Source organism: Vipera berus (assembly GCF_964194415.1).
Source record: "Vipera berus genome assembly, chromosome: 1".
Classification (NCBI taxonomy): domain Eukaryota; kingdom Metazoa; phylum Chordata; class Lepidosauria; order Squamata; family Viperidae; genus Vipera; species Vipera berus.
In genome coordinates, this window is record NC_138202.1 from 312,678,168 (window position 1) to 312,815,460 (window position 137,293).

The following is a 137,293-nucleotide window of genomic DNA, read 5'->3' on the forward strand; positions in this document are numbered from 1 at the left end:
CAGAACTACCAGAAGTACAGGGAGGATTTTGAAGAGGCAGAGAAACTAGAGATCAAATTGCCAACATACACTGGATCATGGAGAAAGCTAGGGAGTTCCAGAAAAACATCTACTTCTGCTTCATTGACTATGCTAAAGCCTTTGATTGTGTGGATCACAACAATCTGTGGCAAGTTCTTAAAGAGATAGGAGTACCAGACCATCTTATTTGTCTCTTGAGAAACCTATATGCGGGTCAAGAAGCAACAGTGAGAACTGGACACGGAACTATTAATTGGTTCAAAATTGGGAAAAGAGTCCGGCAAGGTTGTATACTGTCACCCTGCCTATTTAACTTATATGCAGAGCACATCATGAGAAAAGCAGGGCTAGATGAATCAAAAGTTGGAATTTGATTGCTGGGAGAAATATCAACCTAAGATATGCAGGTGATACCACTCTAATGGCAGAAAGTGAAGAGGAAGTAAAGAGCCTCTTGTTGCAGGTGAAGAAGGAGAGTGCAAAAGTTGGATTGAAACTTAACATTAAGAAAACCAAGATCATGGCATCCGGCCCTCTCAATTCCTGGCAAATAGATGGGGAAGAAATGGAGGTAGTGACAGATTTTATTTTCCTGGGCTCCAAGATCACTGCAGATGGGGACTGTAGCCAAGAAATTAAAAGACACTTGCTCCTGGGGAGGAAAGCCATGGCAAATCTAGACAGCACACTAAAAAGCAGAGACATCCCCCTGCCAACAAAAGTGTGTATAGTCAAGGCTATGGTCTTCCCAGTTGCAATGTATGGCTGTGAAAGTTGGACCATAAGAAAGGCTGAGTGCCAAAGAATTGAAGCCTTTGAACTATGGTGTTGGAGAAGACTCCTGCGAGTCCCTTGGACTGCAGGGCAATCAAACCAGTCAGTCCTAGAGGAGATCAACCCTGACTGCTCTTTAGAAGGTCAGATCCTAAAGTTGAAACTCAAATACTTTGGCCACCTAATGAGAAGGAAGGACTCACTGGAAAAGAGCCTAATGCTGGGAAAGATTGAGGGCAAGAGAAGAACGGGATGACAGAGAATGAGGTGGCTGGATGGAGTCACTGAAGCAGTAGGTGTGAGCTTAAATGGACTCCAGAAGGTGGTAGAGGACAGGAGGGCCTGCAGGAACATTGTCCATGGGGTCGCGATGGGTCAGACACAACTTTGCAGCTAACAACAACAAAAACTTAACAACTGTGCCAAGAAAAGTCATAAATCAGGACAAAACTCACTTAACAAATGTCTTGCTTAGCAACAGACATTTTGGACTCAATTGTAGTTGTAAGTCGAGGACTACAAGAAATACACCTAGAGGGAAAGAAAAGCCCAAAGATGTATCATCTCTGAGAAAAAGCCAGCAGCTATTGCCAAGCATACCAGCCCTCCAAACATAAAGCTCTTCTGTTCCTGCATGCTGACTCAAGCCCCACCCTAGGTTGCTGCTGGGTATCTTGCCAGAATTGGCAATGATGCCAGCTGCCAAGAAGTGCTGAAGTGTGGAAAACGCCAAGTGATCCTCTGAGAAGGGATTGCTATTCAGTGTCTCAATCTAAATCAGGCATGTGGACAAGACTGAAACTAGAACAGGAGCTTTCTGCAGGATTTCTTCTGAGCTCCAGCTACCTTCAATGGAAATGGCCAATGATAGCGAAGGAGGGAGGGAGAGCTTCTCCTCAGACCACAGATTGGAAGGGCTGAGCTGATGAGCTGAATTAAGACCGAACACACACACACACACACACACACACACACACATACAGAGAGAGAGAGAGAGAGAGAGAGAGAGAGAGAGATGTGTATACACGTACACACACCTCTTACATCAGCTCTTGCATCAGCCCTTACAACTTTAGCTAGGTGGAGTGGGGAGTGTCAGTCTCCTATTCTGTTAACTCTTGCATGGCGAATTCTCAAGAAATTCCAACTAGCAATCAGCTTTACTCATAAGTGAGAATTATACTTTTAAAAATCACCAAGGTATTTTTTACCAAATTAATAGTATGCTTGAAATCTTAGGTACCTATTTATGAATAAGTCTCAGAGAAATAAGATTTACTTCTGAGTAAATGTGTACATAGGATCCGATTGCTAGAACCACAGTGTTCTGGAGGATTGTTATTTTTTGCAGAATGTTGTACAATAGCACTGTATTACATTTTTTCAGCTCCTTGGTTATCTGTAAATTGGAAAGCGAGTTTTGTTCTTTCAAAATCTAACTATTGTTTTCAGTTTGAGGAAACAATATTACCATCACAAGATTAGATTTTATAACAAGTTAGGATGGACTATTTTGTGAAGTGTGTGTATGTGTATGTGTTTATACATTCCAAAGGACGCACGCCCATCCGCACCCAGCTTCTGAGGAAGGCCCCTCTCTACCGTGTGACTCAGTGCCGAAGCAGGAATTCAAATTATCAACCTTTACCAAGCCTGAAGTTTTGCACAGGGCTACATCTGTTTTGCACGTTTGGTACATATTGCAGCATTTAAAAAGGAAAACACAAAAAGAGCGAGTCATCCTCTTGCATCAGACTCTGCATCTCACTCCAGGTTCTCATTCCTGCTGTTGCATGACTTTCAGCAGCTCAGCAGTGAAACTGTGTAGAAAAGCAGATCAGCAGAAAGAATTAAGTTAGGGAACTGTAGTCTCTCTCTTTCTCTCTCCTCCCTCCCTCATTCCCTCTCTTTCTCTCTCTTCATCACGGGATTCATTTAACAATAGCAACTGAAAGTGCCAGAACTGCCATCACTAAGTGATGTGGTCACATGATGTTGAGCTTTACAACCACATTGATTAATGATGGAAATTCCAGTTCCAGTTACCATGATTAAACAAGAACTACTACTGGGTCCAAGGAAGAGTTCTCAGATAATAGATTATTCTGAGTCTAGTGATTGTTCCAGCAAAAGATAACTTCCGGACTTAGTTACGTTTGATATCTACAGGTAATCCTCAATTTGCTACCACAAATGGAATCCAGAATTTTGGTCGTCATTGTGATTGTAAGTCAAGGCAACATGTGACTGGATTTGATTTTAGGACCATTTTTATGATGGCTGTAAAGAGAGTCACTGTAAAGTGAATCATGTGGTTGTTAAGTGAGCCACATGGTTCTTAAGCAAATCCATCATACTGTCGGGCCTCGAGCTGCAGAACGTGCAAACGCGGCAGTGGAGCGATACCTGCGTTGTTATGTTTCATACCAACAGTCTGAATGGGTGGACCTGCTATCCTTCGCGGAAGTAGCCTACAACAACGCAGTGCATAGCAGCACCGGGTTCTCCCCCTTTAAAGTGGTCTCTGGTTACGAGTTCGTTCCTATCGCGGGGTGCGACCAGGGGGCCCTGGCATCCTGCACACCTGGGGAGTGGATGCACCGGTTGGAGGAGGTGTGGGGGATAGCTAAGAAGGCGTTAGAGCGAGCTGCAGGGTCATACAAAGAGCAGGCAGACAGGAAGAGGCGGCCGTTTGCACCTCCTAAAGTAGGTGATCTTGTCTACCTCTCCACGAAATACCTGCGGCTACAGGTGCCATGTGGAAAGCTAGGGCCCAAATATCTCGGACCCTTCCGGGTTATACAGGTAGTAAATCCTGTCACCGTCAGACTTCGGCTACCCCCCCTACTTGGAAAGATACACCCCGTCTTCCACAGTAGCCTGCTGAAGCCTGCTACAACTGCCTCTGTGGCGGTGGGGGAGGGCGGCCCAGGGCCGGTACACGGCAACCACTATGAGGTACAGGAGATCCTGGACTCCCGGAAACGGAGGGGGCGGGTGCAATACTTGGTGCTCTGGAAGGGGTACCCCATGGAGGAGGCCACCTGGGTACGGGATGGGGATGTGTGCGCACCACGCCTTCTCCGCGCTTTCCACCGGAAACACCCGGGGAAGCCGGGGGGGACCCAGGGGGGGACTGCTGGTCATGTTACAGACTGCTCACCTCTCTCTCCTTGCATTCCAGGTGGGCCCCTGGTAGAGGGGGCAGCATGTCGGGCCTCGGGAGCCCGACACTCGAAGGGGGGCCCCTCCACCCCCCCGGCGCACCCTGCCTTCCTCCCGCCGACCTCACACGGCTCCCCGGCTCGGAAGGCTCCGGGACCCGCGCCGCCTCTCCTGCCGCCTCCGGACGCGCCGCGGCTGCTGACCTCGCCCGGCGGTGCGTCTGCGCACGTCTCCCCGGCTCGGAAGGCTCCGGGACCCGCGCCGCCTCTCCTGCCGCCTCCGGACGCGCCGCGGCTGCTGACCTCGCCCGGCGGCGCGTCTGCGCACGGCTCCCCGGCTCGGAAGGCTCCGGGACTCGCGCCGCCACTTCTGCCGCCTCCGGACGCGCCGCGGCTGCTGTCCTCGCCCGGCGGCACGTTTGCGCAAGGTTCCCCGGCCTGCGGCTTGCCCGGTGGAGGCTCGGGTCGGCTTAGCGTCTCAGCGGCCTGGGAGGCTTCGAGAGCTTCGGCCTCGCAGCGGACTGCTTCAGAGACTCCGCCGTTGCGGCTGTCTCCTCTGGCCGACGCCATGCCTGCGCAGGACTGTGTGGTTCGGGAGCTGGCGACGCCATTAGGGGATGGGTCCCTCCCCGCTGCGGTGACCGGGTGGCTGGGGGCCTCGGGCGTGGATGGCGAGAGGGGGGTTCGGAGTTGGGCACGGCAGGGAGTGGGTGAGGGGGAGGTGCACGGTGGCGGCAACACATGGGAGGGGGCTTACCTGCCTGGGCGACGGGCGAAAGGCCTTGTAGGGGAGGGGTGGGGAAGTTATAGAGAGTGGGAGGGCGGGGGCGTGTTTGGGTGGAGTATGGGTGGGGTTTTTGGGTGTGTATATAATAGCGTTGGCTGCAGGTAGCGGCCAACGCTGGCTTTGTTTCTTGTTGCGGCTGTTGCCCTGAAGAATAAAGTGCTTCTAGACCGCAGCGGAAGTCTCTCGTTCCTGTGTTCGGCACCTGCCCTGCTTGTTGCAGGACGAGGTTTGACACATACACAGTCGATGTTTTTAATTGTTTTCAGTTGGAAAATGGCAAAAAAATGTCACCAGTTGTGGATTTCATGATCATGGAATATTGCAGCATCATGAATGCAAACCAGTTACCAAATGCCCAAAATTATAATCATGTGACCTGTGCAGGTGATAGTCATCCCTGAGGACAGGTCATAAATAACCTTTTAAAAAATCTGTCATAAATGGCTGGTCAAAAATCAAGGACTGCCTGTACCTGGTTAAGTGACAAAGGAGTATTTTGATTGGTTTTTGTGAGGAAGAAAATGGGTTGGGTGGGAGCTGATCTACATTCAGCTCATCTTATGGTGTAGATACTTCTGAAGAATGGACTTGACTTGGAAGGAATGCTGTCATGAACATATTTTATCAGAATTTCACCCTTGTAAAGATCACTGCGTGTTGTGACCTTTCCTGCATTCACCAAACAATCCATAGATAAGGCAGCTTCCTGTGTTCCTAGCTTGGTCAAAAGGAATATATTTGTGCAAAGAAGCACGTACATTTTCAAGTTGCACAAAGTGGGAAAAAGGTTCATTCTAGGCAAATGAATTTGAACTAGGTTGACTTATAATCCTGAACAGTTTGGCAATGAGGTGATTGGTCTGGTTCCTGTACAGTTTAATAAACTCACAGGTCTAGAAAGAGTTCTTTAGCCTATGGAGTGTGACTCCTGCTCAATGCACCCTGAGGGCAGTACAAATCCAACTTAAAGTATCCTAGACAAATGCTTATCTTCCCCTATCCAAGATAGGACAGCCCATCACCTCTCTGGGTAATTAGATCCCGTTGAATATACTCTTGAAGAGGATTCCTCCTAACTTTCAATTAACATCTGTAATCTGAATCCATTACTCTGTGTTCTGCCATTCTGGAGTGATAGAAAACAGAGCTTCTACTTCTGTGTAACATCCTCTTTGATAATTACCTGAGAAATATGTGCAGGAAAATAGGTACATTTTTGATACAATGATTTATCTGATTTTGCTTATAATTTGTTTTACTGAACCAGGGCAATACTAACTGCATTTTTAAAAAAGCAACACTATTGTATACTAGAGCAAACAAAGTGAGTTGTCAGGTGCAAGAGCACCAACCTAAGATACAGAACTCATTATGAATAATGGGCTACTAAGCAGTAAAGTTTCTGCTCAAGAAAGAATATTCCAGATCAGCAAATGAATTTTGCCTAAGGCTCAGCTTAAGAGTTTAGACCAAACTAGGGCTTCCAATTGTTGAAGGAAAAGTCTTCATCATGGTTCAGTCCAAGCTGGGAATAAACAACATGGCGACTGCTTTAGAAAGAAGGTTGCAGTTTATTAAGAGGAGAGCCAGACAGAAAGATGGCTCTGGAAGAAAAGAGCAAGAACACATGTAGGGAGTGGGTTTTTATATCCTTAGGGGCTCTTGAGGTTGTTTCCTGTTCCTGTTCAAGGCTTTGTATTTCCTGTGTCATGTATTTTGACCTGAGTCTGAGTGTGCCCCTTTGGCATCTGTGGGTTAATCCAATATGTCCTGTCTTAGAATTTGGGTGGGGTATGTAGATTTTAGGTGTCTTCGTCTTCCTAAGCTTCTAGCTGGAGGCCTCCAACCTTCCTGAATGGATTATTTACATCTGCATTTCTACAGAGGTGGTTTCTGCTTGGGGAGGGAGACTTGGGGCTATTAAGAAAAAACTGGGCATGCTTTTCTGCTTCTTTAAGATCCTTTTAGGAAATATATTTTTCTTCCCTTTTAATATTTCCTTCTCTGTGGGGCTGACTTCCCACACAGTTCTGGCCTGGAAAAAAAAATCTAAATAACCACTAGGCAAAAGCAAAGAGCAATATATCTGGAGAATTCTAGTTGCCAAGAGAAATGGAAGTTTGCAATTTTGGAAAAGTGAGTGTGTATATGTATATTAGGTGCACAAACGTTCATAAAAATTTATGAGCATTTAAAAGTGGTATATAGATGCAGATGTACCTTTACACATTAAATTTATTTGTAATGATTCTGTTGCTATTTAGTTCCCTGATAGCACTGGATTTCTTGTCTTTTTCTTGCATGGTGTATCACAACTGGGAGGGATTTGTTGTTGTTAGTTGCGAAGTCATGTCCGACCCATCGCGACCCCATGGACAACGTTCCTGCAGGCCTTCCTGTCCTCTACCATCTTCTGGAGTCCATTTAAGCTCACGCCTACTGCTTCAGTGACTCCATCCAACCACCTCATTCTCTGTCATCCCCTTCTTCACTTGCCCTCAATCTTTCCCAGCATGAGGCTCTTCTCCAGTGAGTCCTTCCTTCTCATTAAGTGGCCAAAGTATTTGAGTTTCAACTTCAGGATCTGACCTTCTAAAGAGCAGTCAGGGTTGATCTCCTCTAGGACTGACCGGTTTGATTGCCTTGCAGTCCAAGAGACTCGCAGGAGTCTTCTCCAACACCATAGTTCAAAGGCTTCAATTCTTTGGCACTCAGCCTTTCTTATGGTCCAACTTTCACAGCCATACATTGCAACTGGGAAGACCATAGCCTTGACTATACGCACTTTTGTTGGCAGGGTGATGCCTCTGCTTTTTAGTGTGCTGTCTAGATTTGCCATGGCTTTCCTCCCCAAGAGCAAGCGTCTTTTAATTTCTTGGCTGCAGTCCCCATCTGCGGTGATCTTGGAACTCAGGAAAATAAAATCTGTCACTACCTCCATTTCTTCCCCATCTATTGAGGAATTGAGAGGGCTGGATGCCATGATCTTGGTTTTTTTAATGTTTAGTTTCAGCCCAACTTTTGCACTCTCCTCCTTCACTCATAACAAGAGGCTCTTTAGTTCCTCTTCACTTTCTGCCATTAGAGTGGTATCATCTGCATATCTTAGGTTGTTGATATTTCTCCCAGCAATTTTAATTCCAACTTTCGATTCATCTAGCCCTGCCTTTCTCATGATGTGCTCTGCATATAAGTTAAATAGGCAGGGCGACAGTATACAGCCTTGCCGGACTCCTTTCCCAATTTTGAACCAATCAGTGGTTCCGTGTCCAGTTCTCACTGTTGCTTCTTGACCCGCATATAGGTTTCTCAAGACACAAATAAGATGGTCTGGTACTCCCATCTCTTTAAGAACTTGCCACAGTTTGTTGTGATCCTCACAATCAAAGGCTTTAGCATAGTCAATGAAGCAGAAGATGATGTTTTTCTGGAACTCCCTAGCTTTCTCCAGGATCCAGCGTATGTTGGCAATTTGATCTCTAGTTCCTCTGCCTCTTCGAAATCCTTCCTGTACTTCTGGTAGTTCTTGATCCACATACTGCTGGAGTCTAGCTTGTAGGATTTTAAGCATAACTTTACTAGCATGTGAAATGAGTGCAATGGTGTGATAGTTTGAACATTCTTTGGCACTGCCTTTCTTTGGAATTGGAATGTAAACTGATCTTTTCCAATCCTGTCGCCACTGTTGAGTTTTCCAAATTTGCTGGCAAATTGCATTGTCTTTTAAGATTTTGAATAGCTCAGCTGGAATACTGTCACTAGCTTTGTTGTTGCTCAGCTTTCCTAAGGCCCATTTCACTTCACATTCTAGGATGTCTGGCTCGAGGTCAGTGACCACCTCATCGTGGTTATCAGGGACATTAAGCTTGTTCTTGTATAGTTCTTCTGTGTAATTTTGCCACCTCTTCTTAATCTCTTCTGCCTCTGTTAGGTCCCTGCCATTTTGGTCCTTTATCATGCCCATTTTTGCATGAAACATTCCCTTCATCTCTCCAATTTTCTTGAAGAGATCTCTCGTCCTCCTTATTCTATTGTTTTCTTCTATTTCTTTGCACTGTTCATTTAAGAAGGCATTCTTATCTCTTCTAGCTATTCTCTGGAATTCTTCATTCAGTTGGGTGTATCTTTCTTTTTATCTTGCCTTTCACTTCCCTCCTGTCCTCAGCTATTTGCAAAGCTTCCTCAGACAGCCATTTTGCATTCTTGCAGTTCTTTTTCTTTGGGATGGTTTTAGTTGCTACTTCTTGTACAATGTTGTGAACCTCCATCCATAGTTCTTCAGGCACTCTGTCTAGAAGATCTAATTGCTTAAATCTATTTGTTACCTCTACTATATATTCGTCAGAGATATGATTTAGTTCATACCTGAGTGGCCTAGTGCTTTTCCTTACTTTCTTCAGTTTAAGCCTAAATTTTGCAATGAGAAGCTCCTGGTCTTGTTTTTACTGACTGTATAGAGCTTCTCCATCTTTGGCTGCAGAGCACATAGTCAATTTGATTTCTGTGTTGACCGTCTGCTGATGTCCATGTGTAGAGCCATCTCTTGGGTTGTTGGAAAAGAGTGTTTGCTATGACCATCGTATTCTCTTGACAAAATTGTATCAGCCTGTGCCCTGCTTCATTTTGTAGTCCAAGTCCAAACTTGCCTGTTATTCCGGTTATCTTTTGGCTTCCTACTTTAGCATTCCAATCCCCCATGATGATAAGGACATCATTTTTTGGTGTTAGCTCTATAAGGTGCTGTAGGGCTTCATAGAACCAGTCAATTTCATCCTCTTCAGCACCGGTGGTTGGGTCATAGACTTGAAGGAGGTGGTGGTGAGACCTCTCCTCAAGAAGCCCGCCTTGGACCCAGCTGTGTTAAATAACTTTCGTCCGGTCTCCAACCTTCGCTTTCTTGCGAAGGTTGTTGAGAGTGTGGTGGCGCATCAGCTCCCTCTGGTCCTGGATGAAGTGGATTATCTCGACCCGTGCCAATCGGGTTTCAGGCCCGGGTACAGCACGGAGACGGCATTGGTCGCTCTGGTGAATGATCTCTGGAGGGCCCGGAACAGGGGATATTCCTCTGTCCTAGTCCTATTAGACCTCTCGGCGGCTTTCGATACCATCGACCATGGTATCCTGCTGTGGCGTCTCAGGGGATTGGGAGTGGGAGGCACAGTTCTTCGGTGGTTCTCCTCCTATCTCCTGGGACGTTCGCAGTCGGTGTTGGCAGGAGGGCAGAGGTCGACCCCAAGGTCTCTCGTTTGTGGAGTTCCTCAGGGGTCGGTCCTCTCGCCTCTCCTGTTCAACATCTACATGAAACCGCTGGGTGAGATCATTCGTGGTTTTGGAGTGGGTTATCATCAGTATGCTGATGACACCCAGCTTTTCATCTCGACCCCAAACCACATCAGTGATGCCCTCGACGTGATGTCCCGTTGCCTGGAAGCGGTCCGGGAATGGATGGGGAGGAACAGGCTTCAACTCAACCCGGACAAGACTGAATGGCTGTACATACCGGCATGTCAGGATATTCAGAGTATTCCATCTCTTAATATCGGGGGCGAGTTATTACCCCCCGTAGATAAGGCTCGCAATCTGGGTGTCCTCTTAGATTCACAGCTCTCCTTAGAAGATCATATAGGAGCTGTGACTAGAGGGGCCTTCGCTCAGGTTCGTCTGGTGCGCCAGCTGCGACCCTATCTGGACCTGGATGCCTTGCGTATAGTCACCCATGCACTCATGACCTCTCGTCTTGACTACTGTAACGCTCTTTACATGGGGCTGCCCTTGAGAACCACTCGGAAGCTTCAGCTGGTGCAGAGTGCAGCTGCACGAATGCTTTTGGGGGTTTCCCGATACTCCCATATTACACCTCTGCTCCGTGAGCTGCACTGGCTTCCAGTTGCCTTCCGGGTGAAATTCAAGGTGCTAGTGATGACATACAAAGCCCTACATGGCGTGGGTCCGGATTACCTACGGGAGCACCTACTGCCAGCGTCAACATCCCTCCGTCCTGTGTGCTCCCACAGAGAGGGCCTCCTCAGGGTGCCACCGGTCAGAGAATGTCAGCTGGTGACCCCCAGGGGGAGAGCATTCTCGGTGGGTGCGCCAATCCTTTGGAACCGCTTACCAGCTGAAATCCGGATGGCCCCCGACCTCCGCTCCTTCCGGCGTGATCTAAAAACTTATCTATTCCAACAAGCCGGCCTGGCCTGATGGATCTGGGTTTTACAATTTTCTCACTCTGTTGCTTTATTGTATTCTTACTTTATTGCTCTGTATACCGCCCTGAGTCCTCCGGGAGAAGGGCGGTATATAAAACAAACAAATAAATAAATAAATAAATAAATATTGAAGGGTTTGCCTTGGATTCGAACTAAGATCATTCTGTCATTTTGGGGATTGTATCCCAGTATTGCTTTTCCTACTCTTTTATTGACTATGAAGGCTACTCCATTTCTTCTGAGGGATTCTTGCCTGCAGTAGTATACCTGAGGGTTATTTGAATTAAATTCACCCATTCCTGTCCATTTTAGCTCACTGCTTCCTAAGATGTCTATGTTCAGTCTTGTCATCTCTTGGTTTGACCATGTCCAGCTTGCCTTGATTCGTGGATCTTACATTACATTTTCTATGGAGAAAAAATCTTTACAGCATCGGACTTTCCTTTCACCACCAGCTGAGCATCCTTTCGGCTTTGGCCCAGTCGCTTCATTCTTTCTGGCGCTACTAGTACTAGCCCTCTGCTCTTCCCCAGTAGCATATTGGACGCCTTCCGACCTGAGGAGCTCATCTTCCAGCGTCATATCTTTTTTCCTTTTGGTACTGTCCATGGGGTTTTCATGTCAAAGATACTGGAGGGGGTTGCCATTTCCTTCTCCAGTGGATCACGTTTTGTCAGAACTCTCTGCTATGACCTGTCCGTCTTGGGTGGTCCTGCACGGCATAGCTCATAGCTTCATAGAATTACGCAAGCCTCTTCGCCACGACAAGGCAGTAATCCATGAAGGGGTGGGAGGGATTACAAGAGTTTAAGTCTCAAATCAAAGTTGGAAAAAGTTATTCATTCCACAACTTTCCTGCCATGTGATCTATTCTAATGCAAGGCAAGCAGATGTGATTCAGCATAGTGTGATGGATCATTTGACACTCAAGAGCCAATTTTTACTTTCCTATTTTCTCATTTTCAAGAAACATTTTTAGATGATGCTGGGTAATGGATGTTCTAATGTTTGAGTGTTTTTCCTCATTTATGTTATTGTAAACAAACATCCCTAAATTGTAAAGAGGTTGGGCAACCCTTTGATAAAAGTATCACCTTCTCCACCTGTGGGACTTCTTTTTGGACTTGAAATCTCAGGAAGTTGTATGACTGCACTATATATGGCTCACAAGCATGACTGGGCTCTGGTTACTGGGACACATCTAAGGGCTCCAGGTTAAAGAAGACGACTACCAGTATAAACTGAAATGATGCAAGTATGTCTCTTATGGTATATTTCTTGTAGTGACTAAGATAATCCATTTATTAAAGGTTTTACACATTATCATTCTACTATTTTAACAGAACACTGAAGAAATTTGGATTTTTCCAGTTAACAAGTGGCAATTACTGTGTTTGCCAGCTATAATGATGTTTCTAATAGTGCGGCATTGCCCTCTAGTGTCTTGAATATATATATGCACATTGCTCCTAGTCCCAAATAATAGTTTTTAAATAATTTGCTTTTAAAAAGAACATAGTGCTTTGTCAATAAGACGTAGCAACTCTTATCATCTTGTTTTCAATTCCTGCTTTCATCTAGCAAGTGTAACATATTAGTACCCTACTCAAATTTGATAATCCTCAGCATTAAAATCCATGAAGGGTGTAGTTAAAAACAGGCAATTTTTTGCAATCTAAATTATATTTGTTGAGCTATGTGACTGAGCCTAGAGAATGCATATCATAGAAGGGGTGGATTTAAAGAATGGATAACATGCAACAGTTGATTCACATTCATTTCCTGATAATAGAAAGTAGAAACAGTACAAATATTAATCACAATAATATTCTCTGCATATTTTCATATCAGTTTTCATTCAGTTGGATAAGAAAGATGAATGGAATTTGCTTTCAAACTTTCTTTTAAAGTAGAAGAGCATTTCCATGAAGATGTTAGTGAGTGAAGTATGAGGTTTTTCATCCCATACTATGAGATAGTGAAGAAGTACATGAGAATAATCTGTCTTTCACTGCACTTTCATCATACACTCTTTGGCTTCCCACACTTCTGATAAATCTCATGGGAAGATATCAGTAGGAACTCTCTCCTGAACTGAAATTTTACAATAGCATCTCTCCTGCCACTAAGAGACATTGCCACCCTTGAGTAACAGTTGGTTACTTCCTCTTGGACAAATATAGAGAAATCATTCACTCAACTTCTGGAGAATTGCAAAAAGCTATGCATGTAATAACTTCCAAGATATTCCCAGTGTCTGAAAAGAGAAAAATCTATTCCTATCTAACAGGATGGAGCCAGAAAAAATTTGGGCAGCGGGGGGGGGGAGGATTTTTCCAGAACAGCTGAAATGTAGCACTGCCAGAGAGCAGGGCTATCTAGTGATGTGTGGAAACAGCAAATTTCTTTAGGCTAAGGCATTATTTTATAAATACTGTAATCAAATAATTGCAAAAGGTATTTTAAAGCAGATATAGGGATGTATGAACCTTAATTGGCTGCTAATTAATGAAATGAGGGGTTTTGGGTCAGAATATACTACAGCATTTTTAGTACATCTGTCTGATGCTTAAAAAAATCACTTGTGAAAGAGTACATTCGACCCATTTCAAAGTGCTTCTCAAACTGACCTGCAGGAATGAAACTTGTTTTAAGAAGAAAAAGAAAAAAGGCATAGCAAGGCAGAAATCATTAACAATATATCACATATGTTATCAAATGAGACATAATTTTCTTTTGCTATGTCCAAAGTCGTTTAGTGAGGTAGATTTTAGTCTTAAAGATTATTTTATTTTGCCTACAAGAAAGGAGTAGTAAGTGAAATACAATCAGATATACACTTGAGGTACCAAATATCAGATCCACATGGTTATTATAAACAGTTGTTAATGCATCCAACAGCGTTCATTTCATCCAGCTGGACCATTATTGGGTATTAGGAGAATGAGTGAAAGGCTATGACGGTATAGAGGCTACCCAAGCCATGCTGTGCACACTGTACTTCTGCTGCAAAATTGCAGACCTGGTTTTTGTGGAATTCAGTGTTAGAGAGGAAGAATTTTGTTAACACACGCTGTAGCAAGTATATCCATTTGAATACTAAGATGAATAAAGAATCAGACTTTTAATGTTTCTGATACTACATTAAAATTGTATTAATTCAGTCTTAAAATAATATGCAAAATAGGTTAGTATTATTAATTTCCAGTAAACATTTTCAATGTCACCTTGCTACTACTAAAAACAGCAGCTCTGTACTCCTCTGCTGAGACTTATGCCCTGCCTCTCCTCTTTATGGACTTTACTACAAAGCAGGGAACTCTGGAACAGAAAGACACAGGCTTTCTAACTAGTAGTTTGTGGAAATAATGCACAGTTGGTGGGAAACACTCAAAGTTCATACTGACTGTTGAGTAGAAGAAATAAACAACAAACTGTCCTGGAAGAGGGCCTAGATAACATCAATCAAGGATCACTGATTCAACTGGATATTGCTAATGGGCAATTATTAGCAGGATGGTTTGTCAAACTGCATGTTTTATATGGCCTTGAGGATTTTTTATAAGTAATATGCAGTGGGATTGAACATGGGACTCCTTGTCATCAGATACTGCTCTTCTCTTAAGCTTTTGCATTTAGTTAGCCAAATAATTAGCTAAGGAAAAATAACTGCTTCTCCACTGACACTGAAACAGAACACTTTGCTGGTCAAAACAATTTCAACACATAAACTACAGTTTTATCATGCATATCAATATTACTAATTAACCAATGGTAAGAGCATGATAAAATAGAAAGCAATCATCCTCAAAAGATATGAAGCCATTTTAGGTCCATTATATTTTTTCAGTTTTTAGATACCTTCCTGGTTCTTTGTAGTAGTCACGGGATTGCCAAGTTATTGTTAAAACTCATCCTTAATAGTGAAATGTGGCTGATCTTCAGGTTTAAAGTTTGGGTTAGGGCTGCCATCTTCATTGAGAATTCTTCGGGCAGTGTAGCCCACAATAGGATACTTGGCCTTGTAAACATTACTAAAGGTCACATCCAGAGATTGCAACTGCTCTTCTGTGAGTCCCGTCTCAATGAATTGCAATTGTGTAAAGAAAGAAAGATGGAGAGAAAAGGGGTGGGTAGACAGAAGAAATACAATGATTATTGCATACCTCCATGCTATGTAATGTGAATGCAAAGGACTACTAATTGCACTGAACCAGGTTTTTCAGATTTCTGTACCTTTTCTATTTTTAAATCCCTCCCTCATCCCACTGTCTCTTTAATGATCCTGTACATGGATTAGATCACTAGGACCAATAAAGCCGTGCGCAAATAAAACCATTTCTTAGTTGTGGCTTCAGATCAAGCTATGCTGAAAAGATCTTTTTCTTACTGTATCATAAGTGAGATCCGCTGGATCAAGGGACATTTTTGCAACACTTCGGGTTGAATCTTTGCCAGCAAGTACATTGTAAGGTGCTCCTTTCCCATAAAATTCTGTTGCGGAAAAATAAGACAAATAGCAGTTAAGTGCAGGACTTAAGATTTTCAGGATCTCTCTCTCTCTCTCTCTCTCTCTCTCTCTCTCTCTCTCTCACACACACACACACACACACACACACACACACACGTATGTGTGTGTTTAGTCTGAGATATTTAACCTCTTTTAAGAACTATTGTAAATTACATCCCAGAGACTTCATTATTCACAAGCCTAGAATTAAGTGTTGATATATTTTGAGACTTCCTTGAAATTGGTTTGTTTTATCCTGACTTTGCATGATACCAGGCCATAAAATGTTCAAAAACAAGTAAGCATGAAATGTTATCTTATCTTCAACTGTGTAACAAGAGAAGAAGGTCCATCTTTCAGGTTGTCTTGAACTAACTTTAATACAATAATATAAATATCCTAAACTGCTGAAATCCTCAACATTATAAAGCCTTAACAACGCACAGAAAGAGCTGGCATACAGTGGCATACAATGAATAATATAAGAGGTAGATTAGGGGGTGAAATGGTGACCAGAAAGGAAAAGGGAAATCAAGGATGAGAAATGGAAGTGAAGTACACAATTTCTCCAACCAGGAGCAACCCAAGCTTGACTGCATTCTGTGAGCTGTTATACAAAATACTTGGAAAATACCAAATTGAACAAGGCAACCATACATTTGGATGATCCTAAAACTGGGAAAAAGAAAATGCCCACTGGAAACTACATTCACAGAATATAAGGACTTGTAATAGTAAGATACAGGGACACGGTGGCTCAGTGGGTTAGGACACTGAGCTTGTTGATCAGATGGTCGGCAGTCTGGCGGGTCGAATCCTGAGTGCCGCGTAACAGAGTGAGCGCCTGTTATTCGTCCCAGCTTCTGCCAACCTAGCAGTTCGAAAGCACATAAAAATGCGAGTAGAAAAATAGGTGGGAAGGTAACAGCGTTCCGTGCACCTTTGGCATCTAGTCATGCCAGCCACATGACCATGGAGACGTCCTCGGACAAGCGCTGGCTCTTCGGCTTTGAAACGGAGATGAAAACCGGCCCCTAGAGTCGGAAACGACTAGCATGCATGTGTGGAGGAACCTTTACCTTTACTTTAATAGTAAGACAGAACCCTCATTCTGTGTCAAATTTCTATATTATTTGGTCTTACGTCATACATGGTGGAACTGCATCCTCTCTTACTATCTCCCAAAGTTCTTCTCAAAAATACTATTTGGCCAAAACTTTACCCTATGAGTGGTCATGAGTGGTAGGAATCAAATAACTGGATTCCCAAGCTTTCCTTACATAACTGCCCATTCCCAGAAATTTGTATACATACAGTATGTGTTTATTCGTCAAACAAAAATTACAAATTAGAACAAGCAATGAAAGAAATAATAAAATGTGCCAGGGATGATAGGCGTGTTAGTGCACTTACACATGCTCCCTTAGGGATCTCTTAAATATGGGTTGAGGTCCACAGAAGTTAAGTTACAATTAAAACTATGAAAGTAGGTGGCTGAGACAATTGAACCAGATACGATATTCCAGACTTGGACAACGCTGTAACAAAAACTGATTTTTTTACAATCAAGTTTAAAGCAGTTTACATTAAGTTTAAAGTTATTGTTTGCAAGCATTACATTACGATTAAAGCTAAAAAGTCATTTGCAGGTAAAATGTTACTATGCACAATTTTGTATGCAATACCTAGGTCTGACCACAAGTGTCACAGTTCTAACCTATTATCCAAACCAAGAATTTCTAGTCTACTAGCTGCTAGCAAAAGATATTCTATGATGGGCAGAAGAGTGTATTTGCCATATATTTTTGCATACATGCTATTTATGTTCCCTTTTAATAACCCTATGGCAACTACTTACAAAAGTGTATGAATACTATATTGATATTGGGGATTATTCATCCTTACTGCTTTATGGATTTTTTGCATATGTGAAGGGATGTGCATTAGAACTATTTATAAGTTATCAGATGGGATTTTGAGATAAACTATTCAGGACTGAGATAAACAATCAGATTTGGATTGGGTTACAGAATCTTTTGAAGCAGCAATATTTTTTTCAAATTGTTCACATTCCTCTCAGGACCCTGGTTTGAATCTGAACTCTTTAAAAAGGCAAAACAGGCAGAAATGATTGAGGTTTTGAAATCCAGAGGAAAGCAAGTAAGAACTTGCTCCCCTTGGTTTTAAGCAGTGGCAAAATGAATGTTCCTGGGGCAGCAGCACTGGGCTGCTAACAGGAGAAGATCTAGATTATTCTTCAGATGAAATTAGCACAGAAGGCTGCTGAATGGATAAAATTTGCCATTATACACAAGTGCTGTCTTTCTTAGCTAATGCTGGACTGCAAGTCCCAGGATTGCTCACTATCAATCATGTTGGTTGGAGCTGATAGGAGCTGAAATTCAACAACAAATGGAAAGCTAATGTTATCCAGCTCTGGAATTAAGGATAATAAACATCTGAAAAATAATTTTAAAAAACTAGCAGCATTCATAAATGAGAGGAACACCTTTGCAGCATATCCTTGGGCAGTTGCCCTTGCTCTTTAAAAGGGTCATCTGGTTGAGGTGAAAACACTGAGATATACTGGTACTTCTTATTGTGAACCATACTGAAGGGGGGAAACATTCTGCTTGTAATCTGATTTTTACCTTTTCCAGAAGTGACATCGAACACCACACCCTTCACAGCTACGTAAATAGGTTCATCCTCCTGAAAAGTACAATTTATATACTTTATCATGAAATGTACTGATATTCAAGAAATACCAACAGCATACTGTTTGCCTGGTCATTCTTTCTTTCCAAGAAAACCAAAAGTCGCTTACTGGAACTTGAAGTTTCTTATCTTTAAAGAGGAAAGCCTGTTCCCATTAACAAAGAGATGCTCTAGTCCAGGGGTGTCAAACTCAATTTCATTGAGGGCCGCATCAACATTGCAGTTGCCCTCAGGGGGCCGGGTGGGTATGGCCTGGGTGGGCGTGGCCTACTGGGTGGGCGTGGCTAGAGTGCGTATGGCCTACTGGGTGGGCATGGCCAGCTCTACATCGTTCGCATCAAGGGTGCCTATGGGGGCCTGGGCAGTAGTGGGACAGATCTGAGGATCTCTGGCAGAAGGAGGGTCTCTGGGCCAGGGCCAAGGCAGTGGGGGCCGTTCCCTCACTGTTTCCAGGATGGCTTCGCGGGCCACATGAAACCACTTCGCGGGCCGGATCTGGCCCCCGGGCCTTGTGTTTGACATGTCTGCTCTAGTCTAAAAAGAAAGACTGCAGCATAAACCTGAGCAGAGAAATTTCTGGTGTAAATAAAAAGGAAAATCTGTAGCACTGAATGTACTAACTAGATGTAGAGTGGTTACTAATGGTGAAGGATTTGTGGTTCTCCAGAGGTGGTGGATGAACTCTAGAACCCAAAACTCTTTACTCTTGGCCATGATAGCTGGTGTTGCTCAGTATTATACTTTAAATGCAGCTAGAAGGCCCTGGTTTCACTGCTTTTGAAAATGTCCACATTTTCAGGCTATTGCTAAGCACATTGATTTGTGCTTAGAGTGTAAGCCGCCCTGAGTCTTCGGAGAAGGGCGGGATATAAATGGGATTAAAATAAAATAAAAAAATAAAAATAATTCCTTTGCTAATGAATAAATAGAATGGAAGTTATCATACCCTTTATGATATATAATGTGCAAATGAAAGTTCTGAATACAAAGGTATAATATTTGTACAAAACATCCACCAATTTTTTAAATGAAGAGTAACAGCAAACAAAGAAGTCCTTACTGCATACATATTTGAAATGGCTTTAATATTTACAATCAATCCTGGTTTTCTTTCTTTTGCCTTTAGGTGTTCCAGTGAGCATAAGAAACTGTGTTTCCAGTTTTCCACAAGGCTATCTATGTTGCCAATTGCTTTTTTTATTACAGTGTTGCAAAAGTATAATCCAAAGCTCCTTGTTGCCTGCCATAAGCATCTTTCTAAAGACCCCAAAACCCAGAATTAGTAGGGCTTCTAATCATGGTCACTTTTAGGAGCAAAATTCCAGGCCCTAAAGGCACTCAATTTTCCCCTTAAAATGCCAGGGCTCCCCAAAACAGACCTTAAATGCATTTATTTTTGCATTGCAGTCCAACTCTACACAAGTGTGTGTGTATGTAAAAGTAATTTACAGTGCCACAAAACTAAGGAAAAGATGCTACAACAAAGTTTTGGCGACAGCGTGAAACCTCACTGCTGTGTCCTAACGCGCAGCATCCCAATTTGGGCAGTCATGTTTTAATGCTGTACAAAATCTTCCTTACTCTTCCTTGTGGATTATCGAGGCTGTTAACTACAAGGCAAAACAAAAAAAAAAGCCGCCTAACAAACTCCGCCGAGTTGAAAGAGATTGCAGCTCCCCAACCCGCCTTCCGCAGAAGAACTTCAGTCCCTTCCGGCCGAAAGGTCCAAGGCGGGATCAAAACGCCCACAACTGCTCCAGTCCTGTGATTGCAACAGAGGCCAGAGGCGCAGCTTCCGCGACCGAGAAAAGATAATTTTCCCCCGGAGAAAGCGGCTCGAGCCCGGCCTTTGCTGCCGAGAAGGCCCGTCCCGGCAACCATTCCGAAAGCTTTGCCTACCTTGTGTCCGTCGTACCTGGCCAGCTCGTCTTCGGTGAAGAGGCGCACCGGTCTCTGCGAGGGCGGGGGCTTGAAGCGGAGCTCCTGCTCGCATCGCGCCTCCCGAGAGCCCGCGAGGGTCAACGCTAGCAGGGCAAGCGCCAGGCGGCGGCCTTGGGCCATGGCGCTCAGGCGGTGGACGGCTTCCAAATCCAGCCGGGAGAGGAGGCTGGCGAGGGAAACGCCTTGTCTATTCACCCACTTCGTTTATACGTCGCCTCAGCCCGAAGGCTCCAGCAGGGGTCTTCAAACTTGGCCCTTTTGTGACTTGTGGACTTCAACTCCCAGAATTCCTCAGCCAGCGTATGCTGGCTGAGGAATTCTGGGAGTTGAAGTCCACAAGTCACAAAAGGGCCAAGTTTGAAGACCCCTGCTCCAGAGAGTCCTTCCTGCCTCTTCCTTTTGCTTAGTTCGAACAAGCTGTGGATGGCTGTCGGATGCGAGCGTCATTCAGCTATTGAAAACAAAACACAAAAAAAGTTCACTGGCGGGAAGAGGAAAAAAAAACCCTCTTACTTGATTCTTTGACTGATTAAAGCAATTTTGTACCTTGCAATGCTAATGTAAAGTCTAGTTGCAGATTTAGAATGATTGACTCCGGGCACTCAAGATGGTGCTATTCCTCCGTAGTTCTGAATTCGAGATAGCCTATCTCGGAATAAGGCTGAAAGTTTAATTAAAAGATAGTACAAGTGAAAACAATATTTAAATATAACTGTAAACGTTGTTTTATTCTTGGGTTTTGTTTTCCATGTTAGAAACGGGTTGTAATATTGTTAAAAGTGAATAGTGGGACTTAAAGCTGAAAACCTCTGCTGACTAACGCCTGATTTCAGAAATAGATTTAAATGCCCATTTTTTTTCCTAACTGCACCAGTGCTCCGGTGCCAACTGCTTGATTTACTCTTCACCAAGTACAATGTGCTGTGGTTTGTTTTCTTGGTTGTCTCTTATTAACTCTTCAAACACTGCAAACCAAGCTTAAATCCTACTTTTATCTATAAAGCATCAGATTGACTGGTCTGGAAGCCATCCAGCTGTATATTGTACACAGAAGAGCTTTGTGCAACAAGTGGCTTTAAGTGATTAAAATGAGTCATTATTACATGTACAGTAAGGTGGTATATAATAATAAAGAGGCAGTTACTACTACTGCTATCAGGAGTACTAACATTCAAGAGAATTGACAATACTCTCCAGAATTCACCTGTGTCATATTACAGGAAACTTTCTTTGCTGCCATGTGGTGCTCATCTGGATGTCTGCAGCCCAGGTATGCGTTATTACAGTATTAGGGTATGATAGCCCTAATAAAGTCTATCTACAAGTTTTGAATTTATTTATTTTTTATTTTAATTCCATTTATATCCCGCCCTTCTCCAAAGACTCAGGGCGGCTTACAAGCTTAATAGTAGCCTTCATTCTATGTATATGCCTGCTTATTAGGGCTTTCACACACACCCCAAGCGGCATTATTACAAAGTCAGCTTAATTGCCCCCAACAATTGGGTCCTCATTTTACCTACCTCGGAAGGATGGAAGGCTGAGTCAACCTTGAGCCTGGTGGGATGCGAACCTGCACTAATTGCAGGCAGCTGGTGTTACTTAAGGAGGCATTAGCCCACTGCTTCACCAAGGCTCTATTTAAAAAGTTAAACTTCTTTAAATAGCTTCTTGCTTGAAGTTCTTTACAGAAATATTTGCACGTATTTGCTTTAGTGTAAATCCTGTTTATTGGGACATACTTCCAAGTCTTATCTTCAACCATGTGCACATTAAAATAAATCCCATTTAACGGATTATTTAAATTGTGCTAAATTTGTTAGATAGATACTGTTAAGGGATACCGGTCACTCAGGTTGGTTGCAGCTCTACATATAATCGCTCTGCATCCCGCTTACATTCTTCATTCTTTCAACCCATTTCCTGAATAGGCTAACCCGGCCGAACAGTATCCGGTTAAGTATAAAGCTTCTTGAGACGCCAAGAGAGCGTTACTTTATAATAAACTGCATCTCCCAGCGGCCTTTCTGCTTCGACTTCTCTTCCGCAACCGGTGTCAGCAATACATTATAGCAGTAATGGCCAGAGCGGTGGAAGAAGATAAACTAGCGGCACCTTGTGGAGTTGGTGCGTTACATGCGCTTGCGCTATTGGTCGGGTCATGTCCGTGCGCTTGGTGAGGACTGAAGCGCGGCGTGCGGATGGCTGTTTCTTAGATTTCGTCTCCGCTCCCCGCTTTATCTTAATAGATGCCGCTGTTTGATCCGGCTCTCCCCTGCGCTCTCTTTTCGCCGGTGCCATGATTGGACCAGAGAGCTCGCCATCTTATCAAGAGGTATTGGGAGAAAAGCGGGGAGGGAGGCGCAGTATTTGCACTCTGCTGATACGAGGTGCCTGCAGGCGAGGCTTTGTACGCGGCCGGCGCTTAATGTTACAACTTGGCAGCGTCGAGAAACAATTAGCCTGCACCGAAAAGACCATGCCTTTGCGCGTTCACTGGCAAGCAAGCAACAGCAACAACAACCATATAAACTTCGGAAGTGAGTCCCGCCAAGTTCAACGAGACTTACTCCAGAGTAATAAATAGTCCAAGCCTGTGGATGTCGTATTAGACAAAGGGATGCATTGGGGCACACGTGCATAATAGGTGTGCCCCTTTACGCTATAAGTGTGGGTATCCCATTAATTGGTCGTTCGGGCATTGCCGCTGTGGATGCGTCGGAATGCTAGGTTTAAGCGAGTCCAGCTCCCGCAACTTAAGGAGAGAGCAGGTCAGCCCCTTGCAGAGCTCCATGCAGGCAGAGAGGATGCCCTTTGAACAAACTGTGGACTGAGCTCCTGTTAATGCAGAATTTTAGTACGTAGTAACAAGCCCATTCAAAGCCGGGAGCTTTTTTTCTTATTAAAGTTTAGTAGGACTGGATTGCGTTAGGTTGATTTCTTCCCCCAGAATTTAAAGGGTGTTTTTTTTAGGCAAGATGGCAAGAATTCGGAAATAGGCTTTGTTAACCCGAACCTCCACTCCCCTGCCCTCCAACTTTGATGCAGCTTCCAGAGCATTTTAATTTTATTTATTCAATTTATATGCTGCCTGTTTCACCATCTGGGCCGGGTGACTCATTACCTGTATCTTTAGCAACCTTTCTTCAAAGATAGTGTGCAGCAGTGTTTTTTTTTCTCAACCTTGGCAATTTTAAGATGTATGGACTTCAACTTCCAGAGAATTCTAGCTTGCAAGTTTTCTTGACGTACAAAGAGTTATGTGTCATAGTAAATATTAGTCTTACAGATGCCTTAAGATTTTTGCTGTTACTGTCAGTCTAACATGTTCACTTCTCCAGGAAGAACCTTAAAAGTAGTGTTTAAAGAAAAAAAAACTAAAAAAATAGATTACAGCAATTTTTTTATTATGCAATTGAAATAAGACCAATATCCAGGCTTTAGAGTCTTCCAAAACTCTTGTTGAAACTTCATGAACACAGTAAAAAAAGCAAGGGGTTGACAGATGTTCTGATTATGTGAAAGTCAACAAACTTCAATTTGTCTTCATTAGACACTACATGTGTTCCATTTGAAGAACATTTTAGAAAATTATATGTAACTGCCAATATAGGGCAGTAATTAAGGATTCCAAGAAACTAACCTGTGTCTATGTTTTTAAAGTGTCATATGTTCTTGGCTTTGTGGGTTGTCATTATCTGTTTACTCAGAAGTAAACTCCCAGTAAGTTTAAGGAATTTATACTCTTCTCCCCTTTCCCATGACTGATGAATATTATAAGTCAACACATCTGGAGAGCACTGGTTTTAGAAAGACTATTTCAGTAATTCTGCAAGGAGTTGTTATCCATATGGTACCTAACATAGTTAAGGCTGCTTTTGTTTTCTATAGGTTTCACTCTTCATTCCCATAGAATTGAAATTTACCCTCTCTTTTCCTTTGGATTTTCACAGTAAAAGAAGCTTGCTTAAAGCATGAATTTTAACTTCCATTTTCTTTTTAATTCTAATGATTGCTTAGTGTTTTATTTCTCTGAGCATATTTTAAGGAAAAAAATATTGTGCTGCCATTTGCACGCAACAGCTTTTAAGTTGCTGCATTGCTTATCTGCTTGGCAGACCTGTGTGAGAGCAAATAGGCAGGAAAAGGAAGGTGAGGGGGTACTGCTGGCTGTCAAGATAAACAAGCCTATACAGACAAATAAACACTTTCAAATGCATTTTTAGAAAGTTCAGGAAATTGGCTGTGTGTTTGCATTCACTTAGCCTTTGTCAGACTATCTGAGCTGTGTTGACAAGTTCTCTGCTGGTCACTTTGACAGAGCTTTCGGCTTCTTGTTTTGCATATCAATAAATCAGCTGCTGCAATCATAAGTCTGCTTATCTGCTTCTCCTTCAGCTTTCCTTAAGAAGACACTGTCCAGGTGCTTTGAATTACCACTCCATCAGTCAATCAGGAGACTGGCTTGGATGATGGAGTTGGATAGCATCTCTGGATAGCATCAGCTTAAGAAAGGCTGCTAACTGTGGCAACAGTTTAGTTTTTTTAATCTGACAGGGAAACCAAAAACGTTCCGTAACACCTTAAACACCAGATGATTTTATAGAATAATTTTAATCCATTTTGTTGTAGCTTTTATATTCACGTACTGAGGAAAAATATTTGTCTTCAATCAGGAGCACTGTAAAAGAATATTCATTTCTTTTACAAAGGGTTGTTGCTACAACAAATTGTGGTTGCAGTGTGGAACATTTCTGTTTGGGACTCCATATGAGTAGCAGGCGTCTTCCAGGAGATTCTCCTCTCTCCTTCACCCTCAATTTTTCCCCCCTAGTTGACATTGTTATTCTGTTCACACTGAATCTCTCTTCACTGAACCCTTTTTCAGAGGAGCAAGGATCCAGAGAAGGGTTAGGGGTTTTGAGTGTTCTTTAGTAAACCTTGAGGTTTCCCCAAGTTTTGGCTACAGAAGCAATGATATAAGTGTTAAGAGCACAAACTGTGAGGTTACTGAGAGCAGCCATCGGTTTCAAGAGTCAAGGGATTCTATGGCTTAACATCAATCATTTTCTGGACTTTGGTTAGGTTAGGAGTTCCTAGACACTTGCAAAGAAAGAAGAGAGCTAATTTGGAATTCATCTGAAGTTTTTAACCAAGAAAATAACTAAAAGGGTGAGGGCTGATCCAGGCAAACTGAAAGTATTGTTAGGCAACATTTTTTTTTAAAAAAAAAGTCATGGTTCAAAAATGGAATGGGGAAGTGGTAGGTAGTTAGGTAGGTTTGTTGCTGAGATGCATGGAAAAGAAATACCATTTGCTCTCCCTTTAAACCTTTAAAGATGAAAGGAGATTGGTGTTTTTCTCAAATCCTTGTAAATGGGAAAGGGGGCTGAGATTTGAACCAGTGCACATTTATTCAGAAATAAAGTGAGTCTCCTGAGTTACATGGAATATATTTCCTATGTATTTCCCAGAACACTAATCCAACTAATTAAAAGGAAATTCCAGTTTCTCTTCCACTGGACCTAAGAATTAAATAAATGGAAACTCGAAATTACAGAGCACCCTGTTAGATCTTCCTATAGGCAATAATAAAAAATAATATGATATAAATGCCACTCATTATTTGTGTCTGATATATAGTGGTGATATAAATCCACAGATCCAAGTAAAGATTTCAAATATCCTTACAAGAACATAACAGCTTTTGTAAATTCCAGCATTCTGGTCTGACTAAATCTAACCAGATGCATTTGAGAAGCTCACAAGGAGGGGAAAACAGAAGGATGATAGTGAAGGGAAATGGAATAGAATGAATAATATGCTGGATCCAAAGATTGCTCATATATTGAAGCAGTACTAAGCAATATTTTGATGGCTGTGTGGGCCACACCTCATGGCAATGATTTAAACATATAAATAAATATACAGTAGATATTGCTGTCTCCAATAATTCTAGGCAACTTATTCTTTTTTGGTTTTACCGTAATTAACTGCCCTACAGTATGACCAACAGCATAAAACGATTCTGCACATCTAAAAGGCCTTAGTTAGAAGCAGTGCTTTTTTTTTAAAAGAAAAAGGTGCCAGAACTCACACATGTCATACAACCAGCGTTGCCTACCCTACAAGGTTCCATCCAAAAAAGGTGCCGGAACTCCGTTCTGAGCGTTCTATGAGAAAAAAAGCCCTGGTTAGAAGATTTATTTATTATTGATATTAAATTTATGGTCCACCCATCTTGCCATCGAAAGCTGTTATAAATAGGCACTCTGTTGCAATTCTAGGGGCAAATTGTTCTACCCTGTTGATTTAGCAGGATCTGCAAAAAAAACCCCAAAGCTGTGCCTAACCATCTGGATTTAAATCATGTCAAATTTTATATAGCAAAATGATAATCTTGCATTGGAATTCAACAAGCAACAAGCAAGGTCACAAATATGCTGTTGCATTCTGAACAAGCTACAATTTCTGAACTGTCTTACAGAGGGAGACATAGAAAGCTCATTGTAATAATCCAACCTTAGGTTACATAAGTCAAAGTTGGATACAAGACGATTCCCAAACGGCAAACCTATTCCATAGGGGGAGCGTGCTCCATCCAGAACAGGTATTTCACTTAAAACTTGAAATCTATTCCAGGAATCACCAACAACCTGTCTTGACTGAATTCTGTTTCTCCCCTATTCAGTCCCTTTTATCTGATATTGTATAAAGGTGCTCGAACATCAATATTGAGCTTGTAGAAAAAGTGTACTATAGCTGGGAATCTTCAACGTGCTAGTTGCAAATGGTACTAAATCAGGCATAATCCTTCCAAATAACTCGTACAGTTACTGGGAAACAAGATAAAATCTTGGGACCGTTCCAATGCCGCCACCTAGAAATACCTAGAGAGACAAGAGTAAAAGCATCAGAAATTTGGGATCTCTAGCCTACAGCTCCCACAGAAGTTCCAAAAGATATGATGATCAATAATATCAGAAGCCACTGAGAAAGTATCAATAGAAGCATACTGCCATATCTGTCTCTCATAAGGATCACCCATCAAAATAATGGAAACCCCCTCTGTGCCATATCGAGGTCTGAAGAGAGACTGGAAAGGATCTAGCTAATCCATACCTTCAAAAGGACCACTGATTTTTCTACTGGCTTGCTTAAATATAAAATATTAGACAAGCCAGGAATATTTATTGTCAGTAAAATCAATCCAGTTTGGAGGTAGTTTCTCAAGCAAAGGCTTCACCATCTTCTCTTTTAAGGAAGGAGGAACTCTTCTGTTGTAGAGGGATCTTATCTAAGAGATCATTTGTCAGCTAGAGAGGGAATCTAACAAGCAAATTGCAGTGTGACTAAATTGAAGAACCTTATTCATTTCCTCCACAAATCAGCAGTGGAACAAGTTCAAACAGATCTTATTAGATGGTACGCTGGACAGTTTAGGCATTATGAAGCCCAGTAGGGGTGTATTATTATTATTCATGAAGAACCATGGGAAATCTTCATGAAACAATACTAGGACATTACCAGCAACAAAAGTTACATCTTCTACCTGGCAGCCCTTAAGAGTTCCACTGGCCAATTCTGTGTGCATGGGATTCCATATTTTACTTCTTTTCCTCTCCAATGACTTCTCCACATACTTTGTAATGGTGCTTATGCTATGTTCAGCTGTATCCATTTCAAAATTGTATTATTGTTGTTTAAGCTGCTGGCCTTTGTGCTCCTTTTTCCACATGTACTCCATATACCTTGAGGCATTTTTGTCTCAGAAACAGGACAGAATCACAATGCAATATCTGGAACACCTAACTAAATTGTTATTAGAGTGGTTGGTCATATATAAGAAACATCCCCCAGAGCTACTTCAAAACCAGTTAGATCATTAACTTCTGGAGGTGGAGGGAACTCTGAACTGTGTCTTCAGAGAGGAGGCCATGCTGTGATATACATCTATTTGACTAGATACAGAACCATTCATGACAAGGCATCACTTCTGGGATTCCTATCCATCAACTTCTCCACTCCAAGGCAAATGCCAGATGAAGGTATGGCCAGTCTCATGGACAGTTCCTAAAACAGTCTAGTTATGGCCCCCAGAAACTATAAAATCCATCAGATTCTTAGATATGTTTATGCTTTGATGCCTCTGTGTCTATGAGGCTTCTGCCAACTCAAGTCAAGGTGGTGAGCTGAATGATAAAATGCTGGTAAGAAGTGATTTACTGTCAAGACCTGATTGGGAAGCCTAACAATTGCGACATAAGCAGAATCCCTGCTTTCAGCTGAACAAGATACAAACCTTCAGAAGTAATACAATCCCAGCAAGCAGCCTGGAAAAAGAAACGAATTCTTTGTGGGGTATTTGTTGGAGTTCAGCGCCTCTTGCTCTGGAGTGAGGCTCATCCATGTAGCAATCTCCTATTCCTGTCCCACGGAAAATCAAGTTGAAATGTGGTAGCAGGAAGGCCTGGAAAAGGCCTTTTAAAAACATTTGCAAAAGTAACATTTAAAAAATGGCCCGATTAGTGGGGAATGGGAGAAAAAAATACTACATTATGATTCAGCTGCTTGTTTTAGAACACGGAGAGCGCCAAGAAACGAAAGCTAGATTTTTTTTTCTGAGATGACTTCCTTTATTTTCACCCAGTTCTTGAGATTGCTGTGCAGTGCAGTGTGCAGGGATTGTCAGACATGACAAGCTTGAGACATAGATAAAAATCATCCTGACAGCTTGAGCCATTAGCTTTGAGGGAAAGAGCAAGAACGCATCTAGCCTATATTGATGCAAGAAAAAGTCTTTGGACATTTGTTTATTGTGGTCATTTGAAATGAAACATAAAAGCACTGGCATGAAGAGAGAGTAGTAACAGGGCCAAAGTTACCCCAAGAACTCTAGTTCAGTGGGAATTTGAATTTTGGATGTAGCAATTATAGCATGACGTTAATGTGTACTCAGTTGTATCATCTAAGAACTCAAATTATTTCCTAGCTGTGCCTCTTCACAATTGTGGTTAAAGTGGTGTGTGTTTAGTAAGATAGTACTTCCTAAGAGTCAAACAGAAACTTTTGGTTTTTTTCCACAGGGGTCAGTGTTAATCCATCATAGAACCCAAGATCACCCATCCCATGTTTGCTTCGTTTCAACAAGCTGTAATGCGTGCTTCCTGCATGCTTTAAGCATGTATAGAACAGCCATAATAGAGAGTCTGTAAGATATGAAGTGATTAGAATAAAAATGGTCTACTGAGGTAGCTAATATTTACATTTGAGCCCAGTAATATGCCAACTACAGCCCAGTAATATTACAGCATTTAATACTGAGCAGCAGTAATTCTGTTTGCAGCTAAATGAAGATATGGAGTATGCACCTGCAAATTCTGAACCAACAGATGAACTCTTAGATGAAGAGGATCAGGAAGATACCAGTTCAACAATCCTTCCAGGTGAGGCCTTCTGATCTTGTCAAACTGAATAATTCACAGTGGAGCATCCTAAGCTCTTGTTGGATATTGTTACCGATTGACAAGTAATATTCAAAGCAATGACATCTCTCCAAAGTATCAAGAGAGAGTTGCTATTTGTGAAAGACAGATATAAGGCATATAAGCTAGAAGGTGAGGGAAGGGTTTCCTTTGCAATGAATATTCTGTGTGTGGTAGCACACACCCCAGGAATACGGTACTTAGACACTCAAAATGTGGAGAAAGCTGATCACTACATCAGTGGTAGACAATAGGATTATATAGTGTTTTGGCCTTTTGAAGGCCCATCTACAGTGGCTGTTAGCAACTATTTAAACAGCTGCATTCTAGAATCGTATGGCAGTAATGGTATCCCATGAAAACATGGAACTACTTTAAATTGTTGTAGAAACCTTCTATAACAATTCACACTTTACATGCTCAGAAACACCTTTTGGAATTTAATCCAAAGTTGCTGCATAGCAAATGTTATTCACCTCTGCCCCACATCCCTTTTTTCAGCATGCAAGGGCATAGTTTTTCACAGATTTAAAGAAATAAGTTTTGGACAGACTTATTGTTTTAAAAATAACAGCAACCCAATATTTTAAAAAGTCTCTTTTTAAAGGTCTGAAATTTCTAGCCCCACCATCTCTAATGAAATGGTTGCATGAAAGACATGTTTTCTGTGGCCTTAGATGCTGAAAAATGCTGCTTCAAAAGCAAAATAATTGATTTTCTTCTGCATTCTTTTTACGCAAGAAGAAAATAGGATCTGACTTTCCAAATACTCTCCATCAGATTCAGAGTTTTGAATGTGGCCTCTTTCACAAGAGGCAACTATAGTCCATTAGGTACTGCAGTGGCATAATGGCTTAATGATGCTGGAACTGTGGACCAGAAAAGGTCTACACGCTGGTGGTTCGAGCCCGGCTCCGTGAGAACAGGGTGAGCTCCCACTGCTCACTCCCCAGCTCCTGCTCACCCAGCAGTTTGAAAGCATGCAATATTGCAAGTAGATAAATGGGTACCACTTCGGTGGGAAAAAACTAGCTCCATTTGTGTGCATGGAGAATGGAAGCCAGTGCTGGACCTGGCCAGATGCAAGACAGCGCAACACGAGGCAGAAGGTGAGGTGAGACTGGAGGAGCCTAGAAGAGCCAGCAACCTGAGCAACGCTAGTCAGTTGAAGCTAGTTCACCACCTGCAGTGCACCAAGGATAGGCATGCAAGTGCCAAACAGAATGAACTAGCAATTTAGGCTGTCAGGACTGCACTGTGTCTAGCATTTATAGATTTTCCTGCCATTGTATGCCATATGCTAAATAAATAAATAAATAAATAAATGCATTTTCAAATTAATATTATCTTTAGTCCTAGATGGTAACAGCCCTTCAGTGCATTTCAGCAAGTCCTGCCTGAAAAATGTCTTCTCTGCAATACTTCTCTTCATATATTTGGTGCTTATGGCAGTGGCCATTTTTTTGGCTTATCAAACCATTGCTGACTTTAGGGAGAAACTCAAGCATCCAGTGATGTCCGTCTCATTCAAAGAAGTGCCCTTTTACGATGCTCCTGGTAAGACCAGAGGGTGGATAGCATATTTTCTGGGGAATCAGGTAGCATCTGCAGTTATCCTTGGAATTAAAGGATTGCCATTACTGCTATTTGTCTTAACTGCTATTTATTTGTTTTTTTTTTATTAAATCTGCCCATCTCCTGGATAAAGCAACTCTTGATGACTTAAATCTAAACTTGTGCAGTACATATGCTATCTTTATAAAGGTGAAGTTTCTCTAAGGAATTCTGGGAGCTGTAGTTCTGCAAATTCTGTTGAAGGCTTTGGAAATTCAGAAGTTTGGGCTAGAACATGTATCTATGAGCAGAGCAATATTATATAAATTTACACTTTTGTACTCTAACTGAAATCTCTGGCTAGGTTCATGCATTGTGGTAAACTATGATTTTCATTAAGATTTCTTGAACAAGTCACAGTGGCCCAGTTCATATATAAACAGTGTTTTATAAATCACAATGGCTCATTTTATCCATCCATCCACTTTCTTGGAGTGGTTAAAAGCACTGACTTTGGACCAGTCACTCTTTCTCAGGAAGGAGATGAGAGGGAATCAAAAAATGTTGCTAAGAAAACCACATGGACTTCTTCCTGTAGTCACCAGAAGATAGGATTGACATGATGGATTATAACAACAATTAGAAGTAACCCAAAACTTAGATTACACTGTGATTTATTATGTGAATCCAACCTAATGTTATTTCACGTTCATAGTTTTTTTTTTTTTTTTACTTTTTAGCAATAGAGTGGACTTAATTTTTTAAAAAAAGGCTTCCAAAAATTCCTGGGAACATAAGAGCAATTAGATGGCATTTTCTAGGAGGTCAAACATGCTTAAATTTCCAGCATGTGTTAAAACTGAAGTACTTTTGTTCAACCTGCCAAAAACTTCACATATCTATTTGTGGGTTTTGTTCATTAAGAGGAGTGAAGAAGAAGTGATCCCACCCACAATGAGAATTTTGCAGAATTTTGATAGGGTGATGTTGGGGAACTTGGAGGCTGTAGAATGGGTTGGGAGCCATATACAATTGCCTTTCCCTTCCTTGGGTCATGCAGATTGTTTTATTTGGAGACAGACAACATGCACCTTCCAGAACCAATGAAATCTAATCAGTCCATCAATCATAGTCAAGACAGCCAGTGGTGAGGAAAAATGACTAATGTACACATTATCTCACTGTGGAACAATTTTTTAATAGAAGCTTCTGTGCTAAAGGTTGCTGGATTAAAGCCATGTTGTAGTCTGAGTTGTTCTTCTGAATAGCACAGAGGCCATTTAGCAGAAATGTGTAATAAAGATTTGTTTACAATTAGGGAGTTACAGCAGTGAAACTGCTCATAGCACCTTTCTTTCAACAATTCACCAAGATTTACGGAAGATGAATTATAATGTACTGTAGGATCTGCTGTAGGGCAGATTGCTGAGGAAGAGAAGATTCTTCTCCATCAGCTTCGTGTTTGTATATTCTTATTCGATGTAGTTTTTTTGTGAGGTGAGAACACTGTTCCAATCTTCCTCTGAGTTGGATGAGGAGCCATTAGATGTGACGGGATCCAAAACCATGCCCTTAATGTGCCTGTATTAAAGGGGTAGGCAGCAGCTGTGACTAGATCATTTGCTAGATACCTGGGGATTTCCACTTGATCAGTAAAGATTTGTGAGTTGTTTTAATAAGTATCTTAAACTATAGGAATTGAAGAAAGCTTAGGTTTACCAGTATTATCTGTCCTCTCCATTCATTTCTGATAATCAGAACAATGCTCAAAGTTCTTTCATTCTAATTTGATTAGAATTAAATTTAATTAATTTTATTTTATTTTTAATTTTATTTTATTTTAATTAATTACAAATAAAGATAATAGCTCCTGTAAGTGTGATATTTATTCACTCCACACAAAGGCATTATACATCAAATCATAGTGTAGCACAATGTGTAAACCCAGTATGTGGGTTTATATGTAGTGCGAGAAGAGAGGGCTGTTTAATAATATTTGCACTCTTACCTCACTAGGAGATTCCAGAAATTGGTGTGAAATCCCGTTTCATTAGCTTTCTGTAATGTAATCTCCAAGTTAATATTTCTTCCTCTCTCTGTGTTGAAAAGCCCATCTTCAACATTGTACTCCATTTTATTCTTCATATTCCAGTGTATGTGTAAACCATGGACTTTTTTCCACAATTGATCAATATAGTCATACAGTTCTTTGACATATAAGCACCATAAAGGGATACCAACAATGAGTACATGTTCATGTTGTAGGTGCATCCACACCAGCATTGCATCATTTGTGGAACTAGCCATAATAATCTGGATATCGTAGCTGAAGTTATATCTTTAGTATAATGTAATGCTTTGGACAAATCAGACCAGCAGGTATCCTTATTCACTTGAGTGTGAGAACCTGATTAGAGTCAGTTGCACTTCAGTATGACTAAGGAGTAGAATCTTGGACAGGGCTATGTAGTTAAAAGCAGATTTGTGTCTCGGGTCTGCTCCCATTAGTGTCAGATTTTTACTTCAGAAAGTGTTGCCAAGTGCCCCTTTTGTTTCCTCTCGTATGTTTGACTGATTCACATCTTCACTTATGGGACAAATAATGGCCTTTTAAACTACAGCTTCGTACTGTTGTGCTATTCATTTATCTCCCCTTGAGACTATCAGTAGTTCTATAGCATATTAGATAGAGACTTTCCTTTAGAAATGCAGGTGGTTAATCTTTCTGAAATAGTCTGTGCTGTGCTATTGAACTGAATGGTCCCTCTCAAATGTTTTGAATAAAAGTGGATTTTGTACTATTATCTTCCGGGTTAGCTTAAAGGTCTCCCCATTTTGATCACCATATTACATTTTGTATTATGGATAATGGCAATATTGTTTGCTTACAGAGTTAAGCATGTGATGGGCTTGGCATGGCATGGGAATTGATTCCATTAATTTCAAATATAAAACTGTTTTTCAAAAATAGGTATTGCCCTCTATCCAGGCAAAGCTGAACTGCTAACCTGCAAGCATCATTACTATGATTACATTCCACCTCTGGTCAACCCAGGCCAGCCAGGGAAAATTGAATGCATTACCCAGAGAATCAACTACACAGATCCGTTTACTAATGCAAACAAGGTAATAATTAAAGAGAACATAAAGTCCACTCTGTGCATAGTGGAGATGCCTCAGCCCAAAGCAGGAGCTAGTATGATATTCATACTGCACTATCCTACCCAAAGAGCATATAAATTAGAAGCAAAGCAAGAGAACACAAAGGCATCTTTGAGGGCCTTTCTTGCTGACCTTAGTGTCTATACAGGTCCCTATCAGTTCCTCAAAATGTCAGGTCCTAAATCGGCACTTTAAATGGTTTTGGAAAGCAGCTGACAATTTTTCAACACAGGCATAACATGCTCCTGACGCAAAACAACTTTGGAACATTAACTTATGCTACAGTGTTAACACTGCTGTAGCATTATTATGCTATACTAATTATAGCATAAGGCTAAGATGAACAAAGTCCTTACCCATTGGTCTGTATGTATTCAAAGCATGTGCAGGACACAGCATTTCCATCAAAATGACAGAAGCACAATTATGATACAATTTCCACCTCTTTGTGTGTGTGTGTGAAGACACATGTTCAAAAGTTGTGGAGCTTGTATCACAATGATAACACATTTTCTTTGCAAATGGTGTGCAAAGAAAAGTGTGTCAAATGAAAGGGATGATACTGGAATGAATGAAGGCAAGTCATCTCATTGGGACAAAAACTCAGGGAAGAGAAGAGCCCTCTACTGCCTTCTTTCTTTCTTCAGTTTGCTGACCATGTTACATATAGGAAGAAGGTATTATGAAAATTACTATGGGGTAGGAAGACAAGAGCGGAAATCTCTATCTGCCAGTATCATTTGCCTAAATTTAGATTTAGCCTGTTGTAATATAAACAATGGAATGGTTTGGAATATTATTTTTTTAAATGTTGGTGAGTGAATGGATTCTAGGGTCAGGACTATCTTAATATTTACATCCATATAAAAGTCAATGTCCATTTTTTTCTCCTTGTGCTTGCACTTGTAGAAACATGCTGTGATTGTCAAAGGACCCCAAGATGTGAAGAAACGGGAATTGGTCTTCATGCAGTTTCATCTGAATGAGACTGATCAGGATTTCAGTGCAATAGATTATCTTCTTTTTTCTTCATTTCAAGATTTTCTCCACAGGTATGGCCCTCTTTAATTTTCAGTCACATCAGAAAGTAGAGACACATAAAAGATTGGGCAAATTCATGACTGTGAAGATCTTTTTTTTTTAGTAAGATTCCAAGGTTCACCAAAGAGAGTTAAATACAGAAGAGCAGATCTAATACTCCTCGGTTACTTATGCTAAGTCAAATCTTTTCTCCTGGGTATCTTCCAAATCTCCAGCCTTCAACTTTCACAATCCTCATCAATGATTATATATATACATCTTGGGACACTCTGGTTGGGGAAAGATACAGTAGGAATTGATTGGCCTTACTCGGTCAAGTAAGCATGCAAATCCACTGCTAATTTGCTCCCATTTTTCTTCTACAATCTACTTTAGAGGGGGGGGGGGAGAAATGGTATAATAATTGGGAATCTAAAGCTCTGTCCAGTGTACAACAAATCATGTCTTAGCTCAGCTTTATAGTATTGTGATATAAAATAGATGGAAGAAACACAAGTCACCTTGATTCCCTGCCTACAAACCGCTTGTTTTGGACAAACCTAAATGTAAGAGTGATGAGGAAGGAAGAATAGCAGGCCCCCAAAGTGAAGTGTTTTGCTTCCAGCCTGCTGGCATTTCCTGAAGTAACTAAGCAGCAGTTCAGTAGATTAGGAATAGAAAAAAGAGCTAATATTTATTTAATGTATGGGAAGAGTCAGAAGCAAGTTAGAGAAATAGTTCTATTTTTAAAAGCACAAAATGGGGACAGTGTCGAATTTAAATGTAGAATGATCCATAAGCAAACAGAAAAATTTCAGAGGTGAAATGCAGTGAGGCTAACCCTATTAGCTGTACATCTGACTTTTGAGTATCGCTGTGTGAAAAGACAAATTTGCCTCTAACTTTTTCTATGTGGGCTTGTTTGAACATATTTCAAAAATGTTAAAATTCCAAAACTGATTTATAATCTATAAAATCACTATTTTTACATTTCATTTTCATGTATTTGTGTCTGATGCGTATCTTAAGTACCTGATTATTACTGAACTTTTTATTTATCCCCTGCTATTGCTGCTATCAGTTAAATTTGTCTCTAAATGTCATTTCAGATAGTGTTCAAAACTAGAAAGGACCTGCATATCATTAGAGGACATATTTTTTCAGGCAGGCAGCAAGCTCACATTCAGAAAGGCAGCTATCCATATGAGGGCCATTCGGAAATAAACCTCCATTTGGTTATCAATGACACACTCGCAGATACAGAACATTTTATTATACACATTAGAAAACTACATTACTTTTGGACATAATCGCCATTCAAAGTGAGGCACTTGTTATAACGTCTTCCAAGGTTTGAAATTCCTTAGTAGTAGTCACTCAGCGCCAAATCTGGGCTATAGGGCGAGTGATCAAAAACATCCCAACGGAACTGCTTCAGAAGTTCTTGGGTGAGTCTAGTGGTGTGTGGGCGAGCGTTATTGTGAACCAACACCACACCTGAAGTGGTGCCATAGAAAATCCCACCAAATGTGAAGATGCCAAAGGAGTACTGCTAGTGAAGTTAATGGAGTGTGATTTGACCATCAGTTCAGAAGTCTAGTGTGAAACGTTACAAAAAACTCAAACGAGGCATCCATAACAAGCGTCGGGGCATGCTGACTTCTAACAAGTGCCTCTATTTGAATGGTGATTGTCAAAAAGTAATGTAATGTTGTAGTTTTCTATGTGTATAATAAAAGTTCTGTATCTGCGAGTGTCTTGTCATTGATAACCAAATGGAGGTTTATTTCCGAATTGCCCTCGTATTTATAGCTACATGCTTCCCACCCGATAACATTTCACACTGACTGTGGCTTTGGGGCCATAAGAAAAGCCCAGTTTGTGTTATAGTCCAGTCATGTCAAACTGCTGGCCTGTGGGCTGGATGCATCACGCCGAAACTGCACCCACCCCATTGCCAGCAATGGGGAAAAAGTCGCAATACGTCACGTGACCTCAAGTGACGTTGCGAGTTTGACATGCCTGTTATAGTCTCATGGGTATGTTGCATTTTCCAAGGTGAGCTTGGAACTAATTTTGCTAATGTATTGGAAGAGCGTAAAGTTCTGAGATTTTTCACACACACACACACACACACACACACACACACACACCAAGGTTCAAAGAACAGAAAGCTAAATTAAATTGTTATGTTAACTTCTACTTTCATATTTTACTTACTCTACCTGAAATGCATGATAGTCCAATGTACTCTGCATGGAACTAGGAGGCTTAATTCTTCCAGCTTTTATTTATTTGAAAAATTAAATCCATGTGTGCCTCAATTTTTTTTAAAAAATATTAGTTATTTCCAGTGGAATTTTTAATATGAACCTATCAATGAGGAATTTGTTTCCAAACAATAGCAGAATAGGCTTTTATGCCAGGAAAAAGGCAAAGACCAGCAAACTGGTATAGTATGCAACTCAAAACCCTTGTTAGGCTTAGGTGTTGATGCTGCATACCAGCCAAAGTTTATGTGCTGGTATTTATGTGCTCAGAAATCAACCTCCTTTAACTTCAGGGAAATTACATCTAAATAAGTATATATATTTAATACAAAAGCTATGAAAGGCGCAAAGAGCCATGGAAAGATACATGTCAGCATTACAAGACAAGAAAGAAAGACCTGCACATGGATTAGAGAACAAACAAAAATATACAATATCATCAAGAGAGTAAAATTCACTACATAAGAAATGCCTTACTTCTGACATGGGAAAAGATAAAAATGAAAATTTATATGAAAATACCAGGATGGATTTCAACAATGGAAGCGTTTGTGCACCCAAATTTAATCAACTATGAGAAACCTGTGACATACAGAAAGATTTTGAATAATAATGGGAAATTACAAACTAAACAAGAATTGGAAGAACAGGGCATTGAGCTATCATGGTGGCCACCAGGGCTTTTTTTCTCATAGAACGCTCAGAACGGAGTTCCGGAACCTTTTTTGGATGGAACCTTGTAGCGTAGGCAAGGCGCATTGTATGATATGTGTGAGTTCCGGCACCTTTTTCTTTTACAAAAAAAGCACTGGTGGCCACACATACAAATGCAAATGATACAAAAAATATGCCAAAACATATGCTTTTTTATAAAGATCAAACAGTCTCTGACCAGATACTACTGTCATCAGATGAAAAATTGATTAAAGAACTTTATAAATTTTTGTTAAACTTGAACAAGTTAAAGAAACAATGATAAGTTGAGCAAAAGTTTTTGGACACAATGTAGAATTAGAAAAATGGCAAAACTTGTGGGAAAGAAACTATAAAATAACAAGGGCAGCTACTTATAAAGAAAATCTATATAAAATGTTTTATAGATGGCATTTACCACCTGCAAGATTAGCAAAAATGTTTCAAAACATGTCTAGTTGGAAATGTAGGCAAAAGCCAGAAATGTATTATCACCTTTGGTGGACATGCCCTAAAGCAAAAAAAAATTTTGGTCAAAAATACACGTGGTTACAGAAAATGTTAAGAAAGCATATACATTTTAAATCAGAACTATTTCTTCTAGGTATAATTACAGAGAACTATGACAAAATGTATATATTTAATATTACATGTATTAGCAAGAATTACATTTGATGTGATTATATAAAAAAAATTTTTAAGTTTGGAAGTAATCTATGGTATTTTAATTTGTATAATATATCAGGATAATATGAATTTAAAGCTTAGTTGGGAAGAAGAACAGCGTTAGACAATTGATATAAATTGTTTTATTTGTGATTGTTTTTATTGAGTAGATTGAAAAGTATTATATTGTTTTAGAATAATTATTGATATGATATATATATATATGTTTGGAGTTTATATGAGTTAAAGTTCGATAGTCTATATAGTTCAGGATTGTTTGCGTAAGCTAGATTATGATTGTTTGTATTTTTATACCCTGTATTCTGCTCTGGGAAGTGGGGGGGGGAGGGGAAAGGGAGGGTGGGGTTGGGGAGGGTGGGAGGGAAGGGGGCTGGGGGGGGTTTCTTTTTTTCCCTTTTTTGTTTTTGTTTTTGTTGTTTGTTAAAGCTAAAATGTATTCTAAAACTTTAATAAAAAAAATTACATTTGCACAACATTGGAAAAATGAAGAAACACCATCGGAAGAAGATATGACTAGAAAAATTTTGGATTGTGCGGAAATGGATAGGCTCACATTGAAAATGAAAGGGGAAAAAAGATACAGAATATTTTCAAAAATGGGATAATTTTTATAAATGGCTAGAAAAGCAGAATAGAGTGGAAATGGAAGTTGTATTACTATTAATGGTAAATATGTGAACCCAGACAACACATTGTTTATTAAGCATTAAAGATTTGTAACTATAAAAACTCAATAAAATATCTATTAAAAAAGAGAGTAAATGAAATGGAAGTGATCAAACAGCAAGAAGAACTGATGTCAGGTGGACCAAGGCAGTCATAGAATTGATTCCACTTGATAAAAAGCGCCCATGAAAGAGACCTAAAACAAGATGGATTGACGAGATTAGCAAATATTGTGGGCCCAATTGGCAAAAGAAAGTTCAGGACTGTATTGGTTGAAAACACGCGGAGGAGGCCTTCATCCTGCAATGGAAAATGGCTAAAATAATGATGAAGTAGTATATGTAGCAGTTCTTCTCAGAATGGGCTCCTCCACAGGCTCTGAGCTAAAGGCTCAGCCTTTCTTCACCAGAGTTCATCTTGGGGCTAAGGGGAATTGTAGGACCAAAATATTTGGAAAGCCCTAGGAAAGATTGTAAGGCATAAAAAAGGTAAAGGTTCCCCCGCACATGTGTGCTAGTCGTTTCCGACTCTAGGGGCCGGTGCTCATCTCCATTTCAAAGCCGAAGACCCAGCGCTTGTCCAAGGACATCTCCGTGGTCATGTGGCCGGCATGACTAGACGCCAAAGGCGCACGGAAGGCTGTTACCTTCCCACCGTAGTGGTCCCTATTTTTCTACTTGCATTTTTACGTGCTTTCGAACTGCTAGGTTGGCAGAAGCTGGGACAAGTAACAGGTGCTCACTCTGTTACGCGACACTCGGGACCTTTTAAGGCATAACTCTAGTTTAAATGATAAATAATGCAATAATTCTGAATTTCTTTAAAACCTCAGTAGCTGTTCTTAGGGCAAGACAGAATTCGGTTAGCTTCAGCTCCTCATCATAAATGTGAATTCAAAGTGTGAAAATCAAAAAATGGCAGAATGTATATTACCACACAAACATAAGCTTTTGTACTTGCATTGTGACATCAAACATAAATAATAAGCCTTGTGATTTGCATTACAATTCTTTTTTGTTATTTGCTGCCCCATTCCCATAGATGCCGATGGGTTTACTTTTGCATTGTAAACATGTTCAAGTTTAAAAGTATTACAAATATGCTGGGAAAACTGAAATCAGAGATTTGAAGGAAGATCATAGTCAAAGCAACAATCTGTAAAGCCAGGAGCTATACACGCTTTTCTTCCTCAGGATAACAAAGCTTCATAGTAAACCATAATAATCTGTCTAAACATAAGATTTCTTCCCATTACAGTCCAAACAAGTCGGAATTTATGAAGGTGTGTGAGAGCTCCTATTCCAGTTGGAAATTCTCTGGAGGTTTCCGAACTTGGGTCAAAATGTCTTTGGTGAAAACTAAAGAAGAAAATGGCTTGATGGCAGTTGAATTCAGGCAGGAGGTAATGATGTCTCATGCGGCTTTCTGACCACACAGCTTTTACTGTTGTACAAATAGCTGGGATTCTGTTTGCTGTTGGTTGTTGTATCATCTTGAGTTTTGTGAAAAAGTGAACCACTAAAGGTTGGAAAAGTACACACTGAACACTTTGCAAAATTTCTTCGCTAATTATAAGTATCAACCAGCAAAGTATTCAGATAGGTAAAGTTTTTCCTAATCTTGCCCTAGATACTTAAATCACAATTTTAACTTGGAATTCAGGGATTTCCTAAGGAACTTTTATGCCAGCGACCAAACTCAAGATGTTACACAAATTATAACTTAATCTTCAGCACTGACAATAGGATGGTATCTTTCACAATGCTTGGGATAGTAGGCAGGTTCCACAGCACAATTTCCCCCATTCATATGGACTAGCTAGCATATATGCCTGCTTATTCCCCAGTATCTGCCCCTAAGGCAGCCCTTCACTTTGCTTAATGATAAAGCTGGTCCTGACAACTACAGTACTGGCCTTTGTTTTTCTGCAATCTGAAGGCAACAAATAGCAAAGAAAAAATGATCCACCATTAAGAAATGCATTAAACTCATAATGAAATACATTTGAGAAATTAGGTCTGTGAACTACTAATCATTAAGACTTTTGCTCAAGATTTTTTTCTAGCAATTTTCCCCATCAATTATCTGTAAAAGAAAAAAAAGTGTAGCCTTTCATGAAGGTATTGTACTGTATGTATTTTAGCTTATCCCATTTTGCTTTTTTGAAAAATAAGGGTTTTATTGCTGGCTATATTCCACACTTCAGCCATTTTGGGAATTTCCCCCCATTTTACTTACCTTTTAGAAGCCGGTATTGTTTGCATGCCTCATTCCTACACATCTTGGTAAGTTCCTATTTTTCTCCTCAACTTAGTCCCACAACAGCAGGCTGTCAATTTTATTTTTATTTCTAAGGCATTTGGATTCTTGGGCTTTTTTAAAAAGTGTTTTGGTATGTTATATATGAATAATTACCTATTTTTTCCTTTATTTCATCAGATTAGTGTGGTTAACTACATTGAACGGAGGACAAAAGCTGGCACTGACCAGCTATTTTTTGTGGTGTTTGAATGGAAAGATCCTTTTATTCAGGAAGTTCAAGATGTAAGTAAATGTGGATCATTTTTGCATGGATGTAAGGTGCCAGTACAAATTAGGAGCACAAATAGGAGATCCACTATTTCCAAATGATATACTGCTAGTCCTTGTGTTACAACAATTGAGCCCAAAATTTCTGTTGCTAAGCAACAGTTGTTAAGTAAGTTTTGCCCCATTTTATGACCTTTCTTGCCAGTTATTGAGTGATTCACTGCAGTTGTTAGTAACACGGTCATTAGGTGAATCTGGCTTCCCTGTTGACTTTGCTTGTCAGAAGGCCACAAAAGGTTATCATAGGACACTGTAACTGTCATACATATGAACCGGTGGCCAAGCATCTGAATTTTGATCGTGACCATGGGGATGCTGCAACAGATGTTAAGTGTGAAAAACAATCATAAATCACTTTTTTCACTGCCAGTGAAACTTTGGTCACTGAATGGTTGTAATTAGAATTTACCTTCCCTTAGAATGTAGTCAGAATAGTTAGAAATTTGCACCCTATGTAGACTCCCAGATGCAGGTTTATCAAAGAGTGAAGTAATGGCAGGAAAAACTTGATTGCTGCTGTACACTGTGACTTGTCTGAAATATAATAACTATGGAAACATAACATTTTAGCAATAATATGTCTATTTAGAAGGAAGTTTCTTTGCTTTCATGGCATCTTATTCCATGGAAAATGTATACAGGTAGTCCTCGAGTTACAAGTGTAATGGAGCCTGCCCATTCCACTCGTAACTCAAAAACTCATAGAGTTAATCTCGTACCTTGAACGAGATCACTCCCTTGCTCGTTAAAATGCATGCAGCTCATTAAGCGAACATGAGGTATCTCAGGATGGGGAAGGCCATGGAGGGCCTAGTGATGGAACAAGACCTCCCCGAACTGCTTCCCCCTCCCTTCCTGCCACACCAGACTCACCTGGAAAAGATCCGTCTCCTCTCTGCCGTGGTTCCTGCTGCTGCCCAGATTTGAGGCCGGGAACGCTTCTGCACCACCCCCAACTCCCCCACAGCCTGATCCAGACTCTGGAGGCCTTTTCCAGGCTGCTGCCGCCTGGATCTGAGGCAGGGGAATGCTTCCGCGCCCCCCCTCCCCACGGCCCAATCTGTGCTCTGGAGGCCTTTTCCAGGCCGTTGCCACCCAGATCTGATGTCAGGGAACACTTCTATGCCCCATCACATCCCGATCCGGGCTCTGGAGGCCTTTTCCAGGCCACTGCCACCCAGATCTGAGGCCAGGGAATGCTTCCGTGCTCCCCCCCATGGCCAGATGCGGGCTCCAGAGTAGTTTTCCAGGCTTGATCAGGCTGCAGGGAGCTGCAGAAACGTTCCCCAGTTTTGGTTCCATTCTCTGTTTCAGAGAACAGAGATCTAAAGTACCATGAGATCACGCGAGATCAGTAGTGTGAGATCTCACCCCACTGATCTCGCGTGAGCTTGCGTTACTTTAGGCCTCCATTCTCTGCAAACGCAACGAAGGCTTGGAGCAGCCAAGAAAGTGAAGGATCTTGATCTTCACAGGGTGTATTGAAGGCCTGGTGCCTAGGGAGACACAGGGCAGGGGTAGGTAGGTAGGGAATAACCAGGGTGAATGCTGCAGAGCCACTGCGATTGCTCGTAAGGGCGAACAACTGCTATAGTGCTGCAATATTTGTAACTTTGGGACTTGCTCATAACCTCTAGGGGGCACTCATCACATAACTTTGAATGAGCGTTAGTGAATACTCGTAACTCAGGGATTACCTGTATCTGGTTACCTCTTAAAAGTAGGCATATCCACTGGTGCTTAAACATTTGTGAATCCTTTTGAATTTTCAATATTTCTGCATAAATATAACTTAAAATATAACTTATCACCTCTTCACACACGTCCTAAATTAATTAAAAAGAACCAAATTAAACTAATACGTCAAAAATATTATACTCGTTATTTTATTTACTGAGGAAACTGATCCAAAGCCACATATTTGATCACATTTTAGATCATATGTACCAATATGGACAATTCAAAAGGGTTCGTAACCTTTTAAGCATCACTATAGACAGGATCCATAAACCAGCTTTAGATAGTGCTCTATTTAGCCAAGTGAATATGAAACAAGGAAAATGATACTGAAATGCAACTTTTTCTCTTGGTCTGTTTGGAGAAGTAACCATAAGTAGAAGTTTAATATGTTTATTATAAAGCAAGTGTTTTATTATAAAACATTTCATAATAAAAAGTAAACAGTAGCTCTTTAATCAACAGTTTAAACAATTAATTTAATTTATTTTCATAGATTGTCACTGCAAATCCTTGGAACATGATTGCTCTTTTGTGTGGTATATTCCTGGCTTTGTTTAAAGCAGCTGATTTTGCCAAACTGAGTGTGAAATGGATGATAAAAATCCGAAAACGGCATCTCAAGAGAAAAACTCAAGCCTTGAACCATATAAGTTGAAAACAATGTGCTTCACAGATTTTTGTTTCACTGAGAAGTTCAACTAGGACGATTAAACCAATACAACTTCTGTCTTCTGTCTTACACAAGAAAACTGCATTGATGGAAGGACAAATTGCTTTGTTGGACTGAACTTAATGTTTGGAATTTTTAGAAAATGATTTGACTCCATAAATCCGCAGTCTTTTCTAAATATATGATTTCTTTTACAAACTGTTACTTAGTGGTAAGAATATTCCTGGGGAAAAAGCTTCCTATAAAAAAGAAACAATTTGTATGAATGAAGTAGGGTTGTTGTTTTTTTAAAAAAATGGGAATTTAAAATATAGAGTCCACCAGTAATAGGCTTAGTTAATCCTGTCCCCAAACATTGAGTCCAATCACTAATCAACTCAGGGACAAAGATGTTTGCTTCAAGGCCTTTAAATGAATATGCTGCCAATCAGAGGGAACAGCACTTTATTGGATTCTGATTGAGCATTATGTATCACTTACATTCCAGCTGTTGCTCTGACAAACACACTCCAAGGGATGAAACACATTGTTAAAGCTATATGCACTGACTGTATATTGAACATACCCCTGATTAACAACTAACCCCAAAAGTATGACTAAAGAGATTGATCAATATTGGTTGGATGTAGGACAACAACAGTTTGATTTCTTACCCTGTCTAACTGAAACAATGCATTCTCTATTGGATTTCAGCTCTTTTGTGTGTTGGACTTTTAGTTATAAAAGTAGGTACAATCTTTTTTATAAAAAGGACAGCTGATATCTGATAACTACTGTGGAAGCATTGTGATGATTATAAGAGCCGTGGTGGCCCAGTGGTTAGAATGCAGTATTGCAAGGTAACTTTGCTCACACTGCCAGGAGTTCGATTCCTTCGATCCTCACCTGTTCAAGGTTGACTTAGCCTTCCATACTTCTGAGGTCAGTAAAATGAGGAACCAGATTGTTGGGGGCAATATGCTGATTCTGTAAACTGCTTAGAGAGGACTGTAAAGCACTGTGAAGCAGTATATAAGTCTAAGTGGTATTGCTATGATGCAATATGCTGCCAATTTAGGGGGACATGGTGCCATGTACCAATTGTGGTTTGCCTACTCCTCTGTTAACAGAATACAGTACAATAAATCTAAAAATAGCTCTTGTCTTAGCAAGAGTTATTATTTACTGAAACAAAACCAAACATTGAAAACAGTAATTTTATCAAGCATTCTTATTAAATACTTATGCTAAAGATTTTTCAATAAAATATACCTCTGTGATACACTTAAAATATTAATACTGTCATAATAAAGTTCAGAACTCTTCCAAACCCTATATATATAAAATTTACTCATAAATCCATAAGCAGTAAAAAGAGAAAACATGTAATAATGAAATAGTATAAAGATTATTCCTTAAACGAGAAAGATTTAGGTTATATACTCATTTTATATTTACTTAAAATATTTTTCTCTTTAAAACCTCCAGGCAGATTATGGTGGTATGATGAAGAAAATTACTCAAAAATATGTTAACCATTAAATTCTACATTAGTTTTCTGCTACCTTAGGGTAGTAGAATATAGTAAAGTGTAGTCCATAGTATTTTACTTTGAATCATGTGAAGCATGAACGGGCCCATGATTTATATGTTTGGAATGTTTCCCATACAAATTCAAAATGCTATTATTATATTTAATTTATAGACATAAAGATGAATATGCACTAGGCATCCATTTTATTCTGAAGCGTGAACATATCTCCTACATAGATAGAACCTTGTTTTAATGAAGAGGTGATGAGGGCCATAACAATTTGATGTTGGGTGAAAACAAGTGATGTCCATTAAGTAGAATGAATTGACTTTTCTCCTGCAATTTCCCATCCTATCCCATTCTCCTAAAAACTAGTCTGGAATGTTGGGGGGACCCTTTGGAGCAGATCTGAGTAACAAAAATCCCACCCCAAAAGTATACAGCTGACAATGCACAACTGGATAGTATCCATTTTTGTTTTCTACAAAAAGCCTAACTAAAATTTGAGTATCAACATTTATTTTGTCAAACTATCTTCATTTCAGTTTGATAATTGCCACCTGCTTTAACCTTATTATTTAAATCTTTTAATTAAATGTTAATATTTTGCTGGAAAATAGCTTATCAATCTAACCATTCTCCTATTTATAATTATTAAATTACAAAAATGGTAATATACAGCACTAATTACAAACATAAAGACTTTATTGAATGCTGCTCAATCCCTCAGTCTTTCAATACAAAACCATTTTCCACACAATTGAAATTTAAGAGATTGGAATGATACTCTGATATAAAGATCTGCAAAAGAGCACCCCACTGATCAAGTAAAAACAGACAAAACTTTAAGAATCATTTTTTGCCATCTTAAGCACTGCTTTTTCGTTAACACAAAGAGAGCTGTCTTGCATATCTGCATAGGAATTGCACAGCCTAAACTTTAAATGGAGCAGCTGGCCCATCCTGCAGGGCCAGATTGAATCATAGAATCATAGGACTGGAGGGGACTTCAGAGGTCTTCTAGTCCAACCCCCTGTTCACGGCAGGAGTAAATACAAGTAAAAGTAGGGGGAAAAGCAAGATCAATTAGGTTCTACAAAAATTTGCCAAACTATAGATTGAAATTGGAAGGTTCCAATGTTTAGTTATGGGAACAGAAACATGATTACTGAATCTTTTCTAAGAGGAAGCATAAGAACTATATGAATAATTCTTTTCTAAAAGTTAACAATTTTTCCTCAGAGCTCACGTAACTGCTGAAGCAAAACACATAATGCAGCCCAAGTCCTGTCCAAGTTACAATTATCTGAGGGAGAAGCCCAATTCAGCTAACCTGATCTTACTCCCGTTCCCTGTCGCTATCCATTTATATAGCCCACTCTACCCACCTCTGTAACAAGTCTTTTCTACTTGAAAAGGTTCCTCATAAAATTTTGAATCTTAATCTGTCTTAACTAAACATTCTTTTAAAAATAGCCTGACCCGTGATAACATAATGGGCAAATTCAACTCAAGTGATACACATTTATTCAGAAGCAAACCCCACCAAGCTTCATGGGAGTCAATCCCATCAACTTGATACTAGATTATCAGTTTCATTTCAGGAAAAACAGTAAAGCTAGAAGTCTCTTCCTGAGTCTCAGCCAAAGGCTGCAGCACAATGAAAAGCACATAGGGAGAAAATGTAAGCTGCCTGACATCTATGCCTAAGTGCAACACAATTAAAAAAGAAAAAAAACTTCAAGTCAAAATTTCACCATTCCCATAATTAAATCAAACACTTCATGGATGATAAAATTTCTTTCTGTGAGATGCCAGAGTTGACAATATAGCAATGATTAGAGACAAATTTACAATATGCTATGAGAAATAATATCACATTCAATTACTGTATTTCAATTCAAAATATTTTCATTTACATTTTGCGGGTGGGATGGCCATTTCAAAGATACTGATGAGATTTCTCTTCTGCATTTTTTACATTTTTTGTAAAAAAAAAATCTGTGTACAAAAGATATGCCTCACAAACAGGCTTTTTCACACTCACTTGGCACTATCATTTGGCATATTTGTCAGAGAGGAGGAGGTATTACTTGGCTGGTTAGACAAAGTTCCGCTGAGTTTGAGCTCTTCCAGCTTTTTCCACAATTCTTCATGTTCTAATTCTTTCTTCTTCTCTCTGTAAAAAAAAAGAAATGTGAAAGATTCTTAACCATTATGTGTGTAAGAAGCTAATAAAAGATGATCAGAAATCCTAAATATTTCATAAAAATTAACTTGAATATCCTAGCATGAACCTGTTTGGTACCAGTCAGTACAGAAAATAGTGAGCTAAATAATATCATGGTTTGACTAGCAATTTTTTTTTAACACTCTGGTCTCTGTATTTACAAGAACCTAAAATTTAGAAAAATAAAAAAGGTAATGAGAAAATATAACTAAAGTTTTATGAGAATAAATAACCTCTAGTATACTGTAGTGCTACAAAATATAGTAATCAAAAAAGTGTTGAAATGACTTTCTTTTTAAAGTACAAATAGACATTACTATTAAAGGTAAGGAGGCTGCTTTTCTTGGCATTATAATGGGGTGTGTGTGTGACTTTTAGATTGGAGCATGTCTAAATTGTTACCTAATCTTCCTATCAGTGGTGGGATTCAGCCAGTTTGCACCACTTTGGCAGAACCGGTAGCTAATATTTTGTTGCCCAGGCCCAGAATGGACTTCCAGAAGCAGCATCCACACAGAGAACTGGTTGTTCACATATTTGAATCCCACCACTGCTTCCTGTCCAAAAACAGCTTAGACAAAGAATGGAGCCACCATAGTCTTTGTCAGTCCAAAACTGGTATCAGACAAGATGCTAGATCAGGTTCAAATATATACAAAGCTTTTATGGCCTGATTTCGCAGCAATTTCTTTAGTATTTTCAAACACTGTTACCCAATCTTCCTATTAAAAAACAGCTTAGACAAAGAATGCAGCCAAATATGTTAACAAATTTTAATTTTAGGGCTTTCTGCTAACATTATATATTGAATTTTCAAAGTATTCCTCCTAAGCTTAAGCCAGAAACAACACTGTGTCTTGAGCATAAGAGAATACTTTGCTGTTTACATTCCCTTCCTTTTTAAAAAATTATGTTTTAAAAGATTGAATTGTCGCTAAAACATATTCCTTGAATAAGCCACATAAAGTATGTAAAGTAGATATAAAAAAGTCAATATATCCCTATTAAAATACTAGATTTTTGAGATGTAAAAAATCAGACCAAAATACATCACTTCAGATTTTCCCCCACCTTTAATATAACATATTGGCTGTACAATTCAATTAAAAACAACCTGAAATTTGTTAAGGAGGGGAAAAAACTAGAATAATGTGGCTCCATAAGTCACACTCTTATGAGAAGGCATGTGTTCAGAATTAACCAATCACATTCAAACTGATGTCAAATAGTGGTCAGCACACACCTGCCATTAATTAAAGTAAGTCTGATCAGCCCATATAAAGATCACCTGTTCCAGTAGGACTTTTCTGGTATTTTACTCAAAAAAGTAAAGAATTGGAAAGTTTCTCTACAGATGCTCAAGAACAACATTCAGTGCTTCAGAGTGTGTCAGAGATGCTCAAACAGAACCTTTTTTGGCAACTCCTTTCAATACAAGTAGTCCTTGTTTAGTGATCACAGCTGTGACCAGCATCTTAGTTACTAAGTGAAAAGCAACTCTGCTTGCAATTTTACTTTTTTTCCTTACTTTTCCACCCTTTAGGATGCTCAAGTGGTGCTGGGATATTAGCAAGAATGGAATTATGCATTTACATTCATTGGAGAGGATACGATTACAAGAATTAGCAGGCACACAATGGGGAATATACATTGGTACTGTCTATTTGCCTAGCACACCAGGGGCTGGGCTGCAAGTGTGCTGGGCAATAACTGGCACTAGCAATAGCACTTAAGACTTATATATCTCTTCACAGTGCTTTACAGTCCTCTCTAAGTGGTTTACAGAGTCAGCATACAATCTGGGTCCTCATTTTACCAACCTCGGAAGGATGGAAGGCTGAGTCAACCTTGAGCCAGTGAGAATTGAACTGCCAAACTGCAGCCAGCCAGCAGGCAGCACAAGTAGCCTACAGTACTGCATTCTAACCATTGCACCACCACGGCTAATAACTAATGCATTCCATTCAATGTGTATTCCCCTTTGTGTGCCTGCTTCTCCTCTTGTAATGTCCTTCCTCTCCAATATCCACACTGAGGTGAAAAAAGGGGAAAAGGTCAGGACAATGCATACTAATTGACTAATGGCAAACATATTTTAATTTTAATTTATTCTACAGGGGCCATTAATTTATTTTTCTTTTAACTTCTGTATTATTGTATTTTATTGTTGTTAGCCGCCCTGAGTCCCATTAATTAATTAATTAATATGACTGAGAGAGAAACCCTTTAAAAGTAATTAAATGTATGCCTTGATTGCAAAATTGTTTTTTTCAGTACTGTCATACCTTTGGTTACTCCATAAGGCAGGCAGTAAGCAAGGTCTACCTGTAGCTGTATCTCTTCTCAGGAGCATACTATGATTCCAGGAACAGGTGTGTTTAGTTTAAGGAATTACAGACAAGACATTGTGCATGTCCCCTACACAATCCACAGTATATTTTTGCCTTTAATCCATAGCATTGCAGAACGCTATGCTAACAGTAGACCACACTGAGATTTTTTTTCCAATAGGAAGTAAAGCATGAAGGTTTTTTAAAAGACACTCTGAATACATTGAAAATCTTTTGAAAATGTCCCTTAATTTAAGATACCAGTTTTTAACCAAGTCTCTCTAGATCAGGGCTGGTCAGATTGACAGCTTATACCAGGCTATCCTCTGTAACTGGCTGAGGAATTCTCGGAGTTAAAATCCCACACATATTAAAAACTGCTGAGGTTCAGAAACAATCCTCTAACATCTACATCACATACTGCTCCAGGCTTCACGAACAGGGAAACATCTGCAGGAGAATGTGTTTCATTTCTTCCTGGAAGTGAAGTCTGTTTGGTAAGGACCTAGTAAATTATAGATCAGGGATGTCAAACTGCCAGCCCGTGGGCCGGTTGCATCATAAGGCTGCGCCACCCCAGCTCCGGCAATGCAAAAAACATCGCGATACGTCACGTGATGCAGCGAGTTTGACACCCATGTTATAGTTCTACTAGCACAACCCTAAATGTGTCTTTTCTTCTTTAATTTATAAGGAATTTGCTAAAGGATAGAGGAGGAAAAAAAGTGGCACTATTAAACAAGATGACAACAACTTCTCAAACAATTTGGTGTGGAGCTACAGTGCAGAAAAGATCCATCCTGAATTAGATTAGCTCTGTATTACTATTTGGGCTACTTCCTTACCAACATTTACTTCCATACGCTCAATGAAAGCCCGCCTGTATATATGTAAAAACAAACAGAAGCACATTGCCATACAGAGCAACAAAATCTCAACAGAAAAAAAATGCTGAAGCAAAGGTAACCTGGGGAAGGTTGTGTCCCATGTGACTGCTAATTACCCCTCTAATAGCAGGTGGAGATGTCCCAAAGCTTCTGCTGATGCAGGCATCTTATATGGATGTGCAGGCTGATGCCTCAACATACGGTTGGTAAGATGCCCCTGGGAGAAAAGCTAGGCGGATTAACTACAATCAATGGGTTAGTAAAAAGAAAGAATGAATTACATGGCAAGAGAAAAACTGAAACAGCCGTTAATCAGAAAACCTCAAGTATAAGCACAAATCCTTGCAAAAGCAAAGGTGAAAAAGAAAGGACTGGATGTGTAGCGGGAAGAGGGGCTAAGTACAAAACAAGGTGAAGTATCCTAAGCAAAGCCCCTCGGAAGAAACGAGGTTAAGGAAGGGATGCATTTATTTAGTAGAAATGGATAAACATTGTTAATGTGAATAGTAGGGAGAGATCATTCATTTGCAAAACTATTTTTTTATTGTAATGTCAAATCAGCATTAATCTGGAAGACTGTTTCAGGCACATGATTTGCAATCAAATTGGAAAAAGTGTACCTTTGTCTTTCTGCTTTGTAAGTGCTTGTGAGTTCATCAAATAGTTTCCCATTCATCTCCGTCAGTGTTTTCAGCACATTATATACTAATGCTACAATGGTCCTAGAACAACAGGGTAAGTTGCAAAAGTATTGTTAAGAGATGTATTCTATCATCGAGTCTGATTATCTAGCTTCTGCTTTCATTCTGCCACCATTTTACATAAAAGAAACAATTGCACTTAGTTTTGAAATGATGGGGTCTGCAAACTCAAAGCATGGACATTAGCCTTGTTTGTCTTCAAACTTAAAGCAACAGTGTCGTGGAATTAATATCATAATAAATAGCAGCAAAATTACAATCTAATTTAAGTCAAGGTCAAGAGCATGAGCAAAGGGTGCTGCCCAAATCTAAAGTACAAAATGCAAAATTATATTCATAAGGGATCCTATATTTAGTATTTCAACTAAATTTGCTTGGCAATAAATGAAAAATCAAGGGATAAGATTATCTGAGTAGCAAAATGATTTCCTTGAGAGTGAGTTTCCATTAACATGTAAATTCCTTTATGACTATGACAAACATTTGATTAATTTTAACATAACATTATTTTGATTATAGAATGCCTTTCTAATAAGCTTCCATCAGATTTTTAACTCTGAGATTGAATCTACTGATGTCCATTCTCAGAAAAAAACTCTGCCAGCAGATATTGTGGATAAGAGTTTAGGGACAGAGAAGAGTCCCAAGTCAGTGACTTGAAAGTTGTTTACATAAACCTACATACCATACTGAGCTTCTTAATTGTTTCAGATAGATTTTTAAGTAGTTGGCTGCAGTCATAATTTTAACTACAGGTAGTCCTCAAGTTACGAGTGTAATGGAGCCTGCACATTCCACTCGTAACTTGAAAACTTGTAAAGTGAATCTTGTACCTCGAACGAGATCACTCCCTTGCTCGTTAAAATGCACGGGGCTTGTTAAGTGAGGTATCTCAGTGTGAGGAAGGCCATGGGGGGCCTAGTGATGGAACAGGCCCCCAAGGCCCTCCCAACCCACTAAGATACCTCATGCTTCCCCCTCTGTTCTTGCCACACTGGACTCGCTTACCTTGAAAAGATCCATCTCCTTTCTGCCATGGTTCCTGCTTTTGAGGGACAGGAGAGTCGATGGAAGCCCCTGAGTGCCATAATATTGCACGGGTTCAGGCATTTCACAGAGAATGGGGCCCTGAATTCTCGCACTGTTTGTGGTGCCTGCCTCCTGCTTCCCCCAAACTCTGGAGCCATGCGGCCACCGCCCCAGGAATGGAGATCAGGGGGGCTTCTGCATGCCTCTGGAGGTTGGATCCAGCCCTCAGAGGACTGCTCCAAGCCGCTGCTGCCTGTAACAGAATTTCCAAGGGCCTGATCCAAGCCTCAGAGGGGTTTTCCTAGCCATTTGCGCCAGGAACGGAGGTTGGGGGGGTTCTGCATGCCTTTGGGGCTCTGTTCCGGGTGGCGGCAGCTTGGAGCAGTCCCCTGCGAGCTGGACCCAACCTCCAGAGGCATGCAGAAGCCCCCCCCCAACTTCCGTTCCTGTCACAAACGGCTAGGAAAACACCTCCAAGGCTTGGATCAGACACTTGAAAGCTCCGTTCCATGCGGCAGCAGCTTGGAGCAGTCCTCTGAGGGCTGGATCCAACCTCCGGAGGCATGCAGAAGCCTCCGCCGGCCTCCGTTCCAGGCCTCTTAGAGGGCTCCGAGGACAACGGGGTCACTTTCTCCCCCAGCGTGGTGAGCTCTGGCGGGCTGGAGGTGGGTGCAAGGGACCTGGCCTTCTCCCTCAGTTAAAGGCTTCAGGCTTGATGTCAGGCAGAAAGGAGTTGTAGGCAGTAGCAGGAGACAGACACCTTTCACACAGAGAATGAAACTTTCTGAGTTTCGTGATTTGGCGCAACTTCAAGCACTCATGCGAGATCACAAGATTCCATTCTCAGCACGGAAAACATTTCCAAGCCGACTCTCCTGTCCCTCAAAGGGAAAGAAACCGCGGCAGAGACAATTTTTGCAAGGTAAGTGAGTCTGGCATGGCAGGAAGGGAGGGGAAAGCAGTTGTGAGGAGTGGGGGGGGATAGGATGAATGTTGCAGAGCCACTGCGGTCGCTCGTAAGGGAGAATGGCAGCCGTGGTGCTGCAATATTTGTAACTTTGGGACTTGTTTGTAAGCACTAGGGGGCGCTCATCATGTAACTTCAAAAGAATGTTAAGTGAACGCTCGTAACTTGGGCATTACCTGTATTCTCTATAAGTAACATTTTATTACATTTTGTCTGAAAAGTTAGACATTGACCACAGCAAAGCATTTGACAAAGCCTTTCATGAAATCCTCAATAAAACTGTAAAACATGGCCTAGATGATATCGCTGTTGCATGGATTTATAATTGTATGAATAGCCACTGATAAATGTCTCCTTATCAACCTGGACAGCAGCACAATGTGGAGTGCCACAAATCTGTCTTTGGACCAACCTTTTTATTACCGAACTGGAAGAAGTTTGTTTATTTTTTATTTATTTATTCAACCAGGTGACTGGGTGGGGTTGAGGGAATGAGTACCAAATCTGCAGATGGCACAAAACACTTCAGAAGAGAAAGAGAAGATTTTTTTAAAAAAAAATCTACAGAGGTTTAAACTGTAATCCAAATGAAAAATTCTCCTATAACTTAGGGGGGAAAACAAAACAAAAAAACAACAACAATGGAGGAGATCTGCTTGGCAGTAACAACATGAAAAGGATCTGAATGTTCAAGCAGATCACAAATTAAACAATAGTTAATAATTTGATGCAGTTGCTAACCATGCAAATGCTATTTTGGAATATATACAGTCATGGCCGAAATTGTTGGCACCCCAGAAATTTTTCCAGAAAATCAAGTATTTCTCACAGAAAAGTATTGCAGGAACACATGTTTTGCTATACACAAGTTTATTCCCTTTGTATGTATTGGAACACAACAAAAAAGGGAGGAAAAAAAGCAAATTGGACATAATGTCAAACAAAACTCCAAAAATGGGCCGGACAAAATTATTGGCACCCTTAACTTAATATTTGGTTGCACACCCTTTGGAAAAAATAACTGAAATCAGTTGCTTCCTATAACCATCAATAAGCTTCTTACACATCTCACCTGGAATTTTGGACCACTCTTCCTTTGCAAACTGCTCCAGGTCTCTCTTATTGGAAGGGCGCCTTTTCCCAACAGCAATTTTAAGATCTCTCCACAGATGTTCAATGGGATTCAGATCTGGACTCATTGCTGGCCACTTCAGAACTCTCCAGCGCTTTCTTGCCATCCATTTCTGGGTGCTTTTTGACGTATGTTTGGGGTCATTGTCCTGCTGGAAGACCCAAGATCTCGGACGCAAACCCAGCTTTCTGACACTGGGCTCTACAGTGCGACCCAAAATCCTTTGGTAATCCTCAGATTTCATGATGCCTTGCACACATTCAAGGCACCCAGTGCCAGAGGCAGCAAAACAACCCCAAAACATCATTGAACCTCCACCATATTTCACTGTAGGTACTGTGCTCTTTTCTTTGTAGGCCTCATTTCGTTTTCGGTAAACAGTAGAATGATGTGCTTTACCAAAAAGCTCTATCTTGGTCTCATCTGTCCACAAGACATTTTCCCAGAAGGATTTTGGCTTACTCAAGTACATTTTGGCAAACTGTAATCTTGCTTTTTTATGTCTCTGTGTCAGCAGTGGGGTCCTCCTGGGTCTCCTGCCATAGCGTTTCATTTCATTTAAATGTCGACGGATAGTTTGCGCTGACACTGATGCTCCCTGAGCCTGCAGGACAGCTTGCATTCCTTTGGAACTTGTTTGGGGCTGCTTATCCACCATCCGGACTATCCTGCGTTGCAACCTTTCATCAATTTTTCTCTTCCGTCCACGACCAGGGAGATTAGCTACAGTGCCATGGGTTGCAAACTTCTTGATAATGTTTGCGCACTGTGGACAAAGGCAAATCTAGATCTCTGGAGATGGACTTGTAACCTTGAGATTGTTGATATTTGTCCACAATTTTGGTTCTCAAATCCTCAGACAGTTCTCTTCTCCTTTTTCTGTTGTCCATGCTTAGTGTGGCACACACAGACACACAATGCAAAGACTAAGTGAACTTCTCTCCTTTTTATCTGCTTTCAGGTGTGATTTTTATATTGCCCATACCTGTTACTTGCCCCAGGTGAGTTTAAAGGAGCATCACATGCTTGCAACAATCTTGTTTATCCACAATTTTGAAAGGGTGCCAATAATTTTGTCCAGCCCATTTTTGGAGTTTTGTTTGACATTATGTCCAATTTGCTTTTTTTCCTCCCTTTTTTGTTGTGTTCCAATACACACAAAGGGAATAAACCTGTGTATAGCAAAACATGTGTTCCTGCAATACTTTTCTGTGAGAAATACTTGATTTTCTGGAAAAATTTCTGGGGTGCCAACAATTTCGGCCATGACTGTAGATAGGAGTACAGATTACAGAGATCATGGGATCAAGTAATTGTCCCACTCTATTTTGCCTTGATGAGGTCCCATTCACAACATTATTCTGCTTGGTCACTGAACTCTAAAAAAGGAAACCCATAAACTGGAAGAAGTTCAGAGGATGGTACCAAGGTGATACGGACTGGAAATGAAATCCTACAAAGAATAGTTAAAAGAACTGAATAGATTTAGCCTGTGTAAAAGCAGATTGAGGAGAAATATGTCATTAGATGATTTTTCTTTTGCCTTGTGTGAAACTATCAGAGCCCTAGGGTGAAAGTATAAGGAAGTCAGCTCAGATAAGAGATATGAGGTGGATTTTCCTATCATAAGAATTATCAATCAATGGAATAGATTGCCTCATAAAGAGGCGTCTTCTTCATTGGAGGTTGTCAAACATAGATTGGATATATCTATCAGAAAATGCTCTAATGGATCCTGTACTGAGCAGAGGGTTGCACTAGATGAATTGAAGTCACTTCCAACTTTATGATTTTATGACAATGTATAATAAATCATTTCAAAACACATTACAAGTAGCAGTATCAATGATTCAGCATTTGCAGTTCTGTGCAAAGTTGTTTCCTCATGCATTTTCATATACACAAGTGCATTCTTTTAACAAACCAAAGGATTTAAGCCCGAACTAATCCACAACACATAAAGGCATTTTAAAAGACTAAACAGTAAGAGGTACATACGGATTCCAGTGTTCTTTGGAGATCTTATATAAACTGCCAAACATAATTGGCAAAATTGTATCAATGTTATCTTCAATCAGACCAAGAATGTATTCATTATTCCAAAAGTAGAGAGCCCTTTCTGCAATCTGAAATAGACATTTAAAATATCAGGATAATGAGATTGGATAATACCTATGTTTAAATATTGAAAATCTAAATTTATACCTGAAAATGTGAACTTGACACACACTTTGCTATCTGTTTAAAAAGAGGCTCTTGTATTTTTCTGAACTGTGTTAGTTCTATTACATCCAGAATTTCTTCAATTTCACCTAAAAACATGACCTGTTACATAGAAAAAATATTTAGGCAAGAAAGGTTTGTATAATAACATCATTACCATTCAGAAAGACAATTGACTGGAAAAAAATTTTTTCATCTACTGGTAGGATTTTCTGTAATCTATGCTAATTCTATTTGCCCATTTTTTTACATAAATAAAGTATTTTTAATTTGATATAAATTACTGAAACAACCCAGTAGCAGTAGCAACCAAGAAACTCCTCATCTTTTAAATATCAGCAATGCTACATATCTGGTATTTTTAGAACCATCTATTGAGATGATTTAGTAAATGATTTTAAAATTATCCAAATTAAAAACTCCTAGGATTTTACAGGGAGAAATACAGGTTTACACAGATACTCAGATTGTGATTCAGAGCTAAACTATTGTAAGCACAAATATTCTGCAGCAACTATATTTAAAATAATATATAATTCAGAAAGTCAATATGACTAAAATTCTGTAAAACAAAATGTGAACAATATTTATATATTCTATGCATTATTACGCATAACACTGTACTGTGTACTACTATAACATGAAAAAGGTACAAATACATTAAGTATCTTTTTACAGTAGGATTCCAATAGTCATTTAATTCTTAAAACACAACATTTAACTATTTCCAATTTAATACAGTGTAATACTTATTTCTTAAAAGTATGCAGGGCACGTTTCCTCCCAGCCTGAAATTTGCATGCAAGACTCAGATCTGTTTTTCTCAAGGTCCGTAAATAGGCAGCATACTAGAAAAGGAATGAAAACTCTACAAACTCCCTTCAAAAGGACAGTTTTGAAGTGTATCAGCCTGGGGAAGTGTGCATTGGAAAGAGTTACAAAGAGAATACTCATGTTCTGCATAATAACCTGTCATGCTGCCTTATCATAGCCAGGTAAGTAAGAACTCTAATCCCAGAGGATTCTTGCAAATAAGGGCCATAGTTAAGGCTCTCCTTAGGGTGCCAAGATAATTTTCTTAAGATGAAAATGGAGACTTTATGCATTATCCATATTACAGCTGGGATAAACCTACTGAGCTATAGTAAACTGATTTTTAGTATAATGCTTTAGAAAAATAATAAAACTTACCTCTTTCTGGCTGCATATTTTTGGCCAAAATTTCAGCAGTCCTCTGATAACCTGGGTTGCAAAAATGAGAACTAATCAGAGCATATCTATGAAAACTGATACCAGTACTTGAATGATGACAATGCTGTCTTTAGATTTACTAAATTCAATCATTTTGTTCAATGTATTTGACATAGATGTATCTCCAAAAATGGAATTTGTCCCAACTATATTGCAAAGTTTTTTCATTTTACATTTTTAAACGAGAGATAACAGATTAATGAATTACTAGATTCACTCATCATATTAAGCCATAATAGGTTAACAATGATTTCTTGAATTTAAGGATACAGTGAGGGGGAAAATTATTTGATCTCCTGCTGATTTTGTACATTTGCCCACTGACAAAGAAATGATCACACTATAATTCTAATAGTAGGTTTATTTTCCCCTTCATGGATTACTGCCTTGTCGTGGTGAAGGGGCTTGTGTAATTCAATGAAGCTATGACCTATGCCATGCAAGGCCACCCAAGACAGACAGGTCATAGCAGAGAGTTCTGACAAAACGTGATCCACTGGAGAAGGAAATGGCAACCCACTCCAGTATTTTTGCCATGAAAACCCCATGGACACTACCAAAAGGCAAAAAGATATGACGCTGGAAGATGAGCCTCTCAGGTAGGAAGGTGTCCAATATGTTACTGGGGAAGAGCAGAGGGCTAGTACTAGTAGCGCCAGAAAGAATGAAGCGACTGGGCCAAAGCTGAAAGGACACTCAGCTGTGGATGTATCTGGTGGTAAAAGGAAAGTCTGATGCTGTAAAGATTTTTTTCTCCATAGGAACCTGGAATGTAAGATCCATGAATCAAGGCAAGCTGGATGTGGTCAAACAAGAGATGACAAGACTGAACATCGATATCTTAGGAATCAACGAACTAAAATGGACAGGAATGGGTGAATTTAATTCAGATGACCATCACGTATACTACTGCGGGCAAGAATCCCTCAGAAGAAATGGAGTAGCCTTCATAGTCAATAAAAGAATAGGAAAAGCAATACTGTGATACAATCCCCAAAATGACAGAATGATCTTAGTTAGAATCCAAGGCAAACCATTCAATATCACAGTGGTCCAAGTCTATGCCTGAACCACCAGTGCTGAAGATGAAATTGACCGATTCTATGAAGCCTTACAGCACCTTATAGAATTAACACCAAAAATGATGTCCTTATCACCATGGGGGATTGGAATGCTAAAATAGGAAGCCAAAAGATAACCGGCATAACAGGCAAGTTTGGCCTTGGAGTACAAAATGAAGCAGGGCACAGGCTGATACAATTTTGTCAAGAGAAAGTGATGGTCATAGCAAACACTCTTTTCCAACAACCCAAGAGACGGCTCTACACATGGACATCACCAGACAGTCAACACAGAAATCAGACTGATTATGTGCTCTGCAGCCAAAGAGAAGCTCTATACAGTCAGTAAAAACAAGACCAGGAGCTGACTGTGGCTCAGACCATGAGCTTCTCGTTGCAAAATTTAGGCTTAAACTGAAGAAAGTAGGGAAAAGCACTAGGCCACGTGACAAACAGATTTAAGGAATTAGATCTGATAGACAGAGTGCCTGAAGAACTATGGACGGAGGTTCGCAACATTGTACAAGAGGTAGCAACTAAAACCATCCCAAAGAATAAGAAATGCAAGAAAGCAAAATGGCTGTCTGAGGAAGCTTTGCAAATAGCTGAGGAAAGGAGGGAAGTGAAAGGCAAGGGAAAAAAAGAAAGATACGCCCAATTGAATGCAGAATTCCAGAGAATAGCTAGAAGAGATAAGAATGCCTTCTTAAATGAACAGTGCAAAGAAATAGAAGAAAACAATAGAATAGGGAGGACCAGAGATCTCTTCAAGAAAATTGGAGAGATGAAGGGAACGTTTCATGCAAAAATGGGCATGATAAAGGACCAAAATGGCAGGGAACTAACAGAGGCAGAAGAGATTAAGAAGAGGTGGCAAAATTACACAGAAGAACTATAGAAGAACGAGCTTAACGTCCCTGATAATCACAATGAGGTGGTCACTGACCTCGAGCCAGACATCCTAGAATGTGAAGTGAAGTGGGCCTTAGAAAAGCTGAGCAACAGTAAAGCTAGTGGAGGTGAGAGTATTCCAGCTGAGCTATTCAAAATCTTAAAAGACGATGCAGTAAAAGTGCTACACTCAATTTGCCAGCAAATTTGGAAAACTCAACAGTGGCCACAGGATTGGAAAAGATCAGTTTACATTCCAATTCCAAAGAAAGGCAGTGCCAAAGAATGTTCAAACTATCGCACCATTGCACTCATTTCACATGCTAGTAAAGTTATGCTTAAAATCCTACAAGCTAGACTCCAGCAGTATGTGGATCGAGAACTACCAGAAGTACAGGCAGGATTTCGAAGAGGCAGAGGAACTAGAGATCAAATTGCCAACATATGCTGGATCATGGAGAAAGCTAGGGAGTTCCAGAAAAACATGTACTTCTGCTTCATTGACTATGCTAAAGACTTTGATTGTGTGGATCACAACAAACTGTGGCAAGTTCTTAAAGAAATAGGAGTACCAAACCATCTTATTTGTCTCTTGAGAAACCTATATGTGAGCCAAGAAGCAACAGTGAGAACTGGACACGGAACCACTAATTGGTTCAAAATTGGAAAAGGAGTCCGGCAAGGCTGTATACTGTCGCCCTGCCTATTTAACTTATATGAAGAGCACACCATGAGAAAGGCAGGGCTAGATGACTCAAAAGTTGGAATTAAGATTGCCGGGAGAAATATCAACAACCTAAGATATGCAGATGATACTACTCTAATGGCAGAAAGTGAAAAGGAATTAAAGAGCCTCTTGTTGCGGGTGAAGAAGGAGAGTGCAAAAGTTGGGTTGAAACTTAACATTAAAAAAACCAAGATCATGGCATCCGTCCCTCTCAATTCCTGGCAAATAGATGGGGAAGAAATAGAGGTAGTGACAGATTTTATTTTCCTGGGCTCCAAGATCATCACAGATGGGGACTGCAGCCAAGAAATTAAAAGACGCTTGCTCCTGGGGAGGAAAGCCATGGCAAATCTAGACAGCACACTAAAAAGCAGAGACCTCACCCTGCCAACAAAAGTGCGTATAGTCAAGGCTATGGTCTTCCCAGTTGCAATGGATGGCTGTGAAAGTTGGACCATAAGAAAGGCTGAGCGCCAGACTCCTGCGAGTTCCTTGGACTGCAAGACAATCAAACCGGTCAGTCCTAGAGGAGATCAACCCTGACTGCTCTTAAGAAGGCCAGATCCTGAAGTTGAAACTCAAATACTTTGGCCACCTAATGAGAAGGAAGGGCTCACTGGAGAAGAGCCTAATGCTGGGAAAGATTGAGGGCAAGAGAAGAAAGGGATGACAGAGAATGAGGTGGCTGGATGGAGTCACTGAAGCAGTAGGTGTGAGCTTAAATGGACTCCAGAAGATGGTAGAGGCCAGAAAGGCCTGGAGGAACTTTGTCCATGGGGTCGCGATGGGTCGGACACAACTTTGCAACTAACAACAACAACAACAACACAGGTTTATTTTAACAGTGAGAGAATAACAACAAAAATCCAGGAAAACACATTTCAAAAAAGTTATAAATTGATTTGCATTTTAATGAGTGAAATAAGTATTTGATCCCCTATCAATCAGCAAGATTTCTGGCTCCCAGGTGTTATTTATACAGGTAAGGAGCTGAGATTAGGAGCACTCTCTTAAAGGGAATGCTCCTAATCTCAGCTTGTTACCTGTATAAAAGACACCTGTCCACAGAAGCAATCAATCAATCAGATTCCAAACTCTCCACCATGGCCAAGACCAAAGAGCTGTCCAAGGATGTCAGGGACAGGATTGTGGGCCTACACAAGGCTGGAACGGGCTACAAGACTATCGCCAAGCAGCTTGGTGAGAAGATGACAACATCCTTATTATTCGCAAATGGAAGAAACACAAACTAACTGTCAATCTCCCTCAGTCTGGGACTCCATGCAAGATCTCACCTTGTGAAGTTCCAATTATCATGAGAACGGTGAGAAATCAGCCCAGAACTACACAGGAGGATCTTGTCAATGATCTCAAGGCAGTTGAAACCATAGTCACCAAGAAAACAATTGGTAACACAATACACCGTGAAGGACTGAAATCCTGCAGTGCCCACAAGGTCGCCCTGCTCAAGAAAGCACACGTACAGGCCCGTCTGAAGTTTGCCAATGAACATCTGAATGATTCAGAGGAGAACTGGGTGAAAGTGTTGTGGTCAGATGAGACCAAAATCGAGCTCTTTGGCATCAACTCAACTTGCCGGGTTTGGAAGAGGAGAAATGCTGTCTGTGACCCCAACACCATCCCCATTGTCCAACATGAAAGGGGAAACATTATGCTTTGGGGGTGTTTATCTGCTAAGGGGACAGGACAACTTCACTGCATCAAAGGGACAATGGACAGGACCATGTACCATTAAATCTTGGGTGAGAACCTCCTTCCCTCAGCAAGGGCATTGAAAATGGGTCATGGATGGGTATTCCAGCATCACAATGACCCAAATACATGGCCAAGGCAACAAAGGAGTGGCTAAAGAAGCACATTAAGGTTCTGGAGTGGCCTAGCCAGTCTCCAGACCTTAATCCCATAGAAAATCTGTGGAGGCAGCTGAAGATTCGAGCTGCCAAACGTCAGCCTTGAAACCTTAATGACTTGGAGAGGATCTGCAAAGAGGAGTGGGACAAAATCCCTCCTGAGATGTGTGCAAACCTGGTGGCCAACTACAAGAAACGTCTGACCTCTGTGACTGCCAACAAGGGTTTTGCCACCAAGTACTAAGTCACGTTTTGCAAAGGGGTCATATATTTATTTCACTCATTAAAATGCAAATCAATTTATAACTTGTTTGAAATGCGTTCTTCTGGATTTTGTTGTTGTTGTTATTCTGTCTCTCACTGTTAAAATAAACCTACCATTAAAATTATAGACTGATCATTTCTTTGTCAGTGGGCAAATGTACACTGTAACTGACTGGGTTTATACAACAAATGCAGACAAACACATTAATTTAGAGCTCAGTCAGACATAATGCCTGCATGTAACCAGTGGTGGGATTGAAATAAGTGAACAACCGGTTCTCTGTGTGGATGCCGCTTCTGGAAGTACATTCTGGGCCTGGACATTTTTTTAAAATAAAATCCCTACATATTTTCTAGAACAGGGGTCCTCAAGCCCTCTGGCTGTTAGGAAATGGACCGCACAGCTGGACATGAGCAGCAGGAGAATAAGCAAAATCAAAAACATCCATCTCCCTTGGTCCGTGGAAAAACCGTCTTCCCAAAAACCGGTCTGTGGTGCCAAAAAGGTTGGGGACCACTGCTCTAGAATTTCTATTGCCTGTCCTTTCCCTATTTAAGTATATTTCTCAATCATTCCTTAACTAGACTATTCTGTGGAAAACACAATTCACAGAAAAAATGTATCTGTTGCATTAATATAACAAACTGTATACTGGTAATTACTGCAGTTATAAATTACTGGATAAGTTGATTCAGTATGACAGCATAAGGCTGATTTTAGAAATATCTTAGAATTAAAATACACTTCATAACTAGTAGTTGAAAGCCAATGACTCGCTTTAGAAGCAAAGCACTTCTAAAGTGAAAAAAATGAAGTTTGCCATGGACACTGTCTTCTATTAATTTCTGGGGCACATTCCTATTCTATTGATACACTGTAAATAATGATAGGATGTTCTATATAGGGTTCATATGAATTGTGATTTCTTGCTGAAAACTCTAGCTGCTGAATCACATTGGTACAGAAGTGTGGATAATCATTATTATTTACTAGATCTAAGTTTGCTAGGTCCAAGTTTGAGCTATATTGCAAAAGTTCAAAGAGAGACAAAAACAATAATACTTACCGGCTCTGTTAATGTCATATCTTTTTCCAAGAACTGAACAACACAGTATGCCAGCTTAAAAAAAGTTTTTTGAAAATTCATAATTCATTACAGCATTATTAAATTCTCATAATTTCAACAAGATATTATCTGTAACATATTCTTTGAATGGTCATCTGTCATTCATATGTATGTCTATGAAGATTCTCATTCATCCAGGTCCATAGTTGTCCCAAAGATGCTTTTTCACAAGGCAACTAGACTTTCTCGTTCTTTTTTTTTTAAAGACATTTCACTTCTCATCCAAGAAGCTTCTTCTGTTCTGACTGGATGGTGGGGAATAGACTGAGACTATCACGGTAATGAAGAAACGACTGCTACAAGCCAACCAACCTCAGTCCAGACCACATATATTCCATGCTGGACCTCTGCCTGACCACTACCTATTTTTAATACAATAAAGGTTTCTACAGAAAAAATCATGGCTGTGCCATCAGTTCACCTGTGTCCCCCATTGTGGCCAATCTCTACATGGAAGAGGTAGAAACCAAAGCCCTAAACTCGTTCACAGGAATTGGAAGTATTCACTAAACATATCCACTCGGTGGACAGATACATAAAATTCACACAGGAAGATGTTAAGAAAAAGAGTTTAGCCTTCCTGGACTGTGCAGTACACATTAAGGAAGACAGAAGCCTTAAATTGAAATTTACAGAAAACTTACACACACAGATCAATATTTACATTTTGATTCTCACCACCCACTGGAGCACAAAATGGGAGTTATCAGAACCCTACATCACCAACCTGAAGGCCTGCGTACCAGCAAAGATGAGAAAGAAAAAGAACTAAAACACATCAAGGAAGCCCTCAGAACTTGTAGCTATCCCAAGTGGGCCTTCATCAAATCCCAAAGACCCAGCAGGAACTCCTCCATAACAGACAAAGAAGAAAATAATAAATGAAGCAACATTGTCATTCCATACATTGCAGAAATATCAGAAAAGCTCAGGAGGGTCTTCAATCAACACAACATGCATGTGCACTTCAAATCCAAGAATACATTAAGGCAGAAGCTTGTCCATCCCAAGGATGAAACACCCAGACACAAACTGAGCAATGTGGTACATGCAGTACAATGCAGTGAGCCATGTGCAGATCTGTACATTGGGGAAACAAAACAACCACTTTATAAACATATGGCACAACATAGGACAACAAAGCCATCAAGACAAGATTCAGCAGTCCATCTGCATTTAAAAGACAAAGGCCACTTTTTCAAAGACAGCAAAGTCCACATTTTGGACAGAGAGGACCACTGGTTTGAGAGGGGTCAAAGAGGCCATCTATGTCAAAACTGAACAGCCCTCTCTTAACAGAGGGGGAGGGACACAACTGTCAAAGCAAAAACATCTATCTCTAGTCTACAACACAATCTTTTCAACAGTTCCAAGAAGGCTCAACACCCATTTGCACTACTCAAGTGACTCTGATGACACACATAAACCTCCAGGTGGCCTCAATGACTCTAAAAGAATGCAAATGACTAGCTGTCTGCAAGGAGTATAAATCCTTCCATTCCCCACCATCCAGTCAGAGCTGAAGAAGCTTCTTGGATGAGAAGTGAAATTTCTTCAAAGAAAAACAAGAAATATATAATAAATCTTCCATTTTGAACAATACAGACTCTTATAAGCATCATGTAGCACAGGATCACAATGAATGCCACATAGTTGTCAAGCACAAAGAGGAACATTTCCCAAGTGCCACACGCTGATTGCATCATCAGATGACTCTCAAAGGGCAGATAATTACTATTTAGTATTATTGGTTAATACCCTGTTTAACTCTTCTATCAAACACCTTGGGAAGCATAGATTTCAAGCTATGCCTGTAGGAGCATACAGGTAAGTTATTTTTAAAATTACAATATACAATCAATAATAGATACTATAAATTCAAAAGTACAAGTAGCTGAGGAAAAACATTTATTTTACAATATTGGTTCATAATTAGCAGTGTGGAAATAAATATTCATTCTGATTTTCCACTGTGTGAAGTATATTAAAGTTACGTATCTTTAAATAATGACTACTGCCCCTTAAAAATTCAACGTGCAATTAAATAACTGCAATATTTTATTTCCTTGGTTCAACATACCTGTGCGTGAAATAGAGCTAATCCCTTTGCAGTATGCATGGGAATAAGAACCTTCAGAAGGAACTGTTTATGTTCAGCTTTCAGTGGCAATGCAAAACCATTGATAATACTGAGAAGAAAAAAACAGATTCAATATGAAAACGTACTGTATACTACAGCAATTCGTGTATTTTTTAAGTTTACATTTTATTCTGAAGATTGTGAATAACATTATTCCTCTAAATGCATAGAACAAGACCAGCTCTATTTTCCACAGGGTAATAAGGACCAGTGACTTTTCCAATCTTTTTGCTGAAGTTAGTGGCTACAAATAAGCAAATCCTACATGCTGCTTGTTTGTATCCACTACTTTGGCTGCTTGAGTCCCCCTATTAGCACCAACTGCACATTCAACCAACCGAGAAAAAAGTGCTTTAAGTAGGATAGAAATTAAATAACTGCAGATTCAGTTCTCCAATTTGCACCAACTTGAGGTCATTTCTAAGACTTCCACTTTATGAAAAAAATTTACAAATCAAAAAAAAAAACACATTTGGAACTGCAGGAAAAATTGTAACTGTTCCATTAAATGTAAAATTAATTACATGCAGTTTATGGACCTCATACAGCTTTAGGCGTGGGGGATTTCTGCTAATATCATGAGATTTTCATTTTCTTTTTTCCTCCCCTTTTTTTCTGGCCAAATCTATCAAACCCTGTTTGAAAGTAAAAAGGGAAAGGAAGGTATCAGGTTAGCAGTATCTGTTCTACAGGCAGTCTTGCTTAATGACCAGTTGCTTAGCCAACGGTTGAAGTTACAACAATCCCCGAAAATTTACTATGACCAAGATTAAATGTTTTGGCATCCATCCCCTCTCAAACGATCGTGATTGCATTTTGGACTCTCGGCAACCAGCCCTCATTTATATCACATGTCCACAATTTACTAGTTTCTTACAGGAAATCAGTCATTACTTCTGGTTTCTAGCAAAAATCACCCACTGTAAACAATAGGCTTGTTTTATGACTACTACAAAAAAAGACATAAATCAGGACAGTCATGTATGATGACCTGTTAAAAACTGACTCAACTTACAAGTATAACTGTGGGCTCAATTACAGTTATTCAGTCAAGGTCTATCTACATTGCAGACACATAACTGTGATATTGCATACTGCCTAACATATTTTAATTGTTTGTTTATAGATGATGTCCCCATATGGCAATTCTGCAAGTCATCTGAACTTCACAGTACACCTCTTTAATGTTTTCTGGAAGCATATTTACTCAAATACCTGATTTTATAAGGCCAGTAACAATGTCCATATGGAATCTTTTTGCAAAGCTCTTGGTCCTCCCAGGAGTATATTAATTCCAAGAGCTGATTCCAGTTACAGCAGCTTTATCACCCCGGCAGGCCTGATAATGACTGAGTTGGTGACAATAACTGTAAGCACTGGGTTTTTGTGTTTTTTTTTAAACTTGATGCAAATCTTGGTCCTTCCTAACTGCAATGAAGAAATCAACCTACCTCCCCAGTATCTCAAGTAGCTCAGCAACACCATTGAAATGTTCTGTTTCATATATAAACCTGTTTTAAAAAATTACAGTTAATGTTTCACCCAAAACTGAAGAGGAAAATACAGTTAAATATTAAAAAGTTCTCCACATGACAGTTGAGGGATTAGTATTTTTCCTGAAAACTCAGGAAAAGCCGAATGCACCTTCTATTTGATGTAAGAAATTTGCCTTAAAATAGCTCTTATACATCATGGGGAAAATCCAAAGCAGATCACAACAACCCTCCAGAACAGAGACGGGTAACCCACAACCCACAAATGGTCCCAAACAGGCCTACTTCTAGCTCCAGAGCTCCCTCAGAAACCAGGCATAAAAAAGATGCTTTAACCTTCTGAATCCTTTGCAACCTTTACAACTAAAAAAACCCCTCAAGTAATTAAGTCAATTTGTCCTGTGGGAGAGTTGGGGGCAAACTAATTACCCAAAGCCTTTCAGAAGTTTAACTCCAAATATGTTATTAGTGCATTAAGAATAAATTGTGAGTTATTAATTCTGTACTTTTTAAAGTACAAATTTAATATATGCAAAAGTTGGCAGTAAGATTGTAAACAATATATATTATACCTGAGAAAAATATTGTTGATTTGTTTCCTGATGAATGCTCTTAATCCAAGGAATTTGCCATAAATTCGATGAAGTACTGTTTTTAGAAAGTCACGCTCTCGTGGATCTTCACTGTCAAAAAGCTCCAACAGCTATTAATAAAGTATTGTTTATTGTTTATTACTTCAATAAGTACCTATTGGTATACAAATTCAACCAAATTTATTCCACACCTTCCCACATAAACTAAGGTAAGTTCAAGATGGCTTCAACAATACAATGCCAACAATAAACAATTTGCCAATCTATGGCAGGAAGCTCATAGGATAAATCTTTCAGAAGGTCAAGATTAGCAAGTGCTTAGAAATACGAACAGTCTTACTGGTCATAGGCAAACAAATTCAATAACAAGGAAATGCTAAACTGAGACTAACCAAACCACAGTTACTGTGTGGTGGCACTGTAATTATTGCTAACAAATGCAGTGTGTATTGCCTCATCTTAAAAATAAGGAACAGAACTAATATTATTTATGTAATAATGCATTTCTATACCTTAATAATGTTTACATAGGATATGCAAATCCCACTATACAGTTATCTTTGCCATAATTTTTTAAAAAAATCAATGTAATACAGAATGACAATTCAATAGTGCCAGTCTTACATGTCTTACAGGTTACTCTTTTATTTCTCCCTCTGTTTAACACAGGGGGGGTCAAACTGTCGGCCCGTGGGCCGGATGCATCATAGCGAAACCGCAGCCACCCCATTGCCAGCAATGGCAAAAAAGTCACAATACGTCGTGACCCGTCATGTGAAGTTGCGAGTTTGACACCCCTAGTTTAACAATATAAGGAATGCTGGCTTAAACTCTGATCTCTGATTTGAGGGAAACCACTAATAGAGTCAATTTTTATCTGTGCTCCTCTTGAAACACACCAAATTGTGCTGCACTGTTTGGAACATATTCTTCAACAGTAGTTAGAAGGGAAATGTGTGCACACTCTCCAATTGTGGGAGTGGGGTGTATGGGCAGGGGTTGAACTAGAAGACCACCAAGGTCCCTTCCAACCCTATGATTCTATGTATTTTGCAACAGTATGGGAAGAAAGATACATAACCGCTTTTCAACTCAAAAGGAATATCCTCAAAAATGTCATTTCTTCCCTTTTTATAGTTTACATAGTAAACATGCTTGTCTAAAAATATTCCTACAAAACAAAATGAATCTTCCATCCGCAAAAGCAACATTTACATTAAAAAATATCAATCTAAGCTAAAACTATATATTTCAGGTGAATATTTACCTGCTGCACAAATTTCTGGTCAATATGACGTTTTGCAATGCTGGGTTGGAAATCAGGACTTTCTAAAAACCTTAGTAAAAATTCATACACCAGCTATGAAAGAATAAAATAAATGTTATAAAAAACACTTTCATATGCAATACATTTCATGTACATTGGCAAAGCCCATTAGAAAATACAGAAATCCATTTCAATAAAATTCAGCATGCTAATATTAGCATATTAACTAGCATATTAACAGTTCAGGTTCTTATGACCCACTACTATAATCTTTAAGCTGCAAGAACAGCTTCTCTCAAATCCATTGCAGAAAACAGATACGAAACCAGAGCTGCTCTGAGGTTGCCATGTTATTTTCTTCCATATGATCTCTTGTATCTCTTCCTATTCATTACATAGCCAATTCTTCCTTTTTAGTGCTATTTTTTGTATTATAAGTGCACCAGGGTTAACACTAACCAGCTACAGTATCTTTGAACAGAGTTCAAAGTAAAGTATCTTTGAACAGAGGTCATAAAGAGTTTTAAAAAGACTTTTTAAAAAGATTAATTACTGAAGGTAATTCCATGCTTAATATTTGCAGTTGTTTTCAGGCAATTAGGCTTCTTAAAGGGTTTCTTTAAAGCATGTTGGCTGGGGGAGAAATCTGGGGATTGAAGTCCATACATCTTAAAGCTGTTCAGGTTGAGAAACCGAAAGAAGCTTACTATCGTCACCATCCAATATAAATCCCACAAACATCTTACCAACATTCCTCAGGGCAACTATACTTAATTTCTTTCTAGAAGAGCCAATAAAAGATTTATTAAGCCTTATTATGCAGAGGTGAGTTTGCCTCTACTCACAGTTGCTGCGCCAATACTAAATGCAAGTTAAAAGACAAAGAATTCAATCTAGTTAAAGCCAGAGGACATAATCAGTAGCATCCAAGGCAGGAACAAGTTATAGGTTGAGGATAAAGAAGAACCAGGGTTTAATTTGGCTACAGTAAAACCAGTAACTTTACTGATAGCAGGTCCTGCATTTTAGATGGTAGGACTGAATGAAAAAGAAAAAGGTAAAATGTAAATAAAACAGGAGAAATAACATTTCAGAACCCTGGAAGGTAGAAATCAGGTGACCATATGGAATGATTTGAAAACAGATTCATGAGCATATACATAGAAAATGTATATATTTGCATTTGCAGAACTGATGGTAGGTGACAAGTACAAAATTTTAGGGTTACCTGAGCTGAAATCCAGATGACCACAAGTACAGAAGCAAGACATAGAAAACATGACTTTGTTTGATATTACATCTAATATCTGTAATCCTAATAAAGCTGGCATGATTATCAACAAACAAGTCTGAAAAAGTTACCTGTATATGGGGCCAAGAAGCTTCTAATGTAGGCTCATCCTCTTCTGGATCAAAATCAGGATTTTCACTTGGAGGAAGTGTTCTAAAGATATTAGAGCTAATCTAGGGGAACATAGTCACATTTTAAAAGCTATTTTCAATCTGATTTTATTTAATACAATACATAACAAACATTTATGACTGAATACACTCACGTGCAACTACAAAATACTTTTAAGACCATTGTTTCATCTAGTCCAATATATACAGAATAACACAGCTGGAAGGGACCTTGGAGGTCTTCTAGCCCAACCCCCTGCTCGAGCAGTAGAGCCTATACCATTCTGGAAAAATGGCTGTCCAATCCTTTCTTAAAAGCCTCCAGTCATGGAGCACCCGCAACTTCTAGAAGCAATCCATTCCACTGATTAATTGTTCTCATTGTCAGGAAATTTCTCTTAGTTCTAGATTGGATCTCTCTCTGATAATCTTTCATCCGTTATTTCTTGTCTTGCCCTCAGGTGCTTTGGAGAATAGGTCAAGCCCCTCTTCGCTGTGACACCCCTCAAATACTGGAAGACTACTATCATGTCACCCTATTTCTCTTTCTTAGTCTAGACCAGGGGTCAGCAACCTGAAACAGTGAAAGAGCCACTCGGAACCGGTTCCCTCACAAAAGGAAAAACTGGGAGCCGCAAAAATGTGTGCGCATGCGCGTACATGCACACATGCGCAGAACAGGGTTTGAATGAAGAGTGGAGCCAAGGCGATACATGCACCTACCCTGCGTATTTGAATTGATTGGTTGAACTTTTTTAGTCCCACTTTTTTTTTTGGATTGCACATGGCAGAGGACTGGGAGCCGCAGGAGACGGCTGAAAGAGCTGCATGCGGCTCTGGAGCCACGGGTTGCAGACCTGTGGTCTAGACATACCTAGTTGCTACGACTATTCATATAGTTTAGCCTCCAGTCCCCTAATCATCTTTGTTCCTCTTTGTATTCTCTAGAACGGGGATCCCCAACCCTCAGTCCGTGGACTGGCACCAGGCCGTGCAAGCAAGGGAAGCCCCATCCATGGGATGCAGGCAGCACACGAAAACACGCCCCCTCTGGTTTGTTTCTACACAAAACCGGTCCCCGGTGCCCAAAAGGTTTGGGCCTCTGCTCTAGAGTCTCTGTATCTTTTTTTGTATTGTGCTGACCAGAACAGGATGCAATGTGTGGTCTTATCAGCCTTATCAGTGCAGTATAAAGTGGGACGGACACTTCATGTGATCTTGATACTATCCCTCTCTTGATACAGCCTAGGACTACATTGGTTTTTTTAGCAACTGCAGCATTTAAGTGGTTATATGGTTTCTACTCATTGGCAACAGCCTCTCCTAACATTGCTATCTATTTGGCAGACTGTGAACTAAACGTCATAATTACACGTATGCTCTCTGCAGTTCTAACCCTATTCTGAGCATATCTAGGAAAGCCAGAAGACTGTAGGCAAGGATTTATTCTCAGCAAAAGAGCATCAATCAGAAACAGAATTGCAACACTGAGGGTGAAATGGATGATGAAATTAAGGATGTAATCTTGGAGTCACTATCTTCATACCCTGATGCATCAAACTACCTTATAAGAAAGAACATTTGAGACTGCAGGAGCAAGTATCTATACTTCTGCAAAGGACAATAACACCAAAGGAAGATCAGAGACTAAAGAAATCATCAATATTGTTGGTTTCAATACTAGAGAAAACAATGATATTGCTGGAAGTAACAGATTGTAGCATACAGATAACTCCATAGTAGATGTAAGAAAAGGAATGGAAAATTATTCTGGTGGGGAATATTGTGATGATCAAAACAATTGATTGCAGGTAATATTAAGAACTTTTGTACACATGCTCAAGACAACGAAACAATTAAAACTGATTGTTTCATGCAGAGGAGTATTCAATAACCTAATTGTTAAAATGATATAAATGATGTCCATTATAAAAATAGGTAGCATGTAGAAATCCAAGATATTTGGTAAGGTTCACTGGTATCAAGAGCCACACTGTGACGGAAAGTAATTATAGATACAAGGTCTCACATTAAGCTAACATAATTTACTGGAATGTTAATGACTGGATTTCTCGGTTATTACAGAATAATCCCCAGTTTCTCCACAAAAGAGAGAGAGAGATGCATTATTTGAATCTGGTGAGCAAACCTTAGTAGCAGTAATCTCCACAAGAAGACTTTTTACAAGAAACCTTAAACATTTCTTTTCTTCTGCTAATAATTTCTATTACTTGGGTCTTTTAACTGAAGGACTAAAAAAAATTTAACTACAGAATACCTGTATTTAGAAGAACACTAAATATACCGTAGTTATTTTGAAAACTGATAATAATTGTAGAAACTTTATCCAACAGTGCTACGTCAAAACTTTATAATTATATAGGATGATTATGTAACTAAACATGAATCAATGAAATGAATGTTTTTATAATTAATTTTATGTAATATTTTGCAATTAGTTCAGGCTTGGTAACAGATATGCAAAGCAGCACTTGCACTACACAACAAAAATTTAGTGTCTGTCACTTTTCTACTAATAATTTTTTGATTCCTGAAAACACTGACTACTATCTCTGGTCTGTTACATTCCAAAATTACAAATGTCTCTCATGAGGTTCATGAGAAAATTTGAAATTTTCTTGAATGTGATTCTATTATCTGAATGTCATAATGGCATTTGACATAACTCTTCTACAATAAAAGAAGTATGAACAAAATCTCCTCAAACTAAGCAAGGGCAGTATGTAAACTGCTATCACTATAAGTCATTGAATGTCTGGAGAGTGTCTCCAAGAATAGTTCTCCATTTTCTTATTTTTTTATTCTATATTACCAATTTATTTTGTTTGTTCTGAATTCAAGTACATCAGCTTGGAAGTTCTACCTATGCAAAAAAGAGGACTTTGTAATGGGACTCTGTCTACTTACTTAGAGCATAGAATAACAGGGTTGGAGCGGATCTTGTGGTCTTCTAGTCCCTGCTCAACCATTCTAGCCAAATGTTGTCCAATCTCTTCTTAAAGACCTCTAGTCATGAAGCACCCACAACCTCTGGAGGCAATCTTTTCCAGTGATTAATTGTTGCCACTGACGGGATATTTCGCCTTAATTCTAGGTTGGATCTTTCTTGTTAAGCTTCCACCTGTTACTTCTTATCATACTCTCATGTGTTTGGGAGAATAGGCTGACCCCTCCCCTCTGTGACAGCTCCTCAAATATTGGAAGACTATTATCATGTCACCCCTAGTCTTTCTCTTCATTAGACTAGACATTCCCAGTTCCTGCAACCATTCATTGTATAGCTTTCAGGTCCCTAATTACCTTTGCTGTTCTTCCATGCACTTTTTCTAGAGTCTTAACGTATTTTTTTGTATTATGGTGACTGAAACTGGACATATAGTATTCCAGGTGTAGTCTTACCAGTGCAGTATAAAGCAGTACTAACACAATCTTGATCTTGATCCCTAGGAGTATATTGGCCTTTTTGGCAGTTGTGGCACACTGCTGGCTCATTCTTAAGTGTTTCTCCTCGAGGACTCCTAAATCCCTTTTACAGTTACTGCTGTTAAGCCAGGTACTACCTACTGTCCTACTCTATACCTGTGCATTTGGTTTTTCTTTCTTAAATATAAGATCTTACTTTTGTCATCACTGAATTGCATTTTGTTACATAGGGCTTAGTGTTCAAGTCTGTCAAGACCCTTCTATATATTGAGTCTATCTTTTAAAGTGTTGGCTATTCCCCCCACTTGATATCAATTGCAAATTTAATGAGTTCCCCTTCAATCCCTTCATCTAGATCGGGGTAGGCAACCTTGGCTCTTTTATGACTTGTGGACTTCAACTCCCAGAATTCCTGAGCCAGCCATGCTGATCTAGATCATTATGAAGATGTTTAAGAGTAATGGATCTAAAACAGAACCTTGAGATACCCCATTGCATGCTTCCTTCTATTTAGATGAAATTCCATTCAGGACTGCACTTCTCCCATTCTCAAGTTACAAGTATGTTTCAGCTTGGGGAACTATGGATACTAATTTGATGAGCAAAATATTCCACCAATAGCAGCTTCTTGTAAGGTTTTCAGTTTAACCAAAACTGAAGAAGAGCCATATATTAACAACTATTCCCATCACTAGGCTTGTATTTATTTTCAAAGTAGCCATCTTTAGTAAATGAGAACACTATTCCACATCTATTTCAGTGTGAAGAAACTAATAAGGAATGACAATGAAACCTGACAACTGCCATGTTTGCAAAACAAAGAAGATTTCTGTGAAATGTCTAAAATTTAGAGCCATTTAAATAAATGAAAACATCACCATTAATTTTAGTATAAATGTAGTTTAATAAAACTCAAATCTGTCAAGAACCTGTTTTCTCAAGTGCTGAAATTAATGCTGCTACATATTTAGAACAGACCATTTGACCACTATTCTCCTACAGACCACCTTTATAGCATATAGCATCAAGCTAGAAATGGTCTATTAACCTCTACTTTCTTTCTTTTTTGCAATTATCCATTGAAGATTTAGAAATAGCAGAGGAATTATACATTACATGATTTGGATGAGGGGATAGATGAGGAATTCATCAAATTTGCAGATGACACCAAGCTGGCAGGAATAGCCAATACTCCAGAAGATAGACTTAAGATACAGAAGGATCTTGACAGACTTAAACATTGGGCATCTAACAAAATGAAATTCAATAGTGAAAAAAATAAGGCAAGAAAAACCAAATGCACAGGTACAGTATAGGTAGTGCCTTGCTTAATAGTACTAACTGTGAGAGGGAACTCAGAGTCCTAGTGGACAATCACTTAAATATGAGCCAGCAGTGTGCTGCAGCTGCTAAAAAAGCCAACACAATGCTAGGCTGCATTAACAGAGGGATAGAATCAAGATCACATGAAATGTTAATACCACTTTATAATGCCTTGGTAAGACCACATTTGGAATACTGCATCCAGTTTTGGTTACCACAATGTAAAAAAGATGTTGAGACTCTAGAAAGAATACAGAGAAGAGCAACAAAGATGATTAGGGAACTGGAGGCTAAAACATATAAAGAACGGTTGCTGGAATTAGATATCTCTAGTTTAATGAAGAGAAGGACTAGCGGTAACATGATAGCAGTGTTCCAATATCTCAGTGGTTGCCACAAAGAAGAGGGAGTCAAGCTATTCTACAAAGCACCTGAAGGCAGGACAAGAAGCAATGGATGGAAACTAAGGAGAGAAGCAACCTAGAACTAAGGAGAAATTTCCTGACAGAACAATTAATTAATCAGTGGAACACCTTACACCTCCAGAAGTTGTGAAAGCTCCAACAATGGAAATTTTTAAGAACAGACTGGACAACCATTTGTCTGAAATGGTATAGGGTTTCCTGCCTGAGCAGGGGGTTGGACTAGAACACTTCAAAGGTCCCTTTCAACTCTGTTATTTTGTTACATACAAAGCTATGCATGGATATACACTCCTTCAGTTCAGCTTTGCCTATTGAAAGCCAATTGTTTTCAAAGAACTTCAGCTGTACCTTTACAAACTGATTTTGCTTGTGTAGCAAAATATAACAAACAATATTTTTAGCATCTAAAAGACATGGGCAGCTGACAGGAAATCTTTTCAAGTTAATATCCATTTCTGGATCCCTGCTAATCCTGTTGTAACTTCTGTGGGATGATGAAATAAGCAAATTCTGATTGTTCTCTTTGACCATTCCATGACTTTGTCTTCCATAATGGTCATTTACAGAACCAGTGTGGGGACAGAGATGGTTCTGGTTGTAGTAAAGAGCCACAACTAGACAACAGTTTCTGAAAGGAACAGTTCAGATCCCAAGTAGGAAAGGTATTTAGATTTAGTACAGTGTTCACTACCTGTCAGTGGTTCCTTAAACAAGCAGCACTTCAGATCCAAATACTCTATACTCCTGAGCAGTGCTTTTTTTGTAAAAGAAAAAGGTGCCGGAACTCACACATGTCATACAACCCACCTTGCCTACTCTACAAGGTTCCATCCAAAAAAAGGTGCCGGAACTCCGTTCTGAGCGTTCTATGACAAAAAAAGCCCTGCTCCTGAGAAGGAAATATTGTGAACTTTTATTTAACCCCACATCTAGCTAGCTAACTTTAATTTTGTTTGTTTTTGTTCTATGTACCAGACTCCCAGAAGGGAGAACTGAATCCTGGGCCATTGCAAAGTTCAATTTAGTCCTTGAAAAACGTTAGTATCTACCAGCATAGGCAACATTTTGACGACCAAAAGCCACAGTTAAATATTGTGAGGGAGGAGGAGTATTTTGATTTGATTTGTTTCTTGCAAAATTGAAGACTAATAAGCAGCATGATCATGGAAAATAACAAGATGTATATTACAGATTAAGAGAGCTCCGCAGATTTTTATATTTCCAAATTATACAACAAGGTGCCTTGTTTGTTTAAACTACAGTAAGCCTTTTTGCGTCTTAAAGCAAACTGTCATTATTTCCCTCCTGAGTGTGATAATAAACTCTTATAATTGAGTTTTAGCCATCGCACTACTAAAACTAAATTTTGATGGTACAAAGATAAAGGGGTTTGCATGTCACAAGGTACTGAACAAGGAAGAACCAAGGTGATACCACAAGAAGCTAGGAATTAAAATGCAGTACAGTAGAACTGAGGGATAGTATACATTTACATATAAAATAGTCCATTTTATTTCAGTTTTTCTGAATGTATGCTTATGTTTCCCACTTAATATTATCAGAGTTTTCAGTAGGTCCTGCTATCTAAAATGAATCCAAGTGAAAAAATAACATCAGTATGAAACTTTTCATTTATATGATAAATAATCAAACAAGCTATTTATTAGTGTGAAAAAAATCACCCTTTAGACCAATTTAATGTTAAATTTTAACTACAAGAGATTAACTGCAAAAGCACTATCTAATTGCCACAAAAAGGCAACTCAGAAGACAGACAAGTCTTTAATAAATTTCATTTCTAAATCCTTTCAAAGGAGTTATAGTTCACATGACTTACTTACCATTGTTACAATTTCTGAATATGCTGATTCAGTAATCACACCACGATTTGTAGAAACATACTCCACTAATTCATTCAGTGTTGCTCTTTTAATTTCTTTGCTCCTTAAGTCAGAGACAGAGTCCATGAAATCAAATAATACACAGCACTGCTGTAATTTCTGACAGAAGAGAACTTGCTTGTCATTTGAAGTGGCATCTATAAAAGGAAAAAAGTGAATTAGAATTTACTGTTCTATAAATTTTAGTATATAGGTCAAATATGTGGTTTATTTAATATCACATTTGTAGTATATCTTTCCTCAGGAAGTTCAAGGTAGTAGTTACTAGAGTCTCATCAAATTGTGTTCAAAACATGCTGTGTTAGGTTGAGACACAGTGATTGGTCCAAGGATATTCAATATGTTCTATGATCAAGTACGACATCTTATTTAAATACCTTAACTGTTTTAAAATAACTTATCTAAACTAATTGTTCAATGATTAGTTGAACAGATATTCCATTATTCAACCTATGTATCTTATCTATGGAGTCCCTCTACACAAAATATGATTATTCAACAACAGGAACAGAACTATGAAAAATGCATTATGAACACTGAATTTAAATTTGGTCTTCTAGCCTAATCTCTAAAATACTATTCCTGATACTGACAAAACAGTTAAATAAATTTCAGAGAATAAAGCAGCATATTTTCCACACATAAGAAATGACTATCCTTTCTTGGAGAGAAAATCAGAATTAAATTTACATTGAGTGCTGAATGCAAATTTTTATACCTATTTATGTTACCAAACTTTTGCATAGTAATTAAGAGAGTTAAACCTTGCTTACTAACTGTCTTATACCACAACTGTTCAAAGTTACAACAATGATGAAAAATAACTTTGCGACCATGGCATTCATTTACAATCTTTGCAGCACCTCCTTCAGTCACATGTTCTCGATTACAGTCAATTAGTACACATTGTCCTATGCCTGAGGACTGCCCCCGACCTCCGATCATTCCGCCGGGGCCTGAAGACCTGGCTCTTTGAGCTCTCGGGCCCAGGCTGAGGAGAAAATTATTTTAATTGGGGTTTTTAATAGCACAGGGTTGATTTAATATTTTTTAACTTGGCTTTTAACTTTTGTATGTTTGATTTTTAACTCCCTGTAAACCGCCCTGAGTCCTCAGGGAAAGGGCGGTATATAAATGCAATAAAATAAATAAATAAATAAATTTTCTTTTCTTTTTTCCTTTTGTAGAGCGGAGAGATTGGAGAGGAAGGGACAAAAAGAGAGAAAGCAAGCACATGATGGGGCATACTCATTGAAAGAATGTGTTACTGCAGTCTGTTTGCTTAATGCACTTGGGGCTGTGCATTCCTTTCAAAATGTATTCCCCATCATGTGCCTGCTTTTTCTTTTGCAATCCCTTCCTGCCTAATGAATGTAAATACAAACATTAATTCCCTTCTTCTAATTATCCCAGGGCTTAGGTAAGCATTCCAAAGGGTGGGGGAGTGGGAGAAAAGGAAAGCTGCAGTAAAATCTTAAGCACAGTCACGTGATTTCCCACTTAGTATTATGCAATTGTGGTAGTTAAACAAGGTGTCAACGCTGCTAACATGGGATGTTCTTGCTTTGACAACATATGGAGATGCAGCCTTTTTCTTTCCTATGCTTTATTCTTAGAATTACATAATACTGGGGGAGAAGGAGGAATGTGATGGGAGTTAGTTAGACATAACAATATTGTAAAAGTGTATGAACTCATGGGCTTTTGAAATAAGAGATGGTAAGAGATGGCAGGGTAGACAACAGGAGGGAAAACCTGCAATTCAAACTAATTAGAAAATGTGATTTATGACTGCTAATTAGAGGAGGGAATTGTGTTTGATACTATGTGCTAAGGGGAGGAGAATTCAGATTTTGGCTTCGACCATGTATGTGCCGAAGCTATGCTACTTGAATAAAGATTCTTTAAGGTAAACAATGCCTTGAAGTTCTTTGAAGAGTTTTATTTGTCGGAACCATGACACAAGGACTATATATATGCTGAACTTTTCAAGCAAAATTATTTAAAAATTGTTAATTGCCAAAATTATGAGAATTTTATGTGAAAACATGATGCATCTATCTTATCTAGTTTAGACTATTTCCCATTGTAAAAGCAAAGCTTAGAAATAAAAGAATTTCAGCTGATTATCACAGGGTTAATTTTTTCACCTCTTGAGTCTGTTGGCTCTGCTGTTCTTGGTTTCTTTGCTTTCTCAGAAGTTTAGCTCTTTCTTTTTCCTCCAATTACACAACCACAAAGTTTGAAATCTCATTGCCAATACAAAATATAATCAGCAATATCTTTCTCTCACTCACTCCCTAAAACACTCTATTACATTGCTATAACTTGTATAAATTTCTGTGAGCAGTTAGATATGAGATTTATTTCAAAACACTAATAACTATTCATATTAGCAGAACAACTTCAATCAGAAACCACATGAATCTGAATTTTGCCATCAGTCTTGGTTATACAAGTTAAATTTGGAAAAGGACTGTGAGCTAAAATTAGCAAGTAAATGACCTCAAATGATCGTTTGAAGTCAATTATAGCAATAGATTTAGAAATGAAGTGAAATCTTCCACAAGCCACAAAATGGAGTAGAGAATCAGTCTCGGCTTACAACTGGTTGTAATGGCTGAGGCTGCTGTGAGCTGAATTCCAACAATTGTGGAGGGCTACAGATTCCGTATGCATATGAGACAATAAAACTTTAAAATATGCGATACTCATTTCCAATGCAGACATAGCACACAATAAGATAAGCAAAATTTCTCCAAATATTTTGCCAATTTGAAACAAACACAAAGGTAATGTTCACTATGCATTTTGCACTCTTGAAAATAGGCATGCAACTGTAAGGTATATATTGTTAACTTATATGCATATAATGTACATATTGTTGTGTACATTTTGGTACTGATTCTGTTTTGATTGTAAGCCACCTTAAGTCATTTGGGTTCAAGACCATATTCATTTTATAAATAAATAATTGTAGATAATGAATCTTGGTAAAAAGGAGGACTGCTTGTTCAAGCTTTATCAGGGTAGCATGTGCATGGCAAGGCTATTGGAAAATGACCCGCAAGTATCTTATTATTCCTGCCAAATGAAAGATGTGGCCACTGTGCTTGTTTTAGCACAAATTTCATTTTGAGAAGATCTGAAAAAAAATGATGCCGGGGAGGCTTCAACAAGGATGGTGTCTCTTGTGTTCTCAGGCCATTTAACAGAGGAAAAGAGCATGAATTAAAACCATCGGGATTCAAAATAAATCTAAGTCACAAAAGATCATCTATAGCAATTTGCATGATTGGAGACAGTGGCTACTCTCAGGCTCTAGAATACCAAATTTTAAGGGAACAAACTAGAAATAATATAAAAATTAGGAAATCAGAATCACTGAATTGTACCAAAAGGAAATTACAAATAGCTTTATCACAGTCATTAACCAGCAGAAACCAAAAAGAAATAACCACAACATATTTATAAAATACAAATACACATTTGTATTGAACAAATATCACATGGACAATCTAAGAGATGACAATCTTTATACTGAAACAATGCATTTTATCCTGGATGACTAAAACGTCACAGCTGATTTTTCAATACTGAAATTTAGTATCCTGAAGCAATAAACAACAAACTTTATAAATTTAGACGAAACTGAAACTGCCAGCCAGGACAAATATATTCAAAACTGACTGCTAAAAGAACAGAAGAACCCTATAATGGAAAAAAGGTTATTTTTAAAGTAAGGTTATTTCAGTGTGACCCTCAAGCTGGCAAACACATGACCTATTTTGAGCTGTGCATGTTTGGTAACCACACTGTGGTTTCCAGCACAAGAGCAAAATCTAACTGGCTCAGGATATCTTGACATGAAGGTTATTAAAGACAGTCACAAGCTTAGTCCCAAAACATCTTTGTGTTACATTCACATAAATAAATTCAGATCTATGAAAAAATGCTGACAGGAGAGCACAATCCTATGGGTTATATCTGCTTCATCTAGAAAGTATTAATGCCACAATGCATCTAGGGAGACTTGCAGAATGCTGATAATTTTCATAAATACTTATCCGAGTAACTAACAAATATCAGGTATAGCCTTCAATTCAACGAAGGCAAAAGTGCTGAGAAAGACATCCTGGGAGCGACCCGCCTTATCTTTTAATTCACCTCTTGATGACGGGTCTGACTGTTGGGACCCTGAGAGATGGCCGGGCAGAAACAGGGGCCTAAGATATAAATTTAACAAGAGGCCCCTGATTACTTTTTTAGCTAAATTTTTTGTAGGGTTAGGGAGGGGGGAGGGTTGTGGTTGGTTGGAGAGGGGGGGCAATCCGCCAACTGCTGTTCAGACCAGGCCTAGGAGAGATCGCGTTGAGAGGGAGCCGGGGTCGGTCATCTCTGGAGCTCTGGAGCGGGTCGTGGGATTGCCAATTCCCACGACGATAGGGAATGGCTGCAGGTGTAAGATCAGAGGGCCGTATCGACCTCCATGGCATGGGTCCAGAATACCTTGGGGAGCACCTGCAGCCGGCGTCATCTTCCCTCCGCCCAGTACGCTCCCACAGAGAGGGCCTCCTCAGGGTGCCGCCAGTCAAAGAATGCCGACTGGTGACCCCCAGGGGGAGAGCGTTCTCTGTGGGTGCACCGGATTTATGGAACCATCTTCCGGTAGAGCTCCGGATGGCGCCCGATCTCCGCTCCTTCCGGCGCGACCTTAAAACCTATCTCTTTAAGGAAGCGGGCCTGGCCTGATGGGACGGGGTGGGATTGTTATTATGACTTTAATTTTAAATTGTATTATTATGGGCACTGTTTAATCATGTTTTTAATAATTTTAATTTTTTTGTATCTGTTTTTATGTATTGCCCTGTTAACTGCCCTGAGTCTCTTGAGAGAAGGGCGGTATATAAATTAAATTAATAAATAAATAAATAAATAAACTATTTCAGATCATGGGTGTTGTTTTTGTCCAATTAGCTAAATTATACTTACTTTGTTTATGGGTAGATTTCTAAACTTATGCCCTGTTTTATTCTTTTCACAGAAATTTGAACAATTTGTTGTATATTTCTGACATTTTGTTTACTTTCATTCATTTTCAAAACTAAAGTAAAAGTTCTTAATATTTTAATTTTTAAAACTCAAGTTCTAGAAGTACAAAAAAACAATACATAAATCATGCTGCAGTGTGTCATAAGGGCATAATAAAGTCCCTAATGTGAATTTTTTTAATATAAATCCTAATTATAATTAAAATTACTGAAAATAATTAAATAGTATAGGGATTGCAAAATCATGATATTGATAGAACAGGTTTCATCTAGAGTTTCTGAGCCAATAATGGTAAGCTGATGCTGACCAGATGGTTTGGTTCAGGCTCCTATTTAACAATCTTGATGCTGCCACAGCATAATTTACCACTAATAGTAGCATAATCTATGGGGCAAAACCAGATAAAATGCCAAACTAAATATCCTAATAGGAACATCGAGTGTTTCATCTTGGTTATTATGAGCTGCTAAGCAACTAAGATGAGGACGCAGGTTAACAAAGAATGGAAAAAAGAAGGAAACAATTTGTTGCTAATGTTGCATAAGTGGTTGCAAATGCCTGACTTACATTACATTTAGACTTAATAACAATAGTCACAACCCAAAAAAAATAATTACACTTGATATTGAGTAACATTTTATACCAAGTTACATTATCTCTACTTGAACTGCAAAAATACAACTATAATTAAAATAAATAACATAATAAATGACACAGAAATAATATGGGTGTTAACACTCCATATAATTTAGAGCTATTAGGCATCTAAGGACATCCTACCTGCCTGGCCAGATTTCACAATTATTCCTAGATTTCAGTTTAAGAAATCTAAATATATACAACTTAGGTAAATATAAGTTAGCCAGTAAATTTGAACAGTAACTTTCATCTTATTCAATAAATTATGGCAATTCAATTTTATGCCTACACAGTTCAACTGTAACACAACTTGAATGCCATAATCATGGAAAAAGAAATATAATACTATGCTGCCCCACAAGATGTTGAAGATTTAAATAGAAGTTTAATATGAAGATTGCCAATGGGCAGCTACTATACTTAGTTGTTAATGTTCACTGACATTTATTTTTTAAAAATCAAGTGTTCTAAGAAGGTCACTTCTTGAAAAACTCATGTTAAGAACAGTCTCTGGAAAAATTACTGCACAAAAACAATTTTAATGATCCATACTTTAAAATATTATATATAAAGATACAATTTTTTTCATTTCTGAAAAATTTTTAATTTTCTCTTCCAAAGAAATACATCTGCATTCAGTAATATATCAATTACTAAAATACAGAAAAATGTAAAATCTCTTTTATGTTGAATTCAACTGAGATTTCATGTATTTTTCATGTTAATAATGAGAAAGTTGTTTTGTCATTTTCTTCTTCCAGGGTTGATTTTTGTTTTCAAACTTCCCAGCCCGATACAGCTTTGGTATTTCCCAGAATCTTCTTTCCAAATGCTATCCAGGATTGACCTTGCCTAGCTTTTTGAGACCAACCAAATCTGGCTAGTTATTATGCAAGTAAAACAAAGTCTATTAAAATAAGAATCAAGAGGGCTATGCAGCCGCTCTACAACAATAGCTGTTTTTTCAACCCCCACCTCCAGAACAACAACCCAGAAAATTAGCCCAGAAAATTGAGTCTAAAGGAATTTTCCAGAGGTAAGGCAAAGGAGTAGCTGCAAAGAACAAAGGAAGTCTGTAATTAATGTATCTATCTGTAGAAAGCATTTTGGGTGAGGGGTAGATGAGCTCCGCTGCTGTTGATGATGTTAACATTTTATCCTTGTGCGCTGGGTGGGGAGAAACGGAGGTGGGTGAGGGGTGGCCTGTTTGGGAAGTTTGTTTTAATCTTGTAAACTGCTCAGAATGACTTATACGAGATGGGGGACTGTATAAATAAATAAAGCCAAAGTTCAAATAAGGATGATGGATGCTTTTGGCAGCAGGAGAAAATATAGTTTCATTAATATACTGAAATATACTACAGTGGTACCTTGGTATTTGTTAATTGGTTCTGGGAGGTGCAACAAATATTAAAAACGAGTGCCAAACCAACCACGTGACTTACCACATGACCCTTTGTTTCTGCTGGAAGGACTTGTTGTCTCTCCCTTTTCCTGTCAGTGACCTTCCCAGCATGGCCGACTTTCTGTCCACCCTCTATGGTCCTCCCCTTTTTGTATCAGTGTGTCGAGAACCAAACAAATGAGTACCAGTGTTTGCATGAGATTGTTACACAAATGATTGTTCATTATTTGGATCCCTTACCAACCTTGCAGATGCCGCAATGGAAGCTGCACTGGAAATCAATTCTAAAATCTATGAATGCTTTTTTTTTAAAAGTGTGACTTTAAAATCAGTTATTCTTTGCAATTTATTCAATTGCAAATCTTCCATTGAGAAATTATGGTATTTTTTCGGACTTGTCAATGAACATAATTTTAGACAGAATAAGAGTTTGGTATCAATCTTTTTCAATGTTTATGTGTAGAGATTTTTTTTTAGATTTAATATAGACACCCATGGATAGTTTACCAAATGTAATTCATAAACTAAATGAAATAGTCCATACTAAAATAACTATTAACACTCAGTACAACTACCCGCCCTCTGAACATATTAACCCCAAACCTGGGACCAAAGCAAGGTTTTAAAAGCATGGAGGAACCCCAGGAGAGAGGACACCATACTCTGAGATTATCTCAGAGGGCAGGAGCCACAACACAGAAGACATATTTGCTAGGCCGTATAAAGTGACAACATTTGACAGAAGGGACATGGATAGCACCCACTCTACCCAATTACCATGTAGGAAGAACCAATGAAGAAAAACAGTCATTTAAATCAGTGGTCACAACCTTTTTGGCAGAGGACTGGTTTCGTGGAAGCCATTTTTTCCATGAAGGAGGGGAGGAGAAGGAGCCCACAACCTAGATCCCTTGAATGTGCAGGTTATAGTAGGGTTTGCACTCTATGAGAATCTAATGCCTGATGATCTGAGGTGGAGCTGGGTTGATGATAATAGCGCTGGGGAATGACTGCACATAAAGATGAAGCTTCGCTCACTCACCTGCTGCTCACCTCCAGCTGTGCAGCCCAGCTCCTAACAGGCCACAGACTGGGGATCCCTGCTTTAGATAACCGTTTTTTGTCATGAAAGGCTTCAGAACAGCACAATAGCAAAACCAATAGCACTTAGACTTATACTGCCCTATAGTGCTTTACAGCACTCTCTGGGCTGTTTACAGTATCAGGAGATTGCCCCCAATAATCTGAGTCCTCATTTTACTCACCCTAGAACAGGGGTCGGCAACCGGAAAAAGGCAAAGAGCCACTCAGAACCGGTTCCGTCACAAACACAAAAAAGTGGGAGCCGCAAAATGTGCGCGCGCGTGCATGCACGCACGCGCATGCGCAAAACAAGGCAAAACGTGCACCAGCCCTGCCCCCATCCACCTCCAGTATGGATGGCTCTGCCAAAAGAAAAGCAGCCGAAGCAAGCCTCCCATTGAGAGAATGGGGCGGCGGAGGCTTGCAAAACGGCGGATCCAGCCTCTGCCGGCGGCTTGCAAAACGGCGGATCGAGCCTCTGCCAGCAGACACGCTTGCAGAATGGCGGATCGAGCCTCTGCCGGCGGCAGAGGCTTGCAGAGCGCGGATCCAGAGCGCGCTTCCCCCCCTTCCCTCTCGTCGCCGGGGCTGTGCGCGCTTCCCCCCCTTCCCTCTCGTCGCCGGGGCTGTGCGCGCTTCCCCACCTTCCCTCTCGTCGCCGGGGCTTGCAAAACGGCGGATCCAGCCTCTGCCGGCGGCTTGCAAAACGGCGGATCCAGCCTCTGCCGGCAGACACGCTTGCAGAACGGCGGATCGAGCCTCTGCCTTCTATTCAGCTCTGGGAAGTGAGGGGGAGGGAGGGGGAGTTTGGGGGGGAGGGGGAGCTCCACGGTGCAAAAATAAAGCCCTGCCGCTCTTTGCGTTGCTTGCCCGACTGGCTGTCACGGGACCACACGGATCGCCTCGCTCCCACCGGCAGCTGATTCCTTCGAGTTTGGTCTCGAGCGATTTTGCATTTTCTCCAGTGCTGAAAGCCACTCGGGGAACTTGAGTTACCGGCTCCCCGATCGCTCCACCCTCATCTTCTCTTCGTTCCCGCTTCCCCTTCAGAAGGTTCCTCTCGCCGTCCGTGACTAAAGTCCCACTCCCACCCCCCGCGGCAGGTTGGATCCCCCCAACTATCTTGAGTACCTACAGCCCCGCGCTGCCCTCCCCCGGGCCACCGCAGCTGGAGAGGATGGCTCTGAAGTTAGATATTTCGCCCGTAAGTCGCAGAGGGACCCCGGGTGTTCATAATTGATCCATAAAAACCTAATACCGAATAAAAGTAGGATACATCAATAAAAAGATCCAATTTGATTTTCCCCCCCGCCACACACACACACACACACACACACACACACAGGTTGGAGACCCTCCGGCGTGGCTTGGGCACCCAGAGGCTCCCGCTGCCCCCTTTTCTCCACCGGGCGAGAGAGGCAAAACGTGCACCAGCGGATCCAGCCTCTGCCGGCGGCTTGCAAAATGGCGGATCGAGCCTCTGCCGGCAGACACGCTTGGAGAATGGCGGATCGAGCCTCTGCTGGCGGCTTGCAAAACGGCGGATCCAGCCTCTGCCGGCAGACTGGCGGCAGAGGCTCGATCCGCCGTTTTGCAAGCGTGTCTGCCGGCAGAGGCTGGATCCGCCGTTTTGCAAGCCGCCGGCAGAGGCTGGATCCGCCGTTTTGCAAGCCGCCGGCAGAGGCTGGATCCGCCATTTTGCAAGCCGCCGGCAGAGGCTGGATCCGCCGTTTTGCAAGCCCCGGCGACGAGAGGGAAGGTGGGGAAGCGCGCACAGCCCCGGCGACGAGAGGGAAGGTGGGGAAGCGCGCACAGCCCCGGCGACGAGAGGGAAGGTGGGGAAGCGCGCACAGCCCTGGCGACGAGAGGGAAGGTGGGGAAGCGCGCACAGCCCTGGCGACGAGAGGGAAGGGGGGAAGCGCGCACAGCCCCGGCGACGAGAGGGAAGGTGGGGAAGCGCGCACAGCCCCGGCGATGAGAGGGAAGGTGGGGAAGTGCGCACAGCCCCGGCGACGAGAGGGAAGGGGGGGAAGCGCGCACAGCCCCGGCGACGAGAGGGAAGGGGGGAAGCGCGCACAGCCCCGGCGACGAGAGGGAAGGTGGGGAAGTGCGCACAGCCCCGGCGACGAGAGGGAAGGGGGGGAAGCGCGCACAGCCCCGGCGACGAGAGGGAAGGGGGGAAGCGCGCACAGCCCTGGCGACGAGAGGAGCCAACGGGGGGCGGGCGGGCGAAGCGCGGCTTTCGCTCGGCGGGGCTCTCAGCCCCGGCGACGAGGAGCCAACGGGGGTTGGGCGGGCGAAGCGCGGCTTTCGCTTGGCGGGGCTCTCAGCCCCGGTGACGAGGAGCCAACGGGGGGCGGGCGGGCGAAGCGCGGCTTTCGCTCGGTGGGGCTCTCAGCCCCGGCGACGAGGAGGCAACGGGGGGCGGGCGGGCGCCTTTCGCTCGGCGGGGCTGGCAGGCGCCTTTCGCTTGCCAGGGCTCTCAGCCCCGGCGACGAGGAGCCAACGGGGGTTGGGCGGGCGAAGCGCGGCTTTCGCTCGGCGGGGCTCTCAGCCCCGGTGACGAGGAGCCAACGGGGGTTGGGCGGGCGAAGCGCGGCTTTCGCTCGGCGGGGCTCTCAGCCCCGGCGACGAGGAGGCAACGGGGGGCGGGCGGGCGCCTTTCGCTCGGCGGGGCTGGCAGGCGCCTTTCGCTTGCCGGGGCTCTCAGCCCCGGCGACGAGGAGCCAACGGGGGTTGGGCGGGCGAAGCGCGGCTTTCGCTCGGCGGGGCTCTCAGCCCCGGTGACGAGGAGCCAACGGGGGGCGGGCGGGCGAAGCGCGGCTTTCGCTCGGCGGGGCTCTCAGCCCCGGTGACGAGGAGCCAACGGGGGGCGGGCGGGCGAAGCGCGGCTTTCGCTCGGCGGGGCTCTCAGCCCCGGCGACGAGGAGGCAACGGGGGGCGGGCGGGCGCCTTTCGCTCGGCGGGGCTGGCAGGCGCCTTTCGCTTGCCGGGGCTCTCAGCCCCGGCGACGAGGAGCCAACGGGGGTTGGGCGGGCGAAGCGCGGCTTTCGCTCGGCGGGGCTCTCAGCCCCGGTGACGAGGAGCCAACGGGGGGCGGGCGGGCGAAGCGCGGCTTTCGCTCGGCGGGGCTCTCAGCCCCGGTGACGAGGAGCCAACGGGGGGCGGGCGGGCGAAGCGCGGCTTTCGCTCGGCGGGGCTCTCAGCCCCGGTGACGAGGAGCCAACGGGGGGCGGGCGGGCGAAGCGCGGCTTTCGCTCGGCGGGGCTCTCAGCCCCGGTGACGAGGAGCCAACGGGGGGCGGGCGGGCGAAGCGCGGCTTTCGCTCGGCGGGGCTCTCAGCCCCGGTGACGAGGAGCCAATGGGGGGCGGGCGGGCGAAGCGCGGCTTTCGCTCGGCGGGGCTCTCAGCCCCGGCGACGAGGAGCCAACGGGGGGGCGGGCGGGCGAAGCGCGCCTTCTTGCTCGTCGGGGCTGCTAGCCCCGGCGACGAGAGGGAACGGGGGGGGGGGGAAGAAGCAGATCTACTTACGCTTTACTTCTTCCTCTCTTCCTCCACTCTGCCAGTAAAAAAACAAAGGTTTGTTGGTAGCCCACAAACGGTTTGTGGGCGGTCCCACAAACCAACCAATCAATTTAAACTTTTCAAGTTTTTTTGTGAGAAGTTTAAATTGATTAAGTTTTTTTAGTACCATTTTTTTTTCAAGAGGGAGGAGGCCTGGGAGCCGCATGGGCCGGCTCAAAGAGCCGCATGCGGCTCCGGAGCCGCGGGTTGCCGACCTGTGCCTTAGGGAGTCTCTCCTTAAAGCAAGAACTGATCTACTTCTAATAAGTTTAGATTCTTAAAACAAAAAAAAACCTAACATTTGGCAGCTAGCCAAAATCACAAGCAAGGAGATTTTCTCACTGTTTTGTTACTGTAACCTCATGAAAATATGCAGTCAGACATCTAGATAAAATTCGTGATAGGGATGACATTACTCAGCCATCATTTCAATTTGTATATAACATTCTTCTGTCAAAAAGAATTGCCACTTCTTACACCAAGTTACACTGTCCTGATTACATACCACAGAGGTATAAAATGAATATGTTGTAAACAAATACTTATAGGAATGACCACTAAATGACCAGAAATCAAGTGAATGATATAATATGGGTTTCCAATAAACAGCAATAATTTAATGCAGATTTGGTCAAGATGAATGGCACAATATGTTCTACTACAAACAGTAGTATTCATCCTATATCAGTGATGGCGAAACTTTTAGAGACCGAGTGCCCAAAGTGCAACCCAAAACCCACTTATGTATCGTCGGGTGCCGAGTGGGCGTGGCCAATTGGGTCGCATGGCCCATTGGGTGAGTGTAGCTGCGGTGGTAACGGCAGACTGGGTGGGACTAAAAAGTTCAATCAATCAATTCCAACTGCGAGATCTTTTTTTTCCTGCGAGAAGTTGAGATTGATTGATTGATTGAACCTTTTTTTTGCACATGGCGGTGGAGGCCTAAAGTGAAAAGGTTTTATAAAACCCAGCTGAAGGCCTAGGAATGGGGAGACGGCGCGTGTGGCCACAGAGAGGGCTCTGCATGCCACCTGTGGCACGCGTGCCATAGGTTCGCCACCACGGTACTATATCTTTTTAAATCTCTGATTTTTTACCATTATACGAGCAAAATGCATGGCCCATATTTATGTCTGCATTATTCTTCTATAAAACACCCTTTTAGGACCCTGCAATCTTTTGATTTGGGGTAGAATCAAGGTGATTGAATGGAGCTGAGCGTTTACTGGCCAGATGCCCTTCCTGACATTATGCAGAGTTCCCAGCAGACATTTTTTATCTGTGCCCTAGGAGAGAAACATCTCCCGCTACCTAAGGTTGAATGCTTAACCTTCCAATTGGTTGGCAAGTGTCTTTACCACTAGGCTCATTGCGTTATTCTTCCACAGAGACCAATTAATGTCCCCATGCAGAATGTTAATAGGGGAATGAAAATTCAGTTTAATTCCACTTTTTCATTCATCTTATATTTTTAAAATTCAGCTCACATAAATAGATCTTACCATGTAACTAACATTAACCTTTTCAAAAAAAAAAATCCATGAAATTCATCTCACTGCAACATCCAATACTGTAGAAGTGAGCCAGCACTGATGGATTCCAGCTGCTCCGATACCAGTTTTCCATTGTGGCAATGTCCTGATGAAAACTTTTGCCATGTTCATCATTGACTGCACCAAGATTTTCAGGAAAGAAGGCCAAGTGTGAATGCAGAAAATAAATCTTCAGTGACACGTAGTACTTCTTAAGTCTTCATGCTGTAAAAAGTTTGTCAATAGCTGAATGTAGTTTGATGTTCTGCCAAGAAAATTCTCAATGACATCCTTGGATGCTTTCCAGGTGATTTTCTCTGGCCCCACTAACAGATCTTCGAACCACTTGTCTTGATGCCATATCTCATCTGCGGACCAATAAAAATGCCTTCCTTAATCTTGGCATCAGTTATTCTTGGAAACATCTGTCTCAAATAATGAAAACCTTCACTTGTTCATTGTTTCACAAAATTTTTCATAATTTTGTGTGAAACAGAAGTTAAAAAAAATCTTTGTCAGGTCAACAAGTATAGTTCGTGTGCCATGATTTTCGGCCCTGGAACCAAATTATTTCAGAATGGCCACTTGTTTTTAAGGTAATGCTACTCTCTTGCAAGGCTGTCCCATTTATATATATAAAACAATAGTACTTGGTATATCTGACCTGCATTCCAAGCAGCAAAGAAATTACTTTTAGATCTCTACAGATATTCCAGTAAGCTGTATTAGATGTGTCCTGGATGTTCTTCAACAGTTCTATATTTCCACAAAGCACCTTATAATGCCAGTGAAAATTAGTAGGTTTATAATACATACATAAAGAAACTACAAAAAGAGAAGACTTCTATAGAATGGTACATAGACTAAATTGCAGTTATTTTTGTGATTAGCCTCAAAAAACTGTGGGTTAAACTCAAAAGTATTCAGGAACAAGTCATTGTTGTGCAGCATTGTTTTCAGATTTAAAAATCTAGAAAATGTAGATGATGCACTTAGTAAGAATAGTTTAGCTTTAAAGGTAAAGGTTCCCCCCCACACATGTGTTCTAGTCGTTTCCGACTCTAGGGGCCGGTGCTCATCTCTGTTTCAAAGCCGAAGAGCCAGCGCTTGTCCGAGGACGTCTCCGTGGTCATGTGGCCGGCATGACTAAACACCAAAGGTGCACAGAACGCTGTTACCTTCCCACCATAGTGGTCCCTATTTTTCTACTTGCATTTTTACGTGCTTTCGAACTGCTAGGTTGGCAGAAGCTGGGATGAGTAACAGGCGCTCACTCTGCTATGCGGCACTCGGGATTCGACCTTCTGATCGACAAGCTCAGCGTCCTAACCCACTGAACCACCGTGTCCCCAGTTTAGCTTTACTTAGATGTTAAAGAAAATGTACTCTCTCAGAATAAAGTTCCAATTGATATAAAATACTGTCCTTTCAAATGCATACTCCCACTGGCTAAATTCAGCACTCTGAACATAAAAAGGAACATAAAAAGAAAAAAAATAGGCCATGTTGATCATAGAACAAAATCCATGTTAGAGCAAAAGCTTTCTCAAGAAAACATCACAAAATAAAGCCATATTTGGAAACTCACTCGCTTTGTTATAATAAATCCATAACATGCACCCCCATTCTATCTCCTCCATTTTTATCAAACCAGATGTCAATGCACTATTTATGTATAAACATAATTTGATGCTTGACCTTGTTCCATAGGTTAATCTACAGCAAGCTGATATACCCAGATATGCTGGGACTACGAATTACTCTTAGCCAACAGAGTCTAAATTAAGATTCTGGAACTACAGTTCCAACACAACTGAAAAGCACCAGGTGGGGGAAATAAAACCTAACTGCAGAATTCATAATCTTCCTTGTTTTTGCCATTTTCTCAGGATTGCAAAAAAGCAATATGAAACATTTGTAGAAGACCTTAACTAAGACTGGTGAGGTGCATGTAAGATACATCATAAATTGTGACTTTTTGCCATAACACAAACAAGATTTCTTTCCATATTTAAACTATAAGTTACTTGTTACAGGAAACTGCAGGTTAAAAAAGCTCAGTTGCATGTCTTTCCTGTATCTATGGAAAAATTATTCTTTGAGAAGTACTTGACATTTTATTAATCCCAATTATTAACTTTTAGCATGATTTATAGTCCATTATAAAGATGCAATTCAATAAAATCAATAATATTTATAATAGTAGACATATTACATTTCAGATCTATTTTTTTAAACACAAACCAATATTTATAAGACTCTTTTACAACTTGAATAACAATATACAACAGTTGGAACTAATAAGAGCACAAACATCAGAATGACAAGAAAAAATAGTATCACCATTCCATATGTTAAACAAAAGTTCTAGAATCTAGATGGATTCCTCAACACACAGAGAACATACTCAGGTAAAACAAATGTTGGTTTGGTGTAATCTCTCTCTAGCTGCTGTTTTAAACCATTAACAACCTTCAGTTCTATAGAAACAATTTAGAAAGAAGAAACAATTTTACAGAAACTGTATCAACACCACCACCATCTTGCTCCTTTCAAAGAACTCACTGAGAATGATATAAGTATCCCTTCTAAGGATTTCTATGAACTGAAGGAACTTCAGGAAAAGGAAGAACGGGAAAATTGAGGTGGAGATTTAATTAGGCCACAGCTTGTCTATGAATAATATCGGTCTTATAGAATTACTGTCCCTATAGCATGCCAGCCTGCAATGCTTTCATCCATTTAGATATATACTGCTCAAAAAATAAAGGGAACACTTAAACAACACAATGTACTGTATTTAATAGTAGGATGTCTTATCTTGTGTTCTCTTTATTTTTTTGAGCAATATATATATATATATATATATATATATATATATATATATATATATATATATATATATATATATATATATATATATATATATATATATATATATATATATATATATATACTGTATATATATATATATATATTAAAGGATGTTGATAGTTGACAAGTTAAATAATCATGTATTATAAAAACTTTTTATTTTATTGTAAACTATCATATAAACTGGAAGAATAGATTAGGGAATAGAAGGGAAACTCATCAAATTTGCAGATGACACTAAACTGGCAGGAATATCCAATACCCCAGAAGACAAGAAGCTCAGGATTCAAAAAGTTCTTGACAAATTGTAACAGTGGGCCCTGTCCAACAAAATGAATTTTAATGTGGAGAAAAGCAAAGATTTACATTTAGGCAGGAAAAATCAAAGATATAAGATCAGATTAGGTGAGACCTGGCTCAAAAACTGTAACTGTGAGAGGGACCTGGGAGCCCTAGTGGACGATCACTTGACTATGAGCCAGCAGTGTGCAGCAGCAGCCAAAAAAGCTAATACAATCCTGGATTCTATAAACAGAGGCATAGAATCAAGATCAAATGAAGTATTAGTACCACTTTATAAAATCCTAGTGAGACCACACCTGGAATACTGCAACCAATTTTAGTCACCATACTACAAAAAAGCTGTTGAGACCTTGGAAAAAGTTCAAAGAAGAGCAACTAAGATGATCCAAGACCTGGAGGGTAAAACATATGAAGAACAGCTGCAGGACTTGGGTTTGGCTAGTCTAAAGAAAAGAAGAAATAAGGGTGACATGATAGCAGTATTCCAGTATTTGACAGGCTGCCACAAAGAAGAGGGGGTCAAATTATTCTCCAAAGCATCAGAGGGCAGGACAAGAAACAACTGTTGGAAACTGATCAAAGAGAGAAGCAACCTGGAATTAAGGAGAAAGTTCCTAACAGTGAGGACAATTAATCAGTGGATTAATTCCTTCAGAAATTGTGGGCGCTCTATTTACTGGAGGTTTTTAAGAAGAGACTGGATAGTCACTTGTCTGAGATGGTACAGGTTCTCCTGCTTGAGTAGGGGGCTGGAAGCGACCTCCAAGGTCCCTTCCAGCTCTATTCTATTAAATTCAATACTAGGAACTTTCCAACAGAATAAATCCAAAGATATTTAATCAGTCAAAAATATTAATATTATTCAATCCACTGGTAGGTGAGCAAATTACAGTGGGGTACAACAGCTACATGACTTTCCTTTTTTGATAAGTAGTTAATATGTAAAAGATAAAAACAGTCAAACCCCAAATTAAAAAAAATACATACAACAAAAGTGCATGCATCTCAATATATAACACAACATTAAAGTGTAAACATTCCACAATAATGTTATCAGGATTTAAATGAGTTACATCCTGCAATAATTACAATAAACTTTACAAAGAGAGTAATGGAAAGCCAGTTTGATGTAATGTTTAAAGGCACCAAGCTAGAAATCAGAACACCATGAGTTCTAGTCCTCCCCTAGGCACAAAGCCAACTGGGTGACCTTGGGCACTCACTCTCTCTATTAGCCCTAGAAAGGAAGCAATAGCAAAGCACTGCTACAATTTTGTCAAGAAAACTGCAGTGACTTATCCAGGCAGGAGTCAACACTGATCTGAAGTCACCCTCCTCCCCCACGCTACAAAGAGATGAAATCTATATTTTAAATATTTTACCATTACCACTTTTTTAATGCATGGAGGGAAAAACAACATTTTACAATAAATGGAAGTTTCCAAGTATCCATTAGAAAACACAATCTATCTTGTAAGACCACCAGTGCTGATGAAATTTAAACTGAGGTCCTATTAACTTTTTACAGTGATTACTAAATCAAAACTATCCACTTTTAGTACTGTGCCAATTCTGCAGATCATCTAATGCATATCCACAAATTGTCAGCATATGCATACATTATGATTCTATATATCAATAAAGGAGATACTAGCACTGGTGATGTTACGTAGTTTGGGTAATGAAACCTTTGCAAGAAAACAACCAAGCTCAGAGAGCACTGAGGACCCATTTATTCTATATATGCCTTTGTATAAAATGCATAATAGTAAATATAAATTATTATAATGGCAAATAACCTATTATAATACAGCAATAAAATTATTCAAAACAATGTTTCAATTCATGAAATACAACAGAATCTGTATTTCATATATTAAAGTCTAAAGACTGAAGTGTGTACTTGAGATGTTTAAATATTTAAGTGTTTAGTCTGAACTACAAGCAGTCCTTGACTTACAACCAAAACTGAGCCCAAAATTCCTGTTGCTAAGTGAGACAGTTCTTGAGTGTTTCTCCGTTTTATGATGTTTCTTGCCACAGTTGTTACAAAGTTGTTAAGTGAATCTGGCTTCCCCATTGACTTTGCTTGTCATAAGGTTGGCAAAAGGTGATCACATCATCCTGGGTCATTGCCACCATGATAAATATGAGTCTGTTGCCAAGCATCTGAATTTTGATCACATGACCATGAGGATGCTGCAATGGTTGTAAGTATGAAAAATGGTCATAAAACACTTTTTTCAGTTGCACTGTAACTTTGAATTGTCACTAAGCAAAAAATTGTAAGTCGAGGAATACTGGTATAGTATAAAAACATGCTATTAGTACATGGCATCTATTTTAGTATTTAATATCTAATCACATTTCTTTTATTAAAATTACTTCAACATTCAATTAAAATATGTGCTGGTATTTAGAAGTGAAATCTCTCATTTAGGCCCTTAAGTGCACAAAATTATGCTTTGTCTTACACTACACAAGCTATAAACCATGAAGGAAGAATCAAGAAATGTGCAGGAATATATAATAAACAGTTATGAGCTTGTAGAAAATTAATGAATTATTTGAACATGAATTCCAGTAATAAATTTAGCATAGCGCTCCAGTTTTAAAGACAAATAAGCTTTTTAGATTATTATTTTTAAGCAAACAGAAGCAGCTGCACAGCAGGATCAGGAAGAAAACAGTAAGTGCAAGATCTCTAAAGCAGAATGGAGAAAAAGAACAGCTTGAACTCTGAACGAACTTCGCAGACTTTGCTCTATATAAGGCCAAAATCTATTCAGTTCCTCTTTTATCCCCAACCCACCGGAATAACCAATTGTTTCTACCTGTATAACACCATCAAAAGAAATGTGAAAATGCGGATACTTTTAGACAGGAGCGCTTAATCGTATCAAGTGCAAGGTTCTCGAAACAAGTGAAAACAACGAAACGTTTAGGCAAGACCCCGTCCGACAAAGCGTTTGAAAGGAAAAGCTGTCACATTTTTTTTCCCTTGACAGAAAAGGAGATTAAAAGGTGGGAAAGAGCGCGGAGAAGTTTCTCTCCCAGAGTGATCGCGGCACGAAGAAGGCGCCAAAAGGAGACTTACAGGGCTCCACCAGCCGCCCACTCGAGAAAGGCCCCGGGAAAGTCACCCTCCCACCCCGGCACCTGTAGCCCCAAGCCAAGCGCGGCGCGGCACCTGGTGTACCGGGGCATTTACCTTTGAGCTGGGGCAGCGGGGAAAGCTCCGCTTGGCTGCTCTGGCTGCGGAACTGCGACGAGCCCTGCGACCGCTTCTGCTTCTGAGCCTTGCGCATCGACCTGCGGGTGAAGCCATCCACTTTTTCCGCGGCGGTGATCGCCGTCGACATGGCGGGGCTCGCAGGAGACAACAGGCGGGCCCGTTTCTTCCTTGAAGCATAAAATCCACTCCGGAAACTGAAAGCAAAGCAAAAAAAAAAAAAAAAAAAGCAGCGGCGACGCGCCTGGGTCGCCCCTAATGGAACATCTCCCCCTCCTCCTCCGCCCCAGGAAAGAAGGACAGGAGAGGCTTAAGCCGGTGCCCGAAAGGCCGAAGAGGGGTCCAAATTTGGGAGATTCCCGGGGGAGGCGGGCGAAGCCTCCAAGGGCACGGGGCTTCCGATTCGACAGGAGGCTGTTAAATCCGATGCTGTGGCAAAGGGAGGCTCCAAATCCGATGCTCTCGAAGAAAAAAAGACGGCTGGGAGATCTATATCCACGCTGCGTCCGTCAGATTTCCCCAGAACGGAGCCGCCGAGCAGCAAGAAGAATCCCGGGCAAAAGTTTCTATCCCGCCCCGCAGTTGCACCGCCTCGCCTGCCTTCGCTGCCCGCCCGCGAGCAGCAAACTTTAGCAGCGGCGCGCGCGCGGAGTCGGCGTGGGTCGCAGAGATCGCACGAGTCGCCCTGCCCGGAGCTCGCGGGGAAGAGCCGGAGGAGCTTAACAATGGAGCTGGGGGAGAAAGCCGCAGAGAGGCCGGACGGTGCAGCCCCTCAGCCCCCATCGGGAGCTCCCTCGGACTCGCGGGCCAACATTCCGCCGCGCTGCTTTCTTCCTGCCTCGGGAGACGCTGCTTCCTCTTTCCTGGAGCCCCGGCGGCCCGGCCCGGCCCGGCGCGGCGCGGCGCGGCGCAACGTAACCGCGAACAGGGCGAAACTCCCACTCCAGAACCAGCGCGCAACCTGCTGGAAACGCTCGAGCAACAAACAAGGGCAAGAAGAGTTCCGACTCTGGAGCGGAGGCGGGGCCAGAAGCAGCGCCTGAACTCGGAAAAGGGGAGGGGATTAACAAGGGGGGGGGAGAAAAAGGAAGCGGTTGGAACAACCGTTAGAGGTGGGCAGGGCGAAAGACGATTGACAAGAGCAAAGCAACCAATTGAAAAACGCGAGGTCTCCGAATTACCAGAAGGCGGCGGAACAAACAAGAGAGCAGCCGGCTTTACAGGAGACTGACAGCAGAACGGCCCAACGTGAGCAAGACCGAGGATGGGTGTCGCAAGAGGAAAAAGCGATTGGGTCCTGAAGCAGCGGGGGGCGGGAAGAGTTGGGATGCCAAGCCAGGGGTTGGGGCAGAGGTTGTTTTCAAGTGGCTTTTGGAGAGGAGCCGCTTCGGTGAGGTTCCTCGGCGATTGTTGAGCGTGCTGTGGAACGCTCTCTCTCCTCCGAATCTTCCCTTGTTTCGCAATGGGCCCTTTTGCGACCCTGTATTGGCTGCCTTCAGCTATTATACGGCGATCCAGTTCTCGTTTCATCTTAGGCCGCTTTGCGAGTTTAGTCGGGGCGCCGAGTTTAGGGTGCGGGAGACCAGAATTTGGAGCAGTGTCCCTCTATCTCACGGGGTCTTCAAACTTGGCCCTTTTATGACTTGTGGACTTCAACTCCCAGAATTCCTCAGCCAGCTTTGCTGGCTGAGGAATTCTGGGAGTTGAAGTCCACAAGTCATAAAAGGGCCAAGTTTGAAGACCCCTGCTCTATCTCAAAACTGTACGCACTTCAACTCCCAGAATTCCCCAGCTGAAGATCATTGGACTGAATTGACGTCCACGCAGGCCAAAGGCTCTGTGAGATTGAGAAATAACTGATTTAGACGCTTGGGTTATTGAGTAAACTACCGTATAGTTGGCTAAATGCCCCTTGTGAGCTCTGCCAGGGTTACCCCTCCTCTGACTTCGCCGAATTTCGCTGCTTCCAAAGATTCAAAGTTAAAAAAAAAAAAAGCAAGAAAGGGGTAAGACTACCGTATCTGGGCTCCAAAAAGAGGATCGTGCAAACTCCACGCTGCCAAGTAACAGCCTAAAATATGGAGAAGAAACTAACCGTCTGAATGTTCTACAATAGAACGGCAACGAGCAAAATTGGTTACGCAATCGTAGGTGTCCGCCGAGGGGATTAAATGACAAAACCTAAATAATATATGTGATTATTTCTCCGTTTTTAATCCCAAAGTACAGATTTGGGAAGCTGTAGGCATCTTGGAATCGGCTTTTGAAGTGGCCTGCAAACCCTATAAATAAAATCAACGTTGACATAATCATGCAAGTGTCATACATATTTGCAGGGCTTTTTTTGTCATAGAACGCACTCGGCACCTTTTTTTTTTGACGGATTTTCCAGAGTTGCCTTGAACAAAATCCTAGTCTTTTAGATACATTAAAAATTGAAGGGTTTTTTTCTTCAACTACAAAGGTAAACCTTGTAGGGTAGGCAAGGCGGATTGTATGATGTGTGTGAGTTCCAGCACCTTTTTTTTTCTTCAGAAAAAGCACTGCATATTTGTATCAGATACTAAGATGTATCTTTGATGACATTTGTGTGATGACTTTACCATGTGCAAGATGTCTTTTTAGCTTGCTGTAGTTTATTTCTGGCAAGCTTGACTGGCATTTTTATTTATTGAGATCTGGTCTCACACTCCATTCAGCATCATAAATGATGGGATGTTTCCACTCTGCTAATCTTGGCTGAGAATTGTTGGAAGATATAATCTCAACCCATGTGGAAGATACAATCTATATCAATATTATTTGCAGCAAGTGAAAGATAAAATTCCTGCAGAGCCAGTAAAATATATCATGAATTTAGAAAATATATCTTGCTGTATATATTTAATTTATTTTAGATTCTAACTTGGGCTAAATCAATTAAGAACACAACATCAGGGTTATATTCTGTTGTTCAATATATCACAATGAAGTTGCACTAATGGAACACATCTTAATGTAACTTTCCAAAACTGAAAAGGCTGTGCAGTATCTCTTTAAGTCAATTCATTAATTTTGCCAATGTTTTTATGCTAAATCTTTAAGTTTCACCTTGAAGAAATGATTATAGCAAAAGGTCAGTGCCATCTTGTCAAGGGATTTAGTCTGAAAATTATGTAGATCCACTAAATATCTCAAACTTAATTGGCATTAATCTTAATAGTTTTTGCTTTCATTGTTTTCCTCTTAATTTACCCCAATTTACTGGTGAAATCCAATCCGTTTTTGTCATGAGAGTTTCCCTGCTCTTTTTAATGGGCATCTATCTAAAATTTCTGCTTAGTGATTTCTCAAGTCTGTGTGATTCAACACTGACACCAGTTCACAGCAGTTCTTAAAAGGAGCACAGTGGGTCATTTGAATAAAATGCTGAGTTGAAAAATGTGGAAGCCCGCATTCGAGACCTGAGTGCTGCTGTGTGACAGGGTGAGCTCCCATCATTTGCTCTATCTCCTGCCCATCTACAAGTTTGAAAGCATGCAAACTCAAGTAGATAAATAGTACCACTTCAGTGGGCACATTAATGAGAATGGGAAAGGAACCCCCAACTGGGCATCCCCTGGGCAATGGTGATGTCACTGGCTAATCCTTTCACTCTAGAAGCACCTTGGTGTTTCCAACATGGATGGGATGGGATAGCAGTTCTTGCATAGCTAAAGTGGGGGAACTCAGGATTTGTCAGATGGGAAAGATCAGGTCCACACATGAAGGTCCAATTACATTGATGTAATGCTATTCATACCTATGCACAGGAATGTTCTGAACTAATGGTTAGCACCTGCAAGGCATTAAATAAGGATCAATGAAATTCAAGGGGGGGTGTTGGATAGGTTGCGTGTGGCTGTGTACAGATTCTAGGCTGATCCCTCTTTTGATTCTGCCCCCAGGTTCCACCTCTCCCTATCTTACAGGTTTCTGGAAAAGGTTTCTCTGGTTGTTAACAATTGGAAATGACTTCAAGGCACATAATATTTGCCCTAGCAGCAAGATTGTGCAGGATATTTATTTATTTATTTATTTATTTATTTATTTATTTATTTATTTATTTATTTATTTATTTATTTATTTATTTATTTATTAGTTTTCCAATATTACAATAGTATCTTTAAAAAGCAACGTGGTGTCTGGGTTACAATAGTTCCATTTCAGACAAATATATATTATTACAAATCTCCAAATTGTTGTAACCAATACTTCCTCTCTCTTTTTTCCTTTAATACATACTATCTCTTATCTAAATTAACATACTTCTCATTGCTGTCCATCAGTCATTTAATAGTTTTCTTATATTTATCAATACTTTAGTATATTTTATATTTTAACATTCCATCTTTAAAACATCAGACACCTTATATATTTTTCTAGCTTTAATTTTACATTGATATTAAAATTAAACGTTTAAAATTTCTCATTTTCATATTGCTAAATAACCTTTCCCTTTACACAATTTTCTCCAATACCTAGTAATGTAATACATTTCTTATTTATCTCATTTCCATATCAATATTAGTAGTACAATATTAGAATAGTAGTCATTAGAATACCAATTGCAAGGAGGAGAAAGAGGAGGAGGACAATATAATATTCTTGTTTCTCATTTATAGTTTCCACATATTAAAAATTAACCAAAATTTCTTCCATTTCAACATTTAATACATCCTCTCATGTCACTACATCCAAGTATATTAGTTACATTCTATCATTTTTAACATATAGACATCTTAATCCATATTATTTAAGGAACTCAATATTTCAATGTTAGTATTCATACATCTGTGTTTTATTTTTATTTTTTTTAATTAGTATGTTTATCTACTCATCAAAACAATCTCTCGTAATTCAAGTACAATCCTGTCTATTTTGGTATTATCTATTTCAGGCCTCTTAAGAATGTCCATATTTCTTCAATCTTATTCTTGCTTTCTTCCTTTGCCATGTCATTTTTCGCTTCTTTGCCTCAGGATCATCAAAGCATTCTGGTGTTGTTATATCATATTGAAGTGGCCCTCCAGTCTCCACTTTTGAAGGATTGAGGAGTCTGTTAACAACACCAAATCTTCTCATTATTTTCGCCTATTGATATAATTGTCCTGGTCTAAATAGATTTTTTTCCACCTTTTTTCCATTATAATCTTCAAAAGTCTGCATTTGTTGAATATTTAATTCTTCTGCCAATGTATTTGATTGTTCAATTTCTTCTGTTAAGTTCTGTCCCAATAAAATATTAGTTGTAGTCACAGTTTGAGTTTGTTTCTTCAAGATGCTTTCTAGTTCTTTTCTAAAAGCTCTTATTTCATCGCCAGCTGAAGAAAGGAACTGATAAGTTTGGTAAGATATTTCCCACATAGCATAGATTTGTTTTTGATACTCTTCCATAGTGAAGTTTCACATCTGGTGTTCAAGGTTAATCTTATCTTGTTTTTCTTAAATATTTTCTCGATTTTTTTAAAGAGAAAGTCAGTGTCGAGCCCCGCAGGCCCGACATTCAGCGGGGAACGGCGCGCCAAGGCTGGGGCCCCCTCCCCCACCCACGCGCCCTTCCCAAACTACTCACTGGAGGCCCAACAGCCCAGCACAGCCACCACACGTTCCCTGGGCCCACCGGCCGGCCTGCCTGCCTCGACCGACCACGCTGCCACCAGCGGAGCTCCCATCTGACACCACGCATGCGCAGGAAGAGCCGGTGAACGGAGTGGCCGACGGGAGGCCCAGAGCAACGGGTGTGGATGTATGCAGCACCGGAGTGGTTGCCCGGGGCCGCTGGCAGGTGACGGAGCCAGCGGACGCTGCCCTGGGAGCTTTTTCCACCAGCCGGCAGGCAAACGCTGCCTTGAGAGCCCCCCCACATCACCAAACGATGGGGAAGGACATTTGGGCCAGCTGAGTGCCTGGTGGACGGCAGGGACCTTCCGGCTGGGTTGGGGTGGGATTGAGTGGGTGAGGTGTGGATGGGGGGGGTCATGGGGGACACGGAGCCTGGCAGGGGAAGGGGGGCATTCAGGGGGGGAAGCAGAATAAAGCAGACGTACCTGGGCACCGAGGAGGAAGGCGTGTCAGGAGATGCTGGGCGCCAAGCCAAGGAAAGGCATGAATGGGGGGGAATGGGAGATTTGTAGAGGGACATGGGCGGAAATTAGCCCCTGGGCGTGGTGCTATCGGGCGTGGTGGTTTCTTGGGTGTGGTGATTGTTATGTTGGTGGACTGTTATAAAAGCAGCGTTGGGAGCAGGGAGCCGCCAACGCTGACTTTTTTCCTGCTTCGAGTTGCCGTGAAGACGAATAAAAACACATTCAACCTTTTGTGGGTCGTCTCTCATTCCTGCCAAGCTGTTGTTCTGCTCGCTTCAGGACGAGCTTTGACAGTCAGATTGCAATTTCAGGTTTAGCCATTGAGTGTCCCCCAAGTACTTTGAAAATTCTTTTCTTTTAGTCCGTTTTTTTTTTCAACGTTTTTAAAAAAAAACACCCCTGGGCTTGCTCGCCACTTATTTGAAGGGAGGGTTGAATTCCTCCCTCCCTCTCCACAGGGGGGGAAGGTACCTAGCAGCTTATTTAGGTGAAAAGAAGATGATTAAGGTATAAGAGAGGAATCTTACCCCCATCTCTTCCATGCTGCTTTAATGTTGCCTGATGGTAAGTTTGACTTCGGCTGTTTGCAGCCTAGTAACTGGCCATATTACTATGGCCAGTCTTTCGTCTGCCGGTACGAAGGGAATGCAGGCACTAATGGGGGGGGTTGCAGCTCCCCCACGTTTCTGCAAAAGCCCCTTCTATCTGGTCACCCCTCCAAGGCAGCTCTTCGGCCCTTTTAGGACCCCCCCCCAGCGATGCGAAACTGGACATAGAAGACGAGAGCCGTCCTCCAGACATCTATGTCGGCTGACTTGGCAAACCGGAAGCCAGGAAATTTATTTATTTGTATACTGTAAAATGATCTCCATGACAATGTGGTTTATTTATTAAATGGATATCTGGAAATGGTATTGTCATGGTTCCGACAGATGAAACTCTTCAAAAGAACTTTGAGGCACTGTTTACCTTAAAGAATCTTTTATTCAAGTAGCATAATATCGGCACTTACATAATTGAAGCCAAAAACTGAATTCCTCTCCCCTAGGCACATAGTATCAAAGCACAATTCCCTCCTCCAATTTACAGTCATAAATCACATTCCCAAATTAGCTTGAAGCACGGGCTTCCTCTCCAGCTCTCTAATTCTTTATCAGCTCTGATTCCAACAACCCCTGATTCTCACGCTAGGTTCAATCTTGTTATCTCTAGCTGGACTCTCATTCACATCCCCCCTCCCCAGCATCATCTAACTGTAAAAGTGAAAGGAAGAAAATGGCTACATTTCCATTTGTTGTCAATGCAAAAACATCCAATGTTAACAGCATTGACAGGTATCTTACCATACTACCATTTTTTATTTCTTTTTAGAAGAATTAAGAACATTAGATTAAGTACCATAATGCTGAATCAGGGATCTAGAGTAATTTAAAGCAAAGCCCATTTCATTTAATAAATAGTGTTGCATATCAAGGTCTCCACAAATATCTTCCTTATATAGCTAGCAAGGCCTTTAACAAACTGGTCAAAGGCTGTAGAAGCCATTGTCCTGTGTACTACTTCTCTGAGTGCTGTTGCTGCAGTCAGCTTCAACTATAATCCAGAATATAGCATAGGAAGAATTGCTTGGTGAACTGTTGTGATCTGTATCTCGATATACAGTCTGTATAAATCAGATTGTAACTGTCTGGTGCTCTTTATATTTCTCAAAGGGTCTAGTTCATCTGATGGTTCGAAGAATGTATTTATATAAATAACACAATCCAAATAACACAATCCTTTTGAGAAGATATGTTTGGAAATGCACATGGTGAAGGTGAGTTTTTTAGAAAAATGTTTTAAATGTTGATTGTGCTTATTTTTAGAATATGCTAGAATGGCTTTCCAACTTTTTTTTTAATTTGCTGTTGGTTTTGTCCTGGTTTAGTTTTTCTTTTGAACATTGTAATTTTGTTATGTTTTGTATTGATACTTTGTTTCTTCAATGAAAGGAAAGATCTGTGCTAACACAATACAGACATTAAATGCAGATAGTACTACGGGTCTGAAACAAATAGTTTTGCCCTTTCTTTATTTTAACACAGGAATGGCACTTCACATATTATTGGTGAAATTCGTATTATTTCTGAGAACTACAGTAGTTCATAAAAATCAAAGACTACCGAGTCTGGGCTTTTGGATTGTTCTCCGGGCTTGGTAATTACGGTAGGTTGCAAACGTTTTGTCTCCATTCGGGAGGACATCTTCAGTGCAATTTGAATTGTGTTCGATTTGTTTGCAATGTTGCTTCTGGTATTTCAGTTGAAGTAGCTCTCTCACTGTCAGTGGTTGGTAGGCGGGGCCAATATCAATGTATCTGTTCACTGATTGGTTGGTGAAGAATCAGGCCTTGAGGAATTCTCTTTCTTTCCTTGACTTTGCTTGGGTTATAATTGCGGTCCTGGTTAGATCGAACTTGTGTCCTTCCGAATTCTCGTAGATTAATGAGGGACAATGGGTCATGTCTTTTGATAGCCAGGGAGTGCTTGTACAGTCTGGTAGATAACTTTTTTCCTGTTTGGCCCACATAGTTCTTTTCACAGTTGTTGCACTGGATTTGATATATGACCAAACCAACAGCCCAGCTACCAACCCGAGCTACTAGTATTCAAACACATCTCAACTACAGAGTTTGTATGGATGCAATGGGGAGGGGGGGAGCAAACATATTAGAGGAGACTATTTTTTAAAAATTCCTATTTCATTTGCCTTTAGTTGTTCACTTGTTTTTAAATTGTACTACATGTATTAAATAAGTTGTTATTTGCAAACAAAAGTTTATAAAAATGAGTATTTAAAAAGGATTATTAAAATTTAGCAAGGCTAATCAATCTGAATGAGAATCAAGCCCACATCTATCAACAACAAATTGCCTAATATATAATATCAATACTGTAACACACATTAAATATTTGTTCATTTGTAACATTTAAATCTGACATTTCCCCTGTCTTTTAACAAAAATTGATAGTAGAGTGACTTAACAGGGATGCTAGGAATGGAGGAAAACACATGAGAAATAGCGTTCTTACATGGCTAGGGCTTCATTTCAACCATACCATCACCAGCAGTTTTCTGAGTAGTGTTGGCACACCAGAATAGTTCCCAAAGAGCAGGTGGAATGTTAATGCTGCACTGTAAGCCATAACAATATGCTTTGGTTAAACTGTAGACTGACTGCCCAGAATTCCCAGTAAGTAAAATTTCCCAGCAGCATGTGTAAATCAGAACTCATATTCTATTGTGTACCTATCGAATATCAGAGCTTGTCTCAGGTAGGCAAGTTACAGGAGTGGAGTCAAAAAAACAGATCAGTTTTATTTGTGTAGCTATATGCCACAAAACTGACAACATATGGCAAGGTTTTGGGGAAAATATGGTATAAACACACCCTTAACAAAGCAATATTCCTCCGTGCCAAACTTTTATCTGAAGCTATCCTTGGGTCATAACTGCCTATGCCAGTTAGACTAATAGTCTGAATTGTTTAGTTGCATTAGGATTTACAGATGGTGTCAGGTTCCTTGGCTCAAACTGTTGGGGGGAAGGATCTCTTTAGGTTTAGATATTTGACTGCCTTTTCTCAATGCAAGACTGAAATTTGTCCTCAGATCCAGTGGGGTTCAGATCCAACATTTCTTTTTCCAATATTTGATGATGATGATGATGATGATGATGATGATGATGATGATAGGTGTTTTTGAATTTTAGAGGTAGGTGGCTACTTGCATGGTTAACATTTCTACCCTGAGATGCTCTAGCTCCCCATTTAATTCCCATATATGGGGTGAGATGGAGTGCTGGGACCTTGACACTACCACTGTAATGATGGTGCTTCATCTAGTACAGGGGTGTCAAACTCAATTTCATTGAGGGCCGCATCAGCATTGCAGTTGCCCTTAGGGAGCCGGGTGGGTATAGCCAGGGTGGGCGTGGCCTACTGGGTGGGCGTGGGCAGCTCTACATTGTTTGCATCAAGGGTGCCTATGGGGGCCTGGGCAGGAGTGGGACAGATCTGAGGGTCTCTGGCAGAAGGAGGGTCTCTGGGCCAGGGCCAAGGCAGTGGGGGCCGTTCCCTCACTGTTTCCAGGATGGCTTCGTGGGCCACATGAAACCACTTCACGGGCCGGATCCGGCCCCCGGGCCTTGTGTTTGACATGTCTGATCTACAGAGTCTGGATGAATTTTATACTTGCTGTCTTTTGTTCTACTTTCTGAAACTAATGGTCAAGCTGTACAGCATAAATCTATAATGGTATAGAGATGATGTTTTTCTTTATTAAGATGTAAGGCTAGTAAAGATTTAATAAATGTACTATTGTTGTTTTTTAAATCCTGCCCCACATTCCAAGCAGAAAAATATGGTAGTGTGATTTGATGTTTTGCTAGAATGCTCCTTTCTTTGGGAAAGGAGGATTTGGTTTCTGTCCATCTCTTTTTGATAATGGATAGATCTGATACTGTTTACCACTTTCACATCGTGTTACTAGATGTGTACAAACAAACAGCCATCAGTGTGTTGCTTTAATTCCTGCACTAAGTAGGAAGTTGGCTTCAATAGTGAAGTCTATTGTATAAGTCTATTGTATAAGTCTTCTTAGGCTGATTTAGACTACCCTGCTATTATGACTGCTTATTAACCTGGCTACATAAGAATTCATGTATGATAATTAGCTAGCTGCTAATATAGAGAAATTGATTAGAATGACTATGGAAAGGACGAAACTGTAAAGATGAGACCTTTTATGCTGATAATTATATTTGACTAGATATTTCTTTTGTTTTTAATCTTACAGATTATAACTACAATAACAATGAGGAAGATTTGTACATACTTCGAGAGAAAGTCACAAAAAAGCTAAAGAACTTTGTTTTAACTGTACCTTAGTGCTGAAACACGCTTTTTATTAATCCAGCTGGATTTAGTTTTATCCACAAAAAAGATACCCATGCATCTTAATTAAAACTAATACTTCCTTTTTTATTTTTTTCTATTTACCATCTTGCATTTAATTATTTAGTACACTAATTAAATCGAGAAATAGGCTCAATGGATGAAACAGCCAATCCCTTTGATTGTAAGATTTAAGTTTATTTTTTCTATGGTAAATTGCAGAAAATATTTTTCAAACCTTTTTTGAATATACTTGTATCTATTTGAATGTACTTTTAATTGCTAAATTAGCACATAATGCTAAAGAAAAAAGGAACCATCCATTCAAGAATGCTTTACTTGATCTGCCTTATACTAAAGGAAATGCCTTTATTTTGTGCTTCACAGTGTCCCATTGTTGTACTGGTGTAAAAATATTTTCCGATAAAGTACAATCTGACACTTGAATTCTGAGGCAAAGTGGTGAAAGCTAAACTTTTGGCTAGATGATTGTTTTGTATTGAGCGTTTACCTTTTCATAGCACAGTCAAATTCCTAAAATTGATATATGTTGCATCACATTAGGAATATATAGGTCTTTAACTGCAAGAAAAAATAGCGTAATTTTATATCAAGTGATAATGTAGGCCAGGGGTGTCAAACTCAATTTCACTGAGGGCCGCATCAGCATTGCGGTTGCCCTCAGGGGGCTGGGTGGGTATGGCCAGGGTGGGTGTGGCCTACTGGGTGGGTGTGGCTAGAGTGCGTATGGCCTACTGGGTGGGCATGGCCAGCTCTACATCGTTCACATCAAGGCTGCCTATGGGGGCCTGGGCAGGAGTGGGACAGATCTGAGAGTCTCTGGCAGAAGGAGGGTCTCTGGGCAAGTGCCAAGGCAGTGGGGGCCGTTCCCTCACTGTTTCCAGGATGGCTTCGCGGGCCACATGAAACCACTTCGTGGGCCGGATCCAGCCCCCGGGCCTTGTGTTTGACATGTCTGATGTAGGCAAACAAGTCAATAAATGAACAATTCCCAAGGTCCTTCAGTCATTGGCTCACTACAGAAAGTAATTTTATCTTCTTTTAATAATTTGTTTTAAATATCTCCCTATATGTACTGACTAGTGACTGCTAATTCAGATCATATCCATATTAATCATGTGCATGGATGTGCTGAGATTCTGTATTCACTTGTGCTCTGCTCTCACACAATCGGTATATATACAAGATACACACACACACACATCTACTTAAGCTAGTGTATGTACTACATGTGCTTTGTTTAAATTCACTTGGGCTGCAGTTTATTAGATTACAGATTTGAGAGGACCCTTGTATTTGTTACAAGTGGTTTTACACCTGTCATCCCTCTAAAATTTATTTCTGTATTGGTGCAAGATGCATTTTGTAATTTACAGCTCTGCAGGCTGTTCCCATTCATTTGATTTAGAAGTAAATCTTCTACTATGTCGATGATGCAGTGTAACCTCATCTTTTTCCTCTTTTCTAAGAAAATGTGTTCCAAGATGATTAAATTGATTACAAGAAATTTGACACCGTTGTATTATTGTTTTACATTTGCAAACTGGAAGAACTAAAATATTTTTAAAAGGAGATTGTGTGTGTAAAAGATTAGGTCGGCATCTACCTACATAGAAAGAAGATACAATCTGCCCCAAATGCCCATATTTCTTTTGCATGTGAAGCTTTTTCAGACTCCTTATTAAAAAAAACATTAGGAAAATAAGACAGAAGTTTCTCTACATTTGTTGAATGTTTGGCTTGATAGGAGCGTGCTAGGCTATACAATCCCTGTTTCAACTGCATGTCTGCACAGGTTTTGTTATATTTGTTTTCCATTTCTCCTCTAGTATTACTCCAGTAGCATTATTCAATTAAATTGCTTATGTACTTTAGATTAAACACTGATTGACATTGGTACTGAACTGAACTGTATGTATAAGGTAATCAGGTAAAAACTCAACTGAGTTTTTTTTCTCACATTTTCTGTGTGACATTATTTCTGGCAATTTTTAAGGGCCCTGCTATAAGGCCCATGTCATCAAGTTTAAGAAAAAAGTGGGATATATTTCTACTGTCATTTAAAAACCTCATCTGTAAGCATTGATTCAACGTTATATTTGCCTGACCTCCTAGGCATATTCATTTGTCTACCTATAGGAAGCGGCTGTGTGTGACATTTGCAGGTGTGCTATTGGAAGAATACCATTACTGGTTTTTTTTTACTACATACATATATAAAGGGAAAAATAACACAAATGATATAAGTATGGGGGAATTAGTTTGCTAAATGTCTGGAAAGTTGTTTCTGAGAATTCTGATTGGAAGAGTATGAGAGGTAAGCAAAAGGAGGGAAGTGAAGTGTTACTGTATGTCAGATAAGGGATATGCAGGCCATATTTTTGGTGTTTAGATGGTCATTGAAAAAAGTATATAAATATTGTATGCCTGTTGAGTCAGAGAAAATGCACTAAAACTTTAATGGAATTTAATTGTGGAAAGTTTTGCATGAACGTGGAGTTGCTGAATACAAAAATAAAGGACCATGATACATGTACAGATAAGCCCCAGGTTACGAGCAAAGTTACAAGCTGGTTCAAAGTTATGCAACAAGCGCTCCCTATATCATAGCCTGAGTGAGGGGTTGTTAGTTCTAGGGATCTTTGTCTTATCTAATCTAATCCCATCAGCTCTAAACTTCCTGGTGCCAGTATTTCTGAAAGGATTATCATATCTGCATTTCTACAGAGCTGGTTTCTGCTTGTCGGGGGTGGGGTGGGGGCTGGGGGCTGATTTCCCACACATTTATATGTGTGTGTTATGTATGTGTACACTTTTGAGAGCAGGCGACAGAATTTCATTTTTTATGTGTGCCCACAGTAAAAAAAGATAACCTAATAAAGGTTATCTTATCTTACATGTATAAGACACTAGACTGGGGAAAGCTGGCCTATTTCAACTATCAGAAACTCCTCAAAGTCTCACTAGAGCTCTTCCCATTACCTGCTGCTTGATTTGTTCCATGTGAGGTGATAGAGATAGAACAATGTTCCTTGACGCATATCTTCACTGCGACTACTGTCTCTCCCCAGTCAATTTAACTGCTAGGGTTGTCTAAAGACTGATATCTATGAACTGATCTTAAGCTTACTTGAGTCTCAACAAAGCTTATAGATATAATGAAGTGTCCTTGTATATTATAGCATTAGGGGTTTTTTTTAGCAATCAGTATTCTACTTTTGCTACTACTGATTTCAGTGGAAGTATAACTAACTCTTCTGGCTAGTCTAAACTTGGGCAGTGTTTCCAGAAGAGGAAATTTCCAAGAGAGTCTTCAAAAAAGTTTCCAAGAATGAATAATGGATTTTTCTGCAATTGGAGAATAGAGTAGAAGAAAGAGATAAGCTGTTGAATCTCTTTTGACTGTATTTTTTGGGGTGGGTGGGAGGAAGGTAAAATTTGTAGAGGACATTATAACATAAAACAGTAGAAAATAGTTGTTTATTATTGATTAATCTCCTAGAATTTACAATCCTATGAGATTAAAAACATTTCATAATAAATACCTCTGAGCACGTGCAAAATAGTTGGTATGTTTCCCATGAGCTACGGAAATTTGGATTCTAATATAGCTTTCCTTATCAATCTGATGTAAAATATATGTTGGAATCAGGATTAGGATTGTAGCTTCTTTTTGATCCCAAAACAGGACAGTATTATGAATAGAAGTTTGTACTTGCATCAAGACAAATATTGCATGTGATAAATGCGAAAAGAAACTAAATCCTGACGCTAAGTCTCCATGGACATAACATTGTGTGTATGTACAGGAATGTTGTCTCACCAGCCAAGGGAAACCTTACAAGCAAACTATGCAAGTCTGAGTGTTATTTACAGGCTGCATTTCAGATCCTTGAAGAAAGGATCTGAGCTGTCATTGTGGTCTATTGCATCTTATTCTTTTTAATACTGATTAATTTGAAATAACAGCTTCACAGTGTTTCTGCTCAGCCACACTTACATGTTCTCCTCTTTGATCCATCAATTGCCTAATATGAAGATGGCCATTTTGTTTATTGTTCAATTCAAAGCTAAGTCAGTAGATTGTCCTTTCTTCAAGGTATCCCTTATTTCAAGGGTATATAGAATGATGTAAAGAAGCACAGGAAGGGTCAGCAACAGCTTCAGTATCACCCATCATCTGGTCTACAGTCTAAAGAGGCCTATTAGTTTCTTACCACAATCTTACCCACTTATAAAATGCATGAAATTTCCATTTAAATAATTTCTAGCATGCTTCACTAAAAATTAACATTGGGTGAGTATGAAGGAGAAATAAATGAACTTTTTTATGTTATGTATTTCTAATTTTTTATCAATGTAGAAATAACTACAAGTGACACCAACTCAGGGATCCTTGTCGTTCATCCACAAATAAAGCATTGTTTTCTTATCTATGCCAAGGTCATGTCTCTTGTTTAAAAAAAAAGAGTGCTTTGTAGTGCATGAGGGCATGTACATATCTGCCATTCATGCAGCTAATTCTTTTACCAGGATCACATGGCTGTTACATGTCCAACCCTGGGAAAAGACAAGCTGCTTTAAAGAGTTGTTAACTGCTTCTATGTTAATATTCCTTCATTTTCCGAAGTACTTTTCCATATTATTTCTAAAGCAGTAATTTATTTATTTTTTTGCTTTGGAAACAAACATTTCTTTTTCTATAAAGCACAGTTTGGTGTAGTATTTAAGGTGCTGGCTTAGAAACCAGAAGACTGAGTTCTAATCTCTCCTTAGGCATGAAAACCCAGTTGAGGTGCCTTTGGGTTTCCCCACAACAAGGTTGTTGTGGGGAAAATAGGAGAAAGGAATATGCTCGTTGACCACCTTGAGTTATTAATAAAATAATGAATGCAGGATATAAATAAATACATGATCTAAAATTTAAGGTTTAAGTTGCATTTAAAACACTGACCAAACCGTCTTAAATTTATAATTGCTATTCAGAAGAGCTTCAGGAGAGCAATACTGGGTGAAACTGATAACTTTATCATTAGTTAGCAAGTTTTAAATTATATGTTGATGGCTGCTGTTCACCCTGATCTTTCAAATAAAGTACAATTACACTCTTCAGCTCCCTATACTATATCTATTTATCAACTAAATTGCTACCCATCTCATGGCTCAGGCAATTTTAACAGTTTACACTTAAGCAACAATTTTTTACATTTTTTACATTTCTAAAGCTAGATTAAATCTATTGCTGTCAAGTAAGTTGTACAATAGATTTCAAAGTATTACCATATCTCAAAAATGTCTGTGTAGTGGTATTGATCTTGAAACTGATCATATTTATTGTATTTTTGTAGGATAATATCTGGCCTATTTTAAAATCAAGACCAGGAAGATATATTTTCAAATATATTAACATTTTAAAGGTAAAGGTAAAGGTTCCCCCGCTCATGCGTGCTAGTCGTTTCCGACTCTAGGGGCCGGTGCTCATCTCCGTTTCAAAGCCGAAGAGCCAGCGCTTGTCCGAGGACATCTCCGTGGTCATGTGGCCGGCATGACTAGATGCCAAAGGCACACGGAACGCTGTTACCTTCCCACCGGAGTGGTCCCTATTTTTCTACTTGCATTTTTGCGTGCTTTCGAACTGCTAGGTTGGCAGAAGCTGGGACAAGTAACAGGCGCTCACTCTGTTACGCGGCACTCGGGATTCGACCCGCCAAACTGCCAACCTTCTGATCGACAAGCTTAGCGTCCTAACCCACTGAGCCACTGCGTCCCTTTATATATGTATATGGAAGGCTCAAGGTTGACTCAGCCTTCCATCCTTCCGAGGTAGGTAAAATGAGGACCCAGATTGTTGGGGGCAATTAAGCTGACATTGTAATAATGCCGCTTGGGGGTGTGTGAAAGCCCTAATAAGCAGGCATATACATAGAATGAAGGCTACTGCTAAGCTTGTAAGCCGCCCTGAGTCTTCGGAGAAGGGCGGGATATAAATGGAATTAAAATAATATATATATATATATATATATATATATATATATATATATATATATATATATATATATATATATATATATATATATATATATATATATATATATATATATATATATATATATATATATATATATATATATATATATATATATATATATATATATATATATATATATATCATCTCTCCCCAGGGGAGACCTCACCTGAAAAACCATTGTCCGTTTCACCAGCACCGGGGGAGCATAACCAAAAAATCATAAACTCTAAGGACAACGTCAAGCCTGTGGGGGGGATTTCTCTAAGCGGTCTGGCCGAGCCCACAGGCCTCCAGCCTACCTCTCAGATTATGTATGTATTTGAGGGGGGGTAGGGGGTTGTGGGTAAACTGTGTCAGTGTGGAGTCGGGAAAGAAGCAAATGGGAACAAGGGTGTTCCCTGCCATGGGGGAAGGAGTGTAGTGTATGCGGGTTTTGCATACACGTGTTGTTGTTGTTGTTAGTTGCGAAGTCGTGTCTGACCCATTGCGACCCTATGGACAACGTTCCTCCAGGCTTTCCTGTCCTCTACCATCTTCTGGAGTCCATTTAAGCTCACGCCTACTGCTTCAGTAACTCCATCCAGCCACCTCATTCTCTGTCGTTCCCTTCTTCTATTGCCCTCAATCTTTCCCAGCATTAGGCTCTTCTCCAGTGAGTCCTTCCTTCTCATTAGGTGGCCAAAGTATTTGAGTTGCATACACGTGACGGTCAGTGAATTAAGGAGGTGGGGAGCTGGACAGCTCCAAGCAGGAACAGTGTTCAGCGGGAAGCCAGAACAAGGGGACAGCATTCAGCGGGAGAGCAGGATTTAAAGGGATTGGCTGACCAGCCAGCAGGATGCTTGGATTATACCCATTGGCCAGGCAGTTACCTGACCAGGTATAAGTGAGGGCTCAAATCCTTTGTTTCCCAGTTCGGCCATGTTCCTCAATAAACAACTTAGCTCCTGAACCTATGTCGTCTCTGATTTATATATACGGTATTAACATTTTACACTCAGATAAAAATGCTAAAATTATAGTACTCACGGTCACATTTTTAACTATTAATAAAGGCTTTTGTATACAATGCAGTAGTTGCAAAAAGTTCATGACAATAAACACTGCTTTCATTTTTATTACATCAATAAATATTCAATATATTGTCATGCAAATACAGCAGATTCTTGCTTCATTGCCATAGTTGCCTTATGGACCCAACCTACAAGCATGGGAAAATATCCCCAAAAGATCCTGGTGACAGTATTAGAAATAATCTGTTAGGCTATTAAGAGCAGCCCATAAATACCTACTAGGTCCTAGTACTATAAAGTTAGCATGTTATGATCAATAGCCTTTGCAAGATCAACAAAACCCTATCTCACTGGCAATAAATTGCATTTATGGTTGTGAAATATGATTTGGTAGATGAGTAGTCTGGGCTTTGCAGCTACAGATAGCAAGGACTTGGCTTTCCTGGAAAAGGCTCAGCACATTGGCAGAATTGGCTTTCTTCTAAATCCTGTTAATGGTTTTTGTCCTTGGTCACAAACCTTTCTACATGAGGTGAGTCTGAATGAGTCACCATTTTTCACTCTAGTCAGGCTTCTCAGAATTAGAATAAAATGAAGGCTGAGGGAGCCTTGCATGACATTCTGATGATGTTGGAAGGAAATTTGTTTGTCTTTATATATATATATATATATATATATATATATATATATATATATATATATATATATATATATATATATATATATATATATATATATAAGGTAAAGGTAAAGGTTCCCCCGCACATGGGTGCTAGTCGTTTCCGACTCTAGGGGCCGGTGCTCATCTCCGTTTCAAAGCCGAAGAGCCAGCGCTTGTCCGAGGACGTCTCCGTGGTCATGTGGCCGGCATGACTAGACGCCAAAGGCGCACGGAACGCTGTTACCTTCCCACCGTAGTGGTCCCTATTTTTCTACTTGCATTTTTACGTGCTTTCGAACTGCTAGGTTGGCAGAAGCTGGGACGAGTAACAGGCGCTCACTCTGCTACGCGGCACTCGGGATTCGACCCGCCAAACTGCCGACCTTCCAATCGACAAGCTCAGCGTCCTAACCCACTGAGCCACCGCGTCCCTTATATATATATATATATATATATATATATATATATATATATATATATATATATATATATATATATATATATTTGTTTCTCTTATATATTGTTTGCCCATATATTTGTCTTGTCTAAATGAAGTCTTCATGAAGTGTTCTAAGGAGCCCAAGGGTCATGGCAGGCAAGCTGTAAAGCATTTCATCTGCAATTGCAGGAAATATACATATTTTAGTCAAGGAAAACTCGGCTCTCCTCACATAAAGAGGCTTTCCTTTATCTAAGGCCTGTCTTGCTTTCCAATACATTTCCTTTTTGTTGCCAGGCAACACATTCTATGTGGTGAGTGAATGTTGTGTAACCTCTCCAGTTCTGCTTTTATTAGAAGAATATGCACCTTGGCCAAAAATGGATTTTTCCACTTTTTGTAGGCAAATGTACTGGAAGAAAACAAACCCTGAAACTCTTTTTTTAAAATAGATCCTAAACATTTTAAACAACTACTCAACAGAAATTGGCGACTGCCAGTGGCCTGTGTTTTATACCCTTTCTGCCTTTGAATTTCTGTCAGTCCAAAAGGACATTTGTTTTTCCTGGAATTTGTGCAATCTGTTAAAGTAGAATAAATATGTTTAAACGTTATATTTGTGTGCTTGGGCTCTACTAATGTAGTGCTTGTAGAGGATATCTTCCCATTCAGTATTACATGACTGGCATTGTAGGAAGTCATCACCCCCTCTAGAGAAGAAAATACTTTGGGGAATATTAAAAAGGCAGAATATTATATTTCCTCAAAGGAATATTGGAGAAAAAAATCTTAAAAGCAGCCCCTGCCCCCAGCAGAAACCCTTTAGAAATGCAGGAAATCCATGCAGGAAGACTGGGGCCAGGAAGCTTGGAGCTGATGGGATTAGAAAGACAAAGATCCCTAAAATCTACATCCCCCACCCAAAATCTAAAGACATGACCTTTAGGACGTAATAGGATTAGCCCACCACCATTAGAATACTAAAAGGGCACACTGAACCACAGGTCAAAGTTCATTACACAGGAACAGGAACAACCTCAAACAGGAACAACTCCAAACACAAAAGCCCAAGAAGGTATAAAAAGCCACCACTCCCAACTCCATTTTGTCAGTTGCCCCAGAACTGCATGCTGTTGCTATTCTGCTCTTCAATAAAGTTCAAACAGCCTCCATTTTATTTATTCCTGACTTGGACTGGACCTGAAGATTTTTCTTTCAACAGCATGAAGGAGCAAGTGATTTTTTTAAGATTATGTGGAAGTTCTGGAACAGAAGGAGAGCAAATTATTTCATATTAAAATTATGTTTGTAAAACATGCTTGACTAAGCTCAGTTAACAAGTACCCATTCCATCTTTGTAGTTCCCATTGTACATAGATTTTTAACCAATGTTTTGATTTACCATGTCATCTGAATTTAATTAAAAATGGTTATCATTTGGATGGCATGCAACATAATATAAATATGGAGTACAAGTCTCAATTTCCAGGAACCCAAGATGGTAGTCATTTGGCTTAGACAACAAGATAGCTACAATCACGTTCGTTAGGCAAAAGGTGCTGAAGCATTTTAAAGCCCAAGAGTCAAATAATGTAATATGCAAAAGAAGTTATCTCCCCAAAGGTATAAGAGAAGGAAGTATACCACAATCCAAGATTCCAACATTGTGCTATTATAGCCAATCTCAATGTAAAAGTAATTTTAATATTTAGTGTTTGTTTCTTGCTGTAATTCTATCTAATGGGACTGATACAAATCTACATAGTACATCTGTAGTGGATTCACAGTGAAGCCTATAAGGTACAAAAGTTGCAGATAGTGTGTGGTATCAACTAATTAGGATTATACAGTGGTTGTGTGCTGCATATTGACACAACAATAGGAAATATACCCATTGTGTCTGACGGTAATTAACTATGATGCTGAAATACAGTGCACCATTGCCAAGCTAGCAGTTCTTTTTTCCATAGAGATCTTAAGTGAAATGACAAGATGCTAGGCATGCAACTATTTATTATTGTGCTTATATTGTGTTCACTCAAAATTTACAAAGCTCTGAAAAAGGAACTATGATGAAAGGCTATTTTGTACAAAAGGATATTACAGTGATGTTGCTTATTGTATGTGCTGAGGAGAGGGACATGATAACCACATGTCCAGTTCAGCTATTGTGGTTGACTTCCTCTGGATGATGTGGAGACATCTTCAACATAACCTCTTTTGATAAACAGGTTGTAGCAAGAGACAACAGAAACATAGCTGGCTTTTTTGCAGTTTTTAAAATAATTCTCTCCATTTGCCTTCTCCTTCCTGGAACAATGACCATACAATACACAATATGAGTTTATTCCAAGCCCAGTAGATTTTATAAAAATTCTTTAACAGCACATTTCCTATAATAATTCTCAGTTTCAGATGAGTTGCACCCCTTTGGAATAAAATAGTTATTCAAAGTGTGGGATTTTTCCCCAAAACACATTGGGCTTAGAATAAAACTCTTTTTCAGCATCTAGATCAGGGGTCCCCAACCCTCGGTCCGTGGACCAGTACCGGGCCACGGCATGCCAGCAACTGGTCCACACAAACAAGCAAATCCCCATCCGTGAGATGCAGGCAGCACACAAAACCACGCACCCTCCAGTCTGCAGAAAAACCTCTCTCCACTGGAACCGGTCCCTGATGCCCAAAAAGTTGGGGACCTCTGATCTAGATTATCTTATTTTCCGTATGAAACTGGTGGTATCTCATTTTCAGGGTTGTCTCTTTAATCAATTTAGAGCAAATTAAAATTTTGAATAGATGCCAGTTACCAATGGAAAGTATTACTATCCTTAAGGGTTAGTAATCAATAATAAAAATAATAACTGCAAACAATGGACTGTGGTATGTGGTATACAGTAAATAAGTCTACATCATCCATCCAGTTCAGTATATTTTAAAAGCTCTTGTGGGCAATAATGGATTATTTTTGTGTCTAGTTTTTTTTTAATCCCATTTATATCCCGCCCTTCTCTGAAGACTCAGGGCGGCTTACAATCTAAGAAGCACAAATCAATGTGCTTAGCAATAGTTTGAATTACATTTCTTTGTATGTGACAAAACTAGTCCATTAGGTGACTGATAAATAACTGATTCGATCCCACATAGTTCCAGGCTACTAAATTACAAGTGAGAGGAGGCAGCAACTCAAATCATTTGTTTTGTGCTGATTGAGTGGGCAGCTTTGTATTTTGGTCATTTTTGGATGGGATTTTCCTTCTTTGAATCTCCCTGCACTCTCTTTCTCCTCTGAATGCTTCATTAACTAGCCTTATTTTAACATTTTATTTTGTGCTGCATAAATCACAAACATATACACAAAAATGCCTAGGTTAAGACATTTATTTTAAGCCAATTGATTTCTAATGTTTGCCATTTCACTGTGCTTGTTGGATGCCAACCCTGGTTATCAGGGTAACTTACTGAAGAATTAGATAACTTTAGATATAAAAGCTCTGTCTCAAAAACTAGAACTTCTCTCAGGAACTTCTTAAAAATATTTTGCACTGGTGAATGCTCCCTGGAGTTTGTAAAGATTTCTTGAAACAGTGCTCCTTAGATCGGGTTCCCTATGTTATGAAATAGCACTGGATTTCCTGAAGCTGGATGTCATCAATGAAATAACAGACCTGATCTATAGCTAGGAATTCTGAACTCTACCTACCAACCAACCAACTTAAATCCATTTATCTGCCCTTCAGTCTAATTGCAAATTGTTTCTAACTGTAAACTATGGCTGGGTTCATACATTGTTATAATCAAGCTTTTTCTAACCTGGGTGCCCTTCAGATGTGTTGGGACCTGGGTTCTATAAATCCCAGTCATTCTTCCACAATATATGAATATGTGATATAGTTCAATGTTTATAGCTGGGTGCAGTCATAAATACCACCCAGATAAATCTATTTTATTTCTCCCAGAGCTGCTTGAAAGTTCAGATGTCATAATTTAATGACATGATTCTCTGTGGGAAATACATACACAGAAAAAGAATGAAATCCTTAAATGGGCTTGATATCTTTTTTTCTTTAAAAAAACATAATGTAAGCTCCCTGCAAAAAATACTCAGAAGGAAAAAAAATGCTGGCCTTAACCACTGTAGGATGTTGCAGTCCTATAGAATATTGTGTAAACTTGGTCTATTGTGGTTTTGATCACTCATCTCAAATATCATAACCAACTCTAGATGTAGAAGGAACTAGGGCAGTAAAAGAAAAAGGACAGAATACTTGAACCTTCTGCATCATCCCAAGGGCCAAACTGAGGTTTGATCAGGTTATCTGACCAGTAATACTTTGTGGAATGTTATGATATCTATGGCATGTCATAGCAAAGATAATTTAACCTTTCCTTGTTTATCACTTTTACAGTAACTGCAGCCTAGCAGTTTAAGAAGGAATTGGTCATCAAATACTTTATATCACAGCTCTCCGACTGGATAAGAAAACATCCAGGGCTTCAGTTAACCTCCAAGCTCCCTTATTCCAGCCTGGAACTATCTTGGATCAGAGTTATTAAAAATAATTGGCATGGGTCCCTGCCATTTTGAAGTGAGAAATATTTACAAATGGTAGCTTAAATCCTAAAATATGCACAACAAAATATGTCGTACAAAAAAACAAGATATCCCCATTTTTTCCTCCAAATTATGAAAAACCTCTTGGTCCCATAATTTTGCATTGGAAGTCCTAATCCTAAATATTTAGTTGTTTGCCTGTCAGGGATGTTTGCAGGATACGGTCAAAAAAATAAAGATGGTGGCCAAGATAGTGCAATTGAAATTTTATTGATTTTATGTGTGTCATGATTTCACTGTTGTGCCTGACATCTTTATTTTTTGACCATCCCCTGAAGACACAATTGCTGGTCATCATAATATTGCTTACTCCTAGTCTGCACCCTCATGCTTTCTAACAAATGCTATATCATTGCAAACAGCCTAATGATATAGAGTTAGAAACATATTTATTCTTCTGTGATTGGTCTTTTCTGAACAGTAACAACTACAAAATAGCACAGGAGGGGGTCAATTAAAGTTCCATATCTTTTCTATAAGCACATATGAAATGTGCAGAAAGGCTTTTGTTCATGTAGTTTGCTGATGCCATTTTGAGGTGGGTTTTTTTGACTACCCCAATCAAAACACCAGAGATTTGCACCATCTGTGTAATAAAATATTTATAAAAATGCAGGCTGAGGAACATTGGTCAAAGTTCAGAAGGCAGCAGTGCTAGCCCCAGAGCAATTTCTATCTTGTTCCTCCAAACACACATCAAAAAACCCTCTTTAATAGGTCAGCCTACCAAATAAATGCATCTTTTCAACACTCCTTACCCCTATTCCTTGGTTCCAGACTAGTCAGTCCTGTTTTAGTTGCACCATTCCCTAAAGTAAGGTATGATTTAAATTGCCTATGGCTATCTCTCACTTTACTTGACCTTTTTACCTTTTACTTTGTGAAGGAAAAATATTGTTCTTTTCTCTACTAAATAGGATAAATAGCTACACAAAAAGAGTAAATGCATATGTTTTCTCTACTTCACACAACTTGTCATTTCTTAAAGGGTATCGGGATATTTAATATTCCCTACCTATGGCATTTATAAGCACAGAGACAACATACAATAATGCATGTCAGTATGGAATATAAAAAGCCAAATCAAACAAGACCACAAAAATATGTGTAGATTTTTGAGTTCTCCAGAATTCTTCCCCAGGTGTCAAGACGAGAAATATTGTTTCTAGAGCTGTTTCCTCACAATGGCTGCATTCATAAATCTTACTAAAAAGCAACCATACTATGTTTCAGCATGAGGTATGGTTGTAATCTCATTTCTTCACTTATATAATACCCATTGGATTCATACATCATGTTTAGCCATAATGTGATTTGTTTCCCATTGGCTTACCATATTGTCACCTAGCCACTTTCATTTGTAAATCTTATGTTATATCTTATTGTATTATGCTAACCAATTGAGTTTAGTTTATTTAGTTTATTCAGTATACCATAATTAAATAATAGATATCCTCAGGTTTATAAAGCAATGCCAGGTGTGTTTTGTTTGGCTAACTTAGAATATGGTACTATATAAATGCAGCCCTTGTGATAAATAAACCATTATTTATTTTTTTGCATATTGGCAAACAGACAATTGCAATTTATTCCACAAAGTAAAGTTAAGCAGACCATAGCTTTCTGTAATGTATGGGTCCAGTTATTGAAGCCTTGCCCAAATGGGAAAGGTAAGGGTGAAGAAAAGTGCTGAGTTAAGATGTTTAGAAAAGAGAAGGCAAGGTAAGTCTTTCCAGTATCTCTAGCTGGTGACCTCCAGTGAGCAAATTCAGGGAAGAGCTTCCACAAACTCCTTTATGGCTGAAGACCTAATAAAAGCGCAAGGACCGAAAGTCTCCCGAGTCTGCTTAAGTTTATAAGCTACAAGTAATTAAGGCAACAGTCCCCAAACTCTTCAGCTCATTAACCCCTTCATAAACTTTCAGATTGTTCATCAACCCCCAAGCATTTATTACCGGTATATGAAAATAATGTAAATAAAAATTACCTTAATAGTACTACCAATAATAATGACACCAATTCCTTAGATAGTCCCATCAATTCTTGGAAGTCAATAGTACATTGGAGAACTCTGAATTAAAGGAGGCAAAACAATATTATTTGTTAAAGAGATTGCAACACTGAAAACAACAAAAAAATCCTGTGAAAAAATAAATGTTCATATTTTCAATGGAAAAGAGCCCAGTATGCATAAATATAGGGACACGGTGGCTCAGTGGGTCAGGACGCTGAGCTTGTCCATCAATTGGTTGGCAGTTTGGCAGGTAGAATCCTGAGTGCCGCGTAACAGAGTGAGCGCCTGTTACTCGTCCCAGTTTCTGCCAACCTAGCAGTTTGAAAGCATGTAAAAATGCAAGTAGAAAAATAGGGACCACTACGGTGGGAAGGTAACAGTGTTCCGTCCACCTTTGGTGTCTAGTCATGCTGGCCACATGACCACAGAGACATCCTTGGACAAGCGCTGGCTCTTCGGCTTTGAAACGGAGATCAGCACCGGCCCCTAGAGTTGGAAACGACTAGCATGCATGTGTGGGGGAACCTTTACCTTTACCTTTACCTTTATGCATAAATATAAATTGTGCCATATATTCTATTTTTGCTTCCTATTTTTACTTATGTATCCCTTGCCATGTCCATTGCTTTTTAACATATTTTTTAAAGTTAAGTTCTAAGTGGTTTTAAACTGGAGAAAACTAACATTAATTTGATACTCAGAATGTGTGGTTACATTCAGCCTCTGCTTACTTTAAGAAAAAAATTATGTTACAGCAGAAGACAGCCCACAATGTTAACAAGATCTGAGACTGGAGTTTGAAATGTAATTTTACTGCTTTGCCTCAATTATTGATAGTTTCATTAAGATTTACATATTTAATATTTTTAAAAGTTTTGTAAGATTAGAATATCTTTTCACCAACTTAATCAAGATTCACAGCATTTATTTATTAAATTTATTTCATGCCTATCTTGCTGTGGGGCTACACTAGATGGCTTACAACAACAACAACAACAACAACAACAACAACAACAATAATAATAATAATAATAATAATAAAATACAATAAGCTGGAATTGAGAAGACAGCAACAGATAGCAAGTGCCTCCTCTGCAAAGAAGCTGAAGGATGGAGCACTATTTGAACACCATTGGCATTGACAAATTTACCACCAGTCATTTTCAAAAGGCAGCTTTATTTTGAACAGTTTACATCCTGAGACGATATCTATAACATTAAATATCCACATTGGCCTATCCCAGGGCCTTGGGAAGGGCTCGATAGAGAGACAAAAATGCCAAATACAGTCTGAACATCTGGCTGAATATGTGGCAAACCATTATTATATACATAATAATTAGAATCATAAGAGGTCTAAATACAATCAGGCATTGTAAATACTCTAGACCAGGGGTGTCAAACTCGCAACGTCACGTGACGTGTTGTGACGTATCATGACTTTTTTCCCATTACCGGCAATGGGGTGGGCACGGTTTTGCCATGACGCATCCAGCTGGTGGGCTGGCAGTTTGACACCCCTGCTCTAGACTGGATATTTCTGCATGGAGTAAACCAGATCAAATAATTCATTTGGCATCTTCTCAGGTTATAGTCAACTGATTACACATTAAATATTATTACTTTGGCGTGTTCAGCTGAAGTCTGGGTATTTGTAAATGGCATATATCAATTTGTGCTATAAACTTCTCTCTATAAAATTCTATCCTGAGCCATAATATTTTATTGCATTAGTAAATATGTGATATGATCAAAGCTTTTATTTGAAAAATGTGTAAGGATGGCAGAAAGTCTCTGTGGTGTTTGTTCAAAACCCTTTTATTGAGGCAAAGGATAAATCATGACTATGTGCTTATATTAATATAATCCAGCAAATTTGGTTGATTTTAATCTGTGGTTAGTTTTTTGTCCAATTCAGTCTGCTATGAAAACCATATCGGTATCAATATAACTAATATATGATTCATTAAAACCAGCTGTATTATTTCATTAAAGCATGTTAACACTATCTAAGCTTAAAGTGTATGAAGCAGCCAGTAAAAGGTTTGGGGAGGCTGGGGGGAAATGTTGAGGTTTTTCAGGCCAAGGTCGCAATATAAAAAGCAGCAGGGTTTCAACCATATTGTTGTACTCTCCACCTTAGCTTTTTAACTCCCTCCCTGTGGATACCCCTGCTGTATTGTAGATACAGTTGTCGGCTCAACTCATTGTAATCTGGAGAGGAATCATTGCTTTGCGAGAATATTGACTTCCTTGTAGAATAGAGGTCCGCAACCTTTTGTGCACCAGTGTTGTGATTCAGGGTCAGCCTGTGGGTTCGGCATTTGGGTCGGATGACTCAGAGGAGGAGGAGGGGGGTGTTGGAGAGGTTGCTGAGGGGGTTGGAGAGCTTGCTGATGAGAGCCCTCAGCCAGGCCCCTCCCACCTGGTCACGACGCAGACCCAGCTGTGTGAGCCTGACAGCGTGGATGAAGATTTCATTTCATTTCATTCATTTCATTTATTAAATTTGTATACCGCCCTTCTCCCGAGGGACTCAAGGCGGTGAACAGGGCACATATAAATAGAGAATACAAAAATTAAAAAAGAATTAAATAATCGCCCAGATAAAACAATAACAATATAAAAACCCATTAAAAACCCTAACATGCCCCATCAGGCCAGGCCAGCTTGTTCAAATAAATGGGTCTTCAGACCGCGTCGGAAGGAGCGAAGGTCCGGTGCCGTCCGGAGCTCGACCGGCAGCTGGTTCCATAAAGCTGGAGCGCCCACAGAGAAGGCCCTCCCCCTGGGGGCCACCAGCCGACATTCTCTGACCGGAGGCACCCTGAGGAGGCCCTCTCTGTGGGAACGCACAGGGCGGAGGGAAGTTGACGCCGGCAGCAGGTCAGATGACCCACAGCTGGCCCTGTTCAAGGACGCCCGACGCAGGAGGCAGTCAATCAGGAGTAAACAAAGGAAGGCAATGGGGCACCTCGGAAGGAGGCAGAGAAGCCACGCCCTGAACTGTATAAAAGGGGAATGCGTGGGAGGGCTGGTTTGCTGAAGGCAACCGTTTGAATAGTTCCTGTTTCATGGTTCGTGTTTGCTCTCTTTGCTCTGTTTATGTTTTTATGTTAATAAATTTGGCAGGCTTAGCTCCAGCCTCTTGCCTTCTTGTAAAAGGGGTTGTCCCTGCCTTATCTGCAGGGCCGGTAGCAGGCTGGTACAGAACAACCAGGGACCAGTTCCAGGAGAGAGGTTTTTCTGCAGACGGGAGGGGGCGTGGTTTCATGTACGGCCTGCATTCCGCAATGGGGCTTTGCTTGTTTGTGCAGACTGGTTCTGGCATGCCGCGGCCTGGTGCCAGTCCATGGACAGGGGTTTTGGACCCCTATTGTAGATTGTCCACATTTCAATCTCAGATGAAAAATCATTTAGGAGATGGCAAGAACTATCTCAGAAGTGTTACTTTTTTCAGGAAAGTAGACAATACTGGAATCAAATGTTTTTCTCTACATATGCTTGCCTCCCCCCATTTTATTTAGTTCCTTATTGTTTTTACACACCAATTCACCAAATTATATTAGGAGACAGCAAAGGATTAGTCATCTGTAGCAGAAGGTGAATATATCTGAAGTTTAAAACCTGTTTCACAAAAAACACAAAACAGCTAATCAGGAGGCATACCTCATGTCCATAAACTCTGAAAGTATTAAAAAGGAAAAAAGAGGTGTGCTCATTTAGTAATTTGATATATTGAGTGTTGCATACTTTATTCAACAAATATCTTTCTAAACAGAAATAATTTATGATTAATCAAATCTTTACTTCAGGATAAAACATAAAATACAAACAAGAAAAATTATATCCATTCTAATAATACAACTGGAATAAAATAATTAAAAGATAGGACAGTTAACACAATACTATAAAATTAGAACACTAAAACATCTCTAAAAGGTAAAGGTTCCCCCGCACATGCGTGCTAGTCGTTTCCGACTCTAGGGGCTGGTGCTCATCTCCGTTTCAAAGCCGAAGAGCCAGCACTTGTCCGAGGACGTCTCCGTGGTCATGTGGCCGGCATGACTAGACGCCAAAGGCGCACGGAACGCTGTTACCTTCCCACTGTAGTGGTCCCTATTTTTCTACTTGCATTTTTATGTGCTTTCGAACTGCTAGGTTGGCAGAAGCTGGGACGAGTAACAGGCGCTTATTCTGTTACGCGGCACTCGGGATTCTACCTGCCAAACTGCCAACCATCTGATTGACAAGCTCAGCGTCCTAACCCACTGAGCCACTGCGTCCCTATAAAACATCTCTATAAAACTCTTAATCATTAGAACTATAGACTAAATGAGGGCCTCTGAAAGCCATCAATAAATATAAAAACAGAGTTTACATATAGAATTATAATAAGAGTTGGAAGGGATCTTGGAGGTCTCCTAGTTCAACCCACTGCTTAGGTAGCAAACCCTATACCATTTCAGACAAATGGTTATCCAATCTCTTCTTTAAACGTTAAAATTACTTTTACATTGAGATTAGCTATAATAGCACAATGTTGGAATCTTGGATTGTGGTATACTTCCTTCTCTTATACCTTTGGGGAGATAACTGCTTTTGAATATTACATTATATGACTAATAATGATAATAAAGTTGGAAGGGACCTTGGAGGTCATCTAGTCCAACCCCCGCTCAGGCAGGAAACCCTATACCATTTCGGACAAATGGCTGTCCAGTCTCTTCTTAAAAACTTCCAGTATTGGAGCATTCATAACTTCTGGAGGCAAGTTGTTCCACTGATTAATTGTTCTGTCAGGAAATTTCTTCTTAGTTCTAGGTTGCTTCTCTTCTTGATTAGTTTCCATCCGTTGCTTCTTGTCCTGCCTTCAGGTGCTTTGGAGAATAGCTTAACTCCCTCTTCTTTATGGCACTTAGATATTGGAACACTGCTATCATGTCACCCCTAGTCCTTCTTTTCATTAAACTAGACATATTCAGTTCCTGCAATCGTTCTTCTTATGTTTTAGCCTCCAGTCCCCTTAATCATCTTTGTTCAGTTCACTAAGATAACATATGTCACTGTCAGAATACAAACTCTTTTTTGGCAATATTATCTTTGTAGCCAGTGTTAACTTTCAGAATCTATTCTTCTTTTTGTACCAAGTCAGTTCAAAGTATTAAAAAAAGCTATGTGCTCATAGTTTATTTTCTGATTTGTATACAGTGTTGACCTGTATGCTACATTAATTACTAACATAAACCAAGGAAGTTTTCTTCACCTCCCTGCTCAAGAGCTTGTAGAGATTAGAAGTTCTTGATAACTGAGGTCAAAACTTTCTCCACACATTATCTTGGCTCCATGACTTCTTAAGGACACTCCAGGACTTTCACATATACAAATCCAATTTTTTTTTAAACTATGAAAAAATTTAAAATACTCTTTTTTCTCATACTGAATGAGAGCTGACAGAAAAAAGTGAAGGACAATTTCTCTTTCCGGGACTAATTTCTAATTTTCAACCCAAGCATCATATCAAGTATATCATTTTAAATCTATCATAATATCTGCGCCCAAGAGTTATGCAAATTAGCTTTAAAAACCCCCATAATGAATTGATGAAATGTACGCGTTATCTATTTAACTGTTGTTTTTGTTCATTAATTATGGTATTAAATTCCAGTATGACAGTAGGATAAACTACTCCAAGCTTAGGTGTCTGTAATTCAGAACGTACAGCGTACTTTTGTTTCTCAAAAAGGTTACGTGTGTGTAAATTAATGCAAATAAGGAATAAGGAAGCAAATATTGAAAAAAGCATGGCAGATAAAAGTAAACCTGATCACTTTTTGACACACGTCGAACAAGATCTAAGTCAGAAAAAAATAATAAAAAATTAAGAGAGATTCTATGGGTTGGAACATCAAATAAAAGTAGCATTGTCTGCTTGTAGATTTTTAAAAAATACACTTTGCTTCTCTGTTTTGAACAGAGTCCCAGTGATAATACTGTGGTCTCTTGTTTAAAATGAGAAGTGAAGCTGGGAGACACAATGAAAGGCAATCAGTCTTAAACAGAGCTTCAACACGCTGGACCTGGAACAAAATGTCCTAATACATCTCAAAACAAACCAGCCTCGTTTCTATAAACACTGACTGGTTGTAACAGGTGAGATTACTCTCCAGTTAAGTGAATGCCTTATTAATTAAAAACAAGGAAGCAGCAGCAGCAGCAGCATGTGGATTAGTATCAAAGAAGCAACAAAATCTCTTTTGAGATTTGTATTGTAAACATGAAGATTTATAAAAACTGCAGACATTAATGCCCTTTGATTACAGACCTGTCACATTTTAGAAGGACATGAGAGCTAGGAGGAAAATGCAAAGCAAACACCAAGATTCTGAGATGAGATAGATGTTAGAAAAACAATGTATGGATGTCCATCATTTCTCTCATAATCAACCAATTCTCAATCTGTTTTGGCAAGAGAGGACAAAAGAGTCTTAACAGTTGAACTTGAGGATATCTATCTAGCTTTTTACTAATTGTTATGTTGTTTAATTACACTTTTTTCAAAATCTGTAATAAAACTAATTTATCAAAGAATGATCTCTTGAACTTCTTGTCTGTTAAGTTTGAATAAGATTCTGGATGAAGCCTGACAAGAGACTGAAATTAGATTCCTTGAACTCTGTTCTTGAAGCAAAAACCTTTGTTTTTATGGAGAACTGGATGGCATTAACAGATAGGTTTAATATCATTTATGGTGATGATTTATTAACTGGATTTTCTCATTATTTTTCAGTCTAACTTATCTCATAAGACTGCTGTAAAGATAAAAGAGATGGATAGAAGGAAAAAATGATGTATGCTGCTTTGGCTCCTGGAGAAAAGTTAACATATGTAAATATAACCAACGAACATTACTGACTTCAGCCTTAATAAGAGTAATAATAACACTCTTAATAATTTAAGAGTAATGTATGTATATGTCCTTCTCTGGGTTCTGGTTTGAAAAGTTGTAGGTTAGGGCTATGATTTTAAAAAGAAGATTTTTAAAATAACAGCTTATCAATTACTTAATTCCACTTTCTGGATGTGACTTTTTCTTATTTGCATTGCTTTGTGTTACCACAGATAGTTACAATCTCCAATGACAACTCTATATGTTTAATTTGATATTACAGATATTGGAATATTGCTTTTTGACAGTATTTTACCATTCTTTTAAAATTCTGTCTATAATATTTTAATTCTTCATTGATTAATATGCAGTTAAAATGATGGTTTGCACATAGCCAAAGAGCAACAATCGTAACAATTGCCTTTCTTCAACCTTCCAAATCTGATTTTCTAGCCAAAAGGGCCATGTGCAACTACAGTCTTAATGCTATTTAAAAAGTGTTCTCTCTCACTAGATTTATTTATAAAATTCCATTTGCAATACTGAACAAGAAATTCAAGTCCTCAGTGAATGTATTTTCTTGCAGATTAAATAAACTGAAGGCTTAATGGGCATTTAATTGTTCATAAAAGATTGATGTGGTCTCAGCCCACATTTAAAAACCAAAACATACAAAGAACAGTTGCAGGAATTGGATATGTCTAGTTTGATGAAAAGAAGCACTGGAGGTGACGTGATAGCAGTGTTCCAATATCTAAGGGGCTGCCACAGAGAAGAGATGGGGGTCAACCTATTCTCCAAAGCACCTGAAAGCAGGACAAGAAGCAATGGATGGAAACTAATCAAGGAGAGAACAAACCTAGAACTAGGGAGAAATTTCCTAACAGTTAGAACAATTAATCAGTGGAATGACTTGCCTCCAGAAATTGTGGATGCACCAACACTGGAAATTTTTATGAAGAGATTGGACAACCATTTCTCTGAAATGGTATAGGCCAGGGTTTCCTGCCTGAGCAGTGGGTTGAGCTACATAGAAAACCTCTCAGGACCCTTCCAATTCTTTTATTCTGTTAGAAACATCCTAGGTTGGATTTTTAAAAAATATATTGTTGCCAAGATTTCTAAAGGAAATCAGCAAGAATGGTAATTGCTTTTTTAAAAAAGAAAAATGTTTTCTCCTTTGGCTTCTGCTTTCGAGATTATTGAATTAAACATAACTCAAATTTTTAAAACAACTTCATCTCTGTTTTCAGGCAAATTTGACAGACTATTATTAAAATTGTTTTTGTCTGAACTGATTAATTAATATATATTTCAGCTCAAAAAAAGTTACATCGCAGTAGAATAACCTCTACTGCAATATGAACAGGATTATGACTGAAAAATGAATTAAAAATATATATTTACACAAAGCATTCCTATCTCACTTTTTCACTGAAAATGGCTGCCAGAGGCTTATAAAATTAGTTATTGTAGATTGTCATAAAGCCTACAAAGATTAGTAATTTTTGACAGATTAGTCAAAGACAAGACAGATCCTGTCATGCTATAAAAATAAAAGGTCTTGTGAAGATAGAAAAAAATAAATAACTGATTAGTTCTTAGCATTCTTATAACTTAAGTGCACAATTTGATTGATTGACTGATTCTTCACCTTTCTTTTAGGTTTATATAGCATTTTGTCCTCCAGTTTGGGATTGAGTGAGGCCAGAAAAAAAGTCTGATCTTGGTCCAATGCCTGAAGCATTATATCACTTGGTTTCTTCCCTCTCTAAAAGTGCCAAATATATCTAAACTGGCTGTGGATCTCCTTCTTTCTATTTTGCTGTTTTTGGTGGAAGGGCAGAGTAAACCTCAACTTTTTTCACTAAGTACCGTATTTTCCGGCGTATAAGACGACCCAGCATATAAGACGACCCCCGACTTTTAAGAAGATTTTCAAGGTTTTTTGTCTTATACGCCGGAAAATACTTACATGCCCTGCCCTCCCTGTCCGTCGCAGAGGAGGCGAAGGCCCGACTGGCCCCGCCGGCCCTCCTGCTGCTCCCGCGCTTCTGCCGGCCCCCGAGGCGCAGCGTTTCCCAGGCGGCAGGCAGCGCTGGAGGGCAGCCACCACCCCGCCACAGCCGGCGCCCCTCCTGCTTCCCCCCCAGGCCTTGAACTTCTCCCATTGGGCGCAGGGCGGGGCAGCTCTGCCCGCAGCCTCTTTTTTAGAACTCGTGCTGCTTCCTTCTCACTGTCGGCCGAGGCGCGCTCGGCCCGGCCTCCCGGTCCCTCTTCCCGGCCGGCTTCCCGCCCTACCCCTCATGGAGCTGGACTGCGTGTGCAGCCTCTCGGTGTGGCTGCTTTTCCTGGGCAGCCTGGCGGTGCAGCTCCTGCGCTCGGACCTGTTGCTGAGCCGGCGGCTGCTGCTGCGTGTGGGGCTGCTGGCCGTCCTGCAGGCACTGGGCCAGGCCGTCGTGCCGCTGCCACTCAGCGCCGCGCTCATGGCGGCTGCCTGCTGGCTTGTCTTGGCCAGCACTGCCCGGCGGAAGCGCATCCCCGCGGGGGGGAGAGCAGTGCTGGTGACAGGTGAGTCCGGCGGGCGCGAGGCCCTCCCCTTGGGCCAAGAGCCAACAGGCAGCGCCACCTTCGCGTGGGGAGAGCCGCCCGACGCTCCCGCCCAGCCGTGTCCCGGAGCCGCGCCGGAGATAGCTCGGTTGCGCGGGGCGGCCCGGCTTTGCAAGAATGGAGACGCTCGACTGATTTGTGTTTTTTTTCGGCGTATAAGACGACCCAACTTTTGAGAAGATTTTCATGGGTTAAAAAGTCGTCTTATACGCCGGAAAATACGGTAAACCATCTCATTAAACAACTACAGGGATATAATCGTTAGAGGCCATGGTGTTTAGTGCATGGTGATTTTGTGGACATACTGTATGCTCACCTCATCTGTGTTTTTCTAAAGACATACTAGCCATTTCTTTTATTCTATTTATCTGGCTTATCCATTCCTAACTTCTGCTTTCCCCAGTCTTGCCAAGCATAATATTTTTTCTAGGCCATATCACTGCCCACTTCTCTAGTACCTCTCTCTCTTTATTCCCGAGATCTAGAAAACCAAGCTATCTACCAGTTACATCCCCATCAACTGAGTTTCCCAGCATGCAAGTTTATGTTTTAGTCATCACAATATTTAATAGTAACCTAGATTTCTCATTTCCTATTTTTTCTTTCATGCTGAGCTCTTCTTCATTTTCCCTACTTTAACAAAGTAATATCAACACATATATGAAGTTTTTTAATGTTTTAATCTCCAGTTTTGATTCCAATTATTTCTTCCTATCCTACCATTCTTATAATATATTCACTATAGAAATTAAATGGAGGACAATATGCATCTTTGCTGTACTTCTTTTCCTATTTTGAATTTTGCTTTTCTAAATCCACAAGTTAAGGAAACAGATTACTGGATCCCTCAGTTTTGTTTGCCCTCTTCCAAACATCATCTGTCAAAAAGAAAGCAACCCCCAATTATTGTCCCTAATGTAGGATGGGGTAAGTCTGGATAAACAGGATGGAAAAAAAATTAAGTTAAATAGAACAGTCATTAAAAACTCTGGGATCCTTTAAAAATCAGGCTGGTTTTTATTTTTATTTTATTTATTTATTTTAATTCCATTTATATCCTGCCCTTCTCCGAAGACTCAGGGCGGCTGACAAGCTTAGCAGTGGCCTTCATTCTATATATATGCCTGCTTATTAGGGCTTTCACACACACACCCCAAGCGGCATTATTACAAAGTCAGCTTAATTGCCCCCAACAATCTGGGTCCTCATTTTACCTACCTCAGAAGGATGGAAGGCTGAGTCAACCTTGAGCCTGGTGGGATGCGAACCTGCACTAATTGCAGGCAGCTGGTGTTACTTAAGGAGGCATTAGCCCACTGCTCCACCAAGGCTCCTGAGAACTCCCCATAAAGTCCTTGAAACAGAAAGGTGTGATCTCATAGGAAGAAATACAGCCCCATGGACAAAAAAAGCTGTCATCCCTGACTTGATATAATTAATTAACCAAGCCATTATGTGTTAAATACTTTGAGTTGCAACCTTAAGAGGTTTTACTTAAATACTGTGAAATGCATCAAACTCAACAAGGTTTTTTCCCCTCATATGGCACTGGACTGCACTCAAGGAAAGAACTGTATAAACAATTAGATTGCTGGGTTTAATGATGAGACCTGGTGGTGCAGTGGTAGGAATGCAGTAATGCAAGCTAACTCTACCCACAGTCTGGAGTTTGAGCCTGATGGTGCTTGAGGTTGACTTAGCCTTCTATCCTTCTGAAGTTGGTAAAATGAGGACCCAGATTGTTGGGGGCATATATACAACAATATACAGGTCTGAATACTATTGCTATTGGGTTTCAGTTTCATATTTACTATATTTTCTTAACTTTCTGTTTCTTTAAGATAAAAAGCAGAAAGATGACAAGTGGGTTGAGGCTGTAAAAAAAAAATCTCTAGCACAGAAAGCCAACCCATCATATCAAGCAAGGATAGAGAAAAAAACCAGTATGTTGTGAAAGCTCTCCTTTAGGGCAGTAACATTGATTTCACATACCACACTAATTTTGGTTTAATGGTTCTCCTTAAAAAAACCATAAAGTATGTACCAATTTCTACCAACAATTGTGCTTATATCACTCATGTAAAATCATACTTATTGTAGATTTTCTATTTGCTAAACCATTTGGGGTTAGCTGTCACAATGGAAATGCTAAAAATAAATGAATAGATGACAAAGCTAGAGAAAGTTGATCTGGCCTATTTTGGTATTATTATGTAATGACAAAATGTTCTTGCTATATTTACCAGAGAGATATTAAAGCGAGCCTTAATTAAATCACTTTCTTTTTTTTCTTTTTTTTGCTATAACCCATATTCTATAGCATTTTTTAAATAAACCTTAAGTGGTAATTGTTAAATGATATAAATGCTTCACCAGATTTGACTTTTACAAAGATATCTTCTATTTCTTTAAGATGGTAGTAGATGAAATTATTAGAATGATTTATAATCTATAAATTTAAGAGAAAGAGTATTGGTTAAATATGAATGATTTTAGAATAGAAAAAAAATCCAGGTTTTTGGCCTTTTTAAACAATCCATTCCATCTGGCAATCTTTATACAATGGCAGAATCACATGAAATACAAATGACAACAGGTGAAGGCAGCAAAGCCAAGGTTACAGATCAAAATGCAAACTGAAGAGATTATTGGAGAGGATTAACTAAGCAAGGCCATACCTAACTGAGCAATTCTCTAATTATATTGGATGGGAGCAGAGTGATATACTCCTACTGCTAGCAGAATTGCCATAGTATTTCCTATTCATTCTGTAAGAGGGTAGGAAATGTACAGTACAGAAAATCAGAAGGCATTAAAATAACAGACATGTACTAGATCAGACATGTCAAACACAAGGCCCGGGGGCCGGATCCGGCCCATGAAGTGGTTTCATGTGGCCCGCGAAGCCATCCTGGAAACAGTGAGGGAACCGCCCCCACTGCCTTGGCACTTGCCCAGAGACCCTCCTTCTGCCAGAGACTCTCAGATCTGTCCCACTCCTGCCCAGGCCCCCATAGGCAGCCTTGATGCGAACGATGTAGAGCTGGCCATGCCCACCCAGTAGGCCATACGCACTCTAGCCACACCCACCCAGTAGGCCACACCCACCCTGGCCATACCCACCCAGCCCCCTGAGGGCAACCGCAATGCTGATGCGGCCCTCAATGAAATTGAGTTTGACACCCCTGGCCTACATTATCACTTGATATAAAATTACGCTATTTTTTCTTGCAGTTAAAGACCTATATATTCCTAATGTGATGCAACATATATCAATTTTAGGAATTTGACTGTGCTATGAAAAGGTAAACGCTCAATACAAAACAATCATCTAGCCAAAAGTTTAGCTTTCACCACTTTGCCTCAGAATTCAAGTGTCAGATTTTGTTCAGGAGCGTACAGTACATTTTTGTCTCTCCTGTTTATTA

General features: G+C 40.1%; 3 protein-coding genes across 7 annotated transcripts; 1 reads left to right on the plus strand and 2 right to left on the minus strand.

The window, feature by feature from the left end:
- Positions 1-2,042: 2,042 nt before the first annotated feature.
- NENF (neudesin neurotrophic factor) lies at positions 2,043-20,880 on the minus strand. 3 transcript variants are annotated; one of them, XM_081314975.1, is made up of 5 exons: positions 20,083-20,880; positions 18,117-18,177; positions 15,346-15,449; positions 14,817-15,036; positions 2,043-2,615 (listed from the first exon to the last, which is right to left on the minus strand). In XM_081314975.1, exons 1-4 carry the CDS (start codon positions 20,242-20,244, stop codon positions 14,860-14,862), a joined length of 504 nt encoding a protein of 167 aa, XP_081171101.1. In that variant the 5' UTR covers positions 20,245-20,880; the 3' UTR covers positions 2,043-2,615; positions 14,817-14,859. The 3 variants fall into 3 exon arrangements, with proteins under 3 accessions (XP_081171101.1, XP_081171100.1, XP_081171099.1); XM_081314974.1 differs by lacking the exon at positions 2,043-2,615 and adding an exon at positions 12,242-14,054; XM_081314973.1 differs by lacking the exon at positions 2,043-2,615 and having other exon boundaries at positions 12,242-15,036.
- Positions 20,881-22,263: 1,383 nt separating this feature from the next.
- On the plus strand, positions 22,264-48,588 carry PACC1 (proton activated chloride channel 1). Of its 3 annotated transcripts, none has more exons than XM_081316689.1 (8): positions 22,264-22,459; positions 29,471-29,570; positions 30,969-31,166; positions 34,135-34,289; positions 35,235-35,377; positions 40,919-41,063; positions 42,101-42,205; positions 44,484-48,588. In XM_081316689.1, the coding sequence occupies exons 1-8, from the start codon at positions 22,424-22,426 to the stop codon at positions 44,643-44,645; spliced, it is 1,044 nt and encodes a 347-aa protein (XP_081172815.1). In that variant the 5' UTR covers positions 22,264-22,423; the 3' UTR covers positions 44,646-48,588. The 3 variants fall into 3 exon arrangements, with proteins under 3 accessions (XP_081172815.1, XP_081172814.1, XP_081172816.1); XM_081316688.1 differs by having other exon boundaries at positions 30,963-31,166; positions 44,484-44,720; XM_081316690.1 differs by lacking the exons at positions 22,264-22,459; positions 29,471-29,570 and adding an exon at positions 30,681-30,718 and having other exon boundaries at positions 30,963-31,166.
- On the minus strand, positions 44,773-99,508 carry PPP2R5A (protein phosphatase 2 regulatory subunit B'alpha). The gene is made up of 14 exons (XM_081316675.1): positions 98,515-99,508; positions 78,792-78,988; positions 71,720-71,821; positions 70,358-70,450; positions 69,070-69,200; positions 68,456-68,515; positions 66,945-67,053; positions 64,805-64,858; positions 58,864-58,914; positions 57,655-57,774; positions 57,448-57,575; positions 52,241-52,342; positions 48,221-48,352; positions 44,773-44,899 (listed from the first exon to the last, which is right to left on the minus strand). Exons 1-14 carry the CDS (start codon positions 98,663-98,665, stop codon positions 44,866-44,868), a joined length of 1,464 nt encoding a protein of 487 aa, XP_081172801.1. The 5' UTR covers positions 98,666-99,508; the 3' UTR covers positions 44,773-44,865.
- Between the last annotated feature and the right edge of the window lie 37,785 nt (positions 99,509-137,293).

What these genes read in the sequence shown, in the direction of transcription:
- NENF (XM_081314975.1), bottom strand. Translation starts at nt 20,244, where the DNA reads ATGGCCCAAGGCCGCCGCCTGGCGCTTGCCCTGCTAGCGTTGACCCTC. An exon ending in CCAGGTACGACGGACACAAG is followed by an intron (nt 18,178 to 20,082) that starts GTAGGCAAAGCT and finishes TGTACTTTTCAG; the next exon opens with GAGGATGAACCTATTTACGT. An exon ending in CGGATCTCACTTATGATACA is followed by an intron (nt 15,037 to 15,345) that starts GTAAGAAAAAGA and finishes CAATTCATTGAG; the next exon opens with ACGGGACTCACAGAAGAGCA.
- PACC1 (XM_081316688.1), top strand. Translation starts at nt 22,424, where the DNA reads ATGATTGGACCAGAGAGCTCGCCATCTTATCAAGAG. An exon ending in CAGTTGAATTCAGGCAGGAG is followed by an intron (nt 41,064 to 42,100) that starts GTAATGATGTCT and finishes TTATTTCATCAG; the next exon opens with ATTAGTGTGGTTAACTACAT. An exon ending in TTATTCAGGAAGTTCAAGAT is followed by an intron (nt 42,206 to 44,483) that starts GTAAGTAAATGT and finishes TTATTTTCATAG; the next exon opens with ATTGTCACTGCAAATCCTTG.
- PPP2R5A (XM_081316675.1), bottom strand. Translation starts at nt 98,665, where the DNA reads ATGTCGACGGCGATCACCGCCGCGGAAAAAGTGGATGGCTTCACCCGC. An exon ending in ATATGACATTAACAGAGCCG is followed by an intron (nt 58,915 to 64,804) that starts GTAAGTATTATT and finishes TTTGCAACCCAG; the next exon opens with GTTATCAGAGGACTGCTGAA. An exon ending in ATGCCAAATGATAGTGCCAA is followed by an intron (nt 44,900 to 48,220) that starts GTGAGTGTGAAA and finishes TCTTTTTTATAG; the next exon opens with GAAGCTTTTTCCCCAGGAAT.